The 121896-nt window shown below is 36.6% G+C and overlaps 2 protein-coding genes and 5 non-coding genes across 16 annotated transcripts; 1 reads left to right on the top strand and 6 right to left on the bottom strand.

Annotated features, from left to right (window-relative positions):
- Positions 1 to 850: 850 nt before the first annotated feature.
- Positions 851 to 77098, bottom strand: ZGRF1 (zinc finger GRF-type containing 1). Of its 7 annotated transcripts, XM_038581862.1 has the most exons (31): positions 76739 to 77086; positions 73945 to 74034; positions 72748 to 72828; positions 64140 to 64199; positions 62448 to 62633; positions 59870 to 62135; positions 56536 to 56609; positions 52297 to 52347; positions 49476 to 49556; positions 47524 to 47709; positions 45024 to 45126; positions 44832 to 44929; positions 39778 to 39901; positions 38990 to 39042; positions 38033 to 38062; positions 37109 to 37247; positions 36469 to 36653; positions 34721 to 34917; positions 32477 to 32616; positions 27469 to 27612; positions 25310 to 25424; positions 23617 to 23879; positions 21449 to 21608; positions 18653 to 18730; positions 18114 to 18261; positions 14115 to 14242; positions 11080 to 11203; positions 2812 to 2988; positions 2539 to 2673; positions 1572 to 1833; positions 851 to 1197 (listed from the first exon to the last, which is right to left on the bottom strand). In XM_038581862.1, exons 2-31 carry the CDS (start codon positions 73963 to 73965, stop codon positions 1043 to 1045), a joined length of 5964 nt encoding a protein of 1987 aa, XP_038437790.1. In that variant the 5' UTR covers positions 73966 to 74034; positions 76739 to 77086; the 3' UTR covers positions 851 to 1042. The 7 variants fall into 7 exon arrangements, with proteins under 7 accessions (XP_038437790.1, XP_038437786.1, XP_038437785.1 ...); XM_038581858.1 differs by lacking the exon at positions 38033 to 38062 and having other exon boundaries at positions 38393 to 39042; positions 76650 to 77090; XM_038581857.1 differs by lacking the exon at positions 38033 to 38062 and having other exon boundaries at positions 38393 to 39042; positions 76739 to 77090.
- A 28-nt stretch (positions 77099 to 77126) lies between these two features.
- On the top strand, positions 77127 to 94916 carry LARP7 (La ribonucleoprotein 7, transcriptional regulator). 4 transcript variants are annotated; one of them, XM_038581867.1, is made up of 13 exons: positions 77127 to 77305; positions 82301 to 82501; positions 82951 to 83051; positions 83123 to 83206; positions 83359 to 83523; positions 83613 to 83706; positions 83785 to 84132; positions 84209 to 84353; positions 86011 to 86159; positions 86713 to 86831; positions 89503 to 89662; positions 89882 to 89973; positions 94326 to 94605. In XM_038581867.1, exons 2-13 carry the CDS (start codon positions 82303 to 82305, stop codon positions 94404 to 94406), a joined length of 1737 nt encoding a protein of 578 aa, XP_038437795.1. In that variant the 5' UTR covers positions 77127 to 77305; positions 82301 to 82302; the 3' UTR covers positions 94407 to 94605. The 4 variants fall into 4 exon arrangements, with proteins under 4 accessions (XP_038437795.1, XP_038437792.1, XP_038437794.1 ...); XM_038581864.1 differs by having other exon boundaries at positions 77128 to 77305; positions 83782 to 84132; positions 94326 to 94916; XM_038581866.1 differs by lacking the exon at positions 77127 to 77305 and adding an exon at positions 77479 to 77665 and having other exon boundaries at positions 83782 to 84132.
- On the bottom strand, positions 84393 to 84460 carry MIR367 (microRNA mir-367). Its single transcript, NR_049447.1, has one exon. It is a non-coding gene; the product is annotated as a microRNA mir-367 (primary transcript).
- Positions 84521 to 84590, bottom strand: MIR302D (microRNA mir-302d). Its single transcript, NR_049446.1, has one exon. It is a non-coding gene; the product is annotated as a microRNA mir-302d (primary transcript).
- On the bottom strand, positions 84698 to 84766 carry MIR302A (microRNA mir-302a). The gene has a single exon (NR_049443.1). It is a non-coding gene; the product is annotated as a microRNA mir-302a (primary transcript).
- Positions 84855 to 84922, bottom strand: MIR302C (microRNA mir-302c). Its single transcript, NR_049445.1, has one exon. It is a non-coding gene; the product is annotated as a microRNA mir-302c (primary transcript).
- On the bottom strand, positions 84989 to 85063 carry MIR302B (microRNA mir-302b). The gene has a single exon (NR_049444.1). It is a non-coding gene; the product is annotated as a microRNA mir-302b (primary transcript).
- Positions 94917 to 121896: the final 26980 nt, after the last annotated feature.

Below are 121896 nucleotides of genomic sequence, written 5' to 3'. Positions count from 1 at the left end.
CTGCTAACTCCAGGAGTGAATTTCTAGTGTTTTTCTTCTTTTTATACTTCTAAAAAGTTTTATTGTGAATGTGTTCATTTATAAAATAACAGGACATTATATATATATATAAAATATATAAAAGTATATATAAATATATCTATTTTATATATTTATTATCATATATAAATATATTTATATATTTATAAATATATAAATATCTATATATTTATTAATATATTTGTTACAATATATTAAATATATATAATATATATATTTAAGATTTTATCTACTTACTCACGAGAGACACAGAGAAGCAGAGGGAGAAGCAGGCTTCCAGCAAGGAGCCTGATGTGGGACTTGATCCCAGATCCTGGGATCATGCCCTGAGCCAAAGGCAAGATGCTCAACTGCTGAGCCACCCAGGCATCCCTATATATATTTATTTTTAAAAGATTCTAATAGAGCTATATACTTTAGAAAGTAGTATATTAATACAACTCTGTAGCCATGTTCTAATAGATGAATTTTTAGATATTTATTTTTGAAGTAACACTGGTATTCTCCAGGAAGGTTTTTCCATGCCTTTTGTAAAATTTATTCCTTTAGCAAACAGAAACCATAATTTTTAGAAAAAAATGTATTTTTATTAGTAGGATTTTATTTTATTTATTTTTTTTTTTTTAAATTTTTATTTATTTATGATAGTCACACACAGAGAGAGAGAGAGAGAGAGAGAGGCAGAGATGTAGGCGGAGGGAGAAGCAGGCTCCATGCACCGGGAGCCCGACGTGGGATTCGATCCCGGGTCTCCAGGATCGCGCCCTGGGCCAAAGGCAGGCGCTAAACCGCTGCGCCACCCAGGGATCCCAGTAGGATTTTATATTACCTTCAACATCTGCCTATCTAAATATAAGCAAGTGCATTTTTTTGAAGAGCAAATCTTTTATATGTGGCTATTTAATTATATTTAAATATTATAAAGTTTTTTAATAACAAAGTTTTAGGCTAATAAAAAATATAGAGTATAAAATGAATTTGAATTTATATAAATACAAATTATCTATACCATATCTTTTTGTGAATGTGATTTATCTTTAGATTTATCTTTTTCACTTTTTTTCTGCTTTTCTTCTGCTCGTTTTTCAAAATACTCTTTAAGAAGATGGTTCAGCTGTGGTTCACACTGGCTTGCATGTTGTAATCCATCTCTCCTTCCTTAAAAAGATATAAAACATAAGACAATATTTCATAGTGGTCCCCTACTATTTCAGTCATTTCTCACAGTGGCAAATCCAGGGCTGTTCCCACCTGAACCACTCCAAGTGCTAACTCAAAAGTCAGTTGTTTTGTTTTGTTTTTTAAAGATTTTATTCATTTATTTGAGAAAGAATATGAGTGGGGGTGAGGGGCAGAGGGAGAGGGACAAGCAGGACTCCCCACTGGGCAGAGCTCAATATGAGGCTCAATCCCAGGATCCTGAGATCATGACCTGAACTGAAGTCATATGCATAACTGACTCAGCCACCCAGGTGCCCATCAAAAGTCAGTTTTAATTCAAAATGCTTGTATAAAACATATTTTTATTTTACCTTCACAGTGTTGGATTACACGTCCCCAGAGTCGATTTTTCCGCAAACAGGCTAAATTTCCCACGATCAATAAATGCCTCCTTCCTCTGGTCAGTGCAACATTCATTCTTTTTTCTGAATCAATAAATCCTACTTGTCTTGTCCTTACACAGGACAGAATAATGATCTCCTTTTCAGCTCCCTGAAAAGCATCTACTGTGGATACCTGCACAGCTTTAATATCAGGATTGTCAAAGTCCACGGCACTGAGTAAATGACAAAGCTATGGAGGAAAGAAGGAAGAGATCATACAGGGGAGGGAACATGAAGAACTTCAGCCCTGAACCTATTCACAGCAACCATTTTTATTTAACTGGTAATGGGTAATTTTCATTTTCTTTTTTTATGATTCGCACAGATTTGGTAGAAAGTTTCTAAAATGATACATAAATAAGTAGGGGAAAATATAAATTAGGAAACAAAATCAAATTGATGATTTATCTATTGCTGGGGAATTTTATCTGGATATGCTAATTCAGAGCTGACAAACTAATAAGATGAAAAATATTTTTTAAAAAAGCAAAAAGTAGCTAGGAGTAATTGGCTTATGTGTACATTAATATCTGGTATCTATCTTTGATTAGTAAAATGAAATCATAATGAAAGAACATTTTGGAAAACAAAGATTGAATCCCATCTGTCCCAAAACACAAAGCACACACTGTATCTTCTTCCCTCTAATGTGTTTATTTGCATTTTCGCCCCAACAGCTGTAAACTGAATTTAATTAAACCTTGTTAGGTTTACATTTAATTATACAGAAAAAAAGCCAGACAGACAAAACTCTGAATTTTAAAAAATATGTTAACTATATTCCCAAAAGTTTTTAAGCACCAAACCAAACCACTACAACAAATGTAATATCAAAAATTATTTAACATAAAATTATAGTATTTAATATATAAGTACCATACTATGTAATACAAACCTTGTACATCTGGGATTTGTATAATGTTATCACCCCAATCATAGAGCCCGCTATCCCACTCGCAATCAGTGATTGAATCAGCTTGAGTGTAAAAGCAGCTTCTGCCACATTATGAAAGCTGTTATCTCTTTCAATCTGGAATAAGAAACAGATCCTAAATTGTATTTCCCAGAAAGGCTATGGAAAGACCACGAAAACCATATAAACAGCAATAGTAAAATTAAAGCAGGAAACTCAACCATGTTGACTCTCATTAACATTAATGTCATTTACCTGTTCAGGTCCTTTAATGTTATAGAAACATAGTGTTGGGAGCCATTCCAATAAAGGGCCCCTCTCTGTTTCAGAAATGCCATCCACAAGGTTTCCTTCATAAAACAGATCATTAGAGATAGCACTGATTGCAGGGTGACAACGGTACTGGGTTCTCAACAGAACTGGCTTATGGCCCTAAGAAATTTAAATGCAGAAAAGTAAAAAAAATTGAAGCATTTTTTTCTGCAGGGAAAAAAAAATAACGTTTTAAAATTTAAAAGTATCACCACATTGCACTCGTAGAAAATGAATTATAACCATGATGAAATAGACTATAAATAAATTTTTTAATTACTTAAAATAGTTTTATGGTAAACTATTATTATACCACAAAATTATAAAATATAAAACATGTCAAATCTTCAATTTATTATCTAATAAGTTTGGCACCTAACATAACCTAGGTTTCATAACCTATGCAGAGTTGGACTGACACTAAATTGAAAAGGAATCTTAAAAAAAAAAAAAAAGAAAGAAAGTGTTGTTGATAACTCATTTCTTAATTTTGCTCCATGGGCACAAGCCATCTTTCATTTCGAATCTTCAGAGAAGTTTCCAATTTTGTTAGTGCACCATAAAATCCATACTTCATCTATTTTAGGACTCTTCTAGAGCATGTTATTTCTTTGAAAAATCTTCCATAGCCCTGTTTGAACATTTCGAATAACATCAAGGTACTCTAATAATGATAACACATAGTAAAAGGCAGGATTAATGATCACATAGATGAGGTATTTTTTATGGGAGAAAAACAGTAAAAAAAAACAATCTTTTTAATATAACAGCATGCATAGTATGCTAGCATTCATTAAAAGAGGGAAAATAAAAAAAAAGAGGGAAATATTTTATGTATTTGCTTACATTGGCATAAATTATCACTAGAAGGATACAAGAAAAAGGTGACAGTTGCTTTGGAGGAGAGAAACTGAGTTGTTGGGGGATAGCAGTGAAAGTCTTCACTCTACCTTTTGGGTCCTCTTCACAAATTCTGAATCACGTGACTATGTTACCCATTCAAAAACGTTCTGGGATGCCTGGGTGGCTCAGCGGCTGAGCATCTGTCTTGGGCTCGGGGCATGATCCTGGGATCCAAGATCAAGTCCCGCATCAGGCTCCCTATAGAGAGCCTGCTTCTCCCTTTGCCTGTATCTCTGCCTCTCTCTCTCTGTGTCTCTCATGAAAAAATAAATAAATCTTTTAAAAAGAAGTTTTAAGAATCTAAATAATTTTTTAAATTAAGGTTTTTAAAAAGCCACTGGAAAGATCTGGCTCAAAAGAATCTTAACACTGACATGGAAGGGGTAGAAAGCTGTGCAATTCAGTTACAATTAAAATCTCAAGACAATTGAAAGATTGAGTCTTCACAAAATTGAGTACCACTCAACTCAAAACTCAAATCAACTTTATTTTTTTTATTTTTTTTTTTATTTTTTATTTTTTATTTATTTATGATAGTCACAGAGAGAGAGAGAGAGAGAGAGAGAGAGGCAGAGACACAGGCAGAGGGAGAAGCAGGCTCCATGCACCGGGAGCCTGACGTGGGATTTGATCCCGGGTCTCCAGGATCGTGCCCTGAGCCAAAGGCAGGCACCAAACCGCTGCGCCACCCAGGGATCCCTCAAATCAACTTTAAACTCAGTGTAAGGGGAAACTTCTGAAGAAGGTAGAATAAAACTGCCTTGCAGAATCCATTCTCTAATATCTAAAGGAACGAAGATAACAAAGTACTAAAAACAACAAAGAAAAAAATTAGCAGCCAAGCAACAGATAAAGGTTTATAGCCAACCCAATGCCATAAACTTTAAAAAGTACTTGTCATCAAGAAAGAAAATTTTAAGTGGAAGGGAGAAATGCAATACAGATCTTCCTTGACTTATGATGGGATAACAACCTGAAAAACCCATAAGTTGAAATTATCAAAAGTCGAAATGCATTTAATACATCTACCCCATGGAACACCATAGCTTAGCCTAGCCTACCTTAAACATGCTCAGGATACTTACATTAGCATACAATTGGGCTAAATCATCTAACACAATGCCTAATTTATAATAAAGTGTTGAATATTTCAAGCGACTTACTTACTACTGTACTGAAAGTGAAAAACAGAATGGTTATATGGGTGCAGAATGGTTATAAGTGTATGAGTTGTTTATTTTAATGATCATGTGACTGACTGGGAGCTGTAGCCCAGCATCATGAGAGAGGATCCTACCACATATTGTTAGCCTGGGAAAAGATCAAAATTCAAAATTCAAAGTAAACATCAAACTGAGAGGACACCTGAAATCCAGGAATATTCCTCATCTGGGAAAGGGACAATATCTCCAACCGTGTGGAGTTAATCCTGGTACAGGATATACAACAAAACCTTAGAAATGAGAGAGTGCATGTAAGCTAAAAAAGACAGCACATATTCTTAATTTAGTTCTATTCCAATCCCATCCCTACAATACTCCACTACCACCATATTTTCAGGATCCTAAGAAAATAGAGAATATAGAATACAAATCTGAGGGAGCTACCCAAGCATTAACATCAAGAAATCAAACAGTAATGGCAACTATGCAAACATACTATAGCTTCTCTCCCCAAATTAATGAAATAAAGGAAGACAATGAAAACAATATGTATAGAACCCAGCCTAGACAAACTATAACCAAGAAGCAAGAAAATTTTCAAGTATTCAAGCTTTAGAATATAATCAGAATGTAACTGAATGAAATAAAATCTCAGAGGTCAGATGATGAAAAAGATAAGAAGATTAAAAAGGAAATTTTAATCCTAAAGAAACAAAGTAATTTTCTAGTATTATTAAAAACTGAACAAACTAAGAGCAGCAAAGAACAAATAGGATTTCTTCATAAAAACTCACTATAACCAAATTCAAAACTCAATGCAACTTCAAACTCAATGTAAGGGGAAAAGACATAGTAGAACAGCTTCACAGATAATAAAGATGAAACCAAAGTAACATAAATGGAAGACAAATAAAGACACCCAATATAAGAATAACTGGGAGACCTGTTTTAGAATGAATGTGTCCCCCACTTCAGTTCCTATGTTGCAGCCCTAAACCTCAAAGTGATGGTATTTGGAGGTGAGACCTTTGGAAGGTAAGTAAGTTTAGATGAGATCATGAGGATGGGGTCTTCATGAAAGATTATTCTCATTATAAGAAGAGGAAGAGGCCAGAGTTTTCTCTCCACCATGTGACGATACAGCCAAGAGAGTTCTTATCAGGAAGCAAATCTGAAGGTACCTTGACACTGGCCTTCCCAGCCTCTAGAACTGTGAGAAATAAATGTCTGTTGGTTAAGCCACCCAGTATATGGCATTTTGTTATAGCATGCTGCACAGACTAAGCTACTGATCGAGAATTCAACAGGTGGAACGAAAACCTTTCATGAAACAAAGAAAGAAAAGAATCTCCATTTTGAGAGAACTTATATGATAGAATTAGTTACAGAAAGCTCCACACTGAGATATACAGTAATGAATTTTATCAACTTCAAGGTTATAAAGAGTTCTTGCATCCAGGTAGAAAAAATTGTTACAAGGGGAAAATAATCAGGCTGGCCCTAAAATTCACAGTAATAGCAACAATTCAACAAGTCAAAGGGCGATTTACATTTAAAGGCAATAGACATTTTGAAACAAAAAGAACTCAGGAAAGTAGGCATCTATGAGCCATTATTAAAAACAAACAGAAAACTGATGATGAAGTCCAAGGCACCCAGGTGAAAAGATGTAGTGAATTTTTTAAAAACAGAACTGATTCTAAATAATTGTACAAATTATGATTGTAAAACGAAAAGAATAATGATTTAACTAAAACATAGGAACATGGAAGGGATAAGAAAGGAAGGGAAAGCACAAGAACGCTAATATCTCTACCTTTTAGAGCAAAGAAATCAATCTGTCTAAAATCTCTTGTGAGAGGATCTTTTAGGAAAAAATATCTCTTATGGGTGATGAAATATTTATTTGAGATTTAATCATTTCTAGTTTCATTTCAGTTTTTCTACCTCTGCTAAGAAAGTACAGATTACTGAAAGTGGAAACAGGGATGCCTGGATGGCTCAGTGGTTGAGCATCTGCCTTTGGCTCAGGGCGTGATCCTGGAGTCCCAGGATGGAGTCCCACATTGGGCTCTCCCTGCATGGAGTCTGCTTCTCCCTCTGCCTATGTCTCTGCCTCTCTCTGTGTGTCTCTCATGAATAAATAAAATCTTTAAAAAAACAAAACAAAAAAAACTTCCCAAACTGAATTGCAAAGAGTAAAAAAAAAAAAAAAAAAGGTTGAAACAGCAAAATAACCCCTTAAATGCAACTTAAACTATCAACAATGAAAAATAAATAAATAATTAATAATAAATAAACTAGCAACAATGATAAAATTTTTCTTTTGGCAACAGATATTCTATAATCCTTTTGGTTCTAATATTTTAATCTTCTTATCAAAATAGCTTGATTTAGATTATTGCATCAAAACAACAGTTATATTACATAGCTAAGAAAATTGAGGTATATACATACAATGAAGTATTATTCAGCCATAAAATTTAATCATATAGACCAATGGAATAGAATAGAGGGCCCAGAAATAAATTCACACATAGTCAACTGATTTTTGACAAGCATGCCAAAAACCATTCAATGGGTAAAGGACAGTTTTTCAACAAATGGTGCTGGGAAAAACAGCACCATTTCTACATCGAAAATAAAAAAGTTGGACTGTACCTTATACCATATACAAAAACTAACTCAAAATGGATCAAAGAATTAACTGTAAGAGCCAAAATCATAAAACTCTTAAAAGAAAACATTGGGGGAAATCTGTATGACACTGGACTAGGCAACAATTTCATCTCTATGACACCAAAATCACAAGCAACACAAGAAAAAAAATAGATAAATTGGACTTCATCAAAATTACAAACTTGTGTGTGTCTAATGATACTGTCAAGGGGTGCCTGGGTGGCTCAGTTGGTTAAGTGTTCAACTCTTGATTTTGGCTCAGGTTATGATCTTAGTGTGGTGACTACACCCCATGGAAGACTCTGTACTGGCCTAGAGTGTACCTAAGAGTCTATCTCTCTGGACACCTGGGTGGCTCAGGGAGTGATCCTGGAGCCCCAGGATCGAGTCCTGCATCAGGCTCCCTACATGGAGCCTGCTTCTCCCTCTGCCTGTGTCTTTGCCTCCCTCTCTGTGTGCCTCTCATGAATAAATAAATAAAATCTTAAAAAAAAAAAAAAGAAAGAGTCTCTCTCTCTCTCTCCCTCTACCAACCCCCCTACTTGCTCATGTGTTCTCTCTCACTCAAAAAAAAAAAAAAAAAAGATATTGTCAAGAGAACAAAAAACTACCTAAGAATGGAAGAAAATATTTGCAAACAATGTATCTGATAAGGATTTAATATCCAGGATATATAAAGAATACATAAAACTCAACATCAAAAAAACAAACATCCCAATTCAAACTTGAATAAGCATTTTTCCGAAGATAAGTGCATGAAAAAATGCTCAGTGTCATTAGTCATTAGGGAAACCACAATGAGATACCTACTTCACACCCAATGAGAATTATTATTTAAAAAACCCAAGAAACATAAAACAAAGAAACAAATACTGGTGAAGATGTAGAGAAATTGGAACATTTTGTAGGGAAATTGCTTTTGGGAACGTAAATCGTGGAGCTGATATGGAAAACAGTTTGGTGGTTAAACATAAAATTAAGCATGTGGAGAAAGGAGAATACTCGTGCACTGTTAGTGGGAATGCAAACTGGTGCAGCCACCCTGAAAAATCATATGGAGGTTCCTCAGAAAGTTAAAAATAGAAATACCCTATCATCCAGGGTATTTGCACTTGTGAATATTTACCCCCAAAATACATAAACACTAATTCAAAGGCATACATGCACCCCGATGTTACCAAATTATGGAAACAGCCCAAGTATCCACTGACTGATGAACGGATCAAGAAGTGGTATATATAATACAGCAGAATATTATTCAGCCATAAGAAAAAATGAAATCTTGCCATTTGCAATGACATGAATAGAGCTAGAGAGTATAATGCTAAGTAAAATAAGTCAGTCCGAAGAGACAAATAACATGATTTCACTATGTGAAAGTTAAGAAACAAAACAAATGAGCAAAGGGAAAAAAGAGAGAAGCAAACCAAGAAACAGACTCTCAACTACAGAGAACAAACTGATGGCTACTAGAGGGGAAGTGTGTAGGGGGATGGGTTAAACAGGTAATAGAGATTAAGGAGGGCACTTGTGAGAAGCACCCAGTGTTATATGAAAGAAATGAATTACTAAATTGTACACCTGAATTTTAACCAATTGAATTTGAATAAAAACTTAAAAACTAAACTGAGAATGGAAAAAAACAAAAAACTGAGAATGGATAAAAAAAAAACATTAAATTACTATATGATCTAGTTGTAGCACAAACAGGTATTTGTATACCAATGTTTATAGCACAATTATTCACAATAGCTGAAAGATAACCTAAATATCCATCCATGGATGACTGGATAAATAAAATGTGGTATTATACACAATGGAATATTATTTGGCCTTAACAAGGAATGAAATTCTGACACATACTACAACTACAACATGGATGAACCCTGAATGAACTTATGCCAAGTAAATAAGCCAAACACAAAAGGACAAATATTGTAGGATTCTATTTATATTAAATACCTAGAGCAGGCAAATGCATAGAGGCAGAAAGTAAAATAGAGGTTATCAGTTCAAGAAAGAAGGGCATTAAACAATGGGTGCAAAGTTTCTGTTGGAATAATGGAAAATGTTCTAGAAATGAATAGGGTGATGATTGCACTACATTGTGAATGTACTTTTTAAAAAATGTAATATATTACTGACATATGCTACATTGTGGATGAACCTCAGAAACACTGTACTAAGTGACAGAAGCCAGGCACAAAAGGTCACATATTGTACAGATTCCAAGTTGTATGATATGAAAGTTGTGAGACTATATGATATAAAATCTCCTGAATAGATAAATCTATACAGACTGAAAACAGACTGGTGGTTCCAGGGGCTGGAGGAAGGAGTGAATGAAGAGTAACTGCTAAATGGGTATGGGGTTTTATTTTAGGATAATAAAATGTTTTGAAACTAGAGAGAGATCATTGTTACATAGTACTGTGAATGTACTAAATGCCACTGACTTATTCACTTTAAAGTAGTTAATTTTATGTTATGTGAATGTCACTTCAATCTAAAAATATATTTTTTTAGGGCAGCCCTGGTGGCTCAGAGGTTTAGCACCACCTTCAGCCCAGGGCGTGATCCTGGAGACCAGGGATCGAGTCCCACATCGGGCTCCCTGCATGGAGCCTGCTTCTCCCTTGCCTGTCTCTCTCTCTCTCTCTCTCTCTCTCTCTCTCCTGTGTCTCTCATGAATAAATAAATAAAATCTTTAAAATATATATTTTTTAAATTTTTTTTAATTTTTATTTATTTATGATAGGCACACAGTGAGAGAGAGAGAGAGGCAGAGACTCAGGCAGAGGGAGAAGCAGGCTCCATGCACTGGGAGCCCAACGTGGGATTTGATCCCAGATCTCCAGGATCGCGCCCTGGGCCAAAGGCAGGCGCTAAACCGCTGCGCCACCCAGGGATCCCTAAAAATATATTAATAATTAATTTAAAAGATTCTTTTAAATATGTAGCAGCACTCTACAACAGCTCTACAATAGGGGACATGGATAATAGAGACATTATAGAATTTTTAAAAATTTTAGAGCAAAAGCAATGTATTTATTACCCACTGCTAAAGTACATAGGGAAAAGATTCATTTTATAAAAGGGCACTTAACTTACAGAGTTCTACTAATCTTTAAGAGGGGTACTTTCTGGGGCAGCCCTGGTGGCTTAGCAGTTTAGTGCTGCCATCAGCCCGGGGTGTGATCCTAGAGACCCAGGATCGAGTCCCACATGAGGCTCCCTGCATGGAGCCTGCTTCTCCCTCTGCCTGTGTCTCTGCCTCTCTGTGTGTGTGTCTCTCATGAATAAATAAAATCTTAAAAAAAAAAAAAAAAAAAGAGGAGTACTTTCTAAACAATTCCAGTTAAAATTATTTTAGGGCATGGAGTAGTTCTAATATTTTAATTTTCTATCAATCTATACAGTGTATAATCAATAAATGATGATTATGTATTGAATTAAGCAGTAGTACCATTAAGCAAAGCCGATCAAAAAGAGTTTGTTCCAATCCATTTTCATGGGCTGCATCAGAACCCTGAATAGTAGGAGAAAGCTGTTTAGGATCTCCAACAAGAATCAGCTTTTCACACTCAAACCTAAAAACAGAATTCCAAGAGTTAATCTAAGCAACAATAACAAAAAGCACGCATCAACATCATTTATTGCACTATTTTCTTTTTTTTAAAGATTTATTTATTTGGGGTGCCTGGGTGGCTCAGTCAGTTAAGCATCTGCCTTCAGCTCAGATCATGATCCCAGGATCCTGAGATGGAGCCCGGAGTTGGGCTCCCTGCTCAGCGGAGTCTGCTTATTCCTCTGCCTCTGTCTCTCTCCTTGCTTGTGCTCTTTCTCACTCTTTCTCTGTCAAATAAATAAATAAAATCTTTTTTAAAAATAAAGATTTAATTATTTATTGAGAGAGAGAGAGAGCAGGGGTGGGGGTGGTGGGACAGAGGGAGAGGGTGAGAGAAACATAAGCAGACTCTTCACTGAGCCCAGAGCCCAACCAGGCTTGATGGAGCTTGAACAAGCTTGATCTCATGACCCTGAGATCACAACTCTGAGCCTAAACCAAGAGTCAGAGGCTTAACCAACTCTGCCACCAAGTGCCCCTTGTTGCACTATTTTCTAACCTATATTTCAAAGGACTTGCATACCACAAAGAGTTCTGGGAAATGGGGTGCCTGGCTGGCTCAGTCAGCAGAGCATGCAATTCTTAATTTCAGGGTTATGAATTTGAGCCCCACCTGGGTGTAAAGCTTACTTAAAAATTAAAAATCTTAAAAAAAAAAAAAAGAGTTCTGGACACTAACAATGCTTAATAATGTTAACAAATGTATTAAAGGGATTTGAAGTTATTCAGTAAAAAGTCCTTTACAACTTTTTTTCCACATAAAACTTGCTAAATGTCCCCCTGCCTCTGCATGGAATTAGCATTTTGCAGAACACATTTTGAGAAACAAGAACTCTTAAATTCTATAAACTCAGAGGTTTTCTTAGAAGTTATTTGGCTTAAGCTCTTGTCTTAGAGATGAAGTAAAAATTAGTCTCCTGGGGCTAAATGTCTTTCTAAATAGAGGTAGGATATTGTGGGAAAATGTTTGTAGAAAAACCTATATCCAAATCTCAGCTTTATTATATTCTATGGACAAGACAAGTTATTCTACTTTTCCAAGCTTCAGTATTCTTACTGGTAACCTGGATGTGTTAATACCTTGCAAAACTGTTTTAGGGACTTAGTGAAATATATAATGTGTTTAGTATACAGTAGGTGCTCCACAAGTAATACTCCACTATCCTCCATGCAAAGCCTTACTGTTCCTCTATTCCTGGCTCCTGAGAAGGGTGACCAACTCATCCTGGTTTGCCCAGGACTGTCCCCGTTTACACTAAAATTCCCATTATGCAGGACCTCCCAAGTCCCGGGCAAATCATGAGAGTTGGTACCCTGTACCCTCATTAATTGGGGATAGAGCAAGGACTAAAAGTCAGGCCTACTGAGTCCTAGTCTAGCACTCTTTCTGCCACCTTTAGGATCCCTCAATTAGAGATGCTTTACAAGCATAATGTTTCAATTAGCTGATACAGCTTAGATGTCATAGTCTTCTAAATTTTAGTAGATACATTTTCAACTTATTTTTCTTTATATATTTTATATCTTTTCATAATATAAATATTATTTTCAGAACCTAAACACTGGAATTTTATCAAAGTAAGCAACTGAAGAATCTTCTTCAGTTGGCTTATATTCTCAAAGTAGGACTAAAGTAGAACCTTTAATCAAGTAGAGAAATCTGCAAGGTCCTAGAGCACTAGACCTATCAAGGCTTTAAAAATTATGTGAACTGGGGCACCTGGGTGGCTCAGTCAGTTAAGCTTCCAACTCTTGATTTCAGCTCAGGTTATGATATCAGGGTCCTGGGATAAAGCCCTGCATCGGGCTCCATCCTCAATGGGAGTATGCGTGAGGTTCTCTCTTTCTCTCCCTCCCCTCCCCCAACTCATGTTTTCTGTCTCTCTTAAATAAATAAATAAATCTTTTTAAAAAATCATGTGATCTATCATCAGGGAAATATAAATCAAAACTACAACAAGATGCTACTTTATAGCTGTTAGAATGGCTTAAATCAACAACATAAGAAACAATGGGTATTGGTGAGGATGCGGGAAAAAAGGAGCTCATGCACTGTTGATGGGAGTGCAAACTAGTACAGCCGTTGTGGAAAACAGTATGAAGGTTCCTCAAAAAATTAAAAGCAGAACTATCCTACGATCTACCAATTGCACTACTGGTATTTACCCAAAGAATACAAAAACAATAATTCAAAGGGACAATGCACCCTTATGTTTATAGCAGCATTATTTATAATAGCCAAGATATGGAAGCTGCCCAAGTGTCCATCGATTGATGAACGGGTAAAGAAATGGTGTGTGTGTGTGTGTGTGTGTGTGTGTGTGTGTAATGGAATATCATTCAGCCATAAAAAAGAATGATATCTTGCGATTTGCAATGATATACAGGATCTAGAGGATATAATGCTAAGCAATCAGTCAGAGAAAGACAATTATATGATTTCAATCGTATGTGGAATTTAAGAAATAAAATAAACAAGTAAAGGGAAAAAACAAGAGAGACAGAGACAAATCAAGAAATAAACTTTTAATTATAGAGAACTGATTGTTACCAGAGGGGAGGTTGGGGGGGGGGGGGGGGGGAAGGGTTAAATAAGTGTTAAATAATGTAACAATGTATGTTAATTCATTGAAATTAAAATTAAAACTAAAAAAAAAGAATTATGCGATCCAAGTATCTAAACTGTGATCTAACAAAATTTTGACACATTAACCACCCCCCTAAATTTTCCTCTGCATTCTTTTAAAAAAATCAGCTTTGTACCTAAATTGCTAAGAATTTTCATAAAAGTTTGGTAAGAGTTTGAAGCACAAATTTATTTGAAATAATTATGACAGCTAAGTGTTTTCTGGAAAATAAATTTTTTAAGTTACCTTGCAATAGGAAGGAGAGAGGCCGGTTCAGTTATTTGACTACACTCATCCAACACAACTACAGGAAATTTAAGATCATTCATACATGGGAATGGGCAAGCTGCACAGGTAACTCCAACTACTCGTACCTTTATTACAACAAGAATATTATTATTAATCAACAACTTTCTTAGAAAATAAGATAATGTATTTATCAAAGAACTTTTAAGGCTAAAATAAGAAATGAGCTGTCCTATTTACTTATCGGCAATCAAAAATCACAGGTCACTTTATCTCCACATTTTTATTATTTCCACATAGGAAATGGATATCACAGAACATAGGCTACTTAAGCCACAACCCCCTTAATAAGAACAAATAGAAGGCACGTTTTGATATTACAAGGAAGGTATTACAATACCAAAGATTTTTTAAAATATTAAGGATGACATACGTATTTTATCCTTCTAGAGGAAGCTGAATAAATACAACATGCATTAGTATCAACACAGGCCAAAGTTCTCCACAAGGAGCTCCGAACATGCTAATGAACTGTACTCTGCTTAACCTTCAGCACACTAGGATTTTTTACTTATCTAAGAAAATAAAGGTGGCTAACTATTTCTAAACTACAGTAAATTAAAGTGTACTTGTGGCCTATAAGTATATTTGAATTTAATAATTCTCAAATATTAAAACAGAATACCATTATTCTCAAGACAAAAAGCCTGATAAAAAAGCTAATATTTAGCCTCTTGAACTAAATATAAACAAGAGGAAAATCACTGAACTTTCTAATTAGATGTAGTCAATTGCCCTAATAGTCTAATAGCTACACACACACACATGCATATATAATTTTCTCTCCTAACAATCTGAAATATAGTTCCACTTTCTGGTAGCAAGGGTAGTCCACACAAACTGATATTTTTTGTCAGTAAATGTGACTGACACAAATATGCTTTATGAATTAATACTGCCTCCACATATCCTGTGAAATAATAAATATTATACCATACTTTATTTAATAATAAATAACATTCGTTAAAAAATAATAATAACATTCGTCATATACAATAGCCCTCTGTCAGGTTTTCTTTTTGTTAAAAAAAAAAAAAAATCCCAAAGCCTCATTTATATAGAAATTCCACAGTTTTTAAATATTCAGCTCTTTTAAAATGATCCAGCAGAAGATACCATCGTAGCAATGTACACTGCTCATAGTGCCACTCTCAAACATCATTCATTATTTAATTGCCAGGAACTGTATCTGATAAAGACAACCTAAGAATGAGACCCTGAAAGTTGTGAACCAGGAAGCAATTTTTTTTTAAAAGAAATTTCTAACACAAAAGCCTAAAGAACTAAGTTTTCTTTAAAATGTTTTGATTTTTTTCTTTTGTCATTATATTGTACTAAGATTCTACCCACTGAAGAGATTTTATTATTGATCTAGGAAATAGTAATTAACTATGAGGCATTTTTAAAATTTAATTTTATTGTAAAGACATATCACTTTAGAAAAGTGTTAGCTCTGAATGCCTAATTGGACCTTAGAAATTTGTTAGACAAAACTTTTTTTAATATGTTCCCTTTATTTTATTTTTTTTAAGATTTTATTTATTTATTCATAGAGAGAGGCAGAGACACAGGCAGAGGAAGAAGCAGGCATCATACATAGAGCCTGACGTCGGACTCGATCCAGGGTCTCCAGGATCACGCCCTGGGCTCCAGGTGGCGATAAACCGCTGAGCCACCAGGGCTGCCCAATATGTTCCCTTTTAATTAATTAATTTATTTATTTATGAAAGTCACACATAGAGAGAGAGAGAGAGAGAGAGAGAGAAGCAGGCTCCATGCACCGGGAGCCCGACGTGGGACTCGATCCCAGGTCTCCAGGATCACGCCCTGGGCCAAAGGCAGGTGCTAAACCGCTGCGCCACCCAGGGATCCCCAACCAATATGTTCCCTTTAAAAGAGTTTCATGGGAAGCCCGGGTGGCTCAGCGGTTTAGCACCGCCTTCAGCCCAGGGCCTGATCCTGGAGACTCGGGATCGAGTCCCACCTCAGGCTCCCTGCATGGAACCTGCTTCTCCCTCTGCCTGTGTCTCTGCCTCTCGCCTTTCTCTCTCTCTCTCTCTCTCTCTCTCTCTGTGTGTGTGTGTGTCTCTCATGATTAAATAAATAAAATCTTTTTTAAAAAAATAAAAGAGTTTCATGTGGGGCTCCTGGGTGGCTCAGTTGAACACCTGACTACTGGTTTCAGCTCAGGTTATGATCTCATGGGTCATGATCTCATAGGTTGTGAGATGGAGCCCCGCATCTAGCTCAGAGCTCTGCAGGGAGCCTGCTTGAAGATTCCCACCCTCCATCCCTCCCCTCATGCGCACATGTGTTCATGAGCATGAACTCTCTCTCTCTCTCTCTTTAAAATAAATAAATAAATCTTTAAAAATAAATAAATAAGAGTTTTCATTTGTGAACAGATAACATCAGTGAGCTGATATCAGATTATGCTATCTGGGCTTTCACTTAAAATTATCAAAAAATCATTGGGTGACAGCACTGAGGGGGGCATTGGATGGGATGAGCACTGGGTGTTATATGTTAGCAAATCGAACTCCAATAAAAAAATATACAAAAAAAATTTTATATACCAGAAAAAAAGTACGATCAGAAAATTATCAAAAAATCATTAACAATTATTCTTACAAATCAATATTATGTTGGATGAGTAAAATGGTAAATAATTTGCATTAACTGAACACAAACCAAGCCCTTCTGGATTTAGTTGGGGAGAAGGAAATAGAGTTACTTCTATAACTCAAAATAGAAAGCTAGTCTGAAGCCTTTCAAGGACTTCTGTAACCAAAACTTGTAGATTGGTTGTTATTTCCAATTTCTCCCTCCCTCCCTGTGACAGTATTATACATCCATACCCTTTGTCATGTAACTTTGCAGTGTTTCCCACTAGAGAAGTAGGTGGAGTATATTTCCCTGTCCTACTAATGTTAGGCTTGGCCATAAGACCCTGTTGTAGCAAACTGAGTATCAGCAGACACGATATGTACAAAAGCTTTAAATGTATTTTGTGATCCATCCTGCCTTTTTGCACTTCTGCCATGTATCAAGAGAAAGCCATCATGCCATAGGCAACTGTTGTTCTCAGAATAAGAGACCTGAACTATAGCCTCCAGTGGGGCCATGTCAATTGACCTCTAGAGTCGTAAGTTTGTTGTCTTATTGAGATTTTGTTAAGCAGCATTATTTCTGAAATAGCTAAGAAATATGCGGACCCACGTATGTTGATTTTTCCAATCTTTTGCAGAAAGTAACTAATGTCCACATGGTCTAAGAAGTCAACAATCTTCTTTTCCTCCCTTCCTCTTTCTTTTCCTTATGCTCTCCTTTCACTGGAGGAAGCTACTCATTAACTCTTTCTCATCAGCTGCCATCTGAAGGGAGCTGCCCTGAATCAGAAGCTGATAAAGGGGATGATGCTACTTGTTATAGCTTGGGATCCTGTGTGTTCAGTCTTGGCCCATACTTAGAAGCAAGTATCTCAGCCTCCTAGATTCTCAGATATAGACAGACCCTGGAAGGCTTGGCTTGCTAGGAAAGCATTAAAGACAAATCTCACTTGGGTATTTTGCCCAGGGTCAGACCTTCTTTTCCCTCCCCATTTCACCTTTAAAAAAAAAAAAAAAAAAAAAAAAAAAAAAACAGGTTTCTTTTAAGTTGCCAGATAATCTATTCCTACCTCTTCTCTTTCCTCTTTAAGTGTTTAAAAAGATACAAATATGGAAAAGGAGAAAGGTAATTCAGACCTGGTGAGTTAGATCTGTTCACAAATTTGAAGAATGTTCTTTGATAAGATAAAACATGCACTGGATAGACATACACACACCTTATTTTAATCTAAGCTATCACAGTCATTTATTTTATTTAAAGGAAATATTTTCCATCAGCAGGAATAAAGGAATTCTGAATAGTATATATAAAATTAAGAAACAAACCTACCTGCTTCAGCAGGGTTTTATTGGTCCCCAGTTTATGCTGCTCAATACTTTTTCTGACATAGACCCTTTCCAGAGGAGTCAAGTCTTCTTTCATTAGTCCATGTAGTTCTTTTAGTTGTTCATTTTCATTTTCTGAGCCAGCATGCAAACTAAAAAAATAATTACATAAAAGAATACCCCTCTTGATCCCATTTTCACAACATTGTAAAAAAGTAAAATAAAGATTTTCTCAGCTAACCGAAAAAAAAAAAAAAAAAAGATAAAACCTTCTCCACTCTTCTTCATAGACTAAGTTTAAAGGACACCTCAGTGGCTCAGTGGTTGAGTGTCTGCCTTCCGCTCAGGGAGTGATCCTGGAATCTGGGATCGAGTCCCACACTGGGCTCCCTCCAAGAAGCCTGCTTCTCTCTCTGCCTACGTCTCTGACTCTGTCTCTCATGAATAAATAAATAAAATCTTTTTAAAAATACTAAATTTAAAATTATATAAAATTATTATACTTCTTTGAGCGCTGTGACTTTTGGAATTCAGTGTTCTTACCTATAAGGTAAAATTGGCTTGGCAATCTTCCTGACACTCCCAACTCTGACGAACTTTTCAAAACCAAGACTGAGAAGCCTTTAAAGAAAACAAGGTAAAATAGATTCTGATCATTTCAAAGAATATAAAGCAAAGTTTCATCTAATATTTATGTTATTAAAATTAATTTTGTTTAATGGTATATTTTATAGTTATAGAATTCAATCTGATATGCTTAAACTCAGTAGATGCAATGTAAGTAAAAAACCTCTTTATATATAATGTATTTTATAGGGAATTTTTAATTGTATTGAAGGTTCATTAAATGTTTATAAGACATCAATGTTAGCATTTATGACAAATAAAATTGTCTCTAATGACATAATAGTATGGAAAACAATAGCTATCATATACTTAGCATCAGGATTTATTAGGAATGCATACCTCATCTTTACATACATTATCTCATTTAATACTCATTAAAGCTCTGCATGGTAGTATTTTATCTTAGAATGAGGACTCCAAAAGTGAAGTATTTTGCTGAGGACAAAACTAATAAGTAGGGTCAGCCATGATTCAACCTAGGCAAGTCTGTCTACCTCCAAAGGCTATGATCATTTTTCTACATACATCACCCTCAATTAGGACTTTGTGAAGAAGCAACTTTCACCCACCTTCCCTCTCCTGTATCTTACAGCTCTGGCTCTATGCTAGGAACAGAATAGGGAGCTCAATGAACATCCAGTCCTCTACAACACCTTCTGTCACCTCAAATGGGAAATTAAAGACTAGAAAACTACATAAACTATCCACATATAGTTTTCCAAAATTATTTTAAAGTAGTTTACTTAAGGTCAATACATGGATAGATTTTAACTTCTGCATATTTCATAGTCCTCATCTTGGAGAACACTCAGCTACTTTTTTAGTCTGAAAACATAGATTACATTTTTTTCAATGCAATTTTATGTTAATTCTATGGTAACAGAGGATGCAATATCCTCATCATACCACTAAAATAGGGTAAAAAGCATGTCTGGGGGAACCTGGGTGGTTCAGTTAGGTATCTTCTTGATTTTGGCTCAGGTCATGATCTCAGGGTCTTGAGATCCAGCCCCAGCTCAGGCTCTGCACTTAGCGTGAAGTTTGCTTGTCCCCTTTGTTCCTCCCTCACCCTCTCATACGCTCTAATATAAATAAAATCTTAAAAAAAAAAAAAAAAGTACATTTCATTTCTTCTCAAGAAACTCTTTGTTCCATCCTGTCCATTACAGTCAGAATATATTGTCCAAATACACTGCTAAGTGTTATTTTAATGTGAAGAAATGCGTGAGTCTAGCCTATATGCAGACTAAATATGGATTATAGATCTATATTTCTCAGGTCCTTATCAGAAACTTAAACACTGAAGAATCTTTCCTAAATGTTTAAGTATTCAATACTTACCTTCCTTCTTTGATCTAACTTTATGATTTCTCTTTTCTAACAGGATGCAGTTAAAATTTCATCTCAAGCTAAGCAATCTAAAGCTTTTTCCTGTTTAGCCCCCAAGTAACTCCTCATTGTCTTAATAAATATCTTCAGCTTCTGTTTTAGATTACTTAGAAGAGTGTACACTGGCAGATCCTTTCTGAAGGACAATTTTGCAAAATATATTTTATTTTAGAGGGAGGGTGTGCAAGTAGGGAGGGGGCAGAGGGAGAGGGAGAAGAACAAGCTGACTGCATTGAAGGTAGAGCCCAAAGCAGGGCTTGATCTCATGATCCTGAGATCCTGACCTGTGCAGAAACTAAGAGTCAGACACTTAACTGCTTAACTGACTGAGCCACACAGGTGCCCCTTTCTTTGCATTTTAATAAAATTTTACACAATCACAAAAATTTTACACCTGTAGGACAGACTGTGATTGCCTTCCTTAGATCCTTCTTATTGAAATAAAAAACTTAATCTGACTAAACTGATCAGCTATTTTATTGTTATATGTTCCTACAGACAGGTATATAAGAGAATAACCCATAATTTGGCTCTGTAGTTTTAGCCTACTTCCAAGGTTCTTGAGTCAAAGGATTTTTATTCATGGCACAGGAAGCAGTATAAGCATCCCCAAATATGGATCCCAATTCCCTTGGTGCCCAAGTCCAATGGAAAGACCAGAGAGTCCAGATAGATCCCTGCACATGCAAGGTGTTGAGCCGTAGAAAAGGAATACCAAACTTGGAGAGCCAGTACTTTTATAAATCAGTAAGCAAGCTGTTCTTTGTCCTGGACCTGGTCAATCAAGGTGCTTGCTGCAAACACTGAGAAATGTCCTGGCTAATAGTGGTCTGGGCCTTGGATCCTACTGAAACCCTACTGGGATGCTCAGTATCCCAAAGCAGATTGAGTCCCTCAACAATATACTTTTAGCCCTACGTGTTCTTCACTGAACTTAATTTTTAAGTGAGCATCCTATCCTTGTGCCAAAATTGTCAGGTTTGGTATTTGATTTTATCCTATTACAACCTAATGAGTTAGTTTACCACGGTTTCATGGATGCTGGCTCTTAATTCAGAAACAAAGGTCTTACATTTTTGAGACACCGACAAAAATGTGCATGAACACTCAGGGACCAAGATGGATTGCCTCTCTCAACAATAACTTAAAATATTAGCTACTCAGGGGCACTGGTTGGCTCAGTCAGAGGAGCATGTGACTCTTGATCTGGGGGTCCTGAGTTCAAGCCTCATGTGGCAGGTAGAGATTACTTAAATAAAATTTTTTTTAAATTAAAATAAAATAATAAAATATTAACTACTTAAACACACTAGCCATACCTACCCAAGAAGTACTCTGTCCACAGCTACATTAGTGGAAGAAGAAATGAGAAGTTTCCAAGGTCTTACATTTCCAACTGTGAGAACTTCACTCTTTTCAAATAGCTGTACAAAAAACAAAATCACCACTGCCAACAAATAACTCTTTCCTGCTCCAAAAACACCTAATTATTTTGAAGGAAGGGGGGAAAATAAAGGCAATATAAATTTATGAAAGCACAAGAAACATTTCATCCATCTGCCTTCCTCTCTCCATTTAAATAAATTTATTCAAAAACATTCACTGAGTGACCACTACATGCTTAGCACAGGAGATAAGTAGATAGATAACCAATGACTTCCAAATTTAATGAGATCCTAGTCTACTTAGGAAAATAGACAAAGTAAAGGAACAATGATAAAATAATATGTAAGTAACACTGTTATGATATAAAAAAAAAAAGAATGTTTCTTTCTGCTTTGATGGAGATGGGAATGTTTCCTAAAAATAAGTAGTAGCAGAATTAAGTCTTCCAGCATAACATATCCAGACTGCTTAAAGAAAGGATCATTCTAGGCAAAGGCATGATAAAGCATGTAGAGGTTAACTATTTCTATACAGCATATAGCAAATAGGCAAGAGACAAGGCTGACAAGATAAGCAAGAGGATAAATCATAAGAGTTCTCCACGGTATGGCTAAAAAGTTTAACTTTTGTCTTGCAGGCCAGGGAAAGTCACTGAAGGATTTTAAACAATAGAATTTACTTAGGCAGACTGTATTTTATAAAAACTACTTGAGTGAAAACATTAAGAAAGGTAATACTAAAGGTAGGTCACCTAGGAAGAAATATGAGATAACCATAACAATAATACATGCTAACTTTCCTGAGTGCCTCCCACGTGCCAGGCACCATTCTAAGCCTTTACCAGCTAGTTAACTCATTTAATCCCCCCAGTCCTAAGAGATAGATATTATCAATTCCATGTTTTAAGGCAGGAAATTAAAGAGGTAAGTAATCTGCCCAAGATCATACAGCTAGTAAAATGAAAGAGGCAGGATATAAATCCAGGATTCTAGCTGTAGAGCCCACCCTCTCATTAGTAGGTTATATGAAGGTATGATGAAGGCTTGGATTGAGGGGATGCTATTGATCTGGAGAGGAGAAAACTGGTATGAAAGAAAAGTAGAAACTAAAAGGAAAATATCTCAGTGACTGACCTGATGAAGAAAGATAAACAGAGAGTAGGAGGAGGATTAAGGTCATTCATCTAGGAAGAAAGAATAATCAAATATGACTCCCAGATATCTAACTTGGTCGACAGGGTATATGTGATGTAAATCCTCAAAGCAGTACAAAACGGCTCTGGAGTGGAGGTCTGTGAGAGGACATGAGTTGAGAAGGTGAGAGAATCCACACAGAATTATCAGCTCCAAGAGGGGAGAGTAAAGCTCCTTTACTGGAACAGAACCAAAAGATGTTAAAAATAGGTTCAAACTTAGGTAAATTGGAGGAGGGCAGGATATTTTATTTATTTATTTTTTTTAGATTTTATTTATTCATGATAGACATGAGAGAGAGAGGCAGAGACACAGGCAGGGGTAGGAGCAGGCTCCATGCTAGAAGCCCAATGCGGGACTTGATCCCGGGACTCCAGGATCATGCCCTGGGCCAAAGGCAGGTGCTGAACTGCTGAGCCACCCAGGGATCCCCCAGAGGGTAGGATATTGAGAGGTGTTTCTGTTATAAACTCCATTTCCTATTTTAGAGCAAGATGAATTTCAGAGAGAGTGGGGCGGGGGCCAGGAGAGGTTATGAAAATGAAGGTTTGGAATAGCTGCTGTGGGAGGATGAAAGAGTGAGTGGACTAGAAAGTAATAAAAGGCTTTGCTGCTTAGAGGTGAAGTTTACTCTGATAGTGCAACATGTAGATATCTAAATCCCATCCAGATACACTGTGAATAATGTGTGTATAATGTTACTCATTCATCAGGCATGTGCAGCCTATTCTCTCCTTGAGAATCGTCAGTTCTGCTCTCATCTAACAGTTAATTAAAGCATGTTCGATTCAAAATAATCTATGTAGAGCTATTCTGGAATATTGTCTGACGAGGAAAATTACAAGCAAAGTAAATTACAAAAGCTTATATAACAGTATAGTTGCTAAAACTATTATTTTTCTTACTTCTTACCATGTATGATTGTGATAGGGAGGGTATGGGTTTGTACTTTCTTCACTTCTTCAGCATTTTCATGTGATGCCATCATTTGAGCTATCTGAATTAAAGCTGTAGCTTGATCCTTATTTAAGTTGTGTGCCTGAATTAATTCACTAGCTAACTGTAATGTGGCTTCTAGGCTGAGAAGTTCAAATTTTGTATTGATATTTGAGAAGGCTGGTGGGATAAATTTTCTCTTATTGACTCTCTTGTTGCTAACTATAGTTGATGAAGACCTAGTAAAAGGCAGCAAAAAAAAAAAAAAAAAAAGGAAGAAAGAAAGAAAAGAAAAAATAAACGAAACGGTTTTTGAAGTAGTAAGTAAACTTATTCATAATTTAACTTTCATTTTACACATATCACAGAGAACACTTTTTTAAAGGCACAAATGGATATATGCTCCAATTTGAAGGATGGGGAAAGAGAAGAGAACTAACATTTGTTGACTACCAACCATGTGCAGGCCTATGCTAAACATTTTACGTATTATTTGATGTAATTTTAAAAACAAGACTAGGAAATAACCACCCCAAATAGAGATACAGAAATAAACTTTTCCCTAAAAGCACACAGATAGTTAAGTGGTGTACTGACTTTAAAGCCCATGTTCTACTATAAAAGGCTGACTCAGGTCATTAACATAGCCTCTATTTCACGTAATACTACAATAAACAAAGTGGTTTTATTTCTTTTTTTTTTTTAATTTTTATTTATTTATGATAGTCACAGAGAGAGAGAGAGAGAGAGAGAGGGGCAGAGACACAGGCAGAGGGAGAAGCAGGCTCCATGCACCGGGAGCCCGACGTGGGATTCGATCCCGGGTCTCCAGGATCACGCCCTGGGCCAAAGGCAGGCGCCAAACTGCTGCGCCACCCAGGGATCCCTGGTTTTATTTCTATAAAGAATGAATTCATTTCAAAGATTAAGTAACATAGATAATAATAATGGAATCACAAGGATTTTTATTTTTTACCTGGAACTTCATTATGGTGAGAAAAATGAAACACCACAAGATAGATCATAAAATTTCAAATTAGAAACTAGAGTTTTTCTACCATTTTAGTGAATTTAATACAATATCATTTGCAGGGATGCCTGGGTGGCTCTGTGGTTGAGTATCTGCCTTCGGCTCAGGGCAAGATCCTGGAGTCCCAGGATCGAGTCCCACATCGGCCTCCCTGCATGCAGCCTGCTTCTCCCTCTGCCTATGTCTCTGCTTCTCTCTCTGAGTCTCTCATGAATAAATAAATAAATAATCTTAAAAGAAAAAAAAAGAATATCATTTGCAATATTTTAAAAAGGGGTATGGTACTTGAAATATCAAAAGTAAAGTTATAGGTTATGTCAAGAATAAAGTTAGTATCAATATACATACTGAATTCAACCTATAAAAGGATTCTTTTAGATATTAAATAATATGTGGCATAAAAATACAAATGAATAAAAAAATCAACACTCAAAAGATCCTGAAAATATTATTCCTTGACAAACGGAAAATAATTTGCAGTAACATCCTTTTATTTTTAACTACTGACAAACATTAATCTCATGGTCAATAATAATAATAATATTGGCAAAATTATGTAATGTACTTCAATTACATTTTCATATTTACATTTAGTCACATATTGGAATACCAATGACCCAAAGGTAAATAATGACTTACATTGTTAACAAGTACTGTGTTAGAGGTAGAGTAGCTGGATTAAAGTAGTCCTGAATGTTTTTCAAAGTTGTCAGCTCAGTGCTAGCATTACAAACCAACAATGCATGTACCACTACTGTAGAGAGAATGCAGAAAATGAACATTTAATGAGAAAAAAATGTATTAAAAAAAAACTATTAAAAATGTTCAGTTGGCTAGCATAGTTGGTTAAGCATCTGACTCTTGATTTCAGCTCAGATTGTTATGGGATCGAGCCCCTGTCAGGCGCTATGATGAGTATGCAGCTAGCTTAGGATTCTCTCTTCCTCTACCTCAACCCCTCCACTCCAAAAATGTTCATGTAACTCAGAGCTCAGCTACTGAATTAATCACATGACATAAAATAAACCCTTAAGTACATGTGGAGGTCCTTTTATCCAATAACTACTATAATACCTGGTTATTCATACTTTTTATATGGGTATCCATAAACTGCACAACTTAAATCAAATTTGGACTTCTATACAACAACTAATGAGCAAGAACAACTGTTCTGAATTAGTATACGGGGACACTGCTTGACAGTTCCAACTAATTACCATACCATCTTGTGTTGTACAGTAGTATTTGTGTAATTTTTGAACATTTTCTTTGATTTCTTCAGTTATTTTATAAGGAATATGTGGAAAGTGTAAAGTTAGAATGCTGACATAGTGAAACAACTGCAACAAATGTGAAAATATGAATACAAAAGTGACAAATTAACAAATGTTTAAGTAATTAGACTTGACTGGACTCAAGCTAGTTGACTAGTTTTTTCAGTTCTTGAAAAAAATCAAAAGTTAAAAATGTATATGAAATATTTGAAATGAATCATTAAATGTTGTGTCTCCAATTTGCTATAGGCCAAATTCAACCATCAGGAATTATTCCAGAGATCAGGATGTATATAGAAAGCTATAGATTCTTAGAACTGGATAGAGATTCAACCTACTAAAAGCTCCTTTATTAAAAAATAATAATAAGGCTGGTAGCCTACTATCTTACTAAAAATTTCTGAACATAAAAATCATATCCTCCTGTTCCACTGCTGGCAAAATCCCTGCAAAATCTGTAAGACTTTCTCAATGTGAAAATAAATGATGTGTTTACGAAATGGACTTTATTAGATTAACAAACCGAAAGAATTTAAAAACCAAGAGAATCAGAACTTGATGTAAGATATTATTTGAGAAAATTCTTATTTATACTTTTAATGTTTATATTTTTAAAAATCAGGTATATAAAAATCAACTTTAGGGACCATCTGAGTGACACAATAGGTTAAGTGCCGACTCTTAGTTTTAGCTCAGGTCTGTGGTCTATGAGATTGAGCCCCATATCCAGCTCTATGCTCAGCGGGGAGTCTGCTTGAGAATCTCTCTCCCTTTTCCTATACCTCTTCCCTGCCTCTCTCTCTCTCTCTCAAATAATAAGTGGATGGATCTTTAAAAAAGAATCAACTTTAACAAAATATTTAAGTGTGGGTTCAAGATTTTATTATATTGTTAGCCCTCTGAGACTTGAACTGCAGAAATATTTATATCTTCAACTTTTATTTTATTTTATTTTATTTTAAGATTTTATTTATTTATTCATGAGAGACACAGAACAGGAGGCAGAGACACAGGCAGAGGGAGAAGCAGGCTCCATGCAGGGAGCCCGACGCGGTACTCGATCCCGGGACTCCAGGATCACGCCCTGAGCCAAAGGCAGACGCTCAACCACTGAGCCACCCAGGCGTCCCATCTTCAACTTTTATATATATTTTCAGGAACTCATTGTATACAATAATAGGAAGTAGAGATGGATGCTTTTTTTTTTTTTTTTTTTTTTGAGAGAGAGCGCATGAGCCAGGGAGGAAGGCAGGGGGAGAAATAAAGGGAGAAGGAGAGAGAGAATCTTAAGCAGGCTTCAGGCCCAGTATGGAGCCTTGCTGGATCTCACAACACTGAAATCATGGCCTGAGTCAAGATCAAAAGTCAGACACTTAACCAAATGAGCCATGCACGTGCCGGGAGGTAGTTGTTTTTTTGTTGGTTTTAATCAAATAATCCCACACAAAGTTAGCATTCTTGCTCACAATGTATCTTATATCTACCATTCTTCAATATAATTAATATGGGCATGGTAATACTTACTGTTAGTGGGCCAGTTAGAGGGGAAATAACCTTTCAAAGGTAGTAGCTCCACCTCATTGATAGATGATGGTCCAAAGAAAGCACTACACGCAATAAAAGTATCCAATTCAAAGTCCAATGTTTTTGAAACCACCCAAAGATCATCTGAAAAGACAAACATTTTTTAAAGAACTCAGAACTATGCTCAATTCAAAACTACTTTGGATTTCTTACATGCTCAGTCATATATTTTCTCAAAACACAAAATTATTTATCATCTACCAGATTCCACCCAAACTAAGACATGAATACATTTTATTTCCATGTTTTAATGCAATTACTTTTATGTTTTTAAAGTCATTTGACAATTATACTAAAAACAATGTAAATAAAGCAACACAACATCTAACTTTCTGTGGCTAAATACATTTGGAAAGTGCTGTGTTAAGCAAATAACCTTAATCTAAGATATTTCAGAACCTTAAACATACTGATATGCATTGGACTTTCAAAGATGGGAATATAGCGCAGTAAATCATCTTTTCTGATGCAGCTAAAACTCGTGATTTGTCAGTTAATTTTCAAAGTTGTTTTAGGTCAGGGATTTTAATAAATAAACTCCTAATCCTTTACAGATGATTGAAAGAAATTCTGGGAATGGAGGAGAAAGGGTTTTCCCAGCAGATTCCCGGGATAACCCCAAACTCACCAACCAAGGGGACAAGGAGGAATTGTGGGTATAAAAGGTCAGCTGAGACATTAATTAATGGATGATGGAATAATCCTATCATTCTTGGAGCAGTTGACTCTAGGATTTGTCTTGAAGGTAAGTTAGGCTTTGGCTAAAACAAAGACTACCAGGAGGACTTTGAGCTAGAGAAATGGGGCGGCAACACACATAACTACTGCCACTAGGGATAGGTAAATTGATCAGAATCCATTAGCAGGCAAGTCATGTATCTGTGGGAATACTGTTTTGTTTTGCTTTTTAATAAAACACACTAACCCACTTGGCTGGCTCAGTAGAGCATATGACTCTTTTTTTTTTTTTTTTTTTAAGATTTTACTTATTCATGAGAGACAGAGGGAGAGAGAGGCAGAGACACAGGCAGAGGGAGAAGCAGGCTCCCTGGAGAAGCCCAATGTGGGACTCGATCCTGGATCCGGGGATCACGCCCTGAGTCAAAGGCAGATGCTCAACCGCTGAGCCACTCAGGCATCCCGAAGCATATGACTCTTGATCTCAGGGTTGTAAGATCACCCATGCTGGGTGCTGAGATGACTCAAAAATAAAATTAAAAAACAACAACAACAACCAAGAAGAAAAAACCTTCATACAGTAACCTATATTATATGCTGGGTCAATAGACATTTTAAATGTCAAATAGGAGCTATTATCACCATTTTATTGATGAAGGAGGTCTGAGGCCCAAAGAAGTTTAAATATCCATAGATACAAGGCCAGTAAATGGCAGATCTGGGACTGAACTCAACTCTCTGACTTCATTGGAACTGACCAGACTGGGGTCAGCCTTCACCTATATGCATTGCCAGAAAGAACAGCTGATATCACCAGGGGGAAATTAGTTTACGGGCCAAAATAATTAGACATTTAAGGAGAACAAAGGCTCCAAAGAAAAACTTACTGGATTACAGAGCCCTACAGAAAAGGAAATGCCAGAACAGATGGGCAAATAATTTAAGTTTAGCCTGGAAAGAGATTTTCTTACATGGGGTAAGAGATGATAGTAGCAATGCAAAATAAGAACAAGAAAATAATGAAAAGAAATGAACAAAAATACCAGATTGAAAAAATATAGTAGTTGAAATAAAGTTATAATTGATGGGATAAATAGCAGAATGGATACTTTTGAGGAATAACTAAGCAATTTAGAAGACCATATTGAGGCTATTTTGAAGAAGGAAGAAGGACAAAAGCCCAGACAATATAAAAGAAATGCTAAGAGAGTCAGAGATGCTAATATTGTAATAATAAAAGTCCTAGAGAGGGAAAAATAAAGTGAATATTATTTGAAGAAATCATGGCAATCAATTTCCCAGAATTAAAAAAAAGAGAAACCATAAAAGACTTCAGAATTTTTTAAAAAAACCACTTTATGGAGGTACAACTGACATACAAAAAGCTATACGTATTTATTGCATGTACTGGATGAGTTTGGAGATAGAGGACTTTAGATTTAAAAGGCCTATAATGTGCCCAAGAGGAGAAAAAACTTTTTAAGACCCATATTTAGACACATTATAGGGAAATATAAAAGTCAGAGAGAAAATTAAAATTCTAAAGCTGCCAGCCAGAAAGAGCAAATAACAATATAAAGGAGTAAGGATCATAATGCCATCAGATTTTTCAACAGTAAGGGCATTACCAAGCATATTAATATGTGGTTAAAACATATAAATTGCTGCTTCTGCAGATCAAAAGTATTAAATGAAAAGAGCTTAAAATCCATACTAACCTAAAATTTAGGAGTTTAGATTAGTGCTATTCAAAGTAGTCTGTTTTACATAGTTTTGTTATTGGTCTGCAACATGAAGTTTGTGCTAGAATGCAATTAACAAATCAACATCATGTTTCCTTCATTCAGATAGTCTTACCACAAACAAAACAAAGAGAAACACAACTAAACTAGTCTGTTTATTAACATAATGGATTTATACTCTGGGGCAGCTCCTCACCTCTCTTTGGGAACCAGTAACAGTTTGTGGACTAGAATACCAAAGCCAGTGTGCTGATAATACTTTGAGTAGCACTAGTCTATTTTTTTTAATTTTTAAAAATTTAAATTCAATTTGCCAACATATAGTATAACACCCAGCAGCACTATTCTAGACAATATCAACAAGATGTAGGGGAGGGAAAAGTGAAAGAAAACGTAATGACAAGGACACCTGGGTGATTCAGTGGTTGAGCATCTGCCTTTGGCTCAACCTTGGGCATGTTAGAATCCCAGGATGGGATGGAGTCCCACATTGGGCTCCCTGAAGGGAGACTGCTTCTCCCTTAGCCTTTCTCTGCCTTTCTCTGGGTCTCTCATGAATAAATAAATAAAATCTTAAAAAAAAAAACAAGAAAGAAAAAGTAAAGATGAAGAAACAAGCTCTTTAAAAAAAAAAAAAGGAAGAAACAAGTGAAGACAGTGCTTTAAAGTTCTTACTGAACTGTAAGATTTTTTTTTTTTAAGATTTTATTTATTTATTCATGAGAGACACAGAGAGAGAGACAGAGACACAGGCAGAGGGAGAAGCAGGCTCCATTCAGGGAGCCCAATGTAGGGCTTGATCCTGGGACTCCGGGATTAAGGCAGATGTTCAATCACTGAGCCACCCAGACATCCCTGAACTGTATGATTTTAAGCATCAATTTTTTTTAAAAGCAAGAAAGGATTAAAAAGAGCAGATAAAGTGGGATAACTTAAGATTATAGAAATACACCCAAGATGTATATAACTTAAGATTGTAGAAATACACCCAAGCATATCAATTATTATAATTAATTTAACCATTGGACTTATTCCATTTACAAGTCAAATTTTAAAAATTCAGACATATGCTAATGACACAACTATAATGTAGGAACATACAAAGGTGGAACAAAAAGATAAGAAGATGTATTGAACAAATATTTGGCAAAATAAAGCTCACATAGCTACATTAATAACTGGATTTCAAGAAAAAAGTATTATTAGAAATGAAGAGATCCTTTACATAATAAAAGTTTCAATTTACCAAGAAGATAATAGCAATTTAAAATATAAATTTAAAATGCACCTAATAAAATAACCTCAGGGGCACCTGAGTGGCTCAGCGGATGAGCGTCTGCCTTCAGCTCAGGGCATGATCCTGGGGTTCTGGGATCAAGTCCCGCATCGGTCTCCCTGCGGGGAGCCTGCTTCTCCCTCTGTCTGTGTCTCTGCCTCTGTGTGGCTCTCATGAATAAATAAATAAAATTTTAAAAATAAATAAAATAATCTCAATGTATACAATCCAAAAATAATAAGGGTGCCTGCATGGTTCAGTGGGTTAAGTGTTTGCTTTCAGCTCAAGTCATGATCCCAGGGTTCTGGGATGGAGCCCTGCATCAGGCTCCCTGCTTAGCAGGGAGTCTGCCTCCCCTTTCCATGTGCCTCTCTCCCAACTCATGCTCTCTCTCCATCTCTCTCTCTCTTTCTTAAATAAATAAACAAATAAAATCTTTTAAAAAATAAAGTGCCAAATCTGCACTCTTTAAAAAAAAAAAAGAAAAAAACCCCTCCAAATGGACTGAACATTTCCTTATGTACTATGTCATTAAGAAAACCTTAATAAACTTTGAAGAAGTCAAAAAAAAAAGGTCAAATTCATTTACATAAACCTATAAACAAAGAGAAGAAAGATGCTGATGAACACAGGGATGAAAATGATAATTACTTTAGGTTAGGAGAGACAGCCAGATGAGTTGGTGCGGTTACTTTATATTAAACCTAGGTAGCTATAAAGGTACTAGATTTTGCTTTGGTTCGTAGATTCAGATTTTAAATAATTAAATAATTAAAGCAATTAAAGCAAGGCAATGTGAGGACCAATGATAAGAACCAAAGACAATGATGAATCCCATTTAGTGCATCTAAGCTCCTTAGAAAAAATTCTTTTAAGGATTTTACTTCCAAATATACAAATCTTATAGTCCAGTGTTGTCTAATTGTGCAGACAGTAACAGAAGTACCAATAAAAATCACATTTTCAGTTTATTTTTCATATTAAGTTAGATACAACTGAATTAACATAGTAATCTATGTTTTTTTAAACAAAATTAAATAGATTTGGGAGCCTTTAGTAAAGTCTTTAAAAAACTAAAATTTTAAAACATGCTTTTTGGAAATGATCCAATTTATTATACAATAATTCACAATATATGCTACTATTAAGCAGTACTTTATAAAACCTCTTTAAAGAATTTACAGAGCTGTTAAAAAACTGAGATACAAGGCTAGACTCAAGTCAACTCAAGTTGCCAACATGATCAACTTACTTTTGCTGTAAGTTGAAGAACTTTCCCTCCGACTCAGCTTAAGATAAAGTTTGCTTTTAGGTTCACTATAAAATTCAGGATTTACAGCATTAAACTTCTTCAGTTTGCCATACTGTTTTCTTTGAAAATCAAATCCTTTCCTGAAAAATGAGTAAAAAATAAAAATGAATTTAAATATTAAGGTGAAAAAAGAAAAAAAATAAAAATAAAAATAAATAAATATTAAGGTGCACATTTTTTGCTGAGATATAACTGTCATACAATACTATAGTAGTTTCAGGTGTACAATAAAATGGTTCAATATATACATATATTATAAAATGATCACCACAGTAAGTCTAGTTAATATCCATCACCACAAGAATTACAAACTGCCATCCTTGTGATAAGTACTTTTTTGTTTTAAAGATTTATGTATTTGAGTAGGGGGGAGGGATAGACAGGGAAAGAGGAGTTCAAGCAGACTCCCCGCCAAATGTGGGGCTCAATCCCATGACCCTGAGATCAGGACATGATCCAAAATCAAGAGCTGACTGCTTAACCAACTGAGCCACCCAGGTGCCCAAGATGAGCACTTTTAAGATTTGCTCTTTTAGCAACTTTTATATGTATGATATAGTATTATTAACTACAGTTACCATATTACAATCCCAGGACTTTGAAAGTGGAAGTTTGAAGGTACAAATCTTTTTTTTTTTTTTTAAGATTTTATTTATTTATTCATGAGAGACACAGAGAGAGGCAGAGACACAGGCAGAGGGAGAAGCAGGCTCCATGCAGGAAGCCTGATGTGGGACTCAGTCCCAGGACTTCAGGATCACGCCCTGGGCCGAAGGCAGGCGCCAAACTACTGAGCTACCAAGGGATCCCCAAATATTTTTTTTATTTTTAAAACACAATATTAAAAGGAAAGAACCATGGTGAGTGTATGTTTATATACTTTATACATGTAACACAAATTTTTAAAAATGCTGTGTCATAGATAATAGTAACCATCACAGAATTATCATTAGTTTTAAAAGAGATTGAGATAGGAAAAGTACCTAAAAAGTATATAATAGAGTACCTCAGTTTCAAAGACTCTAAAATAAATTATCCCCTTTAGTTCCATATTTTATAGATTATGATGATTAAATGAAATTATACATGTAAAGTGCTTAGAAGAGTGTAGCATGTATAAACTCCCCATAGATATTACTAAAACGCAAATGTTTATTATAGCTACATTTTGGATAATTCCACCTTTATAAGACATGCTACCTAATGTAGCATTCTATTACCCTATAAAACTATCTAGTTCTTGTGAATTACCACTATTATCCTACACTGATAAAAAACTATTGTGGTTTGTTCAACAGGGTTTCCCTTAAGATTGTGATCATACATAAAAGTATTAAAAAAATTCCATGCCTGAGAGTCATCTTGATATTGCTGACACTGCTTGATGTTTAGAGGGGAACAAAATAGCTTTAGAAAATTATTCCCAGGATGCCTGGGTGGCTCAGTGGTTGAGCATCTGCCTTTGGCTCAGGTCGGGACCCTGGGGAGCCTGCTTCTCCCTCTGCCTATGTCTCTGCCTCTCTCTGTGTCTCTCATGAATAAGTAACTAAAATCTTAAAAAAAAAAAAAAATTATTCCTATCTTATAGTTAGAAAAATTGAGGTTTTAGATACTTTTAGATATTTTTCCTATCTCAATCTCTTTTTTAAAACTGATGATGGAAAAAAAAAAAAAAAAAAAAAAAAAAAAAAAAAACTGATGATGGGATATCTGGGTGGCTCAGTGGTTGAGTGTCTGCCTTTGGCTCAGGGCGTGATCCTGGCTACCAGGATGGAGTTCCCCATCAGGCTTTCCTCAGGGAGCCTGCTTCTCTCTCTGCCTATGTCTCTGCCTCTCTCTCTGTGTCTTTCATGAATAAATAAAATCTTAAAAAATACATTTATATATATAAATAAAATAAATAAACTGATGACAACTGGGGTACTTGGGTGGCTCAGTCAGTTAAGCATCTGACTCTTGATTTTAGCTCAGGTCCTGATCTCAGGGTCATGGGGTCTAGCCCCACATTTGGTTCCACACTCAGCAGGGAGTATGCTTAAGATTCTTTCTTCCTTTCCCTCTGCCTCACCCTACACTCACTCTCTCCCTCCCAAATAAATAAACCTTTAATCAAAACCTGATGACAATCATATGAGGTTATTTTCTGACATAACTACACTCATTATTTGGTACTAAGAAACATACCTCACCAAAAGCTGACATTCCTCAAAGAGGGGTATATTTTGACTTCTTAAGTATAAGCCAATACTCTTTATATCACTTAAAACTATGCTAGGTAGAGACTCTTCTTGTGTCAAATATCCTGGGGTCACTTCTTCAAGCCACTTGAAAAATTTACATCGGTCAGCTTTGGGTCCATCACAGGTATAAAAAAGACGACCCTAAAAGGAAAAACATTTACAATTTAATAAGAAAAATTTTATATTTTATTGTTTTTTTATTATGTCTGTCAAGACTTATATAAAAAGTTGTTAGGCATTAATATATTCCAATAAATTATTCATTATACAAGTTAATCTTTTTATTAACTTTAAACAACACATTAAAGTTTAAAACCATTAAAGTAAACCATTTACTTTCTCTTTATCAAAAAATTATTTTGAGAATATAAGTTTATTTGAAAAATAAAATTTGTTGTTTTCTAATTTAAAACATTCACTATAGAAAACCAGAAAGCTACCCAGAAACAACTACAAGAAATATCTTGTGCATTTCTTTTCGGCTTGTCACTCACATAAGTGTGTGCATATGCACATGAGGATACATACACTTCTACTGTTTTTTCTTTTTAAGATTTTATTTTTATTTATTCATGAGAGACACACAGAGAGAGAGGCAGAGACATAGGCAGAGGGAGAAGCAGGCTCCATGCAGGGAGCTTGATGTGGGACTCGATCCTGGGACTCCAGGATCATGCACTGGGCTGAAGGCAAACGCTTAACCACTGAGCCACTCAGGCATCCCTGTTTTTGTTGTTGTTGTTGTTGTTGTTGTTGTTTTAAATGAAACTCAGATTATGATGTGTTTTCTACTCCGTAACCTAACCTTTACAGTACAACATACTGTACACTGACAACAATGTCATCAAATTATCTTAAAAAGAAAAAAAGACTTTTGATGGTTCTATATTTCATTCTATGGTTATATTATTTATAAATTCTTGCTTTAGACAACTAAATTTACATCTAAATTCACATACACAGGTATCCCTGGGTGGCTCAGCAGTTTGGTGTCTGCCTTCAGCCCAGGGCGTGATCTTGGAGTCCCAGGATCAGGTCCCTCATCGGGCTCCCTCCATGGAGCCTTCTTCTCCCTCTGCCTGTGTCTCTGCCTATCTCTCTCTCTCTGTGTGTGTCTCTCCTGAATAAATAAATAAAAACTCTCTTTAAAAAATTAAAATAAATTCACATATACAATACATAAACATTTTACTAACTTGACTTCTTCATAATAATACATTGTCAGCAATGTAAATTAAATCACTATGCTCTTATATTCCTCAGGCCTTATCTGTTATTCATACTGGGTATCACATAGCAGACTACTTCAACTTTCACTTCTTTCAGGCTCACCTCTGCATTCTCTAAAACTTTAGGTTGGGACATATTCCCTTCTCAGTGCTCTAACTATAACTTGGGCATACCCCTCCTACTACATCAATTACAGTACTATATAAAATTACCTTTTATGTTTTTTTCCCCATCCACCACTATGCAATGAGTTCCTAAGCAATTTGAAGGATGATCTTAACTCACACTTGTGTATCCTAGAACACAGATTTCCTGGGAGTTTACTGTATGTTAGTCACAACACCCCAGGTAGAAGACTCCTAATCAAGACTTGCTCTTTAACTAAGCTTGTCATAAAGTAATAGGTACCTAAACTTTTTGCAAGTACTGGTGGGACAACAAGCAAGGAAGAGAGAACAGTACCTTATTTGGACCTTCCTTTTTAACCATGACAAGTTTTGCAGGTTGATGATGATGGCAGGATGGTACATTACTTTCTACATTTTTTAGTTTCTCTCCCTTTAATGATGTGTAAAATGATATGTCAACTTTTGAAAGAGCTTTGTGCAACCTCTGTGCCAACCCAAACAACAATATATTTAAGTGTTCTATGAAAAAAGAAAAAAAAAGTACAGATGAAAATTAAATACAAAATAACTGTGTTTGTATCATGTGTCCTGTTTGTTAGCTAAATTTGAAAATAGCCTTTTAAGAGAGTAATCTATAACCTAAAGCTAATATCTATTTTTTCAAGGCAAAAAGATCAAAATTAATTATGCATCATGCTTAAAATTTCTTAACCATTTGTAACACTTTTAGTTTTAAAAACATGAAAACTTATAACTTGAAAAAGATAATACTGTCATTTTCCACTTACAAAATTCAATTTGATCTGAAATTAGAATACAAGTTACAGTTGAAAACTGGAAGAAACATATAGAAAATAACAAATCTCAAGTAGAGAATTTAATATGAAAATTCACAATATAAGATATGCTTTCTCAAGGCTATACTACTTATATCAAGCAGCAACCAATCATAATAAAATAGATAACAATCATACCTATGAGACAAGATGTAAAAATCTGCTTATAATGAGCAGGAGACTGAAAAACAGCTGGTATATGAATTTGCCTTTGGGGAAGATAAGCAGATTTTATTTTCTGCCCACTTGGGAAGCATAGCTCAGAGGCATTTATCTCCTGAAATGGAGTAATTCAAGTTATTATAACAACTCCAGAAAAATACTGTTTTCTGTGTTTTTATTTTTTGATTTTTTTTTAAGATGTTATATATTTATTAGACAGAGAGAGAGCACAAGAAGGGTGAGCAGTAGGCAGAGGGAGAGGAAGAAGCATACTTCCCACTGGGCAGGAAGCCCACCACAGGGCTCAATCCCAGGACCCTAGGATCATGACCTGATCCAAAGGCAGATGCTTAACCAACTGACACATCTAGGCACACCCAGAAAAATACTTGTTTACTAATGAGTAAATTATGTTCTATAGATATGTTTAACACATTTGTCTTTTAATTTTCAGAATTCTTAAAAATCATTTGCTAATTTTATATGAGTCATTGAGAGGCACCTGGGTGGCTCAGTTGGTTAAGTGTCTGCCTTTCAGCTCAGGTCATGGTCTCAGGTCCTGGGATTGAGTCACATTAGGCTCCCTGCTCAGTGGGGAGTCTGCTTCTCCCTCTCTCTCTGCCGTTCCTCCTGCTTGTGCTCTCTTGATCACTCTCTCTCTCTCTCTCCCAAATAAACAAAATTTTTCAAAAAAAAATAAATGAGACATTGAATATAGCAAGAATGGCTATGGTTGGCACTTTAAATCATATAAACAAGATTAAATGTTTTTAATCTGTCCCTTAATAAATTTTTAGTTTTTGCTAGGAAAATCTCAGCTGATAAGAACAACATTATATATTTCAAGTTCTGGTTACAATTACAGCTGCACAACCAACGCATAATAAGATGTAACTTTACCTTAACAATGATCTGATTGGCAAAACTGAGCTGATAGTGAAAAATGAGAACAATCACAGTTAATAGTAGTAGTAAAGTGGAAACAATTGGAGCTATAACTTATTAAGTACGTACTATGTGCCAGATACTGCACCAGACACTTTCAAATACATAATTTCATTTAATGCTCACAACTACTAGGGAAGATTTTAAGTCAAAGAAGATATGACTGTACCTAGAATTTTGGAAAACTCAAAAAAGGGGGAAAAAAAGCCATCAGCTCCAAGAGTAAAATCATTGCTCCTGTATGATTTTGGTAATTCTTTTGTTGAAATAACTATTGGGAAAAATGCACCAAAATACACTGGTACATTTCCTCACCTGTAAATCTCCTGTTACACTGTAGATGTAGCAGGCAGCAGACTCTCTTAACGTGTTTTGAATTTTTTCAGTCTGGGAAGTCAGCTTTAAATTCAATGAGAGTGCTTTCTTTCTGAAAACCAAATCCTGACAGCTAAAATCCTGCTGCTGTTGATAGAGCATGCCTTTTATCATTTGCAAATATATAGAGTCTAAAGAGCTTTCATTCACAGCACCACTCTGTCTTTCACGTATATCACTTAAATGTGTCCCAGAAATAACTTTACCAGAGAAACCATCTGTTACTTTCTTATCAACTCTGTCTGGAGTAGTCAAGTTGCACTGGGGTATGTTCTGATATTTCAGCCACTTGCTTTGAGTAGGTATATTATTGAGAAGCAAAACGTCCTGTGGAGTCACTTCTCTAGATTCTTTACAGAAGGAAGTTTCACATTGGTCCTCAAGCCCCAAGCTAAATGAAAGAACTCCTGATTCTTCACATAAGTTGAATATGGGGGAGGAACCAGAATATTCTTGCCTGTCACAGTTGATCACGTATGAACAAGAATCTGAATCAGCAGGTGGCAAAGTAGTTAGTGGAACTCGGGTTCTACTTACTAATGGAAGCCTTTGAAAGTTCTTATTCTCCAAAGAACTGGATTTTTTGATAACTGAAAAAAAGAAAAAAGAGTTGATTAAATAAAAAATGTATTAGTCATCACCTAGGCTCTAAAAACCAGTAGCTATGTATATGAAAAAGTACCAACTTGCCTTAAAAAAAATCAGATTTCCTTTTTCAAAATAATCAGGGGAGATCCATAGGTGAAATTTTAAGAAAGGAGAAAGGAAAAGAAAAGTTAGTGGAAAGAATCCTACAGAATGTATTGTACTTATTAAAAAGCAGGAAATTACTCATAGGGAAGAGTCAAAATGTTTGAAAACACAGAGACCTGAGAATGCAACTGTGAAAGCAGGAGTTGAAGATCCCCCTGATATTGCCACAATCCCAGAGCAAAAAGAGGGGAAACTTTAGACCAAAGTCAACCAATGGTGTAGATGAGACATTCACAATGAACCACTCCCCTGGGAGGGAAGAGGGCAATAGAAGGACCTGGCTCTGGAGTTAGAGCTGTGAAAAGAACTGTAATGACAGAAGACACTTTCAGAGGTCCATGATGAGATACTGACAAAAGAAAGAAGGAATCTGCGACTTAGAAGGGAATGTTGTATTTGGAAGTAAGAGCCATCTGAAATAGAAACAGGGTGTGGGAAGGCTTGAGAGGTATGACATTAAATCTGATTCTAAGATATTTTTAGTTTAGTAACAATTTCTCATATAAAAAGCTTAATTTTACACAGATATTACAGCACTACGACAGTAGCTAAGTTGAGGAAGTAAAGGTCACCAGGTAAAGTTCTTTCTTTCAGGGACTCCTCAGAGAATTCTAGCACAAAGTCTTCATCTCGTGAGTTCAAAGAAAAAGTAGAATCAGGGTTTAATGTAGAGATCTTCTGTTCTGGTGATGTTACCTATTCAGAAAGAAAAAACAAAACTATTGACCAAAATGTTATTACTTTTTTTTCCTATTGTTTGAATTAATTCTCGTAATCTACATTATAAAAATAATGCTTTCGAGCACATTATATAAAGTTATACTAGGGCAAAGATTCTTCCCAAAGAGGCAGGATAAAATAAACTCACTAAAATCAATAAAAATAATAAAAAGTAAAATACAGAACATAAAAACTATTGGATTTATTTGAAATGGGTCAAATTCTGATTTAGATAGATCTGGGTTAAGGGGATTTGGTTCTGAGGATGAATTTCCAGTCTATGGGGCTTAAGACTAACTTAAACCTCATGTTTGGAGCTGTGAAGGTAAAACTTCCTGCAGACTCAAGAAATGAACAGGTTTTTCTTATGTCCACAGCTCTAGGGTTTATCTATAGTTGACTTAAACTGCAAAACATTGCTCCCAAATGTAGTAAACTTTTTTTGATATATTTTAGACCTGAATAATCATGTTACTCATTATGCTATTCTTATAAAAGTATTTAATTTTTTCGCTGCTTGCAGAAATTAATCAGCTTAATATGATGATCACATTTAATATATTTGCATAACAATAGAATAAAAATAATGAAAATTTGGAAGAATGCATACCAAACTGTTAAGAATGGTTGGTTTCTAATGAAGATGGAATTAAGAGGAAAGAGTTCTTGTAACCTTACATACTTCTGAATGATTTAAACTTGTTAGAATGTATCTGGGTTTTTTTGTTTTGTTTTTTTAGTAAATTACAATAAGTATAAAATTTATATACAGGGGTGCCTGGGTGGCTTGGTGGGTTAAGCATCTGCCTTTGGCTCAGGTCATAATGCAGGATGAGGCCCTGCTCAGTGGGTAGCCTGCCCCTCTGCCACTCCCCCTGCTTGTTCTCTCTTTCTCTCTGTCAAATAAATAAATAAAATCTTTTAAAAGATTTATATATAAATTTTAAAACACTTTCTTGATTAGCTATTTGGTTCTAGGTGCTGTGCTAGGAAATAAGGATGTGAAGATGAATACTCATGATTCCCACACTCAAGGAATTCAGTCTAGTAGAAGAAACAAACAAACCAATGAGAAATTACATTGAATCACCACCATAGTAATAGTCTTACTGTATTAACAAACTCCTACTATGTACCAGGAACTAACCTAAGCACCTTATATTTTTAACTTATTTGATCCTTACCACAACCATATGAGATTGGTACTCCCATTTTCCTTATTTTACCACTGAGAAAATTGAGAAGAGTAGGTAAGCAATTAAACTTGTTTAAATTCACCCAGCTTATTAGCTGGGTTGGCATTCAAAACCGAGGCAGTCTTGATTGATTGCACTTTCCTTTTTTTTTTTTTAAAGATTTTATTTATTTATTCATGAGAGACACACAGAGAAAGAGAGAAAAAGAGAGAGAGAGAGAGAGAGAGAGAGGCAGAGACACAGGCAGAGGAAAAGCAGGCTCCATGCAGGGAGCCCGATGTGGGACTTGATTCCAGGTCTCCAGGATCAGGCCCTGGGCTGAAGGCGGCGCTAAACGGCTGAGCCACCCGGGCTGCCCTGTATTGCACTTTCGACAAAAGTAGCTGGTACTTACTACCACACCTTGTTCATGCAGTGCATGCTCTACAAACTAGCCAGAGTTCTTTTTAAACATAAGTTCAATCATTTCACTCCTTTCATTAAAACTCTAATGGTTCCCAAACTCTCTCAAAGTATAAGAAGGCTGTCGGAGGCAGCTGCCTTATAACATCAGGCCCCTCACTTCCTCTTTGATCTCACTTCTTACTACTCTCTCTCTCTCTCTTTCATTCATTCATTCATTCCAGAGGGCTATCCCCTTTCTGTTCTACAAATTGGCCAGCATTCCTCTGCCTCAAAATCTTTATACTTGCCATCCCTTGTGCCTGGAATGCTCTTCCTCCAGATATCTGCGTGACATGTGCATGCTTTCCCTCCTTTTCTCTCTCCTTCCAGATCTTTACTCCAGTGTCATTTGATTAGAAGCCCTATTGTACCTATAAAATAGAACTCTGTCCCCTTTATACAGCTTTAAGGTTCTCCATAGCACTTAAAACCCTCTGAGGTACTACATACTTGCTTATTATCTGTTTCCTTTGAGCAGAATGCAAGTTCTAGGAGAGTAGATCTTTGCCTGTTTTATTCACAGGCCTACCTCTAGCATGTACAACAGGGTAACACATAGAGTAGTTGCTCAAAAAAATATTTGAGGAATGAGTGACTGATATGCTAAACTTTTTAAGTTTTCCATATTTTCCATATTTACAGTCACTATTTTTCACCTCTCATTTACTATTTAATCCACTCTAAACAGGTTTCTACCCTCACTATTTCACTGGAACTGCTCTTGCCAAAGTCACCAATGACCTCCAAGTTGCCAAATGAACACGTTTCTTTCATTTTACAACAATAATTGACATAACTAACCCTCTTCACCTCCCAATTCCTGAGAATGGGATATAACACATTCTCACTTCTGTACACACTCTTGAATGAACCCCTCCATTCTCAGTACTTTAAACTTGGCTGTGTGCAAATGACCACCCAAACTTCTCTGATCCAGACCCATGTACCCGACTTCTAACTTTACATCTCTACTTGCCTGGCTCATAGGCATTCCTTATCTGTCTGTATATTCATCAAATGTGCTCCTCCCTGCTGTGGACTGAACTGTGCCCCCCCCCCCCCCAAATTCATATGTTGAAGTCCTAACCCCCAATATAACTTTATTTGGAGATAGGGCCTCTAAGAGGTAACAAAGTATAAATGATAAATGAGATCATCATAAGAGTGGGGCCCTAATCCAACAGAATTAGTGTCCTTATAAAAAGAGAGCTTACATTCACTTACTCTCTTTCTCTACATGTGTACACACCAAGGAAAAGCCTTGTCAGGACATAATGAGAAGTTAGTCAACATGAAGAGAGTCCTCATCAGAAACGAAATTAACCAAAGCCTTGATCTTGGACTTCTAGCCTCCAGAACTATGACAAAATAAATTTCTGTTGTTTAAGAGACTCATCCCATGATATTTTGTTATGGCAATCCCAGCAGACTAATACACTCCTCCATCTTATTCCACCCAGTGAAGACCACCTGAGTCCACACAACTGTTAAGTCAGACAGCCAAGAATCTTTCTTCTCCCTTTCCCTTAACCACTCTCTACATTCAATCCAGAAACATCCATGTTTCTAACTCCTTTCACTGCCACAATCCCCACCTTCAAGTATTTATCATTCAAGACTCCTCTTAACTGGTTTCCACCAGCAGTGCCCACCAAATCCATCTTCCACAGAGCCAGCAAACCTTTTAAAAATGTATATTAAGTCAGGTGATTTTCTGCTGAAAACCCTTCATGGATTTCCCAGTGGAACATAGAATATTATCAAAATTCTTAACCTCACCTGCAAGACCTGCTCACTTTTTCAATCTCTAATTACCACTCCTTTTCACTCACTATAATCCCACTACTTTGGCTTTCTTCCACTTTCTCAAGCCTCTCAACTTTTTCCAATCTCATGGTATTTACACTTGCCATTTCATTGCAAGGTATGTTCTTCCCCTCATTGCTGCCATAGCTGGAGAAGCCTTCCTAATTATGCATAAAGTAGATTTTTCCCTATAATTTTAGAGTACTTTGACAGCTTTCTTAGAAAGCAATTATCTCCATTAATTTGTTTGCTTGTTCTCTTGATTAACATGTCTCCCACTCAACCTCTTTTTCCTTGGCCTGTAAAGACAGAGATCACAGCACCTGGATGGCTCGGTCTGTTGATCATTCAACTCTTAATTTCAGCTCAGGTCATAATCTCAGGGTCATGAGTTCGAGTCCCACATCTGCCTTTGTACTCAGCAAGGCTTGAGATTCTTTCCCTCTGCTCTGTTCCTTCCCCTACTTGCTTGCTCTAAATAAATAGATAGAAAAATCTCTAAAAAAAAAAAAAAGACCGGATCATACCTGTTTTGTCCATCACTCTATACTCAAGTCTTATGGTTCTGACCTATACAGGGCATTCAGTATTGTTGAACTGCTATTTATTCACAAATTTTATATTTCACAGTACAATTTCATAGTCTATTTCACACATGTTCCACACATTTTCAATTAAGTCTATGTCTAGGCATTGTGTATCATTTGTTACTATTGTTGGGACGCGTTTTCTATTATGTTTTCTAACTGGTTTAGGAAGGCATTTAATAAAATAATAATAATAATAATAATAATAATAATAAAATAATAATAAAAAAGGAAGGCATTTAATATTCCAAGTTTACCTTGTCTTTAGCTCCCTTACAAAATTCTTCTTAAACTTCTCGTTTTTTTCTGATTCTTTTTTTTTCTTTTTTTTTTTTTCCCTGCTTCTTTTAATGCTATTTCTTCCTCTCTAATTGTGTATGTTTCTCATAGCATGTCATATTAGAAAATTCAAAACATCTTTGAATAATAAAATAGCAGCCATCCACATTTTGTTATTTATTCTAATAGAAATTATGCTGCTATTTAATCACTAAAATAATATTGGTTGGTTATTGATAAATTTTCTTGATCATGTTAAAATAATCATCTGAAGATTTTTATCTTTTTAGTTTTTGCTGGATTTATTTCTTCTAAGATTACCAAGATTTGTTTTTAAAGATTGATTTATTTATTTGAGAGAGAGAAAGAGGAAGCATGCACGAGCAGGGGGAGGGGCAGAGGGAGAGAAGAGAGAGAACCTTTAGCAGACTCCCTGCTAATGAGGAGCCTGATGCGGGGCGCAATCCCAGGACCCTGAGATCATGACCTGAGCCAAAATCAAGAGTTGGCTGCTTAACTGACTGAGCCACCCAGGCATCCCAAGATTACCAAGAATTTTTACTCTCAACTATTAAAACTGTCTTTACATCATACCTTATTTGCTTCCCATGAAGTCTTCTCTGCTGATTTAAAACTAGAATCCAAATAATGATAGAAATGTTCTGAATTTTTAGGAGAGAAATCCAAAATCACTGTGAAGAAAAAAAAAAAGCACAGATTTTTACACAACAGTTTGTACAATGTCAAGTAGCCTTTTAAGTTATATTTTACTTAGAAATTACTTACAGTCATTTTCAATTGAGTCCTTATTTGACTCAGCTCTCACTTGAAAATTGTCTTCAATATTAAAGCTAATATCTTCTTTTGGAATGTTTCTTTCATCTGGGAACTAGAAAAACAGATCCATTTCTCAGTTTATTCAGTAAAAAGAAAAAGTGTATGTGTATATATCTGTATCTTTATCTACCTCCTATAAATACACACACACACACACACACACACACATACACAGTTCATGATTATAACTTGAGACACAGAAGAACAGAAGCAATATGTTATGAAGCCAACTCTATTCAGGAAAAGCAGAGTACATTATATTTCATCAATTCTTATAATTCACATTTTTTATATCTTAACATCACTGAAACAACGGATGCACCCTAACACTGATGACATTTTTTACATCTCTGTAACACAGGCCATAGTTATAACATAGCTGGCACTGCTATGAAAGTGAAACAAACTATATGCAAGTTAGTCATTCTGTTCATATAATCACTTGTTTAAATTAGCAGAAGATATTTACAAAGTATACAAATAACAATATATGAAGAATTCAATATATGAATTCTTCACTATATGAAGAATTCCAAAAATTTTAAAAAGATAAACACATCAAGGAAAAACTGAGGAAGGGGGGCACTGAATGGCTCAGCTGATTAAGCATGTGACTCTTTTTCTTTTTTTAAGATTTTATGTATTTATTCATGAGAGACACAGAGAGAGAGAGAGAGGCAGAGAGACAAACAGAGGGAGAAGCAGGCTCCATGCAGGGAGCCCGACATGGGACTCGATCACAGGGCTCCAGGATCACGCCTCAGGCTGAAGGCAGCACTAAACCGCTAAGCCACTGGGGCTGCCCAAGTGTGTGACTCTTGATTTTGGCTCAGGTCATGATCTTAGCAGCCTGAAATCAAGACCTGCATTGGGTTCCTCCATGCTCAGCAGGAGTCTGCTTCTCTCCTTCTCCCTAACCCTCCCCCCATGATCACTCTCTTTATCTCTCTAAAATAAATAAATAAATCTTAAAAAAAAAAAAAAAAAACTGAAGGAGAAACCTAAATAAACATTTCATCAAAGAACATACAAAAAAGGCCAATAAGTATACAAAAAGGTCCCAATCTCATTTAGTTTGTGGCAAACTAAAACCACAAAGAAATACCACTATATATCTACCAGAATAACTAAAATTCAAATCAAAAACTGTCAGCACTAAGTGTTAATGAAGATATAGAGTGATGGGGACTCTTACACACTTCTGATAGAAATATAAACTATAACCAGTTTTGGGAAGCAGTTTGGCATTATATACTACTAAAAGAAAGATATGCTCATCTCGTGACTCAACAATCCCACCCCAATGTAGTATAACTGACAGAAAAATGTTCACGTGTGTACATATTTATGACAGCACATGAAAATCCATATCAGCATAATCAGTAATAGGCCCCACATGCAAACAACTGAAGAATGGATAAACTGTGGAGTGCATTCATACAATGGACTAGTATACCAGCAATGAGTATGAATAAACTACAACCACAAGCAACAACATGGATGAATTTCAAAAGTGCTATGTTGAACAAAAAGAACCAGACATAACAAATACATTGTTATATTACTCTATTCACATCAAGTTTTAAGAGCTAAACTAAGGGGTGCCTGGTGGCTCAGTTGGTTGTCTACCTTCAGCTCAGGTCATGATCCCAAAGTCCTGGGATCAAACCCTGCACTGGGCTCCTGCTCAGGGGGGAGTCTGCTTCTCCCTCCCCCACTGCTCATGTGCCTGCTTGTGCTCTCTCTCTGCCTCTCTCCCACTTGCTCACTCTCAAATAAAATCTTAAAATAAAAGCAAAACTAACATGGTATTATAAGTCAAGATAATAGTTATCTTCAGAGGGAACAGAAAAGCGTAGCAGTTCAAAGGGTGCCAGGTGACTTCTGGAATACTGGTAATGTTCTATTTCTTTCTTTCTTTCTTTTTTTTTTTTAATGTTCTATTTCTTAAGAGTTGAGGTTATATGGGTGTGTTCATTTTGTGGTAATTATTGAATTATGCACTTATTTTGTACATGCATTATGTGTTAATAAAAAAGAAAAAAAATCGGGACGCCTGGGTGGCTCAGCAGTTTAGTGAATGCCTTCGGCCCAGGACATGATCCTGGAGTCCCCAGATCGAGTCCCACGTCGGGCTCCCTGCATGGAGCCTGCTTCTCCCTCTGCCTGTGTCTCTGCCTCTCTCTTTCTCTCTCTCTCTCTGTCTCTTATGAATAAATAAAATCTTAAAAAAAAGAAAAATATTTAATCTTTTTAACAGACATAGTTTTGAATATATGCATATCATTCTCTTAATGATCTCTATTTGGTAGCAAAGAGAGAAGCTTCATTCATACTTAAAGAAGTAGGGGAAGGGATAACTTACGTTTGTTCAAAGATTTAAATATAATCTCTTCATAAAATTTAGTATTGACATAAAGAAAATGACAACTATAAAAGATATTTTTACCTGCAGGAAATCAATCTGCATACAAGCACTGGTCAATTTTGGTGTCAATAAACAAGTGTCTCTTGTGCAGTTTTCATACCCAATACTATCTGGAAACTGACCGCATTCTAGCTGTGAGCTGTGTCCTCTTATCATTACAGCACTAGTAGCAGATCCTTTCACTTGGTGCCCTTGAAACTCAACAGGCTACAAGTAAATTATTAAAAATTAGTATTATAATAAATACATATTAATATATAGTCACTATAATGAAATAAATCATAATTCAGCTTTCTATTAAATATTACTTACTGTAAATAATCTAAGTGACTAATACTGAAAACCAGAAAAACTATTATCCTAACACATGTGAATTATAAAACATAATTCAGTTATTGCTTTAATTGAATTCAAGTTCAACATTAATAAATATGAACTTTTTTATTATGACATAAGAAGTATAGTTATAATGGACTAATTAAACCAGAAAGATATAGTTGTTCTTTTCTCTATGCTTGCTCTGTACGTTATACAACTTTCCATTATAGACTTGTCACATTATACTACAATGAAGTTTCTTCTAATCTATATCATAACTATACTGTAAGATCCTTAAGGGAAAAGACCTTTTTGTTTCATCAGGGTATCATGTGCCTTTAACACCATGCGTAGCATATAAGAAGCAGTCGATAAACATGATAATAGGAAGTAAGGGAAGAAATAGAGGAAGCATTTTCCGTTGTTCAGGCATTTTTTAAACTATCAGGCTTCACAGAAGAGGGATGGTGGGCTCTCTGCCTCCCAGAATATCTGATCCTATTGCTCTGAGAACAAAGGCCCAAGAATATGATGCCAATACAGGCATGTACCTTAGAGCAGTACTATTAGCCCCTTAGAGACCTGATCAGCTTTCAGGCTTCAAATGGCTTTCTCTGCTGCCCCCTTGAGGGTTCTAAAATTTTTGTTCCTCACAGGGTGACAAACTCTACCCAGAAAGTGGAAAATTAAGATTGCTAATAGAGCCAAAGGAATGTACATAAAGGACAAATTTATTTCTAACTAATAAATTAACAAAATTACAATAATAAATAATCTGAATATTCTCTTATTTAAAAATGACGATTCTACAGCACCTAGGTTAAGCCTCTGGTTTCGGCTCAGGTCATGATCCCAGGACCCTGGGATCGAGCCCTGCACGAGGCTCCCTGCTCAGCAAAGAGTCTGCTTCTCCCTCTCCCTCTGCTGTTCTGTAGGCATTCTCTCTCTCTAATAAATAAATCTTTTTAAACAAAAATAATAATAATAATGAAGATTCTAAATCACATATTTGAAAGGAAAATCAAATCTAAAATGTCTCTTACACAAGACTTTGGTTGAAAATATTCTAAATTTTAAAAGCATACACATTTCAATTTACAAAGTCTCAACTGTTAGACTCTGTATATTTCTGATTTGTTTTATGGGGAATACACATTCTCCACAAGCAGATGCCTTGTTTTCTATGCTTCTCTGTAGATCTCTTCTAGAAGTCTGTTGGGTTTTAAATAGAATCAGTATTTATGAAACCCAACTATTTACAGCTATTTTCTCTATAAATTTTTGATTTGGAGTAGGTGGCACTATTAGAGCTTAGGTTATATGTACTTCTACAGAAGTAGAAGTAGTAGAGTAGACTATAGTATGTTCTAGACTATAAAGATCTTCATTTTGTTCTCCACAGAACATTCATTATTTATACTTTATCTTTCTGTCCAACCCCTAGGGTATGCATTATATATACGCATAATGCATTATTGGTTCATTAGTAAAGAGAAAGGGCTCAAGATCAAACAAGGAGTAGCAGTAATCAGTTAGTTTTTCTTGTTCCTACAACCAGATTAATTCATTATGCTCATTAACCTTCTGCCTATGAAAACTGATGGTGGTATGAAAAAACAGTTGATTAGAAAATCAAAGTTGTTCACAAATTTTACCTTAAGGTCACAGGTTTTTCTCTCTGATTGTTTAGGCATAACATCTAGAAAAGCAGTCTCTTTATCTCCAAAGGAAAAGAACTAGAATAAAATATCAATAGGTGTGTTAGCTAGAATAGTTTTATAGGCAGAACATCAGTTTGATGGGAAAATATTCCCAAAACTTAAAGTTTGCCATTTGAAAATATACTTGCCATTTCAATCTTGCTTCTGTATATATACACACATATATACATACACACATGCATACAGCTACCTCTGGCAAAGGAGTTCTCCAGCAGATAAGGTACTATGCTAATTAATTTTTAAAACTCAGCAATAAAAAATTCTAATTCTAAAATTTTTTAAAAATTTTTTTTAGCCTCTCTCTCTCTCTCTGTGTGTGTGACTATCATAAATAAATAAAAATATTTAAAAAATTTGTTTTTAGAGAGAGGGAGGAAACAACACGCACACACCATAGGGAGGGGCAGAGGGAAAGGGAGAGAAAGAATCTTTTTTTTGAGATTTTATTGAGAGTACATGTGCACATGTGCGCAAGTGTGCACATGAGTGAGAGGGAGGAGCAGAAGACGAGGGACAAGCAGACTCCCTGTTGAGCAGGGAGATCAACATGGGACTCCATCCCAGGACCCCAAGATAATGACCTGAGCCGAAAGCAGGCGTTTAACTGACTAAGCCACCCCAGGCACCCCTAATTCTAAAATTTTAGAATTTGAGTTAAAATTGAGTATTTTAAAACTAGAAAAAATTGTTGCATATCCAATAATTACCCACCTAATCTAATACTTAATGCAGATTATTTCATTCAAAAATTAGTAAGAAACCAAAGAAGCAAAAATTGTAAACAGTGTTGTTTATTTAAAGAATGAATCAGACAGCCTCGCTGGCTCAGTCAGTAGAGCATATGACTATTTTTAAAGATTTATTTCTTTTAAGGATGCCTAAGTGGCTCAGTGGTTGAGCATCTGCCTTTGGCTCGGGGCATGATCCCAGAGTTCCAGAATGGAGTCCCACATCAGGCTACATTAAAAATAATAAAAGAAAAAAAAGAAAAGAAAAGAAAAGAATAATTTTCTAGCAACTATAAAAACAAGATATAGACAACAGCAACTAGTAATTTTTAGTTCCCCAAGTAACTATATAAAACAACCATAATTTCTTTTTTTTTTTTTTAATTTATTTATGATAGTCACAGAGAGAAAAAGACAGGCAGAGACACAGGCAGAGGGAGAAGCAGGCTCCATGCAACCGGGAGCCTGACATGGGAATCGATCCCGGGTCTCCAGGATCGCACCCTGGGCCAAAGGCAGGCGCCAAACCGCTGTACCACCCAGGGATCCCAACAACCATAATTTCTACTATGAATTAGATAGTCAAACGGAATTTAACTGAGAAACTTTTATGTTTAAAAAATATAGAGAAAAAAATTCCCTAAATAGACAGAAGAGGTAATGTAGTGTATTTCTTCAAATAATGGTTACTTTCCACTAACAACATAATACATTAGGGATGCTTGGGTGGCTCAGCAGTTGAGCGTCTGACTTCAGCTCAGGATGTGATCCTGGGATCTGGGATCGGGTTCCATACCAGGCTCCCTGCGAGGAGCGTGCTTCTCCCTCTGCCTATGTCTCTGCCTCTCTCTCTGTGTCTTTCATGAATAAATAAATAAATCTTAAAAAAAGAAAAAAAAACAATACATTAGCACATCTGCCAACTAAGTAGTTCTTGAAAACATTCAACTCATATTTTAGAATTAGTATTTTCTAATACAATGAGTTTATTTTTTTAATGAGTTTAAAAATCAATTAGCACATTTTTTCTTCTGCTTTACAATGTATAATTAATTATAGAAATAAAATTAGCAGAAATAAAATAGCAGTGCCATTAAATATATCCTCAAAGAGCACCCTAACTTTAAATTTTCAGTTTTTTCTATACTAATGTACATGAAGAGATTTTTAGAAAGTTGTAGTATGAAAGGCATTACAAAAATGCAAATATGCTCCTATATTAATGCTAAAGATTTAAATAAAAATTTTTTTTGCAAAAGATCGTAAAACGTTTTTCTGTACTGTGAGATTACAACAGCTTTTTAAAAATAAATGATATTTGGGGCAGCCTGGGTGGCTCAGCAGTTTAGCACCGCCTTCAGCCCAGGGCCTGATCCTGGAGACCTGGGATCGAGTCCCACGTCGGGCTCCCTGCATGGAGCCTGCTTCTCCCTCTGCCTGTGTCTCTGTCTCTCTCCCTCTATCTCTGTGTCTCTCAGGAATAAATAAATAAAATCTTAAAAATATATATATATATATGTATATATATGATATTTGTTTTAAATGGCAACTCCTTCTGGAAAGTGATAGTATTTATTTGCAGTTTTACTCTGTGATAATTGTCCTTGAAAGACTTTAAGCCCTATTTTTTCAAGTGAAAAAAAGAATTAAGAATGTGATCATTTGTAATAAGGCAGTTGCTAATTATGATTTTATATATTTGATCTTATTATATAAGGATGAAAAATAATTGAGCCACCACTATACGAATATTGTTTTGTTCTCTTGTAGGGAACAGAGTTGCAAGTACAGCTATAAATGTAATGACAATTCCTGGATTAAGTAATGCTTGCAAGTTTACAAGCTTATTGGTGACAAAAGATTTGTTATTTAACCAAATCCTATTAACCATTTATATAAGACAGCAGGCCCATCTAAATAAGTATAAAGGGGTAACTAATTACAAATGAGACTGAAAGCTGACAATATGCCACATCTATACATACAATTCAATTTCTGGCTACTTTATATTTTAAAAATTAACTTACCTGCAAAGACTGAAGTGGTTTACTTGGTTCAACTTCATTTTCTTTTATAATCTTAGGAACAGAATATTAATATAAGAATAACTAAAAGGTACTAGTAAGTTACAAAATAAAATATAAATTCTATTGGACATAAATAAAAACACTATCACTAATAATCAAATGAGTAAAAACAAAATGTTAATTTAACACTATTCTGACAGCAAGAATTGAAGATACTTTTAAAAGATTGATTTATTTGAGAGACAGCACAAGAATGAGGGAAAGGGGAGAGGAAAAGAGAATCTCAAACAGACCTCAGAGTGCGCACTGAGCCTGACGCTGATCTTGGTCTCAAGATCCCGAGATCACAACCTGAGCCAAAATCAAGAGTTGGATGTCAAACCAACCAAACCACCCAGGTGCCCCAGAATTGAAAATATCTTAGTACTGATGAATGTGAAGTAAAATAAATATTCATACTGTAAGATTTTTAGCTTTGACAATATAAATCAAGAAAATTGTTCTTAGCCTTTCAAGTCATCAGTTCCACTTGTGGGACTCAAATCTAAGGAAAAAACTTAAAATGTGAACAATAATTTATGTGCAAAAACATTTACTAAACTTTTATTTATCCTAGAAAAATGCTGGAAATAACTTAAATGTTCAAAATAGGGCACTGCTTATCCAAAGCATAGGATATCCATAGGATGGGATGGTAAGTAACCTTTAAAAGATATATTTAATTGCTGGTCTGTGGTGAGCTGCCAACGTGGTCTCTGTTCTGCAGGATAGGGTTTGTTAAAGTTGTCAAGAATAAGGCTTACTTTAAGAGATACCAAGTGAAATTCAGAAGATGATGAGAGGGCAAAGCTGTTTACTATGCTTGGAAACACTTGATAATTCAGGAAAAAATAGGTACAACACATCTTAATACAGGATGATAGTTTGTGTAACCAACAGAGATATGATTTGACAGATTACTTATGCCCATATAGGAGATATGATAGTTTGTTTAACTTACATCATGAGCTCCCAGAGTATGGAGTGAAGGTTGCCCTGACAAATCACGCTGCAGCATATTGTACCTGCAGGCTACTGGCCCACAGGTTCTCAATAGGTTTGACATTGCCGAGTTCTATGAAGGCCAAGTGGAGGTGACTGGAAAACTGATGGTCAACTGGTACCTTCTCCTGCTATTTGGATGCTGGGCTTGCCAGAACTACTCTTGGAAATAAAGCTTTTTGGGCCCTCCAGGGAGCTGTGAATGGAGGCTTGTCTGTCCCTCACAGTACCAAATGATTCGCTAGTTATAATTTTTTTTAAAGATTTTATTTATTTATTTATTCATAGAAACAGAGAGAGAGGCAGAGACACAGGCAGAGGGAGAAGCAGGCATCATACACAGAGCCTGATGTGGGACTCGATCCAGGGTCTCCAGGATCACACCCTGGGCTGCAGGCAGTACCAAACTGCTGCACCACCGGGGCTGCCGCCCTAGTTATGATTTAGAAAACGAGGAATTCAATGCAGAAGTGCATCGAAAGCACATCATGAGTCAGAATGTTGCAGATTATATGTGCTACTAATGGGAGAATATGAACATGCTTATAAGAAACAACTCTTTCAATACATAAAGAGCATAACTCCAGACAAAATGGAGATGTATAAGAAAGCTCATGCTGCTATATGAGAGAAGCTAGGCTATGAGAAACAGCCTGGGGACCCCTGGGTGGCTCAGACGTTGAGCATCTGCCTTCAGCTCAGGGTGTGATCCCAGGTCCAAGGATCAAGTCCTGCATTGGGCTCCCTGTGGGCAGCCTGCTTCTCCCTCTGTATCTCTGATTGTCTGTGTCTCTCATGAATAAATAAATAAACAAATCTTAAAAAAAAAAAAAAAAGAAGAAGAAGAAGAAGAAGAAGAAGCCTAATAAAGAAGTTAGAAAGAGGTGGAGCCATTACAAAATAACCCTTGCTCAAGAAGAAAGACTGGGTAGCTAAAAGGAAGGCAAGCTTCCTTTGAGCTCAGGAGCAGACTGCTGAGAGCTAATAACCCAAAACACAATTTTCAATTAAGATTTTTCAGACAAAGACAATAATAAACTTACAAACCAAGCAGCTAAAAAGTTAACTAAACAAACAAACAAACATAAATAAATAAATAAATAAAAGATAGGGGGATCCCTGGGAGGCTCAGTGGTTTAGCGCCTGCCTTCGGCACAGGGCATGATCCTGGAGTTCCGGGATCGAGTCCCATGTCAGGTTCCCTGCATGGAGCCTGCGTCTCCCTCTGCCTGGGTCTGCCTCTCTCTGTGTCTCTCATGAATAATAAATAAATAAAATCTTTAAAAATAAATAAATAAATAGATAAATGATATTTAAGAAGTCTTTTAATAATGTGAGAAACATTATATATATATTTTAAGATTTTGTTTATTTGAGAGAGAGTGTGTGAGAAGATTTTATTTATTTATTTGAGAGAGAAAGAGTGTGTGAAAAGATTTTATTTATTTATTTGAGAGAGAGAGAGAGTGTGTGTGAGAACAAGTAGGGGGAGTGGCCAGCCGAGGAAAAGGGAGAGAAGCAGGCTCTCTGCAGAGCAGGGAACCTGATGTGGGGCTCGATCCCAGGACCTCAAGATCATGACCTGAGCCCAAGGCAGACGCTTAACTGACTGAGCCACCCAGGCACCCCAAGAAAAACATAATATATTAAGAGGAAAAGATACAAAATTATCTATACACATCAATCTAACCATATTTTTAAAAATAGGCCAAAAAATGCTGGAAACAGTAATAATTATCAGTTGCAAGGTTTTATTTTTCTTCACTTGTTTCTGTATTTAAAAAAGAAAACACCCCTCAAGATTAAAAAAAAAAAAAACAGTAATATGGAAAATAGAGTAAGATACAAAATAAGGGTAAATGAAATGTTTCACTTTCTTTTCTTTCAAACATGTCTTCTAGAAAGAGCAGTGCCATATAATGAATATCCCTCCAAATATGATAATAGCATCCCCAAGAAGAAAAACTAATTTAAATGATTTATTCTGGAATTTCAGTGTATTCTAATTAGTGCTACAATTTTAATAGTATTACCATGGTTCCTAAACTGCTCAACAAGGTACTTTGGGGTGCCAGAGTAAACTCATCAGGGTCTCCACAAAATGTTTTAAATTTAAGGGAAGGGGTACCTGGGTGGCTCAGTGGTTGAGCATTTGATTCTTGGTTTTGGCTCAAGTTGTGATCTCATGGTTGTGAGACTGAGGCCTATGCTGGACTCCACACTCAGCAGAGTCCACACAAAAGATTCTCTCTCTCTCCCTTTGCTCCTCCCTCCACTTGTGTAGTTTCTCTCTCTCTCAACTAAATAAATAAAATCTTTAAAAATTATAAAAATAAAAAAATAAAAATTAATTTAAGGGAAATAAAGTGTCACTTGACATCTATTGATCATTGAATGAACTAACTCAAGGTAGTTCAGTTTCAACCTCAGATCTTATGTCATTTCTTTCAATGGCATATCTTTTGAAAGCTGTTTTCAGAAACTGCTATGATAAAAATCAATTACCATGTGAAAATCAATGTGAACAAGAAAACTAATCTATTCTAAAGCTTGGGAAGCTGTGCAATACCCAACAAGTGCATATATTCCATTAGTTATTGCATGTATTTAAAAATAAAATGCTTACATGGGGCTCTGCACTGGGAGTAGAGCATACTTACAAAAAAAAAAAAAAAAGGCAGGGTCAGGGAGTGTGTGCCTGGGTGGCTCAGTTGGTTAAATGCCGACTCTTGATCTCAGCTCAGGTCTTAACCTCAGTGTTTTGAGTTCAAGCCCCATAGTAGGTTCTGCCCTGGGCAAGGAGACCACTTAAAAAGTAAAGTAAAAAATAAAAAGTAAAGTAAAGTAAAATAAAATAAAATAAAATGCTTACAGTAATCCATATACATATATCAAATCATTATGTTGTACATCTTAAACTGGTACAATGTTGTATGTCAACTTTGTCAATAAAATTGGAAAAAATAAAAAGCTTACAAAATTACCAGGACATAATACTTAGTAAGTTGTTCACTACTATCTAATAAATGGAATTGCTAGGCTTTTTTTTTTCCCCCAAAGGATGTAATGAAAACAATTACTGAGATACAGGGGGCAGGTCATGAAACCAAATATCTCAGGACTCTCTATATTATTGTAATCTCATTACATGAACAGAACATTCTATATCAAAATAAAACAATATAGGAAAAAATGTACCTGTTGAGAATCCTGGTTCAGAGGAGGCAACTTTGGTAAAGCTTGCAAAACTTCTGCAGTCGATCGTTTCCTAGCTAGAATAAATAAAATATGATTTTATTCCTCAGACGTATAGGTTTTTAAATTTTTAAAAACATCTCTAGGGGCACCTGGCTAGCTCAGTCAGTGGAGCATTTTTGACTTTTTTTTTTTTTTAAGATTTTTATTTATTTATTCATGAGAGAGAGAGAGAGAGAGAGAGAGAGAGGCAGAGACACAGGCAGAGGGAGGAGCAGGCTCCATGCAGGGAGCCCGACATGGGACTTGATCCGGGGCCTCCAGGATCACGCCCTAGGCCGAAGGCAGGTGCTAAACTGCTGAGCCACCCAGGCTGCCCGCGTTTTTTACTCTTGATCTCAGGGTTATAGGTTTGAATCCCATGTTGGGTATAGCAGTTACTTACAAATAATAACATCTTTTCAAAAATCCTCTTTTATAAAGCAAGGAATACAACTTAAGCTTGAAGATAGGGTAGCTTTGATAATTGTTGAATCTGGATATTTCAGGATTCACTCACTATTCTGTATATCTGTATAGTATATGTGTAGTCAAACATTTCATAAAAATTCAAGAAAAAATACTTTTTTGGTTACTTTCTAAGTCAATAGTAGAAATGTTTCCTTTTCTTTTTTCAAACTAATTGAAAAATAAATACCAAGCCAACAGTTAATAACTTATACTAAAATATGCTAAAAATGAAGTATTAACTGTTGGAATAAAGCTAAGACTATTAAACTGCTGCTATATGCAAATACAGACAAGAAAAAAAGCACTTAATGCTATTTTTAAATCTATCTTAAACCCATTTGACTCTGGTTTGAGGAAAAAAAAATCAACTATCTTCTAAGTACATTGTACCAGGCACTGGGAAAATAGTAGTCTCTTTAACAAAAGGCCACAAAAAATTTAAACAACTAGATAAATTCAGATTATGATACAAAAGAGCCTCATAACAAAGGTTGATATGATAGAGAATAATGTTAGATAGGATGATTAGAAAGATCTCTCATGAGAAGCAACATTTGAGATCTGAATACAAGAAAAAGCTACTAGCTATGCCAGGAATAAAGGTGTTCAGACAAAAGTCAGAACAGGTAGAGAGTCTCCTGCCAACAGGAGAATTGACAAGTCTGCAGAATGGAAAAGAGGACAGGGTGGCTACACCATACTACCTACTTGAGTATCTGTTTAAAAATAGGATTTTTTTAAAAAGAGTTTATTTATTTATTCATGAGAAACATGAGGGGGGGAGGGGGGAAGGGGGGAGGGAGAGAGGCAGAGACACAAGCAGAGGGAGAAGCAGGCTCCATGCAGGGAGCCGGACATGGGACTCGATCCCAGGGTCTCCAGGATCAGGCTCTGGGCTGAAGGCAGCGCTCAACCGCTGAGCCACTGGGGCTGCCCTGGATTTTTTTTTTTTTTTCTTAAAGAAAAAGATACATATTCAATCATATCAATTTCTTTAAGAAGACTATAGTCTTCTTCAAGAAGACTATAATCTTCTTCAAGAAGACTATAATTTTAAAGTGGTTATTATTTGTAAAAATGAAACTCAGAAGAGCCTGGCTGGCTCAGTGGGGGAGCATGAAACACTTGATCTCAAGGTAATGAGTTCAAGCCTCATGTTGGGTGTAGAGATTAAATAAAAAAAAACTTTATTGTAAAAAAAAAATCATAGCTCAATCTAGTTAAAACTTCATTTTTAGTCAACTGTTATTTCTGGTTTCATTGTTTTCCCAATACATATCATAAAGAGGTTAGCATCTCTAAAATATAAAGAACTCTTAAAAATCAATGAGAATAAAAAGACCAACAGCCATTAAAAATCTGGAAAAAAGGGTAGGACAGTTCATGAAAAATATATACAACTGATGCTTAAACATATGAAAATATGTTAAATTTCACTTGTAGTAAGAGAAATACAAATTTAAATACACTGAAATGCCATTTCTTATCTATCATATTAGCAAAAACTCCAAAGCTTAGGTAACACACTTTTGGCAAGACTGGAGAAACAAACACTCTCCCACATTACTGGTAGGGGTAAGAAATGGAGGGAATTTTGAAGTATCCAATAAAGGCACATATTTACCAAGCAACCCTACTGCTAGACATTTGCCCTGAAGATACACTTCAAACAATGTGCAAACACACACACACACGGTTACTTAGTATCACATTATTTGTAATAGCAAAGTATTGGAGACAGGTTGCATAAATGATGGTTTATCCACAAATATTACACAGATGTAAACAATAAAATGAAGATATGTCCTCTGAATTGATAGGAAGCAATCTCCAAGACATAGTAAGTGAAAAGAAGGTGCTAAAGAATATATACAGTATACGATCTTTTGTTGAAAAGTTAGGGAATAAGAATGTAAATATGGAGGTATTTATTTTTGCAAAAAGAAACACAGAGATGACATATTGGCTACATATAACGGTAGGTAAAAACAGGATGAAAAAAAAAAAAAACAGGATGAAAGGCATAAGGAAGAGATCTGAGTTTATGGTTTTATACAGCTTCGATTCCTGAACTAGATTAATATTTTACATACATCAACAAGGATGGGCAAAAAAGTCCTCATACTGAATATAAACAGTGAACTTTAACTATATTAACATCAAATGATAACATAATCACACTAAAGAAAATAACCCAAGTAACTTTTTTAAAAGATTTATTTATTTGAGAGAAAGCATGCACATGAGCAGGGGAGGGACAGAGAGGAGAGAATCTCAAGTAGACTCCCTACCCAGCACAGAGCTGATGTGGGGCTCAGTCCTAGGACCCTGAGATCATGATCTGAACTAAAACCAAGAAAGAGTTGGATGCTCAATCAACAAAGCCACCCAGATGCCCCCACCCAAGCAACTTCTGAACATAATACTCTAACTATATCTTCTCAGTAGGATACATGGCAAAACCAAACAAAAAAATCAAAGGATTTGTGAACTTTACAAACTTGCCAGTAGTGATAATAGTGTAATAATTTGGAAGCCATTTGGTGTGTATTATAGCCTGGGTGGCTCAGTTGGTTAAACAACTGATGCTTGGTTTCAGCACGTCATGATCTCAGGATCATGAGATTGAGCCCTTGTCAAACTCTGCACTGGGTGTGGAGCCTGTTTAAGATTCTCTCTCCTCCTTCTGCCCCTCCGCCTGCTCTCTCGTTCTCTTAAAAAAAAAAAAAAAAAAAATCTGTAATTCTTTAATGTAGCTTCCAAAGCAAATACTTTTCATCCTCTGAGATATATAAAGAACAATCCAAAACAAACATGTCAATCTAACCTTCAGAATTACTATCTGGATTATATGTCTGTAGAGTTCCTTGTTGTTTAAAGGTAGTATTTTTCTTTTTCAATATTTCCAAGCCTTCTAAAGCTGTACTATGTTCAGACAATGACTTTAAAAGGGAAATGTTATTTATTAATCCAGAGAGTTCTGAAGGATTCCTAGGACTATTCCAATGTTGTTTGCTTTCTCCAGCAGGTTCTACTTCAATATGGTCATGGTCTAAACTTCTAATCCTTCCCAAATCTTCGGATTCAGGAATACACGCTTCTGTTTCTTTGGAAATAGGATGCTTTTCTCCGAGAAGGTACAACAAAGAATTGGAAACTTGGGTATTTGATTTACCAAGAGCAACAGGTTCTTCAGAGTGATTCTGATTAACATTTAATTGTTGGATACTGATGTCACTGCTAGAAGTTGACAGTAAAACCTGTTCATCATTTTTGTCTAATTTATTTCCCATTATAAAAGGCTTAAGCCCAGACTGTTCCGAGAATAGGCTGTTTTTAGGAATCTGATTAGTGGCTATGTTTAACTGAGGAATATGTAAATTTGAGCTTATACCTTTAGACTTACTCGGTAGTGAAGCAATATCATAGTTAATTCTGACTTTTTGTATAGATTTATTAGCATCTTCATTATTATCTACATATACATCATCAGTCCACTCTAAAGATGAATCAAAACTGCTTAATGTGTCATTATACTCTTCTATTTCTTTTCTGTTTCCAGTTTTCCAAGGTCCTGTGTCAAAACCTATACACGCTTTATCACAAAACTGTGACAGCAGAGTCTCTTTAGGAAATGTCTCTGTAGGCTTATCCTCCATAGATGTTAAATGAGACAAATGTTCACTGCCAACTTTCTTACAGCTTATATTTTCACATCTCTTTTGAACACTTGAACTGCCATCATTAACCAGAGTTTCCTTTACCCAACCCTCTGAATCCTGGGAAATTTTGTTATTTTCTTGTGATTCCTCCTCAGAGTCACTGGTTTCAAAATTGTTCAGATTAAAAGTCACCTCCACAAGTGGCTGTGTTACATTACTCATTGGTTCAGGAATACTATTAAGATTTTCATTATCAGTATTACTTTTAGAAAGCATATTGGTAAAGTCATCAGAGATCCTAGAATTGTTACTTGTAGAAGACTCAATTTGTAGATGTTCAGATTCTGGCAGGGACGACATGGGTTGGTCATACTTTTCTGGGGTTCCACATATATTTATCTTCTGAGCATTTTCTCTAATGAGAATTGATCCTTTTAGACACATCTGGTCATCCTGACTAACAGGTATTTTATTATTTTTTTGAATGTCAGATTCTGATAATAAGCCATCATTCTCTACACTGCTACAGGTAAATGGTAAGCTGTTGCTTTTACAGAATGAAGGAATTTCCAATTTTACTTCCTGATCGCAAGATTGATCATTATCACCTACTGGCTTGTCTTCATTATAGTTTTTACCCTTTTCAGTACATGTTTCAAAAAACTGTATCCTTTTTTGTACAAGGTCTTTCAAATTTAAATTTACATTATCTCCCTGAGTTTTGGGTTTCCTTTCTATATTATTTCCATCTTCAGTAGAAGAACGTACAGGTGAACTCTGTGAGGATAAATACATGGCCCATCTGCTTTTATAGCTCATAGTATTTTCCGATTGATGCTGGTAGTATAAATTGTCTGTGCTCTTCACCTCACCACACTTGTCTTGTTCAATTATGCACTTTGGTTTAGAAGGAATGTTTACACTTTCTTGTAGTTGTATCTGAGGGAAATGTTCTGTAATCCCAGAATCTAGTTCTTTACCCATACTAGTTGATTTGGACTTTAGAAGAGCTAATATCTGTGCTTTGCTTCTGATGTTTTCTGAAACTCCTAAACAGTGAGATGTCAAACCATCTTTTTTTATGGCCTCATTGGATAGTAAAGAATCTGAATGCTTATTTACAGAATAGACAGGTGAGCAAAAATAATTTTCTTCACATAGCATTTCTGGGTTATTCTTAAAGGATGGAGTAGAGACAACAGAAGAATAATATAAGCCATTTTTCTCTCTGTTCTTGTAAATGACACTGTTCTCAGGGTCTGTTGGCATATTATTTGTATCTTTCTTGCCAGCAGTAGAAAACAAAGGAGGTGTGTTGTAGAAGGGAGAAAGAAAAATAGGGCCAGGTTTCTTAGCCTCAGGTGATGCAGCTGATTCATCATTTTCTGTAATAACCATTTTCCTTGGCACTTGACGTGGTCCTTGAAAACCCTAAAAATATTAAAACAGTTGTTAGCTTTTCCATTATCTAGAAAGAAACTATGAAGTGAATTGGCTAAAAAAAAGAAAAAAGAAAAGGGAGTGTGTTTTGCAAGGTAAAGTAATAAAGATATAAAATTTGTAAAATTAAAATGTAAACACTCATTTCTAATAAGATTTTTCTAATTGGGGTTTACTTCCTGTCTACCTAAACTTGCATTATGAAGTACCATTTTAATGATAGAGTACAATAATTTCAAATTCAGTACTTCTTGAAAGAATATAAATATACATTGATTTCTTATTTTCAACAGAGAAACTTACAGTAAACTTCCTTTTTAAACCAGCAGGCTGACATCCAAGGGACCGCCCAGAGGATATAAATTTCCTTGGATTTAACTCTGATGTTTCTTTAATGACATCCGGTTTAATAGCAATGCTTCCAGCAACTTTAACCTCCTCAACTGTGATTAAGTATCGATCACCTTCTAAGTCATCTCCAGGCTTCACCTAAATTTTAAATAAATTTTAAAGAATTTTTGAAAATAAATTTAAAATCACATACATCTAATTATTTGATTATGTGTTCCAGTAGGTCATTAGCACTAGCAAAACACAATATTCAATAAATAATTGTTACAATGTATGAATCAATAACTAAATCTTCATTTATTTTCATGTACCAGTTAACTATCAATAAGCACAAAAAAAGGATAATAATATAGCAAAAAAATTTTCACTAATTTGCTTATTCAATATTATATATGTGAGACCCTTTGCAGGAGGTACAAAAAAAAGACAAATATGCCCTCTCTCAAGGAGCTCACCAAGCAAGACAAATATGCACTCTCTCAAGGAGCGCACTAAGAATCCATACAACTAAATGTACTTTTTAAAATTAGAGCTGTCAAATACCAATGATACATTTTTATAAATTCATGTCAACTACATGCTCATAATTACCACATATTAAATATTATAAATTACAGTTGCTTAAATCATATTTCAAAAAAGCATTTTCATTACTTTAATAACAATTTTTTTTTTGAAAAATCAAAACAAACTAACAAAACCCCCAAAATATAGCACTCGCTATTGTCTCTGACTGAAGCATAAAAATGATCATCAGGGCATCTGGGTGGCCCAGTCAATTAAGCGGCTGCCTTTGGCTCAGGTCATGATCCCAGAGCCCTGGGATCCATCCCCAGGCCAGGCTTCCTGCTCAGTGGGGAGCCTGCTTCTCTCTCTCTGCCTCTCCCCCCTGCTTGTGCACACACACTTGCTTGCTCTCTAATAAATAAAATTTTAAAAAATAAATAAGATTATCAACCTAGTGGTGATATACAAAATCTGTGTATTATCACAGATAATATGCTTAGTCTTTTCTAATGAAATGATTTAAAATGAAGTAATAACAACAGTAGTTATATCCAATTAAGCATCTACTGAGCAGGTACTTTTCATAGACCCTCTTGATAAATACAAAAATACCACAACCACTATTAATGTCACAAAAAATTTTAAAAGGTTTAACATCATGGCCAAAATCAACATAACAATAATAAGAATATGCATTTTAACACTTTTAGAATCATCATACTAGGGTGCCTGGGTGTCTCAGTCGGTTAAGGGTCTTCTTAAAGGTCATCAGCTCAGGTCATGATACCAGGGTCCTGGGATCAAGTACCATATCAGGTTCCCTGTTCGGTCCTGTCCGGTGGGGAAGCCTGCTTCTCCCTCTTCCTTTGCCCCTCCCCCTGCTTGCACTCTCTCTCAAGCTCTCTCTCTCTGAAATCAATAAATTTTAAAAATCTTTTAAAAAAACTTACTAAATTGCACTTTATATAAATTATTTCAAGTTTTTAGACCAACACAATAAAGTCTGTCTTATTGTCTATGTTTTACCGTATCGAATTTAGATACCATGACTTGAACAATATTCATAAAGGAGGTAAAGAGATTTTTTAACTTAAATATAGAGATTTAAGTAACTTAAAAATAGAAACATTAAAATACCTCAAGGCACTTAAGAAATATACTCTCCAAACATTCTCCTTTGTCATCATATAAAACTGCCTATATTAAAACAAAATAAATGTTAAAAAGAAACAATATAATTCTGCTTTTCTTAAACATCTTCAATAGCAAATCAAAACTGTTTATATAAGTAAATCATATCATGAGAGAAATACCCACTTTGTTCTGGATTAGAAAGTGCATCTACTTCAAATGTTTCCTAAGCAACTATTCAGTCTGTGCAAAAAAACAAAAGTAAATGCATAAGAAATTCATGAACTTAATCTCTACCAGGAGGATCTTGGAATGGAACTGGGAAAAAAACAGAATTGGAATGCATTATAGGGCAAAACAGGAAGCAAGATGAGTAAACAAATTACAGTAATGGTGTGGCATGGAGGATTGGGGAGATGATCAATGCTTGAAGTAAGTCATCAGCATTGGGATAGGAGACTTGTTTATGAGGTATAAGGAATAAAACTTTAAAAAGGAAAGCTACTAACTGGGAAAAATACTTACAAATCACATATCTGAAAAAGGTTTCAGTAAATATATAAAGAGTTCTCTACAAGTTGAATGGAAGAAAAAAAAGGAAGCTAAGGTAATTATAATTTTCTGGGTTTCTCCTTGTGTCTTTAGCCATTTTTTTTTTTAATAGAAGTTTCTCCTCTAGCCCCTTATATACTGCGGATTCCATCATCTTAGAGAATAGTTTGGCAGTTCCTTAAAAGGTTAAAAATAGCAATTCCACTCCACTCAGTATATATAGAGAAATGAAAACCTGTCTCCACAAAAAATTGCACACAAATTCACAGCAACATTACTCATAACAGCCAAAAAGTGGAAACTCAAATGTGTATCAATTGAAGAATGGATAAATATGATATATCCATGCAATAGGCTATTACTGAGCAATAAAAGGAATAAAGTATTGAAGCATGCTTCAAGGGCAGCTCCGGTGGCTCAGCGGTTTAAAGCCACCTGCAGCCCAGGGCATGATCCTGGAGACCCGGGATCGAGTCCCACATCGGGCTCCCTGCATGGAGCTTCTCTCTCTGCCTGTGTCTCTCTGCCTCTCTCTCTCTCTCTCTCTGTGTCTCTCATGAATAAATAAATAAAATCTTAAAAAAAAAAAAAAAAAGTGAAGCATGCTTCAACATGAATGAACCTTGAAAACATGCTATATGAAAGAAGTCATTCAATGAAAGGCCACAATTATATAATCCCATTCATGTCCAGAACAGGCAAATCTATTGAGACAGTAAGTAGACTAGTGATTGCTCAGGGCTGGGAGGTGGGTACTAAGTAGTGACCATTAGTGGGTATTAGATTTCTTTTTGGGGTGACAAATGTTCTAAAATTAGATTGTAATGATGGTTGCAAAATCCTGTAAATATACTAAGAAACAATGAACTGAATACTTTAAATGGGTTAATTGAAGAGCATGTGAATTATATCTCAATACAGCTGTTTGAAAGATTGGTGTTTACAAAGGCTCTATCTTTTCTCTGCTATTCTTTACATTCTATACTCTATCCTTTTTTTTTTTTTCTTAAGTAAGCTCCACACCCAGTATGGAGGAGTCCAACACAGGGATGGAACTCGCCACCCTGGATCAAGACCTGAGCTAGGATCAAGAGTCAGATGCTTAACCAACTAAGCCACCCAGGCACCTGTCTATACCCCATTCTTGAGTAATAACATCCACACAAAGCAGATCATGTCATGCTTCTGCTCAAATCCTTCCAGTATCTCCACAGCTCCCAAAGAACAAGAACAAAAGTTCTTTCAATGACCAATAAGGCCTAAATAATCCCCTTGATCTCCATTCTTATCCTTGCTCACTCTACTCCTAGTTGTTTGCCTAAACGACTAGGAAAACATATTCATTTAGTTTACTGGCCTGTCTCCTCCCTGCTTTTTCCATGAAGTCAGAGATTCATGTGTTTTGTTCCCTCTGCATCCCATAGAACAGTGTGTAACTCATGCTTACAAAATATCTGTTAAAGAAATAAATGAATGAATCACCTCCAGAAGCTTCAAATATCATCTAAATGCCATATACTCCCAATCTGTATTAGTAGTCCACAACTTTGCTGAGTTCCAGGTCTCTAGAGCCAATTACTTAAATGTGTCCTATGACACTACAAATTCATTATGTTCAAGTGACGCCTGGGTAGCTCAGTGGTTGAGTATCTGCCTTCGGCTCAGGGTGTGATCCTGGAGTTCTAGGATCGAGTCCCAGATCGGGCTCCCTGCATGGAGCCTGCTTCTCCCTCTGCCTATATATCTACCCTCTCTCTGTGTCTCTCATGAATGAATAAATAAATAAAATCTTTAAAAAAAATTCATTACATTCAAAATGGAACTAAAGGTCTTAATTTTGGGGGTGTCTGGGTGGTTCATTCAGTTAGGCATCTGACTCTTGATTTCGGCTCAGGTCATGCTCTCAGGGTCATGGGATCTGGTCCCACATTGGGCTCCACACTCAGTGCAAGGTCTGCCTAAGATTTTCTCTCCCTCTGCCCCTCCCCCTGCTTCTGCAAGCACATGTGCGCGCATGCGCGCTCTCTCTCTCTCACTCTCTCTCTCTCCCTATATATACATAAATCTTTTTTAAAAATCACCATTTAGGGATCCCTGGGTGGCGCATTGGTTTGGCGCCTGCCTTTGGCCCAGGGCGCGATCCTGGAGACCCTGGATCGAATCCCACGTCGGGCTCCCGGTGCATGGAGCCTGCTTCTCCCTCTGCCTGTGTCTCTGCCTCTCTCTCTCTCTCTCTCTCTGTGACTATCATAAATAAATAAAAATTTAATAATAAATAAATAAATAAATAAGTAAATAAGTAAATAAAAAATAAATAAAATAAAAATCACCATTTTTCCCCTAACTTGCTTTTTCTTTTCAAGATATCTTATTCAGTACCATAATCACCATACAAAAGCCTAAAAATTATGGATTCTTCACATCTTCCATATCCAAGAACTTAAGATTCTATAATATTTTCATAATTTCTCTCTAATCATCCTTTCTCTCCATTGTCATTGCTAATGACTACTTGGTCAGATCCCCATCATTTTTGTGTTATTCTTTAGCTTACAGTCTTCTTAAATTCAAACTTTCATCCTACACAGCTTAATAGTTATGTTAGACATTGCTGCCGGAGTGATCTTTCTAAAACAGAAACATGATTATGTTACTCTCTGGTCATAATTCTTCACTGGCTCCTAAAGCTTATACAAATTCTCTCATGATATGACTCCTGACTACCCCTTTAAGCCATACATTCTACTATTTCCCAATACGAGCCCTTCATTCCAGGCGTATTTAATGGCTTCTAGCTCCCCAAATGTTTACGTTTCATGCCTCCATGTTGTTATAACTATGACACCAACTTTAGCTCCTTTCCCTCCAACCTATCAATTCTATTTACAAAACAAAAAACAAATACTCAAAAAATACTCTTTATCTGGAAAGACTCCTCTGAACCAGACTTTGATATCGCTTCTATAGAACCCTAACCATATCTCTATACATATTATAATCCTTATGTTCTTAGATAAAAGCTCCTTGAAGACAAAAACTATAATGTTACCATTTACTGCATTCTTACAATGTGCCAAGCACTTTGTTAAGAGGTTTATACATTTTCTCATTTAATCCTCAAGACAACTTAAAGAGACCATAGGCCTTGAGAAGCTAAATAACTTGTCAAGATTATACATCTAATAAGTGAAGAGCCAGGATTCAAACTCAGGTCCATTTGACATTAACTGGTCTTCTACATTGCCTTTGTATGTCTTATTTAAATTGTCCCATTGCCTACCAGCAAAATATGTTTATTAAATGATGACTCAAATAATGAAGATGATCAACCCCGACAGCAAAGACTTGGACAGGTAAAGGTAATACTAGCAAGAGAATAAGCACTGGCTTGGATTTGAGAAGAAGGGTGTTATTTAGTATACAGTGAGATTACTAACTTTCATGGATCACAGAAAATCCCTGCAACTAACTTGAATTTATCTTGTTTTCCTAAGACTTATCAATACAAGGGATAAAATGGACATTCAATAGATACATGCTATAGTTGAAGATAAAGTTGGATTACAACACTAGTGTGACCCAATATTATAAATTTGTACCGAAGACAGGAAGGATATGCAGAATCTAATCAGAGATTTTTAATATTACAAAATCTGTGAGACTTTGAAGAGTTGGCCCAACGAAATAGGAAAAACGTTTTTTAGAAAATTACATAGAGGGCAGCCAGGTGGCTCAGTGGTTTAGCGCCGCCTTCAGCCCTGAGCCTGATCCTGAAGATCCAGGATCAAGTCCCACCTCAGGCTCCCTGCATGGAACCTGCTTCTCCCTCTGCCTGTGTCTCTGCCTCTCTCTCTGTGTCTCATGAATAAATAAATAAAATCAAGAAAGAAAGAAAAGAAAAGAAAAGAAAAGAAAAGAAAGAAAAGAAAAGAAAAGAAAAGAAAAGAAAGAAAGAAAAGAAAAGAAAGAGAAAGAAAGAAAGAAAGAAAGAAAGAAAGAAAGAAAGAAAGAAAGAAAGAAAGAAGAAAGAAAGAAAGAAAGAAAATTACATAGAATATCATCAACAGTGAATGGATTCATTAGGACAAATCAAATGATGAAAAAATATGAATGAGGACTCCAATTTACTTGGGACAGTAACATTTTTATTTAAAGTTTGTTTATTTATTTTTAAAGTAATCCCTCAACCCATCGTGGGGCTCAAACTCATGACCCTGAAATCAAGAGTCACACATTCTTTGGACTGAGCCAGCCAGGTGGCCCCTATGGGAAAGTGCCTTTTAACTCCTGAAACATTTGAAATGGACAGTGATAAGGCAGTAATTCAAACCAAATATAGCAATGTTTTGATTAAGATCATGAATAGGTTTTAGTAATTATGCAACCAATGATTTTAAAGCATTCTGTGTTATTTTAATTTTCAAAAAATATTTTTTATTTTAAAGTAGGGGCACCTGGGTGCCTTCGTCAGTTTAAGTGTCCAACTCTTGATTTTGGCTCAGATTATGATCTCAGGGTCATCAGATCAAGCCCCACATCAGACTCTGTGCTGGGTGTGGAGCCTCCCCTTCTCCCTCCACCCCTATCCGCCATCCCTGCTCCCTCTCTTTCTCAAAAAAAACTTATAATGCTTCAATTTACATTTTACATGCATCTAACAGATTAGACAAATTACACATTTAATGACTCTAAATGTGTAACTCAGAAATTAATTTTGGGTGTTACTTTTTAATTGAAAAATGGTACATTAATTTTACTGTTTACAAACAGGATTAGAAAACTTACAGTATTTTAAGAATAATTATGTTTATGTTTAATTTCTTAGATACACTAGAAGGATTTAATTGGGAGGCTGTTGTTTGTTAGGACAACTAAAGTGCTAAAGAAACTCAGGGACAGCTGGCTGGCTTAGTCAATACAGTATGTGAGGCTTGATCTTGGGAGTTAGAGTTTAAGCCCACCTTGGATGTAGAGAGATCACTTTTAAAAAGAGTCAGTGGCGGTGTGGGGCTCCTGGCTAACTTGATAGGAGCATCTAACTCTTGATCTCAGGTTTGTGGGTTCAAGCCTCATGTTGGGTGTGATTACTTAAAAATACTTTAAAAAAATAAAGAAAATGTTTTAAAAATCAAATAAATTTGTAAATTTAAAATATTCAAAATTTTTATGTTTGTTAATAGATTATTAAAAGTATCTAACTAGAGCAACTGGGTGGTCAGTTGTTTGAACACCTGACTCTTCATTTCAGCTTGGGTCATAATCTCAGGGTCATGAGACTGGGCCTAGCATCAGGCTCTGCACTGGGCATGGAACCTGTTTGGGATTCTCTCTCCTCCCTCTGCCCACTCACACTTAAGAGCTCTCTGTCTCTCAAAAGAAAAAATAATAAGATAAAATCATTTTTAAAAAAGTATCTAGTGGGGCGCCTAGGTGGCTCAGTCAAGCATCTCTCTTCAGCTCATGTCATGATCCTAGCGTCCTGGGATCTACCCTAGTAGGGCTCCCTGCTGAGTGGGAAGCCTGCTTTTCCCATCTCCCTCTGCCCTTCCCCAGCTCTGCTCACTCTCTTACTCTGCACTCTATCGCAAATAAATAAAATAAAAAAAGTATCTAGCTTGTACAACTAAGTTGACTGAACACTAAACCCATTGAAAGTTAAAGTTAATAGGATTTGTAAATTGAAATTGAAGGCTTAAAGCAAAACTAGTTTTTCATTTAATTTTGTTTTAATCAACTAAATGTTAATTTACAAATAATAAGTAGGCTCTCTACATTGTAAAGCTTCTCTTATAACTTCACAATGATAGATAATAAGTGGAGTAAGAACAGAATATAGAGTAAGTCAGAGAAAGACAATTATCACATGAAGAGAGGATCGTAGAGGAAGAGGGGAAAATAAGACAAAATCAGAAAGGAGACAAACCCTAAGAGTTTTTTTTTTGTTTTGCTTTGTTTTTTTAAGATTTTATTTATTTGAAAGAGAGAAAAAAAAAAAAAAGACAGAGAGAGAGCACAAGCAGGAGGAGCAGCAGAGAAAGACCGAGAAGCAGACTCCCTACTGAGCAGGGAGCCCAACACAGAGCTTGATCCCAAGACCCCAGGATCATGACCCTAGCCAAAGGCAAACATTTAACTGACTGAGTCACCTAGATGTCCCAAGCCTCTTAACTATAGGAAACAAACTGAGGATTGTTGGAGAGGAGGTTGGTGGAGGGATGGAGTAACTGGGTGATGGGCATTAAGGAGGGCATATGATGTAATAAGCACTGGGAGTTACATGTAACTAATGAATCACTGAACTCTATCTCTGAAACTAATAATACACTATATGATAATTGAATTTAAATAAAGTTAAATTACAAAAAAAGAATATGGGAGATCTTTAACTGAAGATCAGGACTAAAGAGCAGTTAAATAAAATCTTTTAAAAATAAAAATAAAAGTTGCTAAGAATAAATCTTAAACGTCCTCAACACAAAAAAGAAAAGAAAAAAATCTTATTAACTATGTATGCTGACAGATGGTAACTACACTTATTGCGATCATTTTGTGACATATACAAATATCAAATCATTATACCTGAAACTAATATAATGGTTTTTTAAAAAAGATTTTTATTTATTTATTCATGAGAGACACAGAGAGAGACAGAGAAAGAGAGAGAGAGAGACACAGGCAGAGGGAGAAGCAGGTTCTATGCAGGGAGTCCGATGTGGGACTCGATCCTGGGACTTCAGGATCACACCCTGGGCCAAAGGCAGGCGCTAAACCACTGAGCCACCTAGGAATCCCTAATAGAATGTTAAATGTCAATTATACCTCAATAAAAATAAACAGAGCAGATTGCTTTCCCTAATTCGGTGGGCCTCATCCAATCAGCAAAAGGACTGAAGAGAACAGAAGCACTGAGTAAGAGAAAATTCCTGCCTATCTCTGAGCTGTGACAGGAGTGCTCTCCTGCCTTTTGACCCAAACTGAAACACTGGCTCTTTCTGAGTCTCCAACTCAGAATTGTTGCGAAGAATAGAGGATCCAAGAATGTTGCATAAGGTTATGAGAACTGGTAAAAAAAAATTACAATTCAGTACATGGAGACACTTGGAATGAGAAAAGAAACCCATAAAGGAGATAACCATATCTAATAGAGTAAAAGACAACCTCAGTAAATAATTCTCTCAAGACTGATAGGATCATATCATAATCAAAGTAAATGATTCAGAGAAAATGTGAAAATAGAAGAACTCTAGGGCAGCCCGGGTGGCTCAGCAGTTTAGCAGGTGGCTCAGCGGTTTAGCACTGCCTTCAGCCCAGGGTGTGATCCTGGAGACTGGGGATTGAGTCCCTCGTCAGGCTCCCTGCATGGAGCTTGCTTTTCCTCTGCCTGTGTCTCTCATGAATAAATGAATGAATGAATGAATGAATGAAAGAAAGAAAGAAAGAAAGAAAGAAAGAAAGAAAAGGAAGGAAGGAAGGAAGGGAGGGAAGGGAAGGAAGGAAAGGAAGGAAAGGAAGGAAGGAAGGAAGAAAGAAAGGAAAGGAAAAGAAAGAAAAGAAAAGAAAAGAAAAGAAAAGAAAAGAAAAGAAAAGAAAAGAAAAGAAAAGAAAAAAGGAAAGGGAAAATAGAAGAACTCTATACCTAATTTTAGAAATTGGCAAGTTTCCTAAAATGGTGTGTCAACTCTACATATATCATTTCACTGAGAGCATTACGGTGTTAGAAATATATTTTAATATAGGTTTTTTTGTATCATTAAATTCTTATTGCCTGCAAAGAAAAAAATGTGCCAAAATTACTAAAAAGTTTTATAGAAAATCTAATTCAAATTTTAAAAATCAAAAAGCAAATTAAATAATGTTTACTGAACTTTTAAAATGCACAAATTAATCAGCGTAATGTGGCAACTTCTGTTTTCATATTGTACCAGCTTACGGACATATCCAACATTTTATCCTCTACAAGGTCTTCTTAATATTCAATCAAAGGCAAGAATCTAGCTTTCTTTTTTTCTTTTTATCTTTTTAAAAATCTAGCTTTCACTGTAGTCAACTGCTTTGTACTTACTTTGTTTCCTAAGTGAGTGATCTTCAGAATTCCATCTTGCCACACTTTTGACTTCTTCATCTTTTGATGAGTATACAGTACCTTATTTTCAAAAGTACAAAAGAAATGGTTTCTATTTATATGTATTAAATATTATACATCCTTATACCCTTCCCCACATATAAAAAATATTTAGGTATCTTTTATTGAAATAAAAGACACCATAACAATAACAACAAAACATCAGGGCCCCTGACGGGCTCAGCCGGTAGAGCATACAACTCTTGACTCAGGCTTGTACATTCAAGCTCCATGTTGGACATAGAGCTTACATTAAATAAATAACAAAACATCAATTTCAAAAAACAAAACTCGGTAGTAAAAGAAAAAACAGGGTAGAAAGGACACATAAAATTTAAGGAGAAAACTGAAAACTAAACAAAAAAAATAATTTGGGGCTTCTCGGTCATCAGTGGGAAGGAAAAAATCTGTTGGGTTACACATAGTCATAATCTATACTCAAAATGTAGTCCAGAGACTCCTAGAGATTTCCAAGACTTTTTTCAGGGGTCTTAAGGTCAAAACTATTTTCTTGATGCTATTTGTCTTTTTACTCTCATTTCTTTGGGAATGCATAGTCATCTCCCAGGGTTATGTAGGTGCAATGTTGCAAGATTCAATTTCAGACTGAATGCAGGGGTGGATCTAAGAATTTAGCTGTGTTCTATGAAATCAAATGCTAAGGGGATTTGCAAAAAAATGTATATAGCAATGCTACTCTTTTCAGTGTGTTTTTTTCTGTTGTTGTTTTGGAAAATATAGCTATTTCCATTTAAAAAGTGATTTATGTTCAATATAACAGGCTATTTTTAATGAATTAACAAATACTTTTTATATTTGTTATAATTTCTCATATGAAAGACATCAATAGATATAAGCCCCATAATCAAAATTCTCTGGGGTAATATTTTGAGTATGGGGATCCCTGGGTGGCTCAGCGGTTTAGCGCCACCTTCAGCCCAGGGCATGATCCTGGAGACCCGGAAATGAGTCAGCCCTGTATGGAGCCTGCTTCTCCCTCTGCCTGTGTCTCTGCCTTTCTCTCTCTCTCTCTCTCTCTCTGTCTCATGAATAAATAAAATCTTTAAAAAAAATTTTTTTAAATAGAGGATTAAAAAAAGAAATAAAGGAAATAGTGAAAACTGGTATACAACTCACAATAAATTCCTGGCTTTCCATTATTTCTTCTAAAATTATAAATCAGTCTGGTCCAGAATATAGTCGTGGTTATTCAATTATTTATATGATCTAAAATGAAAATAGACAAGAAATATCCAACTCTGATGAAAATAATATCAAATTCAACTGTTTCCTATAAACTCTTTTTTTTCCCCATAAACTCTTGACATGAGAAAGGAATAAGAATTCTAAGACTGGGGATCCCTGGGTGGCGCAGCGGTTTGGCGCCTGCCTTTGGCCCAGGGCGCGATCCTGGAGACCCGGGATCGAATCCCATGTCGGGCTCCTGGTGCATGGAGCCTGCTTCTCCCTCTGCCTGTGTCTCTGCCTCTATCTCTCTCTCTCTGTGACTATCATGAATAAATAAATAAAATATTAAAAAAAAAAAAAAAAGAATTCTAAGACTATGTGACTACCAAGGGAAACCCAGGTGTAATCAAATTATCTGATACTAAGCACACAATAAAAAAGTGACCCCATCCTGTGGAAAATGAATTTGCCAAGTAAAGAGAAAACTAAGTAAAATATATGAAATAATTAGCAGTGTGCAAAGCTCTTTTCCAAGTGCCCTAACATGCATCAGAAAATGATCCCTCTTCCCCCAACATTTAAATTCCTTATGGAAAGAGCTTCAACTTCCCATTTTCTGAAATGCCACGGCCACCACAAGACAGCCCCCCTTGTGTTTTGAATTTTTCCTTTTATGTCTTTAAGTCAATACATCACAGTATCCAAGGACCTAATACACAAATTTCCTGTGTGAGGAACATTCTTTTCAGTATCATTGCAACAAGTACTGTATTTATCCTATGCTACTAGATAAAACTGTTATTGTGGGCAAATTTGGAAATCTAAATCTACTGTTGGTGAACTGAAGAAGTAAACAGAGATCCCAAAGAAAAAAAAAATTTTCTAAAGAAGTGGTTTCAAAGATAGGATTCCTGGACCAATAGCATCAGGACCACCTGGTAACTAGTTAGAAATTCAAGTTCTTGGGTCCTACACCTGACCTTTTAAATCAGAAAGTCTGAGGTTGGACCCATACTTTGTTTTAATATGCTCTGAAGGTGTTAGTGATACATGCTCAAGTTTGAGAACACAGGGCTAAAAGACCTAGGAGAGATTCAATAAAACCATAATTTACAATTCTGGATTCAATTCCCCCTTCATACATATACCACATACATATTATGTATAAATTACATATATTTATTTAGTACTTGCCAGACACCTAGGTTGAGGTACTAAAATGAACAAATACAATTCCTAATCAAGGCATTCTCAGTAAAGCATGTTGATAAACAGTATTTACAATAAAACATGACAGAAATAAGCATAGGAGGGGCACCCAAATGGGTCTATGGAATCAAATAAGGCTTCCCCCTAAGAATGTAATGTCTAAGCTGTAAACTGAAATAACCATAACCAAAAGAAGATGCCAGGAATGTATTTCCAAAAAGGAATCAATGTATAAGGTCCTGTGAAAGACACACCAAGGCATGACCAAGGAATTCAGTTCAATTAAGGGGTCAAGTTAAGACAATGAATAGTGAGTGAGAGAGAAGATTGAAAAAAATGAGCAATAGGAGTCAGAGGGCCTTCTATGCTATGCCAAGTTGTTTGAATTTTCTATAAAGGGAGTGCAAATGGTAGGGTTTTAAGAATAAGATTACATAATCTAACTTGGGTTTTACAAAGATCGCTCTGGTTGCTGATAGGAGGCATAAGGGAGGGTAGCCCTGGTGGCGCAGCGGTTTAGCGCTGCCTGCAGCCTGGGGTGTGATCCTGGAGACCTGGGGTCGAGTCCCACGTTGGGCTCCCTGCAAGGGGCTTGCTTCTCCCTCTGCCTGCATCTCTGCCTCTCTCTCTGTGTGCTCTCATGAATAAATAAATAAAATCTTTAAAAAATAAAATACTAAAATCTTTAGAAGAGGCCTAAGTCCTACGTTCAAAGGAGTAAAAAAAAAAAAAAACAAAGGAGTTAAAATACCGTTTACCGTTAAATAGTTGAAATGGTATCAGCTAACAACATGGCATTTAAGTGAAAAGTAAAAACAAAAAAGAAAAAAAGAAAAAATCTGGGGACGCCTGAGTGGTTCAGCCCTTGAGTAGACCTCGGCCTCCCGCTCAGGGCGTGATCCCGGATCCAGTCCCGCGTCGGGCTCCCTGCATGGAGCCTGCTTCTCCCTCTGCCCGTGTCTCTCTCTGCCTCTCTCTCTCTCTCTCTCTCTGTGTGTGTCTCTCATGAATAAATAAATAAAATCTTTAAGAAAAATTTTTTTTCTAAAAATCATCTACGTCAAATGTTGACCCACCTCCAACGGGTAAAAGTTCAACGTGCAAAGTTTTAAAAGCGGTAGGGATACCTCAGATGTCTGCAATAATTATATAACCACAGATGTGCACATTACCTCCCCAAAGACATTACCCATACGTCCCTATGCTGCTTTATACATTCATATATAAAATTCTGTGTTCTCCATAAAATATGAACCAGTCTTATTTATGTTTAAGTACGAGGAGATGTTTTTGGTCTTTTTATTTTGGAACAAGCAAGATCTTTAGAATCCCTAAATAGTTCAGATTTAAAAGTTCCAGAGTCTCAAACCCAGTATCCTGTTAAGAAGTCGCTCAGTCCAAATGACCCAGAGAAGCCCACATTTCATTGCCAAGATAATAATTACCATGATTCTGTGTAACCGAATGGCAGTGAGACTTGACCCTCTGTCAGGCCTAGATAAACACAAAGAGCAAAACTCTCTCTGGTCCTTACACTTATTGCCGGAAGTGCAACGCAGAGGCTGGAAAGGCTGTCACTCCCCACACCTGGTTCCAAACAGCACCAGCAACGGCTCGCTTCCGGCGCAATAGAGCCTCTCAACACTTTGCCCTAAATTGCGACGCCGCCTCTCGTTCACATCCCCTTTCCTATCCACCTTCACTCCCAGAGAAGCAGAGGACTTCACCGGTCCGTAAAACACACGTTCGAATTTCTCCCGCGGAAGGCTGTGACGTCATCAACCCGGGACCGCACGGGATCAGGACCCACTACTCAGCCCGCCCACAAGTACCGACGTTTGCAAACCGCCAATCAAAACTTCTCGTGGTCTGTGAGCCTCCTCGGCCAGCCGGGTAACCCGACGCCCCGCCCCTTGCGCCAGCTCACGCCCGTGACGCAAGCGCCGGGCGCGCCGTCTCCGTCCTCGCGCTCGCCTTTTCGGAGGCGTACGGGAGAACCGTGTCGCCCACCCTATGACGCGGAAACCAGCTCTATAAGGATCTGGAGACGGAAAGGTTGGAGGACGAAATCACCGGCCCAGTATTTTGGGAACTGGACAGAGTAAGTTGGAAGTAAACTGTAGATCGTGTCGCTCAGGTTGAGTGAGGCTTCAAGTCTTCTAAGTCCTTTGTCACGCGCTCCATTCTATCATCTGTCGGCCCTTTCACTTCGTCCCCTCCCACAAGCCCATCGGTTTGCTCGTCCTGTTCCTCTGCGCACGCGCAAAGGTCCTTCAGCGGCCCTTGTAGTTCCAGTTTTCGGAGATTGGGGGCGCATATCGTCCGGCTTTAGGAGATCGGGGGCCCGCCCGGTATTGGGCAGCGTACTTGGGAAAGGACTGGTGTCGACGGGGGGCCGTAGCCAGAGGTGAAATCGCCGGGCCTCGTAGATGTGAGCGTTGGCGGCCAAACGATAGCGAGTGTGAGCACTTAAGTTTTTAAAGTTAAGTCACTTTCTTATTTTCGGGATTCTAGTTTTTGTCATCAGAGAATCGAAAAATCCAGTTACGGAAGGGAGCTAACAAATTATAAATGTCAGTGGAGTGTACTGAATGCGTTAATAAATGTGCTTGAGGGAAAATAGATGAGGAGGCAATAAATTAGGGGAGACGTGGTGGTGGAAAGCTGGAGAGAGTAAGATGCCATTTAACGTGGGCCTTGAAAATTGAATAGGAGTTTATAAGGCAAGTAAAGACAAGACTAATTGAAAGAACAGGCACGGTGTTCTGGTACCGTTGAATGGTCAGCCATGGTAGAACAATGACTTAACGTTTTTGACACCGTTTCCTCTAAAAATGGTAAAGGCTATGGATGAGCATCCTAGGAAGATGCATGCACGTCAAGACATTTTACGTATGATTTTGCTGGGAAATTGTGGAACACCTTGAAATGGCCAAGAAAAAAGATACTGGATGTCTTCTCTAGCTGGCTCTTCCAGGTTCTCTCTTTCATTATCATTGAGCTATTTTACATTTGTGTTAGTTGTAGGAAACGATTATAATGGAACTTAAGTCTTGTAGTTAATCAATTTTGTAGTTATGGCCCTAACCAGTTTTGCATCTATTAACAAATTCATTTCAGTGTTCCTGATTGCTTAGATCTTTTAATTCTCCTTTGAACTAGTTTTTTAATAGAATATTTTAAAATTTATTATTTATTTACTCTATTTTAAGTAGACCCCATGCCCAATATGGGCCTTGAACTCTCAACCCCGGGATTGAGTCGCGTGTTCTACTGACTGAGCCAGCCAAGTGTCCCCTCCAGAACTAGTTCTTTTGTTTTGTTTTTTTTTTTAAGATTTTATTTATTCATGAGAGACACGGTGAGAGAGGAAGAGACAGAGGGAGCAGGCTCCTTGCCGGGAGCCGAATGCGGGACTCCACCCCCAGACCCTGGATCACACCCTGAGCCAAAGGCAGAAGGCAGATGCTGAACCGTTGAGCCACCTAGGTGTCCCCTGAACTAGTTTTTTAACACTTAACTAATTCCTTGATTAATTTCACTAAAATAAAATATTTGATACGTATTCATTTTATGTTAATTTATATTTAAATTCCTTTGTTTAAAATTTCTCTTTTGGGGCACCTGGGTGGCTCAGCGGTTGAGCGTTTGCCTTTGGCTCAGGTGGTAACACCGGGTTCCTCAGAATGAGTCCCGGGTCGGTCTCCCCACAGGGAGTCTGCTTCTTCCTCTGCCTCTCTCTGTGTTTCTCATGAATAAATACATAAAATCTAAAATAATAATAATAATAAAATTTATCTTTCATCAATTTCACAGAATTCATAGGAATGTTTGAAACTCACCCAAAATTCCATAGACTTTAGGTTAAGAATATCTGGGTCAGAATACAGAATGTATCATGACAGGCTGTAAGAGGTTCTACTAAAAGGTGGGCAGTGTAAGGGAGTCAGACTTACCAGAGCTTGTTCACTTAACTGAGCATGTTTACCCAGCTGATTTTGGCCAATTCACTTAATTTTTAAGCCTCTGTAAAAAAGAATTTGAAAGGAACCACCTAATTGTGATTGTGAGGATTTAAAACAATATTTAAAGTAACTGGAATTGTTACACAGTACCTTTATTGTTTGTGTAAAAGCCCCTGTTTAGAAGCCAATTTGATGTCACTGATTCATCAACAATTTTTTAAACTTACATATTCTAAGAAGGTACTAAGGAATTTTTAATGTTGAAAAGTTTTAACATTAAAATTAAAAATTAGATCTGTGTTTTAGACAAGTTACACAGCTTATGAGGAGGATGAATGACTTCTAGAACGGTTTATAAATTGTTCCCATATTGTAGTGATACTCTTTGTGGAAAATATTGGAGGGAAATAAAAACCATTCCAGAAGTTAAATCGGTAGGACTTGGTGACAGATTGGTAAATGATAAAATAACGATAATGTTACATTTTGTCAAGTACGTGAGAAGGTAGACTCAGAGGATCAAGACTCACGAAAGTACTGCTATGTGACTTCTTGATTTTCATAGCCATTGCATTGGGAAGTGAAATTATACCATATCTTGTTACTTCTTGTATCTTTCTCTTATGTATGAAAATATATTTGATTATCTACAGGATATGTTTCTTAAGATCACAAATTACAGACAAATGTTAGGCACACTAGGCAAGAGTTTTAGAACTTAGTTTTTCAAGTCACGAAAGTAAACCTTAGAGGTCTCTGAGATGAGAGTGATGGAGAAAATCTGGTTTCGGGAAAAATTTGGACTTTCTGCATTTCTACAGTTCTGTCCACTATTTCCTTAGATAGTGGTTCTGACAAAAGGAATTGGAGAGCTGATAGTCTGTCCTTTACAATTTGGAGTTTTTGCAAAAGAGAAGGTTAGCATTGAATCCTCCTGTATTGATCATTTATAGCTTCTGTTTGTATTTTATTTATAATCCTACCCTTTTTTTTTAAGCCTGCCCCCTTTCAAAAGAACTTGAAATGCTAAACACTTTGTAATAGGAGGTCCTTTTAAATATAGTATTTAAGAAATGGTTGGATTGTGATTAAGCTTAAGTCTCTGCCTTTGTAGTTTTTGCATTCTAGTGGGGTAGACAGACAATAAAATTGTAATTCCAGGTAGCAACAAGAGGATACAAGGAAATAAAGTGGTAGGGTGCCTGGGTGGCTGCCTTTGGGTTGGGTTGTGGTCTCAGGGTCCTGGGATGGCCCCTGCCCTTATCAATGGGACTCCCTGCTTCCCCCTTGCTTGTGCTGTCTCTCATATTCTCTATCTCTAAATAAATAAAATCTTTTTTTTAAAGGATACAAAATTGTGGCAGATGGAATGGATAGGGTTAGGATTGGCAGAACAGAAATGTTTTTAGATTGAGTGAAAGGCCTCTTTGAGAAAGTGACATTTATAGAGACCTGAATGAACAGTGAAGTAATCCCTCCAGATGTGGGGAGGAGGGTGAAGAGAACAGCAAGAGCAAAGGACTTGGGGTGGGAATGGCCTTAGCATGTTTAAGGAATGGTATGTCATAGTTGGAGTGAGCCTGTTGGAAAGAATTGTAAGAAATGTAGTTAGATATCCCCAGGCCAGATCAAATAGTGCCAGGCAGGCCACAGTAAGGGCTTTGGATTTCGAGTATGATAAACCTTTGGAGGATTTTGTCCCAGAGATTGGCATGCTCTGATTTACATATTTAAATGATTGTTTTGGTTACTATCTGGAGAATTGATGGTAATTGATGAAAATGGAAGATAATGATTGATTGGAGAATTGATAATGGAAGAGTAGAAGCAAACACAAGTTACAGTGTTCTTGGAGGAGAGTAGGCAAGACATGATAGTGTGGACCAGGTGGTTGTGAAAATAGAAAGTATTCTTATTTAGGATATATTTTATAAAGTTAGAGCTAACATAAATGCTCCTAGATTTGTTGTGGCATATTAGGAAAAGAATTTCAGAATTTTACTCTCAGCAGTGTTATGATCAGTGTCTTCTGAGTTGGGAATACATGGCAAAAAAAATAGGTTTGAGTTGGGTTTTTGTTATTCTACATAAGAGAAACTCTTAAGATAAATAAGTGGAGATGTCAAATGAGCAATTGAGTGATGGAATGGGGGGCAGCAAATGGGAGAAGTCAGCTCTAGAAAATACAGATTTGTGAAACATCAGCATGGAGCTAAAAAGCTTAAAGCCAGAGACCCTCAGAAAGGATATGTGTGGAGATAAGATGGAAACCCAGGACTGAATAGCAAGTAAAGATAGAGCTAACTAGGATGGTCCAGTAAAGGAGATTAAGAAAACTCTCCTAGAAGCCAAATGAAGAAAAGGTTTTCAAGGAAGTTTAACTGCAGATGCCCCTGAGGGGTTCCAGTAGTCCATGGAGATCACGGGTTTCAATTCACTAGAATGGTGGAAAGAGAAGCCTGACAGAATGGGTTTAAGGGAGAATTTGGGTGAAAAATGGGATTACTCAGCACTAAATGACACTTGATTGGTTTTAACACTGGGATGGGAAAGGTCCCTTGGAAAAGAAAAACCCGCTTCTATAGCTTACCAGTTAAGTTCCGCTTCTAAACAGAAAAACAGTTAAGGGGCATCTGGCTGGCTCAGCCAGTAGAGCGTGGGAGTCTTGACCTGAGGGTTGTAAATTCAAGCCACATTTTGGATAAATTGCTGAAAAATAAGTTCTTTAAAAAAAATTTTTTTAAATAATCAGGAATAAATTATTTACTTGGAGTTTGAGATGGAGAATGTCTGAATCCCTTAATCTTACACTTTGACAGTTTGGATTAAAAGTGTAAAAGTTAAAGTGTAGTTTGGTGTAATACAGACATACTATATAGGAAGATAATCTGGCCCTGCAGTAAAAGTGCATCAAAAAGTAAAGCTAGGATTCAGAGGTAAAACAAGGAAAATGAAAAGTGACAATTAAGAGACTGAAGATGGGTCAAATGAAAATTTCCTTAACTGATTGCTAGGTGTTACCCCAAAGTTTGTCCTCTGCCAGCTGACAGTCTCTTAAGCTTTCGGACAATTAAAGGCTAATAATTATCTGAAAGTCTTCCTATATAAATTTACCTTTTTTCAATGAACAGGAATGGAAACTGAAGGTGGAAATCAAGAAAAGGCAATGGAAGAATGCACTGAAAAGAAAAAAGAAGTAGAAAAAAAGAAACGGTCACGAGTTAAACAAGTGCTGGCAGATATTGCTAAGCAAGTGGACTTCTGGTTTGGAGATGCAAATCTACACAAAGATAGATTTCTTCGAGAGCAAATAGAAAAGTCCAGAGACGGATGTAGGTTTATTTTACTGTACAACAAATGTTAACAATGTAGTATATATATTATGGTACACCACATATTATATACAGGATTAACTTTTATTTTCCCACGTAAAACCCTCATAAAGGACACGAATTTCCTTAAAGGACTTAGTGTAGGATGCAACAAATTCAGACCAAGATTTCAGTTACTTTGATAACATCCTAGTTTTTGTGGTGGAGCTCCTGGCAACTCAGGTAGACTCTTGACATCAGGGTCAATTTGAGCATTACTTTGGGCCTAGAAGTCCAGGGTTTTTCTTATGTGCTTACAGGTTTAATTCCTATGGGTTTTATGCATAAAGGCATTTTATTTACTCCAAAACCAAAACTTAGTTTAGGAGTGTGATTAATATTTTATCCAGAAGTCCTGGCTTGTTACTTTATTATATTCTGTAATGTATTAACTTTTGTATTTCTATTAGATGTTGATATATCACTTCTCGTGTCTTTCAACAAAATGAAAAAATTGACCACAGATGGAAAATTAATAGCCAGAGCACTAAAAAGCTCCTCTGTTGTAGAGGTAAGAATTGTTACACAATTTATTTTATCACATAATTATTAGTTTATTAACCTCATGTACCCATTTAAAAGCTGGACTTGGAAGGCACCAGAATCCGGAGGAAAAAGCCCCTGGGGGAACGACCAAAGGATGAGGATGAACGGACAGTGTATGTGGTAAGCCATTTTAAAAAAAAGCTCAGAGATAGTGATCACAGACAAAATTGACAGAAACACTTTAATATTACTAGTAAAAATTTATTAACCTTGAGGACTTGTAAAAATTTATTAACCTTGAGGACTTTACTATTGCTTCTAATTTATTGTAGGAATTACTTCCCAAAAATGTTAATCACAGCTGGATTGAAAGAGTATTTGGGAAATGTGGCAATGTTGTTTATATAAGCATACCACATTATAAATCTACTGGAGATCCAAAGGGATTTGCCTTTGTGGAATTTGAAACAAAAGAACAAGCAGCAAAAGCTATTGAGGTAGGTCCAGAACCTAAAAGGAAAAGCAAAAAAATTAGCGAGTACTTTTAGTGACAATTTAATTGGTTTTTAATTTATTGATTTTTCAGTTTCTCAACAACCCACCAGAAGAAGCACCAAGAAAACCTGGTGTATTTCCTAAGACAGTAAAAAATAAGCCCATTCCTGTCCTTAGAGTATCAGGTAATTTAATTCAATATTAATACTTAAGCATATGTAGTTGAAGGAAAATGAAAACTAATGATAGCATCGTTACAGAAGAAAAGAAAAAGAAGAAGAAGAAGAAAGGCCGAATGAAGAAGGAAGACAGTATCCAGACCAAAGAGTTAAATACGGACACAGATAAGGAGAGTGTTGCTAAAATGAAAAGATCGAGGACCACGTCTGAGGGATCAGAGGTAGAAATAACTGAACCCCAAAAGCCGCCCTCAAAGAAAAAGAAAAAACGGGAAAGACAAGAAGTATCCAGCCTACCTATAGTTAGAACAGGAAAGAGAAAGAGAAGTATTTCTGAAGAAGCAGAATCCCCAACTCCCAGGTCAAAAGTAAAGAAAGTGACTCAGAAAGACATTAAAAAAGAAGATTTAGAAGTTTCCAAAGAAAACAAAGGTATCAACAACATTTATCTTGAGCTTGTATAATCAAAGTTTTCTTAAACTTATGTCTTTCCTTTCTGGCATTTAAGATTTAGAAGTCTCTACTGAAGAGGAAAAGGATACTGGAGATGTGAAAGATGGATCCCTTTTAAAAGCAAAAAGGAAGCATAAGAAAAAACACAAAGAGAGGCACAAGATGGGAGAAGAAGTTATACCATTAAGAGTCCTTTCAAAGTAGGTAGACAATAGAGTTCTGGTGTAGATGGACACCCTCCATCACCATTGCTAAAGTGCAATTCCAATTTGTATTGAACAGAGTTGCATATTAGCAACAGTCATGGCATGTAGCCAAGATCTGCATAAATTATGGGATTAGGATGACTGAGGATTAAAAAGGAAACCACCACACTAAAACATGGAAGCACTTATTTTTATCATGTCACAGCAAGTGCCTCCATGTTAAAGTAGAGGGCGTTCCTTATAGACTCAAAAAAATACAGCGTAAGTATACCAGACAGGTAGTTCGGTGAGGCAGTCTTAAATATTTATAAACTTCTAAAATGTAAAAGTAAGACTTACCATCACTAAAACATGGAAGCACTTACTTTTTGAGTTTCAAAGCAAGTACATCCACGTTTAAGTGGTGGGGAGCCCAGTCTTGGAAAAACGTAAATTGTGAAGATTCTTTAACCTGTAAAGTAAGCTTAGAAATTAAGTCGTGTCCACTTGGAGACACCTCCACTGAAACATGGAAGCACTTACTTTTGTTTTACACAGCAGGTACCCCCATGTTAAAGCAAAGGGGAATCCCTCGGGGCTCTAAAATTAACAAACTTGCCATATTACATTCGGAGGAATAATTTGGGTTCACTTCTACTAAAACATGGAAGCACTTACTATTTTGAAAGTCAAAGAAAGTACTTCCATGTTAAAGTTAAAGGGAGTCCAATCCACTTGAGGGGTGGAAGGCAAGTTAAAAGAAAAAAAAATTCCATACCTTTGGGAAGAAAGATTTTCTTAATTTTCCCCGAATAGTACTCTCCCAGCGTTTTGTCTTCCCCTTGAAGGTTAAAAGGCAAGGACTTCGGGCACTTGTATTTATACTATTCTTAACTGCTGAATTCCTTTTGCCTTTTTATCTCTGAGAATCATTACAAGAGGTTTTTGTTATTCTAATGTATCAGCTCTCAGGGAATGTACGATCCTGGGTGGGTCTGGATACTTTTTTTTTTTTTTTTTGAAGTATACAGATGTCAATAATAACAGCTAAGACCATTACCACAAGATATCCTCCTCTTTAAAAAAAAAAAAAAAAATCCCCTATCTGCTAGTTTGATGGCATAGATTAGAGTAACAATGAGTGCTCCTGTGGAGCCTGGAGAGGCATTGTGTTTCTATCTGGAGGACCTCTAGCTGTTTGAAGAAACATCTACATGTTAAATGTATGTAAATAAATAAATTGCTTCCATGGGGTGTTTTTTTCTTCTTAGAAATTCCTTTTGATTCGGGTAAATAATAAAGGATGTTATCTCCCAAATTGGAAGCAGTTTAACTAATAATCTTTAAATTATAATCTGCAATTATTCTCCCAGAGATGACTAATTGTCACTAGTTAATTAATTCAAAATTTTTATTTTCATAAATAAAAATATTTGAAACATACTCAAGAATTGAATTGCAAAATTTAAAACATTTAATCTAAATGTTAGGTCAGGGGAAACTTCCCTTTTCATATTTCCTGGATCGCTTAGAACTCTAGAAGTAATTTGAATGTGTGTGTTTAAAGAAGGAAAAGTTAGGAGCGCTTACAAGATACTGAATGTATGTATTTAGATATTTACTTTTGCTCATCTGTGTTCACTATTTCAAAAGTGCATTCTTTTCATTGCAGGAGCGAATGGATGGATTTGAAAAAAGAGTATTTAGCACTGCAAAAGGCCAGCATGGCTTCCTTAAAAAAAACGATATCCCAAATGAAATCAGAGTCAAAAATGGAAACAAATGGAGTACCTACTACATCTGAAATAAAAACTGAAAAAAGTAAACAGCACTATGATAGTTTTTGTAGCATTACATAATTAAATTTTCATTCTTCATCAGATTTAGTAATGAGTGCCTAGTTTATGAATTAAGCAAGTTTTGTAGTAACAAAAATTGTAATTTCTCATCCGTAACTTATCCTAATATATTAAGATATTATTTTGAATTCTTAAAAGTTGAAAGTATAATTTTTTCACATTTTAATCATGTTTATAGAATCTTTTTACTTATTTTGTGTCTATTAAGTTCAGTACTTTTTTATTTGATTAAGGGAAAGGGTCGGGGTTTGTTTTTTTAAGGTTTTACAAATGTTTTTCTAACAACACTTTGCAATTAGAGTGGTATAAGTTACGGTATTTTATTTCATGGTAATCTGCAATAAGCAGGACAGGCAACATAACTTACTAAATTATTTTACAGTTAATTTAAAATTAAGTTTGAATTAATTATTTAAATCAGCTTAAGTCTTCATTGTTATTCTAAAATGGGCCTACTATGTTAACTTATTAAGTGTAAGAGGCTTATTTCTGGCCTTTCCTTTTCAAATCAACAGCAAACAGTGAAGAGTGTTGTTCCCAGGAAAAGGTTAATGCAGCGGGACCACAGTTTGTGAGTGGCGTGATTGTGAAGATCATTAGCACTGAGCCTCTACCTGGCAGGAAACAAGTCAGGGTAATGCTTTTGTGTGTCAGGGGTAGTTGTTAACTCTTTCCTCTTTAAAATTTCCCTGTATGAAAATGTTTTGCATTATAGAAAACCAAGCAAATCAAATTAGAATTTATTCCTCTGTGGAAAAATACTTGTATGATTTGATTCCACAATAATTATTGTGTTTGATTTGAAGCAAAATCTGAAGTCTAAAATTGTACACTAGATCAGACTTGAGTACAGTTTAAACATCCTTTTATAGAACTGTACTTTTTTCTTATTTTTCAAGGTGCCCTTAATGGTTGTTGTGTAGTTGAATGACGAAGGCTTACTGTGGTCATTATAACTTAAAAGAATAAAAGTGGTAAAATATTGTTATAATATGCCTTATTTAGACTTTATCTGTTTTCAGAGAAAATGGGTTTTAGAAAATACTTTCTGTCAAAACTTTAATCAGCATTAGAGTTCTCTGAAATTATTTTGAACTTTTAATCATCTACTGTTGTAGATTTTTGAAGCAAGCTAGAGAGTTTGTGTTTTTATTAGAGCTCTTAGCTTTCAGTACATTCCTAAACGATTTTGTGACTTAAAGAAAGTCAGAACTAGAACTATTTTGATATAAAAGGGATCAATTGCATTTTTTTATCTTAATATAAACTTTTTGTATGTTAATCCTTTTGGAAATTGAAATTTTTTTCCTGGTAGAAATGCAAGATTTTTTTTGGAGAAAAGAGCTTTTGTTAAATTTTATTTTAAATGTTTTTGTTATTTTCAGTTTGTGTTGGATAGTTACAAAAATGAGAAACTGTTAAAATCTTTTGTGAAAAGCCACAAAAGTTTTGTATTGGTGTGCAAATAGTTTTACAGTTTACAAACATCTACTTTACAATCATTTTTTATTTACAATTTTATTTTCTCTAACAGCCTTTTGTACCGAAACAATAATATTTCTTTCTCAGTGGCATATTCCTGTGTAAAATGTCATATGGTATGGCAAATATATTTAAAATTGTTATACTGACATTCATGTTTTGGTTTTGCATAGACTCCTATCATTCATGTTTCTTAACTTGCATAAATCTTGTAAACACTCATTACCTGAAACCCTGCTTCTATTCTATAAAATATCACTAACACGTAAATTTCGATTCTTAAATATTGATAAGGCATTTAGTTAGTGCTGCCTGACTTGCCCCTGTGATTACCAGGTTAGTTTGTAATTTTAAGAAGGCTTTTAATTCAGGAGATTTGCCTAACATTATAATGTATATATATCATAAATATCTTTTGATTGTAGTAATCGAATCGATTATAAAACTTAATACTACCATTTAACATTCAGATTTCATCAGCTTGCTATCAATTAATGGTTTGCTTTATGTCTAAATTTAGTACAAAACTTCATACTACCATTTAACATTCAGATTTCATCAGCTTGCTATCAATTAATGGTTTGCTTTATGTCTAAATTTAGTACTTAAGTATGTAGAGAAATGGGAAGAATTAAGTATATTTTGAGATAGGCAGTATGCTAAAAGTAGGGATGAGTTAAAATTTAGTCCTTGGCTTCACAGATTTTTACTGCTTAATCATTATTAAAATCTAATAAGCTTTCCTTATTTTATGATGAAATAATATTTTCACGTATTGCTCAGTTTTTTCTGTATTTCAGACTTTAAAAAAACCCAACTGCTAAAAGTAACCTAAATTCCTTGTGGCTTGAAATTTGGGTCAAAATGAAAGGAAGCCAGTTGAGTAAAATACCTTTTCTTAGGTTGGGAATCTCGAGTAATTTCTTTAGCTTTCTGAATGGAAGTTGATGAATGAAGAATTATGTTAACATTCCTGCATAATTGCATTGTTTACACCTCAGAACTTGCTGGGGAAAAAATGATTAGGAATGCAGGAATCTTGTTAATTTGCCCTCACAGCAGGCATTATAGGTTAAACTTTTCCTTGCTGGGTGACCACAACTTGTTCAGAGGAGATTGTTTAAGCCTGTCATCAGAACATGTGAGCTATAGTGAGATATTCCCATAGATCTACTCGAGAACCTAGGATTTTTGTAGAATCCCAAGAAACGTTTTTTCCATTCGTGAGTTTGAAAAAGCTGAATGTCTTTTACATACATTTTAAGTCATAAGTGATTTTGTACAAGTGAATGAAAACACTGTGCCCACCAATCCATTGTGAGTGGATAATTTTTAATTTTATTCACTATTGTAACTACAGCACCTTAGTACCTTCTTGATTTGGGGGTTGGGAGAAATTTTTGTACATTATGTTCTACAAATCTATTGTCCTTGTGCAGTGTTCCCATTCTAATTAATATTTTAGGATTGTGCTTAATTAAAAGAGTTACAAATAGAGTTCAAGTTTGTTCAAGTCCATTTTTAAGAGTATTTGTGTAGTTTTAGGAGTGCCTAGCTGGCTCAGTCCATGGAGTGTATGACTCTTGATCTCAGGGTTTTGAGTTTGAGCCCCAGGTCTGGTGTAGAGATTACTTAAAAATAAATCTTTAAAAGAATATATTTGTGTATATTTTAGAAGAAATGTTTAATGTAGGAAAGTTACTCGTTTCAAACTGTATGTGGCTTATTTGTATACTACATTTTGACAAAACCATGTGAATAATTTAGAATTCTCATGAAACATTTTTATTATTTATTTCAATTTTTTCTGAATTCTAATGCAGGATACTTTGGCAGCAATCTCAGAAGTTGTTTATGTTGATTTGCTAGAAGGAGACACAGAGTGCCATGCTAGATTTAAAACTCCTGAAGATGCTCAAGCAGTAATAAATGCATGTACAGAAATTAAAAAGAAATACTGCTGGAAACTGGAGATCCTTTCTGGTAAAAATTCACAAAATAATCTTTTTAAATTCTTGTTTAGGGGTGATTCTATTAGATTTTCTGAGTTTGGCTAGTGAAACCAGTTTTCTTTTCATATTCTAATATACAAAAAGTAGTATTAAGTGCCATCAGACAACTATAGTTTTATTATTGAAATGAAATTAATGCCTTGAATATGTTTCTTCATATGTATCAGTGATCATCGTTTTTGTTTTTAAGGTGACCATGAGCAGAGGTATTGGCAGAAGATATTGGTAGATAGGCAAGCCAAACTTAATCAGCCTCGTGAAAAGAAAAGAGGCACTGAGAAGGTAATTCATTTTTTGGTTTTTGTTGTCGTCCTTATTGTTCTATAGCCTAAATTCAACATTTAGATAAATATTTTCTGAAAGTTAATAATATGCAGACACAACAAAGACTTAGTAGATTGCGACAGAACATTTGTTTTTCTGGATTTTAACATACATGAAATCTATGAAATTAGAATTATTTTCCCCGTAAGGGTACACAATTTAGAGTTTTCTTGTTTTCCATTCTTTTATTGTAACTAGTTGTGGCAATTTAATCAGTATTGATTTCTAGCTGCTGTGTTTTGTGGTTTGGTAGTAAATGATTATTTAAAGATTGTCTTATTGGTAAAACCCAATGTATTTAAAGAGTGTAGTTTTTAAAGATATGAGCCTCCCCAGATAAGATTGGGAGGCTTTATGCATAATAGTTGCTACAGCAAAGATAAGCTTTATTCCTTTTTCTCTAGAATACTCAACAGGTGAAACAAACAAGCGTAAATTAAACAACTTAAAGCAAGATTCTCAGTAATTTTGTTTTAAATAACAATAATTTATCATGCTTACTGTTGCTTGTGAGCTGTCACGTTTGTTCTATTAAAACAAATTACATGTAAAGATTAGTACATGCTTAGGACTAATTAGGGCACATAAAAACTAATACTATTATTAAAATTTTAAAATGTGTCTGTTATAAAATATAAATCTGAAAACTTATATGTTCTTCTATGATTGGTTAGCACTTAAAATCACACTTCCTGTATCCTATTTTTATTGCTTCAGGGGTTCTATTTGTACAGTTCTCTTTTTTTTGTTTTTATCAAATAAAAATCAAGTGTTTTTTCATCAACCTTGCATTGCTTAGGATTCACTGGAATTTGAGATTGAGGGAAGATTTCCTACTGATCTTTATTAATTCTGTTTGCATGAGTACAGACTTAATTTGCTGAGATGTAGGAAGGCTACCTTCCTCCCTAAAGACTTTTTCAAGTCTATGAGGTGTTCATTTTAAAGCCTGCCTGAGATTATTTAAATGTTAAAAAATTGTTGATCCGGAACTCATAACTAAAATGAAATCATTTTAAAAAAAAAAATAAATAAATAAAAAATAAAATGAAATCATTTTGGTAAATAATAGTTATCCTTCTGATTGATGTGAAGTTTCATGTAAGTTATATATGTTTTTAAAAGTAGGAATTAAGCATTTTGTTTCCAGAAAGGGCTGACCTCAGTAAACTAAATTTAAGGCAAGGAAGTAAGCACTGACTAGGGAGTTTTATAAATTCATTTGGAACACAATGCATAGCTCTATTATTGAGTTGGAACGTTTTTTCCTGATCTCATTTATCTGTTGCACCACCAAGCATTTTCTTAGCATGATTTTTTTTTTTTAAGATTTTATTTATTTATTCATTGGGGGGAGGGAGGGGCAGAGACAAAGGCAGAGGGAGAAGCAGGCTCCATGCAGGGAGCCTGACTTGGGACTTTAGCCCGGGTCTCCAGTATCAGGCCCTGGGCTGAAGGTGGCGCTAAACCACTGAGCCACCCGGGCTGCCCTCTTAGCATGATTTGTAAACAATAGAGGATCCTAGCTGGACCTAGGAACTGTGATAGTTGGCTCCTGTCACAAAATGAACATAAGGTGCCACACAAAGTGGGTATTATACAGGCTTTTCAGAGAAGACAGTAATTAGTATGTCAGTCTACTTTTTTGATAATCATTAAATTAATATTTTCTGAGTGCTTCTTTGTGTTGACCACTGTTCTAGGAACTGGACATAGAGCCATGAGTAACAAAATTCCCTGTTTTCATGAAGTTTATAGATGAACAGTTTAGGTCAGGTGATGACAAGTACTATGTAGAAAAATCAGATTAAAGGATATCATGAGATAGCTTTAAGTCAAGTGAGGTTGTCTGGGAAGTACTCTGTGAAAGTGACATTAGGAAAGTCAGCACACCAGCAGGAGAGTTTAAAATGCACAGCTTTCAAGGCAGAGGCAACAAAAAGTACAGAAGCCTTGACGGGAAAGAGGCTGTTACAGTTAGAATACTGGGAGTAAGTACCTTAGTAACAGAAGTTCAATGTTATTAGCAGCCAAAAGTATAACATTGGCACTTTTTTCATATGACACCTCAACCTTTCCACGGTAGTATTGTATTACTTGGCCAGTAATTGAATAAAGAAAAGCATTGATAATAAATCTTGGTTTTTGATTTTCACCTTATGAGGCAGGAGACTGGGGATTTTCCTAAGCCTCAGTTTATACGGAATTAAAAGAGGAATAGGTGAAGGAAAATGTTATTTTCTATTTTTGGTATTTTTACATATAAAAATCAAGTGTGAGGCGGCAATCCCTGGGTGGCTCAGCAGTTTGGCACCTGCCTTCAGCCCAGGGCGTGATCCAGGAGTCCTAGGATCCAGTCCCACATTGGGCTCCCCACAGGGAGCCTGCTTCTCCCTCTGCCTGTGTCTCTGTCTCTGTCTTTGTGTGTGTGTGTGTATATGTCTCTCATGAATAAATAAATAAATAATTTTTTTTAAATCAAGTGTGGGTAAGACCTCCCACAAAAGATTGGTAAGATGAGGGAAATCTCTATCAGAAAGGGTCTCCTCTTGCTACACCAAGCCTTTGTAGTCTTCCCTATCACTTTGAGCACTTGGTAAGAGTAGATAACAGCTACTGGAGACAGAGTTTGTCTTTTCTCATTTGTCATTAGCTTTTAAAACATATTTGAAATGTTTTTTATCACCATGGTCTTTTCTCTACAAATTACTGGTATTTGGATATTCAGCAAGTAAAGACAGAATTCACAAAATTTGTGAACAGTTATAAATATTTATATTTTTGACTCACCTCACTGATGAAAAAGCTTTTAGTTTAATCTTAAAGTGAATTCCTAGGAAAACAACAAATACAGGGTACCCCTATTTTCATTTCCAAAGTAACCAAACCTTTACTTCCATAGATGCAAGCCTTAATTCTGGCTTTGCTGAAGTCCGAAGACCTTTGAAATGACACTGGTCAATGTGGTCCTCACTGTGGCCATCCATTATTGTTTTCTGTCATAAACAGATCATTTGGTAACCTGGGCAACTTTTGAATTTTTTTTTCTTTAAATACATGTATTTTTAACTCTTCCAGCCAGTCTGTTGACTGACTCACTCTCTAGATTTTGAGTAAACTTTTAATGTTTTACTAAACATTTTAAGAAACTAAAAAATAAATCAAGTGACTTCCTGCCAAAGCCACAGTCACCAGACACCTCAAAGAAACTCTAGTGAATACTTTATTAGAATCTGTATTTTTAAGAGAATAAGATTTTTATTTCTTCCAAGGATATATAATTAAAAATTTTACATCAAGAAATCTTTTCAGCAGCCCCAGTGGCTCAGTGGTTTAGCGCCACCTTCAGCCTAGGGTGTGATTCGGGAGACCCAGGATCGAATCCCGTGTCAGGCTTCCTGCATGGAGCCTGCTTCTCCCTCTGCCTCTCTCTCTCTCTCTCTCTCTCTCTCTCTCTCTCTCTGTGTGTGTGTGTCTGTGTGTCTCATGAATAAATAAATAAAATCTTAAAAAAAAAACTTTTAGAATATTTTGACATCGAAATATTGATGTCTGCTTTCTACATTTCATTTGCCGCCTTTAAAAATATTAAAGGGGCATGTGACTGGCTCAATCAGTGTAGTGTGTTGTGTGACTCTTGATCTCAGTCATGAGTTTCGAGCCCCATGTTCAGTGAATAGATTAATTAAAAGTAAGGTCTTTTTTAAAAATTTTTTAAAGTTAAAGTCTTTATGTAAGGCTATAATAAATAATAATAAGTACTCTTAAAAGCAAATCCTTAATTGGAATATTCTAATTTTCAAATTTGTAAGCAAATGTTTGTGTAGCACTCAGCCCAAAATAAAATGTCTCATTCAAATAATGAATTCTCATTTATTATGTATTTACAAAGGACTGAGTATCCTTTAAGAAACATATTGGTAATTAATACTGAATCCCAAGGGAATATGAGACAACTAACAAATAATGGGTCCCAAACCCTCCTAAAAGGTTAAAAATTGCCAACATGGATTGGCTATCTTTAATTGAAAAAATATTAGTAATGTGGTACTATAGTGGGAGTGTTTTAGTAATTCTAAAGATTTAATTTAATATCTATTATATTTAATAAACCATAAACCTAAATAGTTCTCCCTCTAATTGATTTGGACTAAGCAGATAGATACTTAAATGACTGAGCCACCCAGGCACCCCCCACCTTTCCAAAAAAATTGTATTCAAACTGATAGTTTTGAAGTTTTTTTACTCTTAATTATCTTTTTGTTTTAGGTGTCCAATATATTCTAATTTCTAAATTTCTTTCTCCATAGTTAATCACCAAAGCTGAAAAGATAAGACTTGCGAAGACTCAACAAGCAAGTAAACATATTAGATTTTCTGAATATGATTGAAAAACAATTTTGCTTCACCTCTTAAGATTTCACTGGTTACTTGAACTTTTCTTAGGAAATACATTTTATTTTATAGTAATAAATAATGTTTTTCTGAAACCTCTGTTAATTAGAAGAAATACTTTTGTTCCTTGTAAGACTTTCTTGAGACAAGTACATGTATACCACAGCTTTTCATTAAAAATTCTATTTGCTGAAATTACCTTACACAAATCAACCCCAAAGTGATTTAGTAAATGTTTTCAACATTATCATTAATTTTGTTGTTTTTATATTACAAAAACAATATTTGCAAAAATAATACTATATAGTAGAAAAAAATGTTTGACATTGGATTCACTGTACTTATTTTGTAATTTGCTCTTTGCTTTTCAAATGTCTAGGATATCTTTTCATGTTGATTTATACAGAGACATATGTGTGATATTTCATTCTGTTTCTTGCACTTTGCTTACCTGAGCTTCCACTAAATGGGCCATATGAACTGTTCCCAATTAAAATGTTAAACTTTAAAAGTATTGAGTTTGTTTCTCATAAATGAAATTAAACATTTTATTTTGTCTAAAATAACATATACCAGATGCTGTGAACATGGGGAGGGAAAAAATCTAAAAATCAGCCATAAGCAAAAATGTGTATTTTATTCAGGAAAATTTCAGACCTGGAGTATTTAAGGTCTTCTCAGAACTGAACCCACAGGGCCTATTCATTAATGGCATCTTAATCCCATATCAGAATATCAAAAATGTACTCTGGACAGCCATGGGGTTTATTCCCTTAGGCTATAAACTATATGCAGTTCCATCAGCTTTGTCCAAAATTGGGTGCACTTTTGATTTGGTGCCCTTTCTATGTATTAGGAAAGACTTACAGTCAGGAAACTACTTTCAGGAGCCAGGGATTTGAGGAGATTGGCTACCTCACTGTTGGGGTGACAACTGCCACATTGCTCATAGTAGTAAGAAAGAGCAGACAACTACAAGTTCAACAGAAGCATGGTTATATAAACTACAGTACATCACTACCATGAGATGCAACAACAATCACTAGAAGGTAAGTTTCGTGGAAATAGGGATACAGTCTTGTTCACTTTTTTTTTTTTTTTAAGATTTTAATTATTTGACAGCACAAGGAGTGGGCAGCAGCAGATGCAGAGGGAGAAGCAGACTCCCTGCTGAACAGGGAACCCAACTGGGCTGAATCCCAGGACTCCAGAACCAAGATGTGAGCCAAAGGAGGCACTTAACCAACTGAGCTACTCAGGTGCCTCTTGAATAACAATATCAAAATGCTTATAGCTCTCCAAAAGATGTAGCTGATGCCAGGAAAACAAAAAGCTATTTTATGTCTTGAGCCCATTTGATATGTTTGGTTAACTTCTGATTGTGTAGATCTGATTTTGGCTCAGATCATAATCTCAGGGTCATGTGATCAAGCACCTGCATCAGTATCAAGAGTCTGCTTGAGTTTCTCCCTCTTGCACTCATGTTCTCTTTCTCAAATAAATCTTTTTTTAAAAAAATTGTCAAGGGTACCTTGCTGTCTCAATTGGTTGAACATGTGACTCTAGATCTGAGGGTTGTGAGTTTTAAGCTCCATGTTGGGCATACAGCTTTAAAAAAACTATCATGATTTAAGGGGTTTTTTTCCCCCCTATGCTTGAAGAACTTTTCTTGGAATTACTTTTAAAAAGAACCATTCAAACATATACCTGCCTAGTGTGTATTTTAAATAAAGTGATTTATACAAAAATTGGATGGATGTATTAAAATTAATCTTGATATCCTTGGCTTAACTAGTAAATTCATTATTCAGCTGATTAGATTTTGAACCCAGTGGATATGGTCAAATAATAATGTATATCCTAAAATAATAATGTGTATCTTACAGTACTTAAGTATTATAAAATCCATTATTTCTGTTGCAATATAAATAGCCCAAAAATTAAGGTGTGCAAGAAATACAACTTTATTTTCTTAAAATTCAGGTTAATCTCTATTTCAAGCCTCATATCCCACAAAATTCTTAATCAATTTAGGGTTTTCTCCCTTTTTCTTAAAGTTGAATCAGTATTCTGGATGCTTATGCAATACCAAGTGGGAGGGGCACCCATTTGTCTCAGTCATATTATCTGAGTAGGCCACCATCCCAGTTTGTTCCAAGTCATTCGTTTACTCCAGGTTTATAGGTATCCCTGTTCCTCCCACATACTTAGCCCGGTAGGTCTCATGCTACTTCTCAGGCATGCACAAGACTCAAAAATAAGCAGAGAGCTTTTGTACTGTGCTATACTTGCCCAGTTCATGAAATAAACAGTGATTGTTGACTGACTTCACCATTGGAGTAAGGATAGGTCAGTATGGGACTCAGCAGCATATTTATACAATAAGTATGCCAGAGAAGAAAAATAAACAGAAAAAAGAATAAAGCTTAAGAGCAAGTGAGAAATTGTATTATTTACTCGTTTTTTAAGGAGGCTGTGCACCCAATAGGAGTTTAAACTCCTGACCCTGAGATCAAGAGTCACATGCTTTACTAACTGAGACAGTCAGGCGCCTTTGCCCTGCTTATTTACTATTCTTTGGTTGCAAGAAATAGAAACTAACTGCACTAGATTAAGCAAAGGAAAAGATTAAATATGTGGGAGACTTGTGAAATCTGAGGAAGTAGATGAATAATAAAGCTCATGAAGTACAGGAGACCAGGCAGCTATGGATTTCCTGACAGGAGTTTTTAGAGAGGCTACTTCAAATTACTGTAAGTTGACTCAGCAACTGTTCTTTAGGCTCATGGACACTAAGTTTAAAATTCCAGTTCCCTGATTAGGAGACAGTGATGATCAAGCTTGAATCAGGTGCATTCTTACATTAACCAATTAGAAGTAGATACTCTAATACATTAAAACTACAGGTTTGATAATTCGTTCTTAACGAAGGCAAAGGTTGTTAGCTGACCTTTGTTACCACCAAACCTACTAATTCTTTTACATCACTAGAATTTAAAAGACAGCATATGTAAAGATACTAAAGTAGGAACTTGCCTGGTGTGTTTGGGACAGTGAAAAAATCTTACCAGCTGAAGAAAGTTGGTACAAAGAAAATGGGACAAGATAAAGAGTGAGAAAGATTGCTAAGGATCGGTATAGAAATTTTTTGAATGTCATATTCAGGGATTTGCCCTGTAGCAACTATAGATTTTAAACAAGGGAAAGAAAAAAAAATAAATAAGGGAAAGATAAAGTATAGGTCTCAAAAAACGAGCATCAATATGTCGACTACTGGAAGGGAAAAAGGAAGAAACAGGTATCAGTGAATCAAGGTTAAAGCTACTAAAATACTTCAGTCTTGAAGAAATGGGAGTTCAGTGAAAATAACATTTTGTGAATGCAGGTCTGGGTCACCAGAAGAACTGACAATCCTTGGTGACTGATCAGATAAAAGTGTTGGTGGAGGGGTACCTTGGTACTTCAGTCTGTTGAGCATCTGCCTTCAGCTTCCTGGGATCAAGCCCAACATCTGGCTCCCTGCTCAGCGGGTGTGCGCATGCTTGCTCTCTCTCTTGCTTGTGTGTACCCTCTCTCCCTCCCTCCCTCTCTCTCTCTCCTCTCTCTCTCTCTCTCTCTCTGTCAGATATCTTAAAAAAATGGTAGGAATGAAAGAGCCAAAGCTATCTAGGAGGTTTTAGGCTAGGTGACCAAACACATCAGTTGATTTAAAAAAAAAAAGAAGAATGAGAGTTGATTTTCAGGAGGTGGGCTGGTGGTGTAAAGTTATTGTAAGCTTTTTAATATGTGTTAATTTGGGGGTGGAGTTCTACATGAAAAAGTCCAACAAATTGTTTGACAATTATAGAAACTATAATCAGATAATAGCAGAGGCCAAATACAAGGACATGGGTTTCCCCCAAATAACTGCTATTGAAGCTGTGATGAAAGAGCAGTCGTCTCGGAGTATAGGTTTATGTGGGGGTTTTTTGTTTTTTAAAGATTTTATTTACTCATGAGAGCCGCAGAGAGAGAGGCGGAGACACAGGCAGAGGGAGAAGCAGGCTCCATGTAGGGAGCCCCACGTGGGACTCAATCCCGGGACTCCAGGATCACACCCTGGACTGAAGGCAGGCACTAAACCACTGAGCCACACAGGCTGCCCAGGTTTATATATTAGTCATCTAGTCATTTATATATGCAAAAGCACAGCTAAAATTCAATAAAAGTAACCTAAGCATTTTATGTTGCATAAAGCACCTGAAGTAGTAAAACATGTAATAGAGAACTGGGGGTGCCTGGGTGGCTTGGTCGGTTAAGTTTCTGACTCTGGCTCAGGTCATGATCTCAGGGTCCTGGGATTGAGCACTGTGTCGAGCCCTGGGCACAGTGGGAATTCTGCTTATCCTTCTCCCTCTACCTCTGTCCCTCTCCTCGAGCTTTTTTTAAAATAATCTTAAAAAAGAAAAAAGGGCAGCCCTGGTGGCGCAGTGGTTTGGTGCCGCCTGCAGCCTGGGGTGTGATCCTGGAGATTGAGTCCCACATCGGGCTCCCTGCATGGAGCCTGCTTCTCCCTCTCCCTCTGCCTGTGTCTCTGCCTCTCTCTGTCTATGAATAAATAAATAAAATCTTTAAAAAAAAAAAAAAAGAGTGGTGAATGGTTCTAAAATAAAAAACAAAAAAACTGCTTTGAAGTTTGTAAAGCGCAATGAAATTTTACAAAAGGAACACCTGGATAAACCCCCAACTGAAGAAACATAAGCACCCTGAGCCTCTCTTCCAGTCACCCTCCCTCCACAAATGGAGAAGGCTTAACAGCATAGGTTACTTTCAACTGATTTTGTACTTTATATAAATAGAATCAAATGTTTAAATGTTCTTTTGTGTCATTGGTTTGCTCTTTCCAAGAAAACTTCTAAATCCTCAAAAAGAAACCAGTTCTTTACATCAGCATACATTTATACAGTTGTGAATGCTCTGCAAAGGTTAAGATTGAAGTGGAGGAACAATGTTAAAAGTCACTAATAATAGATGACGAGCCCGTCTGAGTACATATATTAATGTGTCTAATTTTAAAAAGCATGTATCAAATGTGTGCTGTTACATTCATTAAACACATTTTAGGGGTGCCTGGGTGGCTCAGTTGGTTAAGCACTTGCCTTTAGGCTCTGGTCATGATCCCAGGTTCCTGGGATGGAGCCCTGAGACAGGCTCTGTGCACAGTGAAGAATCTGCTTCTCCCTCTGCCCCTCCCCCTACTTATTCTCTGTCAAATTTTAAAATCTTTAAAAAAATTTTTTAAATACACAAGAAATCAATAACTGATCACTTTGGTGAAGAAGAACTGAAATAAATATACTATTTTAGGTCTTTGTGTCCTGCTTGTGTTTTGTTTTTGTTTGTTTTTAAGATTTTATTTGGGAGAGTACCTTTGAGCAGTGGGGAGTTGGAGAGCAGAGGGAGAGGGACAATCAGAGTGCTGAGCATGGAGCCCCAACTTGGGGGCCCCATCCTGGGACCCTGAGATCATGACCAAAATCAAGAGTCAGATGGTTAAAACAATCAAGCCACCCAGGTGCCCTATTTGCACATTTTAATAAACATGAATTTTATTCATCTTTTTAAATATAAGTAAGAAGTAAAGAATCTTTCAAATATAATCCTCATATTTAATTTGAGAACCCTTGTTGACACCTGTGCAATAAGACATTGGCCCGTGAACTCTAATTACATTGTTATTTTCAACAGACCATTTTTGGCCTGAAAATTCTTGGTGTAATCGGTGACCCACTTAAAATTGTTGAACTGTTAAAATTGTTGGTTTAACTTTGAATCAGGCCATTTTCAAAGTCATGATTTTTCAAGTTCCCTAAAATAAAATCAGACTGATAATTAGTATGCATATCTATTACTCAGGAAATCCAAACAGTTTTAAAAGAAAGTAATAGAAAAAAAACAAAAAGAAAAGAATGTTTGGGAGCTTTAGCTGCTATTACTAAGGAAACCAACTATTTGCCCTGTCACTAGATATAAAAAGAAAAAAAAATAAAAGCCAGGAAGTCTAATAAAGAGTAAGGAAGAAAGACTAAATAAAGGAATGAATATATATTTTTAAATTACTATGAGCACTAAAAATAACTATTGGGGTGCCTGGATGGCTCAGTTGGTTAAGTGTCTGACTTCAGGTCAGGTCATGGAGTCTTTGGAGTCCTGGGATTAAGCCCCGTGTAGGCTCCATGCTCTATGGGGAGTCTACTTCTCCCTCTCCCCTCCCCAGTCATGCTTTTTCTCTCTGTCTCTCTCAAATAAATAATTAAAAAATAATAATAAATTACTACTTTTTTTTAGCTTCCATGCCCAAGGTGGAGCTTTAACTCATGACCCCGAGGTTGAGTTACATGCTGTACTGATGGAGCCAGCCAGGCACCCTAATAACTTTAATTTTTTGTATTATTTACTTATAAAAAATTATTTTTTAAAGATTTTACTTATTTGAGAGAGAATGAGTAGGGAGAGAAGCAGATAGATTGAGAAACAGGACCCCTGTTGAGTAGGGAAGGCTGACGTGGGACTCGATCCCAGGACTCTGGGATCGTGACCTGAGCCAAAGGCAGATGCTTAACTGCCTAGGCCAAATTTTTAATTTTTTAAATTAAAATTTAAGTAATTTCTACATCCTATATGGGGCTTAAACTCATGACCTTGTGACCTATAGTCAGATGCTTCACGGAATGAGCCAACAAGGCTTCCCATTGGAGTTGTGAGCTAAAGTCCCCAGGTTGAGCGTAGAGCCTACTATAAAAAAAAAAAAAAAAAAAAAAAAATTTGGGGGGGGGAGCTGAATGGCTGAGTTGGGCATCCAACTCTTGGTCTCCATTCAGCTCTTGATCTCAGAGTCATGGGATTGAACCCCGCATTGGGCCTACTTAAATAAAAATTTTTTCTTAAAATTCTTTTATCTTGGGATCCCTGGGTGGCGCAGCGGTTTGGCGCCTGCCTTTGGCCCAGGGCGCGATCCTGGAGACCCGGGATCGAATCCCACGTCGGGCTCCCGGTGCATGGAGCCTGCTTCTCCCTCTGCCTGTGTCTCTGCCTCTCTCTCTCTCTGTGACTATCATAAATAAATAAAAATTAAAAAAAAACAAAAAAAACAAAAAAAAAAAAAAAATTCTTTTATCTTTGAGTTACATAAAGAACACAAATTCACTAAGAAAAAGAACTAGAAAATACATGAGAACAAAAAAGAAACGAAAGTCACCAAAATTGTATATGTGTTCTTACACTTTCTTAACTTCCCATGTTTACTAAATAGTATACAGTAAAAATTTTTCTGTCAATAGATATTATGTTCTCTGAGTCAGGTTTCTTGTTGTTTTGTTAAGATTTTATTTTTAAATAACCTCTACACCCAGCATGGGGCTCAGACTTACAACCCCAAGATCAAGAGTCCCATGCTCTTCCAACTGAGCTAGCCAGGCGCCCCTCCAAGGCAGATTTTTAAACTACAAGTTATAGATGGTAATGTTATGTACCATCTCGCATATGCTTGGCATATGGTAGTCATTGGTCAGTTGTGCATCTTTCAACAATAGCATCATTATTTTTAATAGCTACTTGTTACACCATTATGTACCTACTATAGCTTGTAAGATTTATTTTATTTTTAAATCTCTACAGGGCAGCCCGGGTGTCTCAGTGGTTTAGCACCGCCTTCAGCCTGGGATGTCGTCCTTGGGACCCGCGGTTGAGTCCCACATCAGGCTCCCTGTGTGGAGCATGTTTCTTCCTCTCCCTGTGTCTCTGCCTCTCTCTCTCTCTCTCTCATGAATAAATAAAATCTTTTTTAAAAAAATTTTTTTTAAATCTCTATACCCAACATGGGGCTCAAACAACCTTGAGATCAAGAGTCACTCTGCTGACTTGAGCCAGGCAGGCGCCCCCTGCTATAACTTATTAATCAACTCATAATTACTTGACATTTGGTATGTGTGCATTTTGGATAAATTCCTAGAAGTGTTGGGGCACCTGGTGGCACAGTCAGTAGAGTAACCAACTCTTGATTTTGGCCTAGGTCATGATCTCAGGGCCCTGGGCTTGGACCTGCATCAGGCTCTGCACTCAGCATGGAGTCGGCTTGAAATTATCTCTCCTCCCTCTGCCCTCCCACTCGTGCTCTCATTCTCTCTCTCTCTCTAAAATCTTTTCTTAAAAATTTCTAGAAGTGTTCATGACAAGCAAGTGGTGGAGTACAAAGGAAGTGGTCCATGAATTCCTAAGTAAGAAACTGCTAAATATTTCTCCTTCTTAAAATATTTATTGGGATGCCTGGGTGGCTCAGCAGTCGGGTGCCTGCCTTCAGTTCAGGTCGTGATCCCGGGATCTGGGATCGAGTTCCGTGTAGGGCTCCCTACAAGGAGCCTGCTTCTCCCTCTGCCTATGTCTCTGCCTCTCTCTTTCAGTCTGTGTCTCTCATGAAGAAATAAATAAAATCTTTAAAAAGTAAATAAAGCAGGCAGCCCAGGTGGCTCAGCGATTTAGCGTTGCCTTCAGCCCAGGGCGTGATCCTGGGGTCCCGGGATCTAGTCCCACATCGGGCTCCCTGCATGGAGCCTGCTTCTCCCTCTACCTGTGTCTCTGCTTCTCTCTCTCTCTCTCTCTCATGAATAAGTAAAAATCATTTTTTAAAATAAATAAAGGCTTCACTAAATGTAAAACTTGGAACTATAAAACTCCTAGAAAAAGACATAAAGAAAACACTCCTTGATTATTGTCTTCGCAATGATTTTTGGGATTGGACACCAAAAGCTTAGTCGTCAAAGGCAAAAAGAACAAGTCGAACAAAGTCAAATTAATAAACTTTCATACAGCAAAGGAAACAACCAACAAAATGAAAAGCAACATATGTAATGAGAAAATACTTGTAAATCACATGTCTAAGGAAATCATATAATTTAGTAGCCAAATATGTATATACATATATCTGATTAAAAGAATGGGCAGAGGACCCAAATGGACATTTTTTCAAAGACATACAGATGGTGGTACTGTATGCAGGTACCTAAAAAGATATTAAATATCAGTAATTACCAGGGAAATTAAAATCACAACCACAGTAAAATCACCTCACACATGTTACCATGGCTGCTATCTATAGAACAATAGATACCAAGTGTTGGTAAGGGTATGAAAAAACAGGAACCCTTGTACCTGTTGGTGGGAATGTAAATTGGTACATCCATTATGGAAAATGGTATAGAGATTCCTCAAAAACTTAAAAATAGTACTACCATGTGATCTAGCAATCCTGCTACTAGGTATATATACAAAAACAACAAAAAAATGAAATCAGTATCCTGAAGAGATGTTTGGGCTCCCAAGTTCCTTGCAACATTATTCACATTATTCACATTAACCAAGAAATGAAAACAATGTAAGTGTCTATTGACAGATGAATGCATAAAGAAAATAATGGTATATGGAGGCAGTGGATTATTATTAAGCCATAAAAAATGAAATCCTGCCATTTGTTACAATGTTGATGATCCTGAAGGACATTAGTGACTAAGTAAGTAAAATAAGTCAGACACAGAAACACTATGATTTCACTTACATGTGGAATTCAAAAAGGTCAAAATCATAGAATTATAACTTAGAATGATGGTTGCAAGGGGCTGAGGATGGTGGAAATGAGGTGATGTTAGTCAAAGGCTATAAACTTTCAGATATAACAGAGTAAGTTCTGGGGATCTAAAGTACACATGGTGACTACAGTTAATAATAGTGTATCGTAGGAACTCCTGAGTGGCGCAGTCAGTTAAACATTTGACTCTTCTTGGTTTCAGCTCAGGTTTATGATCTCAGGATCATGAGATTGAGCCACCAATGGCACTCTGCTCAGTGCAGATTCTGCTTGAGATTCACTCTCCCTCTCCCTCTGCACCTCTACCGCACTCATGTGAGTGCTCTCTCTCTCTCTCTCTTTTAAAATAAATAAAATCTTTTTTAAAAAATAATACTGTATTGTGTACTTGAAATGTACTATGAAAGTAAATCTTAAGCTTTCTCACCACAAAAAAGGAAAGAAAAATTAAAAATTGGTAACTATGTGAGATGATGGATGTGTTAGATTGATTGTGATCATCATTTCACAATGTATACATAAATCATTGTGTTGTCTACGCTTAAGAAAGATAAAAGTTGGTCAAGCACCTGCCTTTGGCTCAGGTCATGATCCCAGGGTCCTCCAATCGAGCCCCGCATCTGGCTACCTGCTCAGTGGAGAGTCTGCTGCTTCTTCATCTGCCTCTCCCCCAGCTTATGCTATCTCTCGCTCTCTCTCGCACTCAAATAAATAAATAAATTCTTAAAAAAAAAAAAAAGAAAAAGAAAAAGGATAAGGGTGCTGGGTGGCTCTGTTGGTTAAGCCTCTGCCTTCCGCTCAGGTCATAATCCTGGGGTCCTGGGATGGAGCCCTTCGTCAGGCTCCTTGCTCAGTGGGGAGTTTGCTTCTCCCTCTACCTCTACCTGCCATTCTGGCCTACTTGCATTCTCTTTCTCTCTGTGAAAAAAATAGATATATTAAATAAGTAAAGACAAAAGTATAGACTAAGCTTATTTTAATATAAATAAGCTATTTTTATTAAAATTCATTTACAAAAAATAAATAAAATAAAATTCATTTACATATCCTATTAACTTCAAATGATTCCTATTTAGTGACATTTTCTTGCACTCTGCTAGTCCATCTTGAAGCACTGCCGAGCAGTTTATGTCACAATAGTGTAATTCTTTTCAGTTATTCTTTAAATCATATTTTAACTAATGGATACATCTTTATCCATTGGTTTAATTTGTGAGGCCAGCATCTATGAAATCACATAGAAGGGGGATTCCTGGGTGGCTCAGTGGTTTAGCACCACCTTCGGCCCGCGGCATGATTTTGGAGACCTGGGATCGAGTCCCACATCGGGCTCCCTGCATGGAACCTGCTTCTTCCTCTGCCTGTGTCTCTGTCTCTCTCTCTATATCTCTCATAGCAAGCAAGGACTGCACTGGTTTGATGAGGCTTAAACAGTGTAGCCTTTACAGCTCCATGCAGGTGGAGGGGCTTCAGAAATGTATTTCATGGGCGCCTGGGTGGCTCAGTGGTTGAGTGGTTGAGCGTCTGCCTTCGGCTCAGGGTGTGATTATGGAGTCCTAGGATCGAGTCTCACGTTGGGCTCCCTGCAGGGAACCTGCTTCTCCCTCTGCCTGTGTCTCTGCCTCTCTCTGTGTCTCTCATAAATAAATAAATAAATAAATAAATAAATAAATAAATAAATAAATAAATAAATAAAATCTTAAAAAAAAAGATGTATTTCAGAAATACAGTGTTGAGGGGCACCTGCGTGGCTCGGTTGGTTAAGGGTCTGCCTTTGGCTCAGGTCATGATCAGGTCAGGGTCCTGGGATCAAGCCCTATGTTGGGCTTCCTGCTCAGTGGGGAGTCGGCTTCTCCTTCTCCCTCTCCCACTCCTCCCTGCTCATGCTGTCTCTCTGTTTCTTAAATAAATAAATAAAATATTTTTAAAAATATAGTGTTGAGATTGGTTCAAGAAAACTTGAACTACTTTTTTTGTATGATAGAACTCGGGGTATCAGTCAAAGGCTATTCTTTCCAGCACAAATTTTCAACAGACTATTTTACACAGTGATGCTGGAGGAAATAGGACAGAGCACTGTGAAAGCACATTAGGGATGCAACAGGAGAAAGGCCTAGTAGTGCAAAATGTTATTATATATCTTGTTCACAATAATTCTTGCTTTAAATGGCTTATATTGCCAACAATATAACTCATGGATATTACTTCTATATCAATAGTCATTTTGGAAGTCAGCCTTTTTTAAAAGTGTTTTTTATCACGTCACTGCCTCATTTGTGAATCTATCAAGATTCCTTGTTTACTGGTTACCGTATCTCTTAGCTTAGCATTCTGGGCTTGCTCTCAGCTCCCCAACCTCATCTTTTGTAATTCCCTAACATGACCTTCTTTTTGAGCCAAGTCAATTGGCAGATAGCACCCAGCACATGACTTGCTAGTTCCTCTCTGTGGCCCTTGGAAAGGCCATCCTTTAAACCTGGAATGCTTTCCCCATCTCTGCCAATCTGTATCCATCACTTCCTCTCAGTGCTGGTCCAAAACTTAACTTTATCTGGGGAGCCTACCCATTCTGATCATTTTTTTCCTGCATATTCCCCAGTCACTGAAACTCTGAGGTGCTTCTTATTATGGTCCTTGTTAAGTTCTTTAAATTACTTCATGTAACTGTTGTCTCTAGGGAGCTGGGACTGATTCTTTGTTTCTTTGTTATTTGAGCTGAATTTAGCACTAGGTAGCTAATTGCTCTCCTCTGTAGGAGATTCAGTGCTATTGCCACTACTTGTCATAAATGTCAGAGTTGGGGCAGCCTGTGTTGCTCAGCAGTTTAGCGCTACCTTCAGCCCAGGGTGTGATCCTGGAGACCTGGGATCGAGTCCCACGTGGGGCTTCCTGCATGGAGCCTGCTTCTCTCTCTACCTGTGTCTCTGCCTCTCTGTCTCTGTCTCTCATGAATAAATAAATAAAATCTTAAAAAAAATAAATGTCAGAGTTAATTGCTTAACATTTGTAAACCACTGAAAAGGAAACAAAGATTGTAAAGCATAAAAATAGTAAGCATATGGATTAAACTGATACATGGAAGTGGCACATAAATCAAGTGAAAAAAAAGGAATAGCCTCAAATAATTAATAGATAAAGCTAAAGCATAAATATACAAAATATAAAACAAAAATAAAAATTGAATCACAAAATAGGATGTATATACTGATTTCAACTCAGTAAAATATTATGTACATTTATTTCATACAATGTAAATAGCATTAGAGATTAATTTTTGTTCTGTAAGTTTGAGTATAATAAAAGCCAAAAAGTAAGAAAGAGTGATGGAAGTTGAGTAGTTCTGCTTCTTCAATTTATGTGATAATGCTCTCCCATCCCTCCTTTCCTGTCTTCCACAAGTCACAAGAACTGATGAAGAATCTATTCTGTGCAGGGCATTGGCAGTTATGATCTATCTACCAGCAGGTTGATTGGCACTTATTAAATGTTGGAGAATTACTGCACTAGGGTTGAGATCTTGTAGTACTCAAACTTTAAGGTGGCATCAGCATCGTGTGGGGGGTTTGTTAAACTCTCTACCTGCAAAGTTTCTGATGGCATAGGTCTGACAATTTGCATCTTAAACCTGTTCCTAGGTAATGCTGATGCTGCTTGTCCAGGAACCACACTTATTTAAAAATATATTTTTTTTATTGATTATTCATGAGAGATACAGAGAGAGAGAGAGGCAGACACATGCAGAGGGAGAAGCAGTCTCTCTGCGGGGAGCCTGATGCGGGACTCAATCCCCAGACCCTGGATAAGGCCCTGAGCCAAAGGCAGATGCTCAACCGCTGAGCCACCCAGTCGTCCCAAGATGACTCTGCTTTAGTTGGCATCCAAAGCTGATGTTTAATCCCAAAATTGTGAGACTGTGTGCAGGCCTGAAGAAGTGTTTGGGTTTTACCACACCTCTGGCCCCAAACTGCCATCATTGAACTGTTGCCTCTTCTGATGATACACTTAACTTTGGAATGGTTTGAAAAGGTAGGAGGGGACTTAAGACCTCCCTTATGTTGTTCTGCTCTCAAAAGGTTATTGAAAATTGATTTCAGGAAGACACAGAAACTGTAGCAGAGGCCAAGGTACTGGTTTGAGGCTGCTCACGCTCTCAGAAGTGAGAATGCTGTCACCACATGATAAATGTTCTGCAGCAGCTGGGAAGGCACACGGAGCTTCCAACGTGATACAGTGTATTTTTGCCTGGAGTCACGTAGTCCTTGCCTTTAAATATCCAGGTTGCACTTTGAAAGGATGAGCCAAATACCAGATACTTTTAAAATTTGTGATTATTATATGCAAAATACAGAATTGTTAACCTTAGTTTCTTAAACTTTCCTACCTCAAAGTTGAAACCAGGAACACCGTAATGTGTGCCTCGTTGACAGGCTTTTATTTTGGCAGACTTATTTTGGCAGGCTTTATTTTTTACAGTACAATGTAGCTATATTTAGTTAGTCATTCCTTTCTAGGCCCTTGAAGTAATTTTTTCCCCTTTTTTTGGATCTCATAACATAAATGAGAAATGGCCACAAAAGGGTTTTAATACAGCAGTGAAATTTTTGAAATGAGGTTTGGGTTTTCCTCAATTGCCAGAAATTTTTATCTATCTATCTATCTATCTATCTATCTATCTATCTATCTATCTCTCTCTCTATCTCTCTATCTCTCTATCTCTCTATCTATTTATCTATCTATTTGACAGAGAGAGAGCACAGTCAGGGGAAGCTACTACAGAGGGAGCTGGAGAAGCAGGCTCCCCACTGAGAAGGGAGCTTGACCTGAGGACTCCATGAGCCTCATGGAGACTTGATCCCAGGACCCCAGGATCATGGCCTGAGCTGAAGGCAGATGCTTAACTGACCGAGCCACCCAGGCTCCCCCTCAATTGCAGGATTAATGCAGTCTTATTTCTGGCCCACTACAGAGAGTTAGCCTTCTGCCCAATGATCAAGTAAACAGATTTATCTTCAGACTCTAAGACTGCCCCATTCTCAGGGCTCCTGGCTGACTCAGCCAGTGGAACATGTGACTCTTGATCTTGGGGTTGTGGGTTTTAGCTCTACATTGGGTGTACATTTTAAGTAGAAAATACTTAAAAATAAAATCTTAGGGAAAAAAAAAGGGCTGCCCATTCTGTGTCCTTCACCTCCTTGGGTGATGTCCATCTGATTCTCCTGCTGCCTTTCGTGATTGTACTTTCATTAAAATATTTTCTGGGGCACCTGGGTGGATCAGTCGGTTAAGCATCTGCCTTCAGCTTGGCTCATGATCTCAAGGTCCTGGGATTGAGTCCCAGGTTGGGCTTCCCACTAAACAGGGAGTTGGCTTCGCTCTCTCCCCCTCTGTCCCTCCCCACTGCTCATTCTCTCTCTCTAATAAATAAATAAAATCTAAAAAAAAAAAAAAAAAAAAAATTCTTAGGACCCTGGGTGGCTCAGTGGTTAAGTGTCTGCCTTCTGCTCAGGTCATGATCCCAGGGTCCTGGGATTGAGTCTTGCAGTGGTCTCCCTGCTCAGGGGGGAGTCTGCTTCTCCCTCTGCCCTCCCCCATGCACATTCACGTGGTCTCACTCTCTCTCGCTTTCTCTTGTTCTCTCTCTCTCTTAAAAAAATAATCTTTAAAATATTTCCTAGATCTTCCATTACAAATGGCAATGTATATGATTCATTTTTTCATTCAGCAAATATTTATTGTATAGCTATTATGGGATAAGCATCAGCAATAAAATAATATATCTTCCCTGGTTGAGCTTAAATTCTAGGGGTGGGAAATAGCAAGAAATATTATATATAGTATTATATATATATATATGTATATATATATATATATATACACACACACATATGCACACACAAGCACATTCTATGTAGGATTATGATACACACTATAAAGAAAAATAAAGCCAGGAAAGGAGATAGGGAGTTCGACTGGGTGGCGTGTATACAGATATTGCAATTTTAAGTAAGGCACTCAGGGTTGGTCTCACTGAGAAGATGACAGTTGAGCAGAGACTTAAAAGATTGTGAGACAGGAGAAAGCAAGCTTTCAAGCTCAGGGAGAGCAAATACAAAAACCCTGAGGTGGGAGTGTACCTCAGATATTAAGTTATGACAAGAAGACCAGCCTGGATGGTGTGGAATGAATGAGGGGGAGAGTAACAGGAGATGAGACCAAGCATGATGCTGCGGGTCGGATGACATGGAGCCTTGGGGATCACTGCAAAAAAAAATATTTTGATTCTGAGGGAGATGAGAAACACTGGAGGGTTTTGAGCAGAATAATGTGGTCTAGAGGCTCCTCAGTGGGGCTCAGTTAAGTGCCTTCAGCTCAGGTCATGATTCCAGCTCCTGGGATCACACTGTAGCTCTCCTAGCTTGTGCACTCTCTCTCTCTGTGTCAAATAAATAAATAAAATCTTCTTTTTAAATATTTTATTTATTTATTCATGAGAGACACAGATAGAGAGAGAGAGACAGACAGAGACAGAGACACAGGCAGAGGGAGAAGCAGGCTCCATGCAGGGAGCCTGACATGGGACTCGATCCCAGAACTCCAGGATCATGACCTGGGCCAAAGGCAGATAGATGCTCAACCACTGAGCCACCCAGGTGTCCCTAAATAAAATCTTTGTAAAAAGAAGAAGAGGAAGAATGTGATCTAAAACATCTTAGGGATGCCTGGGTGGCTCAGTGATTGGGCACCTGCCTTTGGCTCAGGTTGTGATCCCAGGATCCCAGATAGAATCCTGCATGGGGCTCTCTGCGAGGAGCCTGCTTCTCCCTCTGCCTATGTCTCTGCCTGTCTCTCTGTGTCTCTCATGAATAAATAAATTAAAATCTTTAAAAATAAATAAATAAATAAATCTTTAAAAAATAATTTTTTTTAAAAAAAAGTACTGTCCCTTTTAGGACTACAAAATTGTAGAGATAAAGTAATGACAATATGTAATATGTATATTACAGTGATATTAGAAATAACCAACATATATTGAACAACTAATATGCACAGGCACTATGATAAGCATTTAATAAGGAGATTCTGAAATAGAATTTCAGAGATAGGGACATCTGCCTTCGGCTCAGGGAATGATCCCAGGTCAGGGGATTGAGCCCCACATGAGGCTGCCCAAAGGGAGCCTGCTTCTCCCTCTGCCTATGTCTCTGCCTCTCTCTGGGTCTCTCACGAATAAATTGAATTAAATTAAATTAAATTAAAGTAAAGTAAAGTAAAGTAAATTAAAAATTTCAGAGATAGAAAGATATTTTTAGGCAGGGCGTGTCTTTATGAAATACCACATTTTCTCTCTTTCTCTGTCTACAGACACCATTAGCCATACAGTGCTCTGAATTTTGCTGGTAGTGTGAGAATGAAACTATTCTTTCAGCGAGAAGAGGTAAAATAGGAAATAAAAAGTTTCAGATTACATTGTTCCAGAAATATTCTTACTGTAAATCCATCATTAAGGGAAACCCATTATTGCTAACTCATCATTAAAAAAAAAATGCTGAGGGGTAGCTGGGTGGCTCAGTCGGTTAAGTGTCTCCTTTCAGCTCAGGTCATGATCCTGGGGTCCTTGGATCAAGCCCTATGTGGGGCTCCCTGCTCGGCAAAGAGCCTGCTTTTCCCTCGCCCCAGCTTGTACTTTCATTCTCTCTCTAATAAATAAATAAAATATTTTTAAAGATTGCTGACCAACTCTTAGATCTTCATATTCATTCATATTCATGTATATGGCTCTTTCCTTTTGAATCCTAAATTCTTTCTAGGACCTGGCAGAGAAATTATGTCTTTTCTCTTTTCTTTCTAAATTCTCTGCTTGAATCAGATTTATATCCAGAGTCTCTGAAGCTGATGGCTAATGCAAGTCCTATGTAACTTGGCTGTCAATTCAGTAGTGCAGACCCTATGGCAACATGCTAGAAAACTCCTGCATGTCCTACTGGCCACACTTTCAAATTCCCAATCCCTTTCTTTTCTTTGACACGCACCCAAGTAGACTCCTTAGTGTGGGATAAGTACATGGCAATGTTGAGCACCACTTTGCAGCATTGAAAGACCAAAGAGCTTTCTCTCTCCCTTACAAAATTTCTCAGATGCCTCTACTAGTAAAGACTTGAACTCAAGTTTACATGAGCTCATCTATTTCCCTCAGTTGCAGCACATACATGAGACACCATTCTGGCTGTAATAAGAAAAAGAAACTATCTGCCTGGCCATATATTCGTCTTTTTGAATAAATTATTTTATTTAAGACTTAGATTTTTAGGGATCCCTGGGTGGCTCAGTGGTTTAGCACCTGCCTTCCATGCAGGGTGTGTTCCCAGGATCTGGGATGGAGTCCCCACGTTGGGTCCCTGCATGGAGCCTGCTTCTCCCTCTGCCTGTGTCTCTGACTCTCTCTCTCTCTCTCTCCCTCTGTGTCTCTCATGAATAAATAAGTAAAATATTTTTTTAAAAAGACTTAGATTTTTGGTTAGATATTATTAGCTCCATTTTGTCTATGGAAATTGAAGCTTGGAAAATCCTCAACGCAGTTCTTACAACTAATAAGTGGCAAAGTCAGGAGAAAGATTTCAAATTTATCTGACAGTAAAGTTCATGTTTTATCAGCACAGATGGGGGTAGCCTGGGTGGCTCAGCAGTTTAATGCCGCCTTCAGCCCAGGGCCTGATTCTGGAGACCCGGGATCGAGTCCCACGTCAGGCTCCCTGCATGGAGCCTGCTTCTCCCTCTTGCCTCTCTCTCTCTCTCTCTCTCTGTCTCTCTTGAATAAAAAAAGAAAGAAAGAAAGAAAGAAGAAAGAAAGGAAGGGTACTGAGAAAATAGAACATCTATTTTACAAAGTAGAATCGATATATATCAAGCATACAATCCACATATATATGTTCATTATTCTCTGGAACATTAAACATAATTAAACTATTTAAATTGTGTATTTCAGTGGCAATACAGTTCTATCTTTTATTGAGGCACCAATGTTATCAAAACACAAGGAAGTGCCCTAGGCAATGTCAATCACTAGAAGCCCTAAGAAATCATTTAGGACCAGCTGGAATGTCATGGGCATGTGCATTGTAGGGTTAGCACAGGAGAGCGAGAGTTTAGTCTTATCATGTCATAACGTGTGTCTCCTCAAGGGCAGGCACTTGGTGTTCGGCAGGAGGCCCGGTGCAAGATGAGAAGCAGCAGCAGCTGAGGATCCAGGGCCTCTCAACCTGTTCTTCAACCTTGACTCATTATTTCCATTTTATTTTACAACCAGCATCAACCTTCTCTCACTTTGTGTTTCCTGTTTCCTGATCTGAATAGATAAAGCTTCCTAAATCCCTTTGAGAAAAACATCACAAGAATATGAAATTTCATTCCAAGGATGCAGCTTTTATTTTTTTTCTAAGATGAAAAATTAGGTTTTTCTTCACTGTTAATGACAACACAGATAAGTGCAGATGAAGTGCAAGGCTCAAATACACATACATACACATTAAAAAAAAAAAAAAAGATATAGGGGAGCCCAGCTAGCTCAGCAGGTTAAGTGTTTGCCTTCGGCTCAAGTCATGATCCCAGGGTGCTGGGATTGAGCCCCACGTCAGGCTTCCTGCTCAGCGGAGAGCCTGCTTTTCCCTTTCCCTCTACCGCTCCCCCTGCTTGTGCTCTCACTCTGTGTGCTTGCTCTCTCTCAAATAAATAAAATCCTTAAAAAAAAAAAACATTTTTTTAAAGATGTAGAATGGTATATTCCAGGAGTTAGTCTTGTTGCTTGGATTACAGTGTTTGTATTTTTTTTCCTTGTCTGTTTCATAATATTCTTTAAGTGACAATTCATAAATATACATGAAAACTTACAAAAATATTAAAAGTATAAAACTAACAAATAAATTGGAAAGCCTATGTAAGGACAAATGTAGCACCAAAATAGAATTAAGGAAACTCAAAATAATGAGTGAATAGTTAAGGAAAATCTGGCATGGAGACTTCTGTAAGTATACCTCCACTCTTTGGAAGTCTGTTGGATGGACATGGGGTGCTAAGGGAGGACAAAAACAACACTTGACTTGATAGATTAATCTAATAAACTCTGATGGATGACTATTTAAAAATAGTAAAATGCAAATCATATTGATACCCATAATAAATTCCACAGAACATTATTTTCATTTAAAGTATTCTTGTGAAAACTAGTATAGGAAAATGTCAAATGAATAAATCACGATGTAAAATCATATTTATAGTAATAAAAATAAGTTTTTTTAAAAAAATAAAAGTAATCTAAGTATTAAACAAGTAACTGAAAGGAAATCTATGAATTCTCTATGACAGTGACTGGGTCATGGGATAATGAATAAGCTGTTTTTCCTACTTCTTTCGTTCTTTCTAAATTTTTTTTTAAGATTTTTTATTTATTTATTCATAGAGACACAACTACAGAGAGAGAGGCAGAGACACAGGCAGAGGGAGAAGCAGGCTCCATGCAGAGAGCCCGACATGGGACTCGACCCTGGGTCTCCAGGATCACGCCCTGGGCTGCAGGCAACGCTAAACGGCTGTGCCACCGGGGCTGTCCTCTTTCTAAATTTTTAAAAATAAGTATATTGCTTTTGATATGAAATAACAGTAAAGCTATAGTAATAAAAGTTTTTAAATAATTATCTTTTCATATACATTTAAAAAAGAAAGATATAGGGGAGCCTGACTGGCTCAGCATGTTAAGCATTTGCCTTCGGCTCAAGTCATGATCCCAGGGTGCTGGGATTGAGCCCCAAACAAATAATTTGAGAAAGACTGTTCTTGTGGAATTTTTTCTTTTTTTAAATTTAAATTCAGGGATCCCTGGGTGGCGCAGCGGTTTGGCGCCTGCCTTTGGCCCAGGGCGCGATCCTGGAGACCCGGGATCGAATCCCACGTCGGGCTCCCGGTGCATGGAGCCTGCTTCTCCCTCTGCCTGTGTCTCTGCCTCTCTCTCTCTCTGTGACTATCCTAAATAAATAAATAAAATATTAAAAAAAAAAAAGCTTTAAATTTAAATTCAATTTGCAGGGATGACTGGGTGGCTCAGGGGTTGAGCGTCTGCCTTTGGCTCAGGGTGTGATCCCGGAATCCCAGAATCGAGTCCCGCATCGGACTTCCTGCATGGAGCCTGCTTCTGTCTCTGCCTCTCTCTCTCTCTCTCTCACTGTGTGCCTATCATAAATAAATAAATAAATAATTTAAAATCTGTTAGACAGAAAGGCTTTCTTTCCTCACCTTTCCAGCATCCAGCACATTTATTGGCTTTCTGTCAGCTTGCAGAAATATGAGATAAATAAATCTTTAAAAGAATCAACAAATGAATAAATGAAATAAGATGAAGCCCTGTGTATTTAGGCCACTTTAACTGCTAACTTGTTTCCACATTTCACATCCAGATCATTCTCAGCTTTTGTCAGCCTTCTCTTTATACACAACCCAAAGCTGACCTTTTTTGTAACCGACACTGATACCATTCTAGTCTAAACTACCAAACTTGTAAAACTGGGCAAATGCGGTAACTTCTTAGCTGGCCTGCCTACCTTCATTCTTGCTGTCTACAAACAAGCAGTAAGAGTGTAACTCAGAATGCAGAACTCCTGTGCTCTGAGCCTCCAATGATTTTCAATGACAATCTAAATGATCAAAAGTGGCTAGTCAGGCCCTTTGCAAGCACCTGGCCCTGCCCTACTTCCCTCTAACCTCCTCTGCTGCCTCTCTTCAGTCCGTTCTGGCTACATTAGCTTTTTGCTCCTGCCCTAGGTCCTTTGCACCTGCTTCGCTCTCTGCCTGAAATGCTCTTTCCCAAAATAACTACAAGCCTTGCTCCATCACTTCATTTAGGTCCCTGCACAAATGTCAGCATGTCAGAGGGGACTTCCCAGATCTTTCTATTAAAAGTAGCACTATTCACATCTATTTCTCTCCTGTCATTTTCTGTGACTTTGTCCTTTTTTTCTTCACAGGCCCTTTAACTATCTGAAATTGTATATATTTATTTGCCACACCTGTCTCCCCTTCCATCTCCCTAGATATAAGCTCCATTAAAGCAAGGGATGTTCTTGAGTTTTTCCCTGCTATATACAAAATTAATTTTTTGAAAACTACAACACAAAATTACTAATGGTCAAAAGATTAATGATAAGTTCTTCCCTCTGAATTATCTCAAAGATTTGTAATAAGGATACCTTAAGTTCGTTACTTCTTTTAGTTTTTAAAGCTGAAAAGTTCCAAAATGTCTTAGTGCTATAAGATAATGTGGTAAGCAGAGCTGTACAATGAGAGTTACTAGACATCTGGTATATAAGATACTATAATGTACCTGTGTACCAAATTAGGAATATTTTGATTCATTGAATTTTTAAAAATATTTTGAGTAGTTACTGGCTGGCTCAGTCAGTAGAGTATGTGACTCTTGATCTCAGGGTCATGAATTCAAGCCCAAAATTGGGTCTAGAGCTTACTTTAAAAAGAGAGAGAGAGAGAGAGAGAGAGAGAGAGAAACATTAATCTATGTTGAAAATTATATATAAATTATGACAGAAGAAATATGGTAGTAGCCATTGCTTGATATTTTTCTGAGGTTGTGTCTCTATAAATATGACTCCTGGGGACCTAAAATTTTATTTCAATCTCCTTGCTGCAGTCTTAATTACCTAGAAACACTGGTTCCACAGAGCATGCTCCATATATTTGTTTCAGACAATTTAGGTGGACTGAATATTATAAGCCTTATTCATATATGAATTACTGTAATAATGAAAAGATTATTCAACTCTTCACTGACTTTGTGATCTTGGCCAATGGAGTTAACTTTTCCAAACTTCAGTATTCTTGTCTGTAAAATGGGACTAATCATAGCAGGTAACTAGTAGGCTCGTGGTAGAAATTATTTTTTTTTTCGTGGTAGAAATTAAATCAGATAGTATCTACCAAAAGTAGAACTATTCTATGACTTAGCAATTGTACTACCTAGGTATTTATCCAAAAGATACAAAAATATAGATTCGAAGTGGTACATGCACCCTGATGTTTATAGCAGCATTATCAACCATAGCCAAACTATGGAAAGAAACCAAGTGTCCATTGATGAATGAATAAAGAAGATGTCGTATACACACACACAAACACACAGGTATATTACTCATCCATAAAAAAGAAAGAAATCTTGCCATTTACAAAGACATGGAGAGAGCTAGAGAGTATAATGCTAAATGAAATAAGTAATTCAGAGAAAGACAAATACCATATGATTTCATTCATATGTGGAATTTAAGAAACAAAGCAGGTGAACATATTAAAAGAGGGGGAAAAGAGAAAGAGAAATATTGGGAAACAAACCATAAGAGACTCTTAACGATAGAGAACAAACTAAGGGTTGATAGAGGGAGGTAAGTTGGGGAATGGGCTAAATTGGTGATGGGTATTAAGGAGGGCACTTGTAGGGACACTTGGGTGGCTCAGCATTTAAGCATCTGCCTTCACCCCAGGGCGTGATTCTGGAGTCCCGGGATCAAGTCCTGCATCGGACTCCCTGCATGGAGCCTGCTTCTCCCTTTGCCTCTACCTGTGTCTCTGCCTCTCTCTCTGTGTCTCTCATGAATAAATAAAGTCTTAAAAAAAAAAAAAAAAGGAGGGCACTTGTTAAGATTGTTAAGATAAGCATTGAATGTTATATATGAGCCACTAAATTCTCCTGAAACCGATAATACACTATATGTTAACTAACTAGACTTTAAATACAAATTTGAAAAGAAAAATAATCAAATAATGTCTATAAACTACTTAGCATAATACCTGAAACACAGTATGTGTCCAGCAAATACTAGTTTTCGTTATTATCACAAAGACATATATGTATATATGAGGTGAGGAAAACAATCTCTAGGGTATTCTTCCAAGCAAAGGCGCCCATTAAGATATGAAAGAATAGGGATCCCTGGGTGGCGCAGTGGTTTGGCGCCTGCCTTTGGCCCAGGGCGCGATCCTGGAGACTCAGGATCGAATCCCACATCGGGCTCCTGGTGCATGGAGCCTGCTTCTCCCTCTGCCTGTGTCTCTGCCTCTCTCTCTCTCTGTGTGACTATCATTAAAAAAAAAAAAAAATGAAAGAATAAATTCAACCTCATTAGTTATCAAAAAAATAAATTAAAACAATATGCAGTATTTCACAGGGCACCTGGGTGGTTCAGTTGGTTAAGCATCTACCTTCGGCTCAAGTCATGATCCCAGGGTCCTGGGATTGAGCCCTGCAACAAGCTCTCTGTTAAGGAGTCGGCTTCTCCCTCTCACCCTCCTACCAATCATGCTTGCTCGCTCTCTGTCTGAAATAAATAAATAAAATCTTTTAAAAATATATGTCATATTTCACCTATCAAATTGGCAATATTTTAAAAATGAATGCACACTGTTTATATGGTGAAAAGATCACTATATACTTATCACTCATGGGAGTCCAACCTTGTAAAATCTTCCAAATTTGTATTATATATTTTAAGCTTCAAAATGGGAGCACCTGGGTGGCTTATTTGGTTAAGCATCTGCCTTCTGCTCAGGTCATATTCTCAGGATCCTAGGATTAAGCCCCGCTTTAGGCTCTCTGCTCAGCAGTCTGCTTCTCCCTCTTACTCTGTGCTCTCTCTCTCTCTCAAATAAATAAATAAAATCTTTAAAAAAAAAAAAACCTTCAAAATGTATATGTAAAATCTTAAAAAACAAAAACTACAAACTCCTAGTTAAAAAGTAAGTCATGGGGATGTAATGTACAGCATGGCAAATATAGTTCATAATACTGTATTAGTATATTTGAAAGTTTCTAAGAGAGTAAATCATAAAAAGTTTTCACTACAAGGAAAAGAATTTGTAACTATGTGTGGTGACTGGACCTATTGTGGTGATCATTTTCAATATATATAAGTATTGAATCATTATGTTGTACACCTGAAATTAATACAATGTTATTTGTCAGTTACAGCTCAAATAAAATAAAATAAAATAAAAGGATAACATTAAAAAAACCCAAAAACTTGTCTCATGAGATTTAATGAGTTAACGGATATAAAGTGCTTAGCACAAACTCAGAGTTAAAACAAAACAAAAACACACCTTCTCCAAAAAATGGCCTGGTAGCCCTTAGAGGAAGATCTACAAAGTTGGTTGACAATCAAATAGAGTAAAGGAGGGGAGATCTCATGACAGTAGGCTGAGCAAGCCTGTAACCTGTAACCTGTAATCAGCTTAGTGGAGGTTACAAGATTGTTTGAAAGAGGCACTGACAGCATAAATTTAAAAGGGATTACAAGATTTACCTGATAAAACATTGATGATTTACCATTTTGGTGAGGCTTTAGTTTTCTTTCTGTAATTACTGATATATATACGCCTATCTTATTTTGGAGGAGTTCATTTCTGCAAGAGAAAATGCCCAATAAGCAGTTGCTCTCAAACTATTATCTTTATTTATTTTTTTTAAAGATTTTATTTATTCATGAGAGACACACGGAGAGGCAGAGACACAGGCAGAGAGAGAGAAGCAGGCTCCATGCAGGGAGCCCGACATGGGACTCGATCCCAGGACTCCAGGACCACTCCCTGGGCTGAAGGCAGGCGCTAAACCGCTGAGCCACCCAGGCGTCCCTCAAACTATCATCTTTAAAAATTTTTTTCATTTTCTTGTGGTGAGTCCACCTAACATGATGGCTACTCTCTTAAAAAATTTTTAAGTGTACAATACATTATTGTTGGGGCAGCCCGGGTGGCTCAGCGGTTTGGCACCGCCTTCGGCCCAAGGTGTTGATCCTGGAGACCCAGGATGGAGTCCCACATCGGGCTCCCTGCGTGGAGCCTGCTTCTCCCTCTGCCTGTGTCTCTGCCTCTCTCTGTCTCTTTCTCTCAATCTCTCTCTGTGTGTCTCTCATGAATGAATAAATAAAATCTTTAAAAAAATACATTGTTGACTATTTAAATTATCTTAGTCTATTCATAACACAGTAAGAAGAGTGTTTTTGTCTTCATTTTTCAGGTTAGGGAATTTATAAATGAAATAAGAGGGATCCCTGGGTGGCTTAGTGGTTTAGTGCCTGCTTTTGGTCCAGGGCCTGATCCTGGAGTCCCCGGATGGAGTCCCTCCTCGGGCCCCCAGCATGGAGCCTGCTTCTCCCTCTGCCTGTGTCTCTGCTTCTCTCTCTCTCTCTCTCATGAATAAATAAATAAATAAAATCTTAAAAAAAAAATGAAATAAAGGGAGAATAGCTGGTTACCCAAAGGGACCAAGGATTTAGGCCTGGATCATCTTTTCTTAAGCTCATGCTCTTTTCATTTCACCATATACTGAGGAATATCATAGACAGTGCCAGATATTTAAATCAAATCAATTTTACAATTTGTCTTTTCACAATATCATATCTTTTATTTATTTATATTTTCTTTTTTTAAAAAATAGACTCCACATCCAACATGGGGCTTGAACTCACAACCCTCTTGTATGCTCTACCCATGCAGCCAGTCAGGCATGCCCACAATACTATATCTTACTACTATTTTTTAAACAGGTATATGTTCACACACTAATTTCTATTTTGGTGGATCTTAGTTTTTAAAATGGTACTAAAATTTGATACATTAAGACCACTGCTATCCAGAACCAAAAAAATCTTGAAGTAAGGAAAGTATTCTGAGTAGGCATAAAAATAGTTGTCATAAAGTCCAGTACTCTAGAGTTCATGACTATTGTTTTTTTTGTTTTTTTTTTTTTTAAAGATTTCATTGGGACACCTGGGTGGCTCAGCGGTTGGGCACCTGCCTTCGGCTCAGGTCATGATCCTGGGATCGGCGATTGAGTCCCACATCCGGCTCCCTGCAAGGACCCTGCTTCTCCCTCTGCCTATGTCTCTGCCTCTCTCTCTCTCTCTTTCTGTGTCTCAAATAAATAAATAAATAAATAAATAAATAAATAATGAATAAAATTAATACAGCCTAGAACATTTTTCTTTTCTTTTTTTTTCCCTAGAACATTTTCTACATAAAATGATTAATACGAAAAGACTTTTGGTGCTTATAAAGAGCACTGTCAGCTATTCTTTAAAATCTCTGTTCATCCAACCATCCTTCCATCCATCCACTAGACACCATTCAAATTGAATCCACTATGCAGGGAATTTACATTGGAGCAGGGAGGAGAGACACATAAATCATCAGGGCATAGTGACAGTATTGTGTAATTCCTGGCATGTAGTAGGCACACAAGTATCTGTTAAACGAATCGAAGAGTAACATGGGTAAAATAAGAACATAAAACAGGATTTTATTTTATTTTTTCAATTTTACTTATTTATTCATGAGAGACACAGAGAGAGAGAAAGAGGCAGAGACACAGGCAGAGGGAGAAGCAGGCTCCACGCAGGGAGCCCGACGTGGGACTCGATCCCGGGTCTCCAGGATCATGCCCCGGGCCAAAGGCAGGAGCTAAACCGCTGAGCCACCCAGGGATCCCTAAAACAGGATTTAAAATTAGATTAATGTGGGTGGGGATATCAAAATCCAGAAGAAGGACCTTGAGGAAGCATTGTTTTATAGAAATAGGGAAAGAGCATTTGAGTCCTAGGGAGCAGGGTGTTTGAAGGCAAGATGCAGGAAAGGAGCGATACATATTCCGGGTGCTGTGTGCAGTGTGCACCTTATGAAAATGGTAGCCAATGTTGCAATAGCCACGGGCAGGGACCAGGCCATGAGGAGCTTTGTGCAATTAAACTAATGGGCTTGGATTTTATCCTGAATCCTATGCAGTGCCTTTGAAGGAGTGGAGGCAGAAGTGCCACCTGATT

Source organism: Canis lupus, chromosome 32 (genome assembly GCF_011100685.1).
Source record: "Canis lupus familiaris isolate Mischka breed German Shepherd chromosome 32, alternate assembly UU_Cfam_GSD_1.0, whole genome shotgun sequence".
Lineage (NCBI taxonomy): Eukaryota > Metazoa > Chordata > Mammalia > Carnivora > Canidae > Canis > Canis lupus.
Note: the sequence above shows the minus strand (reverse complement) of the source record. Positions and strands in the feature narration are given on the sequence as shown.

Coding starts and splice junctions, on each gene's coding strand:
- LARP7 (XM_038581864.1), top strand. CDS start 82,303: ATGGAAACTGAAGGTGGAAATCAAGAAAAGGCAATGGAAGAATGCACT. Junction 82,502..82,950: donor AGAAAAGTCCAGAGACGGAT/GTAGGTTTATTT, acceptor TATTTCTATTAG/ATGTTGATATATCACTTCTC. Junction 83,207..83,358: donor ATGAACGGACAGTGTATGTG/GTAAGCCATTTT, acceptor AATTTATTGTAG/GAATTACTTCCCAAAAATGT.
- ZGRF1 (XM_038581858.1), bottom strand. CDS start 73,965: ATGGAAAGCCAGGAATTTATT. Junction 64,200..72,747: donor TCACTCACTTAGGAAACAAA/GTAAGTACAAAG, acceptor GTTTTAATATAG/GCAGTTTTATATGATGACAA. Junction 62,136..62,447: donor GTTTAAAAAGGAAGTTTACT/GTAAGTTTCTCT, acceptor TAATATTTTTAG/GGTTTTCAAGGACCACGTCA.